This window comes from Echiichthys vipera (genome assembly GCF_963691815.1).
Source record: "Echiichthys vipera genome assembly, chromosome: 15".
In the NCBI taxonomy this organism is placed as follows: Eukaryota; Metazoa; Chordata; class Actinopteri; order Perciformes; family Trachinidae; genus Echiichthys; species Echiichthys vipera.
In genome coordinates this window covers 13,005,587-13,149,765 of record NC_139840.1, presented here as the reverse complement: position 1 = coordinate 13,149,765, position 144,179 = coordinate 13,005,587, and the positions used below count along the sequence as shown (strand labels likewise).

Genomic DNA, 144,179 nt, shown 5'->3' with positions numbered 1-144,179 from the left:
TATCAAAAAGTACAAGCAGATTTCTTGTCTTCCAGTGATATGCGGCAGCACTGTTAATACTTCTTCCTGCACCATGATGAGTCAGGGTAAATCTATACACTGAATATAAATAAGACTGTGCCTGCAGAGCTCTGAAGTCTCTATCTGCAGCAGGCAGTTCCACACTGCAGGACCAGAAATCTGGGGGTCTGAACTGTCAGTGACCTGAGCGGCGAGCAGCTCCTGCTGAATCTGCTCCGTGCGAGTGTGTACAGAGAGGCTTGTAAACCTCACCAGGAGCCTGTTTTGCCCCATGCTGTCAGGACAGCTGGTTCTGAACTTCATGAGAACACCTACCATCACAAGCTTCACACCTCCTAATCATTCAATACCGAATGCTGCGCAGACATGCGTATCACCCTGCATGAGCAACCAAGCTCCAGTCAACAGGAACTGCAAGGCCCACAACCCCCTGCATCTCTATTTATTAATTTGAATCCAAAATTTTTGGAATACATTGTTTTCCACTTGCTCCATATTGCTTAAGTTACTTGTTTGGCATCATGTGCAGTGTAAATGATCCACCTTTTCCACTTATTCCTGCCACAAATACTTTCTTTAACTCAGAAGGAGAGTGCATTTTTCCATTGTGTTATTTTTACAAACAATCTAAAATAATTGCTCTTTCCCTGGAAGATCAAAGTTACACCATTTTCTTTTTAAAAAAGGAATTATGCTTCTCTGAAGATACATATAGGGGGAGTCGATTGGCTAATTCATCTCCAGTCGGCAGGCGGGATTGAAAAAGGACAAAAGTACTCTACTACGTGCAGCCTAGAGAACCATGATTCCAGTTTTATGTTGTTGGTTTTTTTATTGATTCTAAGCACAATATGATGCCAGGTTTCTATCTCTCCTTCCTATAGCCTCCTCTGTTTTCCTTTCTACATCAAAAACACAATTTTTTAAGTGGCACATTTCCTAATATTTTTCTAGTTATATATACCTGTACACTGCCACAGAAAGGCTTGAGTGCAACTCCAGAATACATTTTTAGAGTACTGTTAACCTTCAGGTTGCGACAGAGCCTCCAACATGGATGCTGTGTGATTAGATGTCTGCTTCTGGAGTTTAGAAACATATATTTATATGAGATTTTTGTGTGTGTGTGTATATATATATATATATATATATATATATATATATATATATATATATATATATATACACACACACACACACAACAACAACAACAACAACAACAACAACAACAACAACAACAACAACAACAACAACAACAATAATAGATAATAAGCCACAGTAAATAAATGAAAAATAATAGATAAAACAGCATTAGTATTCTCCTTCACATTCTTTTTCGAGAGTTTAATTATAGCTTGTCTGTAAAAGGTAACCACAGGTGTCACAGAATAACAATGGAGGGCATTTTCTTCAGTTCGTGACATTCCTGACACATTACTGCACTTGTCCCACCAACTCAATTCTATCCAATAAGTGTATTATACTGCATTAGAGTATTTGACAGCTCCACTGCTTTTAAAACTACGATTAGGATAATTACATAGGATCGCTTTTCAGCTGAAATGGAGGACAACTTTGATGGTAGCACTGGAATTTCAATCAGGCATCATATACAAGATCTCGCCTCTCTGTATAGGAAAGTCAGAAACTCACTTTCACATGAAATTGATCAAAAATAAGCCTCACTTTGCAGTCAGAGTAAACCAATGTCAAGCAGCTAAGAAACACAACATAAAAAGAATTAACAATACACAAATCTCAATGGAACTGCATCCATATCAAAGCCAACGATTATACGGGCGAAGCCTTGTCTGATTGCAATGGCGGCTTGTGAGAAGATGAAAGAATAGTTTACCATGCAATGCCTACCTCGATGCCTTTGAAACAGCACCACATGTGGGGTAGGTTGCTTTTAGCTTTAAGTGGTGTCAAAAAATGTGAGAGGCATCTGGGAGTCAAATGGACATTGTGGTATCGTTCAGGATGTTCAAGATGTGGCAACACATCTTGTGTTAACTCCCACTGAGCTGCAAAATGTCAACCATGACTTCCATTTTAACTAGGAGACAGTGAGGCAGGTACTTAGATGGATAGCTGGACAGACTAAAAGGACTTTATGATTTTGTGTGAAAGAACTTGACTTGGCCAGCACAGAGCCCCGACCTCATCCCCATTCAACACCTTTTGGGATGAATTTAAACACCGACTGCGAGCCAGGCATTACTGTCTGACATCAGTGCCTCGACCTCACTAATGCTCTTGAGGCAGAATAAAAGCAAATTCCTGCAGCCGGCATCCAAAGTCTTATGGAAAGCCTTCACAAAAGAAATGGAGGCTGATGTGGCAATAGATCAGTGCCCACGGTTGGAAGATGGATTGAATTTTTTTTTAAACAAATTTTGACCCTGACAACTGGCTTATCAGCATCATATATAACGGAAGACAAAGCAGTGCTTCAAAGTGTTACAACAACACCAGATGTGTCAAAAAAGAGAGATGTGATCGTCTAAGACTTTCTGAACAAAATGCGTGGTGAATTGTTCAGCAGAACCACGCACGTATTGAATTGAGAGGCTTGTGCTGAACGATCCAACATAATGCAACTTACTGTTGTGCCACAAATAGACAGACAAATATAATATCAGTAGTATATCAGTAGATAGTTGTCGTAAATTTGCCAGTGCTGGTGTAGAGAGGTTCTCACAGAATACAAAGAGAAAGTTGTTAGTGTTCATTGGCCCGGCAGCTCTGCAGAGGCCTGAGGATAAGCCTTAAGCTAGAGCACAGCAGATAGCTAGGGGTGAGGTGAAAGCTCAGACAATATGGTTAGGCTTTGAGGCAAGCATCCTGCTGCAATGGCAGACTACACCAGATAATGTGTCACACAGCAGTATGTTGGTGTCGCAAATAACAAGACTCTTATTCACACTGTCAGGGGAGGCTTCATGGAAAGAATGAGAAACTGCAGAGGAGAGAGTTTGAGAGTGACAGAGAATGCAGTGCGAGGAATGAAAATCTCTTGAGGAGGATCTTAAGAATAGGTTAGTAAAGGTGTGATGCTGCCGGCACAGAGAATAGATCTAGATTTCTTCCTGTCCTTCCCTCTGTAGGAATTGAAAAGGCCGGCCGGATAATATAATTGGTTCCAGGAGCGGTGAATGATGCAGGGAGGGACCTAAACGCACCCCAAGAAACCTGACAGTACATGTCGGAGAAAGAAAAGAGAAAAGGAAAACAAAATAAATGCAAGTTGACAGGCAAAATGGGGGACAGTTAGGCTTAGTGTTATTACCATGACAAAGAGAAAAGAGCACAGTGTCTACTCCCTGCATGGAGGGTGAAGAGGTTTAAGGACAGAGCAGCAGGAGATGAGGAAGTGGCAAACTGAGCTGTGCGTGTGCGCCTCTGTGGGCTTGTATCAGCCTGCGGGTGTGTGCGTGTGAATCTGTCGCTCTGCGTCTCCCTTTGTCATATGTATGTATGTAATCATACCTCTTGCCAGGCGTAGTACTTTGTCTGCTCTGATATTTATACTGCAACTAGAACATAAGTAGCAAGGCTCACTGAGGACTTTCTCCACTGCTAACGACAGAAATGATTAAGTATGTTTGTTATACACGCATACAGGGCCTAAAGTGTTACAGATTGAATCAGCTGCAATAGAGACAACTATCAAAGACTGATAACTCAGAAGGGGCCCTTCAGGCATGCAGGAGACTGATTATTCCTCTGCAGGGCAAGAAGTGACATCACCCTTTGCTGGAAGCTGTTAGGAAGAGGGCTACACGAGAGCATGCTTCATATACCACAACTCACGAGCACTAGCCTGGAGACTGGTTCATGTATCTTTACAGTTGAATGTGGCGCTTAACATCAGCCAGCCACATCAAAAAGCAGAGGACAGGCTTAATCTCCCCCCATGGTAATGCCCAGAGGTTTCTTCAGAGATGCAACTTTTCAGTGTGCGAGCAATCCTCGCTGCAAGATCTTTTACATTCTCTCTGCTCAATATCGAAGAGAACTTCATTTGTAGCAATATAACAAAAAATATTCTGTAACAAGTGAAGGGTTTCATTCAAAAATAGATCTCCACAGAGCAGAAAAACATTACTAACAAAACTGCAAGCAACCATTTCATTTTCAATGGGACTTTGAAGTTTCAGTAAACAATTTGGAAATTACCATATGTGAGCGGTTTTTGAAATTAAAGTAAAATAGCATTTCACATTTAGATAAAAGAATATATATGTGTGTGTGTGTGTGTGTGTGTGTGTGTGTGTGTGTGTGTGTGTGTGTGTGTGTGTGTGTGTGTGTGTGTGTGTGTGTGTAGGTGTGTGTGTGTGTGTGTGCGTGTGTGTGCGTGTGTGTGTGTGTGTGTGTGTGTGTGTGTGTGTGTGTGTGTGTGTGTGTGTGCAATTGCAAGTGTAAAAGTGGATGAGTAGAAGCTTAATTTTAAAATATGCCCTGAAAATGTAGTAAAAGCTCATGAGACAAGTCGAAAATACCCCATGGAATAACATTACAAGTGCAGAATCACCCTGCTTCTTTCTTCATCTTCAAAAGTGCATCTATGTGTCCTTAATATTTTGTAGATGTGTATGATTTATTGTCCATTTTCTTATAATGTTAAAAAAATATATGTCTAAGTAGCATTAGCTAGGTTAACTTCAGCTAGCTGGATAACTGAAATGGCTGTTGCCCATGTTTGTTAGCCACCAGTGTTTTCAGTGAAGCTAGCTAGCTACAGGACTCTGTATTGCTCCACTGATGGTAAACACTAGAACCCTGAACCAATCTTTGCTTTCGATGTACATGGACACACCCATCTTATTAACATACTGTATAGGCTTTAAGGAAATTGGTAATATGGTGAGGAAAAAGGGAAATGTCTGGGGAATATAGGGAACTATAGGGAGCTAAGGCGCCCAATAAAATAGGAAAATGAACCAAAATTACCAAAAGATAAATAAAAGTAATATACGTGTAATATGTAATATTATATAAGTTCTTATTTATTTTGGTGTTAAAGGAATTTTTTTTTTAATAAGCAATTGAATTTGGGTTAAAAGATAAAAGCTTTATATCTATTTTGACTCTCAATTTTAATTATTTAACAATAATAAAAATATTATCTATTGCTGTATTCAGTTATATTTTTGACTTGTAAGCTTTAGGGCTCCACAGAAAGCTCTTGGGTTTTCACTTAAATTAAATCCAAATTCACAAATACATGTATTAGGCTACATAATAGCAGCAGAGAGTGGCCGTTTACACAGAATGACTTCTCCCTGGGTTATCTGTGTTATGTTAAGTAAGCATTACGGCGCTAAGAGGGCTAGCTTGCCCCCCATCTGTTAAAGCCTTTCAGACCCTCATCAAAATATTAACGTTTTTAAAATCAAAACTGCATGGTTCTCCCCGGCTGCGACACAAACAGTCGGGTAATTCCTTTTGTCAGTTTCTAGGACCAATTATCTGATTAGGCATTATGTGTTCTTGTAGAATCAGACCCGCCAACATGTGTTATTTTCTCTTGCTGGCGCAGGTTTCTTATGCTGATATTTTTCAACTCGTCTGAATTTTCGTGCACTGGGAATTAACAGAAACAGCAGGTCCTTCTGCAACATATTGTCCCAGACAGACAGATTCTGTTTTTCTTTTTTAGCACCATACAATGTGACAAAATACACTCTCCGGCTCTAGAAATGCAGAGTGATGCGCAGAAATTAAGTAAAAAACAGAAGCAGCAGCCCAGCTCCCTCCCAGTCTTACTTTTTTAAGATTGACATGTTAAGAAGGATTTCATTGTACACAATACACTGAGCACCTAGGGGCTGTTTCTGCACTGATTATACAGTCAACACCAAGAGTTACCAGACATCTATTATAGGAATTATGTTACTATGAAAGAGACAAGTGGTGACAACATGCAGAGATATGGATTTTTACATAGGGTCTGCATCCGCAGCAGCTAAACAGAGAGACCTGACACTAATATATGCTGTATATATATTGGACAGTGTGTTATAGTGATCATGTTCCAGTGGTCAAAGTGTACTCCTCGATTTGCTAAATGATGCTCAGCGTTTTGCAGTTTATATGGCTCACAGTTGCATTTCTCAGTGGCCCAAATATTTATCCAAACACAGCATGATGGGAGGGACAAAGTAGAGGGTGTGTGAACTGACAAATGTGTTGTGTCATTATCAACATGACACGTAATACAGTGGTGGTACGGTGTGGAGTGAATTATACAGCAGCGTGACATTTAAGAACGGAAGCAGGGCAGAGACAATGGCGCAGTGTCCAGCGACGCCTAAAACGCGTCAAAAGATATTTCAATCAATTCAATTTTCAATATTATGTTATATTTTTGGAGATTTTGGCTATGTGTTATAAGTATAAGACTTATTTTTAAAGGTGTAAGATGTGTTAGAAAAAATATTTAGAAAATGTTATCACTTACAATACAGCCATAAGACAAATATATCCAAAATCTAGGCTAATTTCATAATATTTGTCCTATAAGTATTAATGGAATAGAATTCACACACCACCACATACAGCGTCCAAAATGAAAGCCTCTCTGGCAGTATAGCCTTAATGATGGTAGGATGAATTGAAGCCACTGCATTAGCTAGGTGTAATAAATGAAGTGTATATTTACCGATTTCTGTACAGTTAATTAAGAACAGTGCGGCAATGTTAAGCAATTGTCTTAGAAACTGCAGTAAATGATTAAAACCAATGTTTTTTTCAAATTAATTAAAAAGCATATTTTTTAATGTCCTTTTTTAATTTAAATATTTGAGTGTAGATACAGAGTATGTCACTGCTTTAATTAACAGATCAGCATGTCCACCTTCATTATTATCAAATTTAAGTACAACTGCTATTAATAACACAATTATATTTTTATGGTTTATGTAACGCAGCTAAAGTAGATGTTGAACTCTACGTTGTCAAAGGACTTGAAGTGTTTAACTGTTTTACCTGTGAGAGAACAAAAGGTTATTTTGTCTATTTCTGGAAGGTTTTATTTATAATTTAAGTGTTAACTAGAACACAAAGGAAGCAGCCGCAGAAGTAAAAGAAAAAAATTAACAATCTTTTTATTTTTATTTCTCATCAAGCAGAGGTTAACCTTCATCTGTTGCTAAAATGAGGTTACAGTGTAGCATCACTGATTATTAAGGAAGAGACAATTAGATTTATAACACAAAACCTTGAAAATGTGACAATGAGAAAAATAAATCTGACATTATTTTGGCTTGCCTGTCAGTTTGCGTTGGGTGTGATCTGTGCTCTGTGCCTAACTTTGAACACAAGTAGAGAAGCAGCTTGTAACCCTGAGCGACAGGGAGCAGTCTGACTGTAGCCTATATGAGAAAAAAAGGATCAAATCTCAGATCTCACTGGTGAAAGTGTTCCTTAATTTAGGTCTAGTGGCCAATCCTTCACCCTGTAATCAATATGAAATAGTCAAGCACATCCAACCCTCTGACCAACACCTGAGTGGTAATCGCTTCTCGGCACAGTCTCCAGAAAAAAGATTTCACTTCCTTTGCCAACTTTCATCGTCACTTAGAGCCCACATATCAGAGACAGTGACAGTATCAGTAGCAGCAGTGATTGTATTTCTGAAAGCACACATTAATGCTTAACACTGCACCTGCTACTTATTGATTGAGTAAAATGTTTACACTCCGGTAGCAGTGTTGAATGGAATGAGCTTGACTGTAAATTTCTGACCACACAGAGGAATTAATGATTCGTTTTCTGAGACAAAAACGCTTTCTCTTTATACTGGGCGTATTTGTATTATTGCCAATGAATGGGGTTTCCATGGAGTCCATGTTTTGATAATTTGTCATTGTGCAAAAGAAAAAGGAAATAAATGCATACATGTCAAAGCCTTTAGTTCACCTGACAAAAGAGTGGAGGTTTTCACGCACAGCCGTTTAATAAGACTCTTCACAAACACTGATGCTGCTGCTGCTGCTACGAAGAGACATCATACTCATCATTTAAATACAGTATTATCCCCTTTAAACTTAAGAATTTTCTTCCATTACTGCACATAACTATATAAAAATTATCCTAAATAATAAGATATATTAATATAGCATATTTAGTTATAGTTCTATGTTATAACGTTCTTATGTTCTAACGTTCTGCATAATGTTATAATGTTCTAAAATAAATATTTTTGTATTTTAGTAATTCATCTGTGACCATGTACTGTATGATATCTTCAGCAAGTCCCCACTACACTTTCACGCAGTTACACACATTCAAACCTGTACAACCAAGGTCAGCTACGCTATACTGCTGCTTAGATTTCTAAATATGTGTAGTATACCTTTATCAATTATAACACTGACAAGTCATTCATTTAAAAAGCTAAAAATAAATAAAAAAAAACACTCTTACATATTTCGCATGTAAGAATGTAATTGGTAAATTGTCAATGAGACAAGTAGCACAAAAATTGCAAATATGATTCATGTTTAATGGGGTTTTGATCCACATTTCAAAGAAAAACTAAACTATTAATTGAATACTTCAGGAATTGTGAATTAACACACATGGGAGTGCCAAACACAGAGCTTTTTTCAATTCCGACAACAGGAGGTAAGACAAAGGGAGAAGTTGAGATGCTTCTTGGCAAGAGATTCTCTATTTCTGCTGGTATTATAGACGAATTAGATACACTGCAGGCCTACTCTCCAGACCCCCCCCAATGGAGATGACCCGCACGGTGTAATTTAGGAAACATGCAGTGGACGGCATAAATGCTCCACCTTCTCTCGTAATCCCTCCTGATTAAGGTTTTCAGTACAGGCTGAGCAAAACGTCTGCACTGCAATGAGTTTTGTATTCACAGCCACTGTGGCTGTGTTGTTCATTGTTTAAGGAGGTTTTACATTAATCCTTGGAAGAAGACATTTAGGCGGTCCAGTTCAAGGATACTAGTCCTCCCAAGGGATACATTACCTCTGATATTAACTACCATTCACCTGCCTGTCATAGTACGACAAGGAACAGTTTTAGATTTAAAGGAAGAAAAAGTAGTGAATAAAAGAAACACATATCCCACGAAGCAGAACTCATTATTGTGTGGGTCTTTATTTCGCAGTAGATAAATCCAGCAGGGTGGGAGCTCAGGCTAATAACTATTTCAAGTCCCAATAAAGCCCAAACATCTGATATGACTTAGGAAGCTGATAGAGGCTTGGCGAGGGAGCTTTCACAAAATGTTGGAAACCTTTTGTCAGAGGCATCCTGCTCCAAAACACCCACAGATGTACATAATCACATTATTCTCTCTTGTTTTATTTCTTTATGTCTTATTAATGTCTGTGGATGGCACAGATGCTAAATCACTCTCTCTGCAGGCAGTGATTTACTGCATGTAGATATGACAAGGGGGTGATTTTCACTGTTAAGCCAACACCTTCATCAATTGAACCTTTTATTACCTAGATATGATGCACTACATTTGGGTCCTCTGTATGGACTTTTCAAGCAAATAAATGTGTTTCACTCCGTTTACTAATTACTTCAACTGCAAAATTCAGAAAAATTCACATTTTTTTCGCTTAAAAAGTACTCCAAACACTAGATTGTAAGTAAATCCTTTGCACATGGTGAACAACACAAGCCAGTGATTTTAAAACTGGACTAAGTCTCCTTTGATAACGCCATTTTTTCAGATAATTCCTTACACTTGCAGGCTATTCGCGAAGGTGATTAAATTCCCTTTAAAATATTTTTGTCTGCTTTAGGAGCCCATCTGCTACCAAAGTGTTTGACCATGTTTAATTGAAATTTAGAATAAATAACAACAAATAAGGTAGCAACACTGAAAGTATGTGCATTTTACCATAAAAGAATATGTCCTAAAGGTAAATAATAAAAGGTGTTGTTGATGACCTTCAGCCGTTTAAATATCACATCTGCCACACGGCCAACACGACCTCCACCAACCAATCAAAATGCTCCTCCTTTGTCTTGTGACTATCTGAATCCATTGTAAACAGCCCTCACATGAACCGCAGGTACTCGGCAACAGGGCACACTTGTCTAAGAGGGGGGTTTCACACACATTATTAGCTCTAATCCTCTTATTCCCCTTCTCCTTTTAAAAATGTGTCTTTCCTCTCGACCTCATCAGTAGAGGTAGTATTTCTATAATACATGCCGTCTGGCAGCTGCTGCAAGCTCTCACTTCATTTTGCGGGGGCTCCATGAACCTCAATGTTCAGAGAAACACAAATAACACATGTTGCCGAACAATATAGAATATCTTTTTCCATGTGCTGCTCGTCTGCACTATAGGCTGAATCACTAAAAAGGATCTGGAGAATGCTTTGAAGGCTTTAGTCATACCCAAATGTGCTGGCTTTCCTCTCATGCGCCTCGTCAAGGTTTCTCCCTCATGCGTCTGGATTGGAGATGCTGGGAGAGGATCTGCTACAAAGAGAATTGCAGATCAACTTCAGCTTGACAGTGGATGAATGCAGCCAAGCACAAAGAGACTAAACAGCGTTGCCTGAACCTCAACATAAGTTAGAAGCACATTTAATTTAGCATGCAACATGCTGAGGAGAAATTACGCGTGTACACAAGAACATTTGCAAATTTCTTTTTTCTTCACATTACCTAAAAAATAAAGCAATAATACTTTGCTGTTTCATACCTTAGGCACATCATTGTTACTCACAATGATCAGGAACAGTTATGAGGATATTATTGGGTACATTCATGAAAAGGAATCGCATCTACACAGTGAATTGGAGGCACATGGCTGTGGTTTGCAGTACAAAGCAGGCTTTGCAGAATTAAGCTACACTGAGGGTGCCGCTGTGATTGTCCTTGCCAGGCACGATGGTTCCAGTATCTCATAAACGGACAACGCTTCTGCGCTTTTCATGCATTGGACAACCTGCAAACCCTCGAGTCGGCAACAGCCTGGAGGGCAAAAAAAGCAGCTCATTAATGGCCGGGATTGAGGGAGGATATCGAGCAAGTGAAAGGGTCGACCACAGACAAGCAAAGATGAGCACAGTACGGTATTCAGATAGAGGAACTGCATAATGCTGGAGATAACCTTAAAATGTCTGTGTTATTTTTTTTTTCTTCCCCAAACACAGCTGTCAGTTTCTGTGACGAGGTTGATGTTCAGAAGGAAAATATATATATATTGCCACTTCTGCCCTGCTTTCGCTCTCATTAAATATATTGGAAACTGGAGCTTAAATGTTATTCTAAGTGTATACTATATCATTCCTAAAATAAAATAAAGAAAGTATAAAATAATTGGGTTCATACCACATTTTTAGATGTTTTCTTGAATAATTCCAGGCTAAATGTCAGTAACTGAAAAGTAAATACTGTAATAAGACATTATTCCATGACCACACGTATGGATGTGATTAGGCCATTAGCTCGGTGTGGTTGAAACACTCTCAATTCCTCCGATCAGGTGCACGCAGAGTTAACACTGAGCAGATGTTCCTGCTAGTTCAAACAACACATGTGTAAAGTCTTTGCGAATGAACCAGGAAATTATTAGAAATTCAGAAATGATGAATAATGAGTGTAATATCTCACACTTACACATGTTATGTGCGAATTAGTAGAAAATTAGATTAGGATAATTAAAGGGGAAATAATGTGATTCAGTGATATTGACGCCACAACGCAGTAAATAGGAAAGATTTATATATTAACAAAATGGTAACAAATTACATATTACTAAAGATTAAGCTATCCAGCAGTGAATTATAAAGAGTAGTTAAAATTAGCTCCTTTACCAGCCGCAACATTAAAGTGATGTACACATAAATTAATGAATAACTGAAATGCAATTATATAATATATATATAATTGAGATGGGCCATTCTGCATAATTTCACTTTTGGTAGTGTAAGTATAACTTGATGCTTACACTTCTTTACTTTTACTGAAGCAACATTTTTAATTCAGAGTAACAGAGTATTTTGTAAGTAGAAGACCTTCTGTCAAAACTGAAACAGTCACATATGATGTGATTGTTAAACACACACACACACACACACACACACACACACACACACACACACACACACACACACACACACACACACACACACACACACACACACACACACACACACACACACACACACACACACACACACACACACACACACACACACACACACACAGTTAATGCAACTGCCAATGTTTTTTTTAAAACCACTCAGTGTGTAACAGACAGATGTAAGCCGTTAATAGTGTACATTGAGGAAAACTCTAGAAATAGTGCCACATAAGCGAGGAGACACGGGCAGATAATATGAAAAGTGATACAACCATCACATGTCATCTCGCAGTGTACTAAATCTACAGGAAGTACAGACTACAGATTTACCACCTCTGATAACAAAAACTACTACATAGCTGAATTTCACAGCACAAACCCATCAGCCATTGTCACAGATGAGCCGCAGTGAAGGGAGCCAGGTCTGCTGCAAGCTGGATGAATTTAATGAAATAGCCGGTGTGTGAGAGAAATCTAGGCCAGAGCAGCAATTCTGTTTACCACATTTTGCCTCCATCAGGCACTCTGAGGGGTTTCTTGGAAAAAAAGTGTACAATATCAGCAAAATCCTGTTCTACCTTATTGAAACAGAAGTGGAAAATAAGCATTGTTCTTGTCTTGTCTGCATGTTGCCATCAATAAAATCAATTCCCTCGCTGTCATGCTTTAATCACTCACATAAACAGTTTTTAATCAAGCCTGCAAAACTTCAATGATTTGTTATCCCCGTCAGATGCTCGACGCCTCCTCTCGCCCCCATTTTCTGTTTCTGTTTCATCATTTCCTTCACGTCAACATGTCGTCTTCAGACTCTGTTTGACTCTTTGATTCTGCCTCTGTTGTCTTTTACTCTTATTCTGCCCTCTCTTGACTATGCTGCAAATCGGTGAACTTGCTTGAAAACCATTTTGGAACATGAGAGAAAAAAAACATGATTATGTGGATTCTAATCGTGTCTCCTTTTTTCTTCTCCTTAGCAAATGACAGAAAAATACGAAGTCGACGAAGATACCTAGTGCACTGAAGACATTACCAGGAAAAGGAAGGGCCTGTTTCATAGACATGGATTAAACTAATCCTGGTCTAATACACTGAAAAAGAGAACTTTGGCTGGCTGTCTGTGAAACCAATCCTTAAATCTCATTGAATTTAAATGTATGCTTTCTCAGCCTGATACTCAGCTGTATTACACAATATGGGTGACCTATCAGTACAACTGCTTTATTAATTGCACTGTGATGGGTCGTATTAGCTTCCATTTTGAATTACAGAAACACATTTCAAGTTTTTTAGAGGGGGGTTAGCTCAATGGGAACTGTGGCCAGTTCACCAGTTGACCTTCTGGGCGCCACCAAAGTGCCATTGAGCAAGACATCAAACCCCCAACTGCTCGGGCACCTTTCCTTGGGCAGCCCCCCTCATTCTGACATCTCTCCAATGCATGTGCATGTGTGTGTTTCCTATGTGTTTGTCATAAAATAACAAACAGAGTGAAAATATTTTTCCCCAAGGGGCATTAATAAAATATGCATTATTATTTTATTTTTTTTATGAGTTGAGAAAAAAACAACAGATTTTACGATAAACAATAACCTCTGATGGCTCTTGAATTTACTGCGCAAAGGGTTTGAACTTTCAACAAAATTCAATCAAAGAGAGATCTCCCTGTCTCATTTTTTCTCTCTCTGCCCCTTTCATTTGCTTAATATATTAATCTATTCCCTTTTATCTAATTCAGACGATACCAGACCTTGGCTGTATCACTGCAGTGGCGGCCTTTACAGTTGAAGTGTCGGCATACCGTGATTTCTGGCAGGAGATAAAGGATTAATCGCTAAATCATGATGTTCCTGCCTGATGCCTGATGTTCTGTTACTTTTAAGGCGTTCATCGGGAAAGAGTTACAACAAAACTGTCATCTCCCTCATATTTCCAGGCAACCCAAAATGGATGCTACAGTTGTGTTTAATTATTAATGGTTATATGATCTCAAATGCATTGTTGCTCCTTAAACATAGCTGACTGTGTATGTATGGGGCTAATGTTGAGTCTGGAAATGTGTAAAATATTTAGGTATGCAAGTCCTTTACAGTCGTAAGAGCTCTGCACAGGATGCTGCAGTCAATATCACAGTGCAAAAATTATCAATTATGATCGCTGTGCTGGACGTGAAAGATACTTGTATTGTAGCCATTAGACTGAGCCAAGCCAGTGATTCTGAGCTCATCTGCACTCAGGTGTTGCCATTATGTGCTGCATGTCTAGGATTATTTGATGTGAGAACATTGCCCCCTGCTGATTCCCTTTTCGTACACTATCACAGGACTCCACCAGCCAAGCTGACTGACAGAAGACATGTGGGACGGGGTCACTAAAATGCTACAGAGCAATCACTCTTAGCGTTTGACAGCCTTTTTTTGGTCTATTCTACTCTCATGTCAAAACTCTGGTGTCATTTGTCATGTGAGTTTCATCTGCAGCAGCAAATGTATCATGTTCTGGATATGCTGCTGACACATGGTTGGACTCCCCACATAAAAGTGGTTGGAGGAATCATGTAGAGAAAAGTTTGAGTGGTCTAAATAATTCACTCGTATCCTAAATAAATATTCATTACGTAATAAAAAACAGACTAATTGATTCGGTGCATCCTTATTCTCACTGTAGTATTGAAGCCTGTGAAACCTGTGAATCTTAAATATGCTCTACATTAAATATTCATGACTCGTGATAAGCAACAATCATACTCAAAGTGTGGGGGAAAACAACATTTCGAAACTGAGCTAATCTGCTCCATCAGGACAGTGTGCGGGATGAGGCAACTATCAAATTTGTTCTGATTTTTTTTTTAAGATTTTTTTTGGGCAGTTTTTCAAGCCATTATTAGATAGGACAGACATGGGGTGAGAGAGAGAGAGGGGGAGACCTGCAGCAGAGTCAAACCTGCGGCCGCTGCCTCGAGGACCTTCAGCCTCTTTACATGAGGCGGCTGCGCTAACCACTCCGCCCCGATTATTGATCAGATTTTGATAGTTGCCTGGCAACATACGCAAATGACCCTCAATACCCTCCTGTTTTGATTTAAATGTTGATTAATCCCGATGGTGCATGGAAGTATGACTTTTTTAGCCGATTTCCATTTTGAGACAGTGTTGCGTTTTGTTTCAGAGCTGAAAATATTTGTTTGATTGATTGATTGATTAGTTGATTGACTGACTGATTGATTATTAATCACCAGAAAACAAATCAGAAACAATTTTGATAATCGATGAATCATTTATATTATTTTTCAAACAAAAATGCTCAATGTTACCTATAGTTACCTGAATATCTTTGTTTTAGTGGCCTTTAACACATATTATTTCCCATAAGCTCTAGATCTTTGCGGGATGAACATTACAGCTCGACAAAAACAGGGGGGACCATGGGCGAATCAAGGGGTTTCTGTTAGCTCAGACAAGATCCCTACTAGAAAGTTAAAAATTTACTTTAGAAGAGTGTTGGTGAGTTGTATGGATATGGAGGAAACTAAGTTACGCAAACCAATGACGCAAGTACCTGTGCTTCAGCACCGGTTTCATAGGAGTTTTTACTGTGATCACAAAGTAAAGGATTTCAGTTTCTTATTGCAACTGCTATAGTCGATGGCAATTTGTCATAGAATATGTAATTTGCTGTAAATATGGAACGTAGATCCTCCATTGAGTTACAGGAGCTAGAAATAGAGGCGAGCCTGGTCTGTATCCAGGTAACAGAAAAAAACGGGCGGACACAGTTATAACTTTGGAATAAATTTGGGTTTGTGTAGGTTCCTCATAGCAAGAAGGTGATGAAGAGAATATGTTTTGCTTGTGCATTTCTGTAACTGATGTGTTTATCTCCTAAATAAAGTGTCAGGCGGCAGCTGTCGGAGATGAAGTTCATAAACTCAAGAGTGTGTCACAGTTCTAAATACCATGTGGGTCCCATTTCATCTGTCAGTCACCATCTATGTTATGATGAAATTCTCATGTCTACCGGTTTGAGTCATACAACATAATGGTTGAACGATTCTAATTAAACGGTAAAAACGGAATTGGTATTCTAACAGCAGCCCTGCTTCCAACTGGCGATAATCTGTATTCACACAGTCAGCCATGTCAGATGAAAGCCTACAATTAGCAGTCAATTCTATTCAGTATTTCCCTTTACGCCACCACTATTTACATTCTACTTCAGCACCTAAGGCAGCTCCCTGACTGTCCGACAGTTGCAGGGATATGAGAAACCCTGCTGTGAACAAAGTGTGAAAACAAGTGTTTTGTAGTTATCAGAGTTATCAGAGTTGTGGACTTCTAATGCCTGATGCTCCCTACCTCGTGGCTGTTGATGTGAGGAGCCATAAGTTGAAGTGTCATCCTTTTGGTCTTAACCCCAGATGAAAAACTGAGACTCCAGTGAAAAGATGAAACACCTGATGCTTTGATTTACAGGATTGTGCTGGCGAGGTTCTGCCCAGGCCCTCAGCGTGATGCTTGTCGCCTCACTAGGTGTTCTTAGTAGAGACGAGTCACGGATGAATATCGCTCTGCAACATGTCGCTGCTGGATTCATGGTAAATGCATTGAAAGCAATGCAGTAGCTGCCTGCCAGTTTAATGCACTTAAATAACAATGCACTAAATATTACAATATTATCTTTGTATTTGTCTGGGTAGCATCATGCTTTTATTGTGAACTGACAGCATTGTCTTGAGAAAGTCTTTTCTGAGGATAACAAAGCATCAGCAGTCGTCCTCATCTCTTGCAACTCAATAACCAAACTCATACTGAGAAGCTGAGGAGCATCTCAGTTCCTTTGTGAGTTTGTAAATTGCTCCAGTGTGGAGATTTTCATTCAGTGTTATTATTATTAGTATTGTGGTGTGGTGGTATGGGGGGGCCACGCACATAAAGGAACATATTTTCCGAGTCCGTTTTCATTGTAAAAGAGCTAAAGGCCAGTCTGCAGAGACCCTACTTCATGTCTTGCTGGGTCAGCCCAATAGCACTCCAGGTCAGCAGGATTTCTGCCGGACTCCTGCTGGAAGAGGCGAATTGAAACAAAAAATGTAATCCTGTTTCATAGAATGTGGTGCATTCATGAAAATATTATGTTAACACCAAAACATGCTGACACAAAGAACCCAAGGTTAACAGTCTATAAATATATATATATATATATATATATATATGTATATATTGATAATTGATTAATCGTTTGGGTTGTTTATCTATGAAAAATGCCAAACATTTGCTGTTTCTCCAAAGATTTAAGTGCTTTACTTGTTTCATCATTTAGTATGGTTTTTTTTCATGCTGAATGACTAATTTTCAACAAACTGCGTGTGCATGAGTGTCAGTCAACTTCTATATATATATATATATATGTGTGTGTATATGTTTGTATATATGTTTGTATATGTATGTATATGTATGTATGTATGTGTATATATATATATATATGTATATGGTTGTATATATGTATGTATATGTATGTATGTGTATATATATATATATATATATATATATATATATATATATATATATATATATATATATATATATCATTGTAAGATGACCACGTTTGGGTTTTTGACAAAACAAGCACTATGACGATGCCATTTAGGTTGCTAAGGATATTTTCCAATATTGTTATACAGTATATCACAATAGGCAAACATGCTAAATCCCATATGAAATCATCAAAACAATGTTACATAACAACACACTTATGTAAAAGTATTGTCTTTGCTCAGAATCGTTAATGTGAAAAACAGAAATGTGTAAAAAAAAATAAAAAAACATAAATTGATTATATATCATCACAATATTGTTCAGCAACCAGTCAATAAACTATAACGCATACATATACTGCAAATGGGGGTGGGAGTGAAAATATTATAATAAGGATGACCTAGTTTTGGATTATTACACTGGACCTTGAAATCAGACTACTGATTAACCTCCCACCCAATCCCCAAGAGAACCCTCAGAATAAAAGGTCAGTGCAAAATGATGTCTGTTTAAAAATCAGGTGAAGTGTGTAACCCCCCAAAAAGGGAACTGAAGTAAACGAAAATCACTTTGTAAGGGCGACATAATACAATAATATTCACATAGGGACTGACTATGTCATGGAGCTACCTAATGGACTTTTTTTTAACAAGCATTGTCAAGTTTCTTGTTCAACTTTGAAACTTGTGCAGGTACATTACAATGTTTGCTTACTCCCCGACTCTACCATGTAACTAAATAATAAAATAAAATGAAATAATCCAATAAAACATCCAAGACACACTATAACATTTAAAAACACAAACTATAAAATAAGTATATAAAAGGTGTGCTTATACTTGGTGTAAAAGTATAGCATGCAGTGTGACTGCGAGGTGCATGAGGCTGTTGTATTAAGCTAGTTAAATGTAACAGGCTTCTCATCGTTATATCCATCCCATTTTTTTGCTTTTGCTAATTCGACTTACTTTCCTCCATCGATGTAAACTGGTCGAGGGCACAGGCGGTGTTCTGCTCTGTCTCGCTACCAGACAGAACAGAGCACAGGAAGTTGTAGCTGCTCGTTGCACCAATCAGCTGCGAGGTTACTCGGACGCCCTGCGCCCAAACAACACAGGCAGCAGGACCGAAAACTGGAATTACAGTGCCGCATATTTTGATTTTACGAAAGACATGTTTTATAAATCTACCTAAATACTTTTTGTGGTGTTTCCAAAAATGAGCGACGTCGCGGCCTGTATTTTCAAACCTCACTGAGACGATGTGATAGCACAGTAACGATAGTAACGATAGCCAGCCCCTGTTAGCTCACGTTAACATTAGCCGAGTTCACTTAGCTAACGTATGTGACAACAACCCGGTAGCTAGCGAGATTACGTTAGCTTAGCTGCTACATAAACGACAACATCCACCAAACTGGACAAAACTTTGGATTTAGTCGGGTTTAAATCGGGCTCGGCGGGATCGCTGACCCCCCAGAAGAAGATGAAGAAGAGGAAGGAGCTCAATGCCTTGATCGGACTCGGGGACAGCAAGAGAAAGAAGACCAAAAAGGGATCCGGTCACCGACTTCTCCGAACCGAGCCGCCGGACTCTGAGTCCGATTCCAGCTCGGACGACGACGAGTTCAACAATCTGAGCAGCGGGGCCAACTTTGGGAAGTGAGTGATCAGTTTAATAATGGTTTTGTTGTGGTGTAACATGATTTATTTATGTTTTTTTTACATTGTATTTAAACTTTGTAATCATTACAAATAAGAGGAAACATTGACAATACATAATGTATAAAAAATGTACAGAAATATTTAAAACAAATATACACAAAACAAAATATGATGAGTGTGAATTTACACATTGCCACTGACGGCAATGATTCGCTGCAAAACACTGCCATCACATTTCCAAATAAATTAATTTAAAAGTAAACTATTGAATAAGATCAGGAACAGCTACTTCCCATCAACTATGTGCATACAGGTGTACTGTCATGTGTGTGTTTTGTGTTTAAATAAACGTGTAACAATAGTTTTTTCACTACTGGTTTAAATTTTCTACTTTATTAGGTTGCCAACACATTGCAACCAGGGTACAATCTGTTTCAATCTTGAATCAAAGAAGAGAGAGAGTCTCTGTACTCTCTGCCCTGGAGCACATCACTGTGCAATGATTAAAAGAGAAATATTAATACCAGATCAATTTACTTGCTAAAAAAATATGTGGCCCAGTTTGCAAACTAAGAGGATGGTCAAGCTTTTTCCCCCTGAAGATTGATATCAGCCAAATTAGAAATAATCAATACTACATTCAAGTATGATATGATGATACAGCCCATATTTCAAAGCACTGTTATTTACCAGTAATCCTCTAAATTCCCATGACACTTAATACAGTCTTCTGAAAATATCTCCTTCATTAAAAATGAAAGAGGCTCTGCAGTTGTAATGTTACCATGTTTCTTCTCTTTGCAGAAGAAGCTACACGCAGTGCTGCAATGTGTGCTACCCCTTGTTTCTGTTCATCATACTTGCTGCCTGCGTTATGGCCTGTGCTGGACTCATATGGATGCAGATTGCTCTGAAAGAAGATCTAGACTCACTGAAAGAAAAACTGCATAGTAGTAAGACTCACTGTCACACAAATAGTTACCTTAGCCCCCTCCACACAGCCGTTCGTTGCAGGGCTGTTGCACCTTTATTACGCCCCGCCATCTGTGTCAAAGCTTCAAAGACAAAATGAAGGGAAGGGACAGATCTGTTGCGACTATGAGCCGGCAGCGGATGTAGTCACAGAGCCACAACAGCACCGAACTGATGGTGTGTGAAAGGGATGACCGTCAGGGCGGAACTACACGCAGAAGAGATGTGAGAGTCGACCCACAGGCAGGTCAAAAAGTGACAAAGCCATATTCAGAGTAGCTTTACTTATTAATACCTTACAGAAACATTGCGTTCCGTAGTCCACATTCTCTTCCCCTCTATTTCTCTCCCTCTCAAACACACATGCATGCACGCGGGTGCCAAGGTGCTGCAGTCCGCCTTAGTCCTTCTCTACTACAGTGTATAAAGTTGGGGGTTTGTGGGTTGGGTCAGGTTCAAGTGGTTGATTAACTGCAGATTGGCTTACACACGCTAGACGCCGATGTCTGTTTTTCTTTCAGAATGCTTTGAGAAATCACACACTGGGGCCACATTACGGCGCCTTAGCTTGTTTGCGGCGTGCCTTCATCACGGTGCCATTGCAGAACCTCTGTGTGAAAGGGGCTCTTGTAAAATGTCATAAAAAGCTCACTGCCCTTTGAAGCCTATTATATCCCAGTTACAAATGAATTCCTTTGTCCTTAACACTGCTATTAACGTGGTATTTCTTTTTTGGTAACAGTGGAATCAAGCCAGAAGGTGTCATCAAGTGAAATACCAAAACTAAGTGAGGACCTGAAAAACAAGGAGAGAAAGCTTGACAACATTGAAAACGGGGACAAGGGGTTGAGCAAGCTCTGGTCTAACCTTACAGATATGAACAGAAAGGTCAGTTGTTTTTGTCACTCGCAGGTTTCTGAAGTCACCTTAACAATCACACTAACCAGGGCTCATGACAAAGTGATGAAGAATCTCTAGACTTGCAGCGTTGGTCAGTTACTGTACATTAACTCTCCACATACTGCTGTGCTAAGCATTGGTTTTCTTTGGGGGTTGCTGAATGGATTGGTAATTCTGTCTTGGAGGTGTAACTGAAGATTTCATGTAATTTTACTCCTGCAGATCAGTTTGCTGGAGTCTGCAGTAAACCATTTAAAGGCCAACTTGAAATCAGCCGCTGATTTAATCAGCCTACCCACTACAGTTGAAGAGCTTCAAAAGGTAAGTAAAATGGATGGATGAAATTTGATTGAGAATCTATCATTGACATTCAGTTTGTTGTACTGATTGTCATAACTGACCTCACAGAATCATTTCTTTTTACAGAGTGTTGCTACAATTGGCAGCACACTAACAAGTGTTCAGCATGATGTGAAGACTATGCAGGCTGCTCTTGAAAATCAGAAGAAAGATGATGAGTTGAAGAAGTCAATGGTAAATTCAAGCTTGTGGCATTTCTAATGGTTTCTTATTTTGACGATGAGCAGCAGAAAGTTGTTATGATAACATGTTCAGATTAAAAATTATATCAGACATAACATCTCTAAACATGGCTCTAAATCGCATATTCATGCTCACTTTGAGATTATTGTCTAAGCTTTCGCTCTTGTCTGGTCTTGCGTAATACTTAGAATTTTAGAATTTTTACACATCAAGTTTGAGTACATTCAGTCATTTCATTTCATTTTTTTTAAATCTCAGAATGAATCAACCCTTTATGTCACACATTCACAGATATGACGAAAGATGTTTGCAACAAGAGTCCGAATAGTCAAAGAGAATGGCCTTACCTTTCACAGTGTATTTTCAAACTACATTAAACTACTGAAATGTCAATGCAGGGTTTTGGGCAGATAATAAACAGCATGGAGAAATCTGAGGCTGCATTCGTTCTAAATAGTATATAGGGCTGCAAGGTCTAGAATTTCACATGAGTAAAGCTCATGGATTTTTCATGAGTCAAAGTTAGGTATTACTTATTTTCTTTGGCAGCTTGTCTTTTTTTATTTACATCGCTCCGCTCACTGCAAATATTGCTAGAGGCTGCTGTTCTCATGTATCATTTATACATGAAAGTATGGAGAGTGGTGTTTATAAAACAAGTCAACAATGCATTGTGAATTAGTTGAGTAAGTTGGCATGCCAGTGTGTAATGTACTGTTTCTCAGTCCGTAACTGTAGTGGTGCTTTTGCATATTTTTCTCACTCAGAATTGAGGCAAATCTACTTACATATTGCCAAGATGAATCTGTTGATGTAATAACGGTTGATCTGCTGCTCAACTGGGGCACAAATCCAAACCAGAAGCCACGGCGAGCTTTGCCACTGCCAGATTAATTTGTTTATTTGTTTACACACGCACCCGTGCATGAATGTTTTTGCAGCTCTTGTCAGGCTTACACTGACAGAGTTGTCAAGTTAAGAAGGACGTGTCATTTCTTGGATCCACCCGTTGAGTGTTCATTCATAATACATGAAACCAGTGCCAATCTATTTTGGTAGCTTAGATGCTTAAGTTTGCTGAGTGAAACTAGGTCAAATATCTGAGACAACTGCAGAATGTTTTCTCCATTTTCTTTTTTCATAAGCAAAAAAAAAAGGATCGGCAAAGAGGATCAGCAAATAATCATATGTGTTTACATTTTTTTTTTTTTTTAATATAGTCAATGACCTCAATAATTATGTGGTCAGTGATTATTTGCTAAGTGACTGAGATCTCCACAGTCGGTGACGTTTCTCGTAGAAATGTCCTTTAACAGTAGGCTGCAGGTGGCTTTACATGGATATATTTTTTTGTCATAGGACATAACAGACCTGAGAAAAGCAGTGAGTGATGCTAACAAGACAGAGGAGCTGCATCATACCCAGTCTGATGAGCAGATTCACATCCTCCTGTCCACGGTTGCAGATCTTCAGCAGAGAGTGTCATCATTAGAGAACGGGTCAAAGCAAAGCGTGGGTGATATAAAGCTTCATATTTTTAAAGTGCAAGTATCCCTGGCTAGACAGTAAGAGACAACTTAATGTATTTTGCTTTTTATCTTCCATCTGCTTTACAGTCAAAGGAAAGTGGCGCAGCAGCAATCACCGGTGAAAGTCCAGAAACCGAGACGGTGAAAGAAGCTGCTACAACTAAAGCAACACCAGGGGATGTGCAAGGTACAGTGTTGGATGAATTAGTTTATTACAGTGGTCATTTCTTTTCCCCATGTTACATTTTAATATGTTTTTCTCCTTTATTTTCACAGAGGTATCGACACCTCTGACGGAGCCTCAGACAAGCAGACGTCCACGATTTTTAACTCCAAAACGCTCCAAGAGAAACGCCGAGACAACATGCCCGACGAGGGTGTTCCTGCCTGGTGTCAGTTCTCCAAAAGGTGCACACGACCACAAGAGTTTTATAGCTAAGCTTTCATCAAAGGAATAGTTTTGACATTCTGGGATATACGCGCACATTTGTCAAGATCAAGCTCAAAATTACTCTCATGCCTTCCAGTAAATATCCACTAAAGGGTTCTTCACATGATAAGCGTTTTACGCTGGGCTCACCGCAAGGTTTGGGCACAGAGACCCACTAAACGGCTGAATCAGCGTTAGTATTAAAACAACTGTTCGTAAACGGCCTATTCACAAACCTGGTATGACTGCTTATAAGCCTCCAAGCATTATGTTTTCTTCCCAGATCGTGATACAACTTTATTGTAACATTAAATATTTTGGGAAACCCGGACACACAAACAATATGTTTTTCCTCCATCTTTCTAACCGGCTTGATGTCGCTCTCTGGTTGCTGGGAGAGACTGTCAAAAAAATTGTCTCGATGGCTTATTTGATGAGTGTAAATGCCGAAAAAGACCCTGAGCTGATTTTACACCAGAATTTCACTTCAACTTGCAGTTTGTACATAAATAAGATATGACATGTTCTTTAGTGCACTTTAGAACTGCTTTGGACAGAGCTAGACTAGCTGTTTCCCTCATCCCCAGCCTTTCTGGATATTTACAGACAGCAGAGTCGTTTCAATCTCTCGGCAAGAAGGCAAATGAGCATATTTCCCAAAATGTTGAAAAGCTACAAATTGTACTTTGAATATTTTCAGTTTTGCAAAGTGCCATTTCAAGAGTGCAGTGCTCTTATCTGTTTTTGCATGTTTCTGTGTAAAACTATTTCACAGACTTGGAAGACATCTTTCAGAAGGCAGGCATTGGACGACATTCACTCGGACTGACCTACCACGGCTTGAGGAAAGTATTTGGAACATCAACTCCCAGTGCTTGTACCATGGAGTGTTTTGACAATGACGGAGACCAGAGGTACTCCCTGATAGAGCTGCGAGCTGCTGTAGGTTTGTGAGCACATTATCACTGACAGCAGTGAACAGTATTGAATACCCAGCGGGGTCTGGGGGTTCGAGGTTTCGGACCCTTTTCTGTAATTGCTGCACTTTTGTGAACTGAATATTTATCATACTGATTGTGGAACAGTGGCGCTGGCATGCCCCATACTCACTCCCCCTCCCTGGTCTGTTTCAAACATCCTCATCCACAAAACACAAGCTTAAATTTTAAACTTAATTCATGCGAGTACCTGTATGCAGAATATCCAGCTATTATTTTAGCAAATTCGGTGGTTTACATGAAATAAACGGTGGAAAAAGTGTTTGTGAATTAATTTGTGAATAATTTATGAAGTGAGTTAATTTGAATCCTGTTTACCACTCTGTTCTCAGACTTTGTTTTCCTGTTTTTTTTTTTTTTGTTTTATTACCAGTCTGTCTCATCTGTGTAACTTTTGGTGTATTTATCTTCTCTAGAGGCTGTAATTGTCAGACTACTTCCCCACCCATCAACACAAACACCCAGTTAATCTCCCCTGATCCTTATTTTTTAGAACCTGAGTTTTTATTTTAGTAATGTTTACAAATTACCTACTACTAGAAATTGTGAGCCTTTTGTTTTAGTCTTTAGAGATTCCTAACTTAACTGAAACACAATTGAACTCAAGAGTGAGGATTTCCGTATGCTCTTTTCTAATCTTAGTTTTAGATCTTTTCTCTTATTTTCAGTTAGTTGCTACAATTTGATTGTTTAGTCCATCTGTACATTTGTTGTTTTTTTTGTGCTTATTTTAGCAGCTTTCAGTTCTACAAGTTTTGAAGGGCTATGAACACTTTGAATCATCCAAAAAGAGTTTTGAAGTGCTAACGCATGAGGCACATGTAGCAATAACAAAACGACAGGCATTGCTTGTACAGAGCTGCAGTAGACAGAAGGCACACATCACAATGTGTAACAGGTAGTAAAATAAGCACTGTCCATCACTCTTTACTTGATTCATTTTATTCCATTTTTATGGGCCTAATAATGGTGTATTTACATAACAAGTTTGTCATACTCAGACATTGTTGTATTCTGTAAAAAATGGTTTAAATGTATTCTCACAAATGATCTTGTGATGGGGTCAGGATTGGTAAAACTTTGCATTACGGTCTTAATCTCAGCACTGTACATTTTTTTTCAATAAATCTTTTGTGCTTTGCATGTTGCTTATAATGTAACATGAACAAATTATTTATAAACTTAACAGTTGACTACTTGTTTTTTCGCAGGACAATGTAACAGCTTTGGCCACCATGACATAGATTTTGGGTCCATGCTGCTGCTGTACATGGGGAGATTTTATGAATGTGTTTTTTTGTGTGTGAGCACCAATGAATAAACACAAAGTTAAAGGTTTGTTTTGTGGTCCATCGTGTTGCTTTAAGTCAAGAAATAAGAAACATTGTCCTAAACAATGGGTTACAAGAACGTTGCATGTTACTGCCACATTTAATCCAGTAAATATACAAAACAGGTGGAGAAGAGCTTTTAACAAACATATTTACAATTGTTGGGTTGACAAAAATACACACATGGCTTATTTCTCACAGTTATGCGCTCTAGGGAGACTTCAGGCTAGTGCCCCTTTAGCCCTCCAGTCCCGGGCCAAAAGCCCCAGCAGCTCATCTTCATCCTCCTCTTCCTCGTCGCTGGCATCTACCTCCATGTGTTCCTCTTTGCTGGGCAGAAGCTTGCTCTTCACAACATCCCGCTTGTCTCTCAGCACTTCAATCCTCTTGTAACACTCAATTTGTTCATCAATTTCGTCAATCTGTCGTTCAAGGCGGCCCTCCTCGTCGTCCTCCGCCACGATAGCCTCTGATTTTGTGTTCACCTGTCGTATCTCCTTTTGAAACTCGTCCCACTCCTTGTCCATATGATCTTTGGGTGCATCAACGTTGCGCACTTTAGCATCTCGCACTGGGTCGTCAAAGAAGCCCTCTGGTAGCGCCTCGGCTGTGTTTTCCTTCTTTTCGGTGATTTTCTCCTGCAGGTCTGCTTTGAGGATGGATCCTGAATGGGAGATGGCGGGTGTCGGTGGGATGGAGCTGTCAAAAAAGTCAGCAGGTAGTTCTGCAGCTTTTTGAGGAGGGACATTTGCGGTTCCCGCCTGTCCTGTCTCTTCTTCATTGTCGTCGTCCTCATCGTAAACTCCAGCCAGCAGACTCAGACCTGCAGATTTGTGAGTAGAGACAGCTCCCTTATCGCTGGGTTTCTCAAAGAAATTGTCGGGCAGCCCCGAGGACGCAGATTGGCCTGCAGCCGATGAGGGTTTGGCTTTCTTTCCGTTAACGTCCTCGTTTTCCGGGGCTTTCCTCTTCACAGGCTGAATCTGTGGTGCTACCGGTTGACTCTTCCCTTCCTTCAGCTCGGTAACTTTCTCTTTGTGCTGTTTCCCAAGAACATGCGCCGGCCACAGCAGCTCGGACTTCACCTGAACATTACACAGGCTACAACTGAGGTGGTCGAGACTGTTGTATTTAGCAAAAGGAGACTCGACGCGCTTCTTGTCCGTTGTTTTGTGCCTTTGTTTCTCTCTCATTAAACGCCGCAGTTCCTCCTGATTCACAACTTTCTTCCCCTTCTTTGAGGACGCCATTCTTGAAAACAACGCAGCTCGTTAGCTCCCTGGCTATTAGCTTGCGACGAAGTAAAACATGCGTCTCATGAAGATGACATAAACTGCGTGAACTCGCGTTCAAACTGTGAGTCGTAGAACAATCTCGCGAGATGAAACGAAAGGACGCCGTCTATACAAAATAAAGTCAAAAGTAGGAGGACTGGAAATAAGAAGGAACTCCAGAGAACAGTAGTCGTAATTATATCGTTGAACAGTACAATACACTTTATGAGGAATGAGTGTCTGATTTAAGCGACTGTAATTTAGGAGAGGAAACAGCTGGACCTGACATCAGTCAGAGAGAAGTGTGGAGCAAACAGGGATAGGTTAAGGAAGAAACTTGGGGAAAGGGCTGGGATGGAAATTAATATTAACGATTGATAAAGCAAAGAAGAAAACTGTAAAGCCTAACGTGGGCGCAGATGTGCTGAAGTCATTCAAAGCAAGGGCCTCTACACTTCCTGTTATCTTTAAATCCTATAGCCCTAAGAAAACATTGTTTAAATGTTCTCTTCTGAGACAGTGGTTATTGTTTTTCTAATTTTCTTTTACAATATAAAGGTTTTTGTTGAAGTGCCTTGGTCATTTAAAAAAATACACATGCTAGTACAGCAGTGGTATAGCCACAGTGGATATTTTATCAAATTCTGAGTAACAATATTTCAGAATAAATAACTATTTATAATCTGTTCTCTAATTTTGATCTCCAGTGCACATGTTTATTGATTTGTCTTTCTATTTCTAAGTTCAATTACATTTTATTTACAGTGCCAAGTCATAACAACAGTTATCTAAGGACGCTTTACAGAGTAGGTAAAGACCACAATCTATGACTTATTTATGATTTACATAGACCCAACAATTCCCCCGTTGAGTACACAGTGGCAACGCAAACCTTTCCTTTAACAGGCAGGAACGTTGGACAGACCCAGCTCTATGGAGGGCGGACATCTGTCTGCACTGGTTGGGAAGGAAGAAAAGGAGAGAGAAAGAGAGAAAAGACGGACAGATGGACAGAGAGAGACAAATACAGACAGAGAGACACTTCCAGAGATGCAAGCAACCACAAAAGTAACAGTAACTATTTTATATATATATATTAATGTGAGTATGACTTATTCGTTATGGAAATTAATATAGTAGAATAGTAGAAACAAGTACAGCTATGGTGATAAAATATGACAATGATAATAATTATGATGGTAAATAGGATCAATGATGAGTAGTGGTAATAACAGCTGTGATACAATGAGATGTATTACCGAGGATGTTTTATGGCTATACATTTATAATCTATAAAATGTATGATAGTATATAAGTTAATGAGAAGAGTACTTTGGCTCACGCTCCATCGTAGTGGGTGGCGGTAATGTGCCTTGAACGATAGTTAGCACCCGCCATTAAAACAAAGAAGAAGAAGAATCTCGCGAGATTTGCCACTATGGCTCTTAGCAGCTCAGACGGTTTGTTGGTTGTGCCGTCCAGTCGAGCATTGGTCCAGTCCGTCTGAATTTTGCCGCAAAGCTAACTGAACCGATAGCATTTTAAAGCGTAACGTTATATCCAAGGAGCGTTAAAGACAACTATGTAGTCGTTTGTTATTCGTTTTAATTCTTAGCCGTGTGTTAATTTAATTTGTGTGTGTTCTGTTACGTTTAGCATTGTTTTCCGTCTCAACGCCGCACCCACCGTATTCTGTTTTGTTTTATTGTGGGCTAGCTCGGAGCTAACGCTAATGCTGGCCGTAGAGCAGCAGGTGTAACGTTATCTGAATAACGGAGGGCAACCGGATATGTACTAGAAAGCATCGCTGCTGACTTCAATGGCCGAGGAGCTCATTTGAAATCATATTTGACTCAGTTCTGTGCCATATATTATCCACTGTGTAGCCCAGTAACGTTAACTAGTTCGCCTATTAACGTACTCTAGTCACCATGACAGGTGAGAAGATACGCGCCATGCGAAAGGACCACAACAACAAAAACCCGAACAAAAATGAGGAGATAATGGACACGTACGATGAGACTTCTAACGGGACTATCCCTAACGGCACCAGTAATCATTTCAGATCCAACAAGGCTTTTCAGAAATCCGTCAAAACCTCGGCACTGCAGCAGCAACAGCAGCTCAATGCAAACAACATTAATGGTAATCCATCATCAGTCGGCACCATCGTCAATGATAACAATAAGAACCCGATAATTCTGACAAGCGAGGACTTGGAGTTTCCCGTTCACGAGTGCGTGTTCAGGGGGGATGTGCGTCGGCTCTCCTCTCTCATCAGGACCAATAGCATCTCTCAAAAAGATGTACATGGTAAGTGTTCTGCTATTACATTACACCACAGATATATCTGATCATTTGGAATTATTGATGTTAAATAATATTTAATTGTACTGGTGGGATCATTTAATGTGCACTGCAATTTCCCAGCTTGGGATCAATAAAGTATTTATAGTCCATTCTATTCTTTCAGGGAACACACCTCTTCACCTGGCTGTGATGATGGGCCAGAAAGGTAAAAGTGGTAGAAAAATCAAATTTATTCACTGGTCTCAGTGTGAGCATGGGAAGTGACACTAAATCTGCTGTCATTTGTCATAATATGGTTTTATTTAATTTGACATCCTCATTAAGGCCATTTAAAAAAACATGTCATTTCTGCTGCCATTTTAGGGGTAGCCTCCAGACTCCAGCACTCATCATGTCTTGTCAGACCACATCGTATAATGAGAGCATAGTGTTGAGTATAGCGTAGTAGTTGTCTTGGCGAGATCCACATAGATCACCGATGACATTTAATTCAGCCAATTTATAAGGAAATGGATACTTTGTTTAACAGTTTAAATACTTAAGTAGATTATACGTATATAGCGCAAAATAACAAATTAGGGCTTTAAAATCTGCACAGTATACAACACACTCTGTCCTTAGACACTTCATTTATAAACTGCAAACTCCACAGAGAAAAAATGTAATTAATGAGCTTAATTTACTGAAAAATATGCATAATGAGTTCACAATGAGTGTGTCATTATACTGTATAAAGATCAGTAGTCAGTCAGTTTAAGATTAAGAAATCTCTATCCTTGGAGGGAAATTTGTCTTTGACTCCAATGCTGTCACATAAAGCTGCTATACATAAAAACAAAAATACAAATGCAGAAAGTGCATACATATAGACCACAGGCCACATATATCAAACAGAATACAGAAAACAGTGCAATTCTCACACACACACCCACACTGTCCCTCCCCGCCCGCTGTATAACGCCATGGGTCATGGTAGTACTGTTGCACAGTTTGTTTGGGCCTGGGGGCATTTAGGAGCCTTATTGAGGTGGGCACAAATTAGTTTCTAAAGCGGTTCAGCCTGCAAGTGGGGACTCTGTAGCGTCTCCCTGATGGTAGAAGCTGGTACTCTGTGTGCAGAACATGTGTCTGATCAGATAGTAATTTCTTAGCTTGTCTGAGCACAGACTGCTCATAGATGGACTGCAGGGGTAGCTTTTCAGACCTCCCCATCACCTTCATAGCAGAATGAATCAAGCGCCCATTTTAAACACTTTTTATATTTGGCATGGCTGCTAAAAAAACATGGAATAAAATAAAGCTGCAAAGATGAATCAATTAGTTGTTCACTATTCAATTAATTGCCAACTATTTTGATAATCAATTTGAGTATTTTTCAAAAGTCTCTGATAACAGCTTCTTAAATGTGAACATTTTTACTCCTTTACTCCTTCCAAGACTTTGAATTATGGACAATAGAGACATTTTATGATGTCACGTTGGGCTTTGGGAGATACTTATTGATGTTGTTCACCATTTACCTACTTTTTACAGACCAATCAACTAATCGAATAATAGAAAAATGAATCAACAATGAAAATAATTGTTAGTTGCAGAATAAAAAGTGTTGACAATAAACAGAATGGAAAACATGTCGATATAATCACATTTAGCTTTAATATAATTATAATATGTTTTTCTTTCAGAATGTGCCCTCCTACTGCTCGCCCATAATGCTCCTGTAAAGATAAAGAACGCACAGGGATGGAGCCCTCTAGCAGAAGCCATCAGCTATGGCGACAGGCAAATGAGTAAGTTATGTTAACAGCTGCTCTGAACAGCTGTCTGTTGTCAAAGGGGTTTTTCCGATTTGAATGAGTTTGCAGTAATCTCAGTGACATACCTACAATTATACACTCACTATCAATCAGTTAGGCTCAGTGATGCGTGTCTGACGGGTCAATAGATTTATGACGGCTTCATAGTATCAGGTTTAGTCTTTACTCTGCTTCCTGTATGAATGCTTATATTGTAGCAGTACTGGTCGATGTAAGTTTTGTGGTTGTGGTGGTGGAAGTATCATATTTGGTTGAAGTGTTCAGCTTTTTTAAAAACAAAATCTCAGTGTAAATTCAATCTCTAGTCTGTGCTTTGCAGAACTATTTCCTGGCAGTGTGTACAGATTTTTCAGATACTTCTGTACAGAGTTTCTGCAGTCATACGGGGGATCATTTGTATAGCCCACAGCTAAAGTCCAGTCAAATTGCAGAGAACATCTCAAGACGGCCTAAGAAAGAATGACACATTTTTAGATTCATTTTTAACTGATAAACTCTAAAAAGTACTACTTCTATATTATGGTTGATAATGTGTACATCATTGACAAATTGTAATTTACTTCATTCATCTTTTTACAAATTTTCCAAAAAGGCAAAGGGGGCTAGATATAGTTTTATAGTATAGTTGATATATGAGTGAGCGTTTCATGAGTCATTTCATTGTTTAAAGACAACTAGCCCGCAGGTCCAGCTAAAAAGCTAAAGGTTGGGATTTTATCGGAGCACTTGTCATCCAGATGGTCTGGAACGCAGCCTGAATGATGGCTTAGTGTTAGGAAGCTCTGTGTTTACAGCCTGGTCACTGCCCTGCTTAATGCTTTTAGATCAGACATCCAGTGGAAAAAAAAGTCAAATTACACGTGAAAGGCATCAGCTAATGCCTTTGGGATTTATTCACTGCTCTTTCCTTTTTTAGGTGTGGTGTTAATTTTGTATAAAGATAATAGAAAAGATAAAGGGCAGACTTAGTGTCTAGTAAAAGGGCTGTATACTTAATCATTAATCTCTGTTTTTTTGACAAAGCAGAGATGACAGATTTCTGTTATTGCTATTTGGCTGGATAGATAACTATGAATTCTCAGTATCATCTTCTTATACAGCCTGTGACGGAGGTTGTTAGGCCCGGCAGTTTGAGAAATGACCCTCAACCTTGTTAGTATGCGTCCTGACTCTCCGTGCCTGCTGTGGCAGGCTGGCTTGGGACCGCAGTTTCTCTTTGAGAAGGTCACACCACTCAAGGGTGAAGGGGATGCAGAGAGGGGGCTGGGTACATTCACACCATTAGCAAGTACGTGCAAAGAAATAGGCATGGAGTATTTAGATTTCGATCTTTGGGTTAAATAACATGCAGCACACAGCTGGCTATCGCTTACACAAATGTATTACAGTTTTTCATGAAACACTGCAGTCTCGTCATCAGTCACCACCTTTTAGCTTTTACATATGTGCACATTGCTTCAGCAGCTCGTTCACCGGGTGTCTGCGTGTGCAATGACGAGCTGCAGCGAGTGCCTCATCAGCGCTTCTCTCATCAGTCTTGTCCATTCTCAGCCCCCACCCCCACCCCCCCAGGATACAAATTAGATATGTTGCTATGTCTTGGTCCGTCCGGTATTATTTAGCGGTTGACGGTCAGCCTGTGAGAAAAGGAGCTCATCGTATCACTGCTACTAATGCTTGTTATAACACAAATATTTCTGGGGTAGTGATGCTTCCTCATGAGTTTGTGTAACAGTAGCATCCTATTAAAATCTCAGTCAGCCCTTTACTACAGTTATGACATCTGATACCAATATATCTGTGATTAGAGAGATCGGCCATTAATATTTCAGTCAGACTGTAGTTGGAAACGCAGGTTGTGTAGCTTGTTTTTTATCTATACCCAAAGCTATATAAAGACTGAATGTACGAGGCATTATCCAAGTGTACATTTTTGTAACTTTTTTCTTTCTCATGCTCGCTTCCCAGTCACAGCAATACTGCGTAAGTTAAAGCAGCAATCCAGGGAGAGTGTGGAGGACAAGAGGCCAAAATTACTGAAAGCTCTCAGGGAGGTGAGGATCACACTGAACTTTTACTGTTTTCAAAAATCTCCTTAGGCTTCGATTTGCATAAACAACTTTTGCCTGTCCTTGAGCATGCATATTAACTGGTGAAATGCATAATGTGAAATCTTCACTGTGCTGAACTTTTCTCCTGACCCATGCATGCATCAGCTGAAACCTTCATTTAGACTTGTGTGTGGTTTTTGTAGCTTGGTGACTTTTACCTGGAGCTGCATTGGGACTTTCAGAGCTGGGGTGAGTTTTATATTTCACACAAACACAAGTTGTTTATATACCCTATCCTTTAACATTATTACATCAATAATACTTGATAAGACCTGCTTTAACTTGAAATCACTTTGTTGAGGTCTTCTGAGTTGCTGAATTGGTTACTCTTACTTAAGGATTTTATTAAAGATAGATGTGTATTTTTCTTTGATTGTCAATACAAAACTTAGAGGAAAAATATTTGTTGTTTACACACTCTTCTGTATTTTAGTGCCTTTGCTGTCCCGGATGTTGCCATCTGATGCTTGTAAAATCTACAAGCAGGGACTTAATATCAGGTAAAACTGTCTTGTATGAGAAACTAATTCACTGTGCGTTTTAAAGCAGCAAATGGTCGATATCCAGGTCGAGGACTTCTTTTAGATCCAAAAAGTAGGACAAAAGCATCCTTACACACACTCTCTCCTCTCTCTTGATTTAGACTTGACACCACACTCATAGACTTCACTGATATGAAGTGTCAGCGCGGAGATCTTAGCTTCATTTTCAACGGCGAGGCTGCACCCTCCCAGTCCTTTGTGGTTCTGGACAATGAAGCAAAAGTGTACCAAAGAATACACCACGAGGTGAGCGAGTGGTGCAACCAGGACCCTGTTACACACATCTCATCAGTTGATTCATTTTTTTAGTAACGCCTCATTATCTTTGTCCGTCCCCCCCCCCCCCCCCCCCCCCCCCAAGGAGTCAGAGATGGAGACCGAAGAAGAGGTTGATATTCTGATGAGCAGTGACGTCTACTCTGCAACTCTTTCCACCAAGTCCATCACTTTCTCTCGCAGTCAGATTGGCTGGCTGTTCAGAGAGGATAAAACAGTAAGCTTTATGGGACAAACCATTACTTAAACAGATTACTTGAAACATCATAACACACAACAACATAGAAAGACAATTCGGAAAAGAAAGATATATATATATATAAACATATATAAATATTATATATTCTAATGAGCTTTATTCTATTGTAGAAGGAAAAAGAAAATGTTCCCATATACTCAAACATTCCCCTTGGTGCTGCCAGTGTCATTTATAACACATTTCCCAGTTCATTGCCTATGGAGGAGTTTCAGATTTTCTACTTGATGACATAACACATTTGAGTTTTAGCACTCTAGTTTTTGGATCTGCAAGTAGACAATGAGATGTGAGTAGTGTGAATTATTTTTGTTTATTTTTTTCCCTTCTCAGTTTGTTGAATTTGAATAATTTACTGAAGAGAGAAAAGTATCTAGTTTTCAAAAAAATACATACACAAAATGTACTCTTATCAGCTTTATCTAATGCAAATAAAACATCTATCATATTTCTCCATACTGCCTTTGCAGCACAGTCTTGAGTCTTTTGCACAATGAATCTGAAAGACTTGTGTGTACCTAATTGCTACATTCTGTTTTATAAACTTCTTTTTCTATGGGGATGAGAGAATGAGGGAATTTAAATGGTTTGTCTCCTGAGAAGCTAGTGGAGTCCTACCCTTAAGCTGCACTGTGGCACATTTTAAGAATTCAGCTGTACTGTTGGTTAATTAATTCACAGTGTAACTCATGATGAAACACCAACATCTGCTCGTTTTCTGTACAGGAGAGGGTCGGAAACTTCCTGGCTGACTTCTATTCAGTGAACGGTCTGATGCTAGAGTCACGGAAACGGAGGGAACACCTCAGTGAGGAGGACATCTTGAGGAACAAAGCCATCATGGAGAGCTTGAGTAAAGGTGGCAGCATCAGTGAACACAATTTCGAGGTGAGAGACTTCATCTACCCATGGTAAATATTAACGGTACCCGAAAAGACTGAACATGCTGCTGAATGATGCTCTCTTGTCCCCAGCCCGTGAGACGGCAGTCCCTCACAGCCCCTGCACCCAACACAATTTCTTGGGAAGAGTACATCACTGCAGAGCAAGGAAAGTGAGTGTCTCGTGTTTCCTTCGATTCGTCACAATTAGGAATTAGTTACAAGAAATTCAGTATAGACCCAGGTGTTCAAATCCACGTCAACCACCAAGAATAAAGAAGCAATATGTCTCTGTGTTTATCTGTGTCTCTTCCAACCTTCAGGCCACCTCATCTTGGGAGAGAGCTTGTGTGTAAAGAGAGCAAGAAGAACTTCAAAGCTACTGTAGCCATGAGCCAGGATTTCCCTCTAGGCATCGAGTCGTAAGTACATCCCTTCCTCCTCAGATCTATTTACAAAGCTCTCAGCTCAGATTGATCCTGGATGAGTACTCTTGGGCTTTTTCGAAAAAAAATAGTAATGCGGAGATGAAATAATTCAGATCAGATAATTGGGCCAGGTAGACACTGAGGGCGCACTCACACTGTCCTTCCGTACCGTGCCCAAACAGGTTTTACGGGTAAAGCCTAGTTTCTTTGACCAGTGTGAGTGCAACCGCTCCGCGCCTAGCTGCGGCCAGCTGGCCGACCACGGCCCGTTTGAGAAAGGTGGTCTTTTGTAGAGCGTGTTTGCACATGTACAAGCACGAGCGTGCACACGTATAAGAGCACGAGCACGAGGCCTACGGCGGCTCTGACGTCATTTTATGTGCGCCTGTTCGGACATAGAATTAAAAAAAAAAAAAAGATGGTTCATCATGTTGATGTGATGCGGAGGTGGAGTGTTTACTGCAGATTTGGTTAGATGAAAATATTCAAAAACAGTCAGACAAGACGCACAAAAACTCCGGGTCTATGGAAAGATTTGTAAACAAAGCGACGCATCGCGATGACGTCAGTCAATGTGTGTGACGTGTTATGACGTGATGACGTATGGACAGGCAAGAAGCATTTGCCGAGGCCCAGGCAGTGTGAGTACAAACGGGCCTGGCCAGCAGGGGGAGAGGGAGGGGGGGACAAGTACCCTAAAGCCCGGGGCACAGTACGGACGATGTGAGTGCGCCCTGATTGTTTGGGGGGAGCCACTGATGTGATGATTGCTGAATCAACAGCACCACCATGTGACAAAAAAACATCAGTGTTTTGGACCACTGAGTGCATTAAGAAGGACGTCATTGTTGCTGCTGCAAAAAATATGTTTTTTATCTTTTGCAGCCAAGAATGGTGTGAAGTTTTTCTTCAGAACTCGTGATCATGTCAGGGAGAAGAACAAATTACATCTGAGAAAAGAGGGTTTTTAAAGGATAAATGCACTGAGTAGATGAAGAGGCAGGATTCAAACAGGATATGGCTTTGTGTTTGCCTGTAATGGGTAACAGGCAGTGCTGTAATATAGAACTGGGACATAATGTAGTAAATTGCTTTTCCTCCTCTGCTGAATGAATCTTAATGGAGCTGGCAATAAAACCCCACCCTTTATAATGGCTAATGGTTTTTTAATGTGATTTATTTTCCGCTCTTCGCATTCTGCGATTTGTAATGTTAAAAATATGTTGTACTTACTTCTCTTATACTGTTAGTTTCATGTTTTTAACCACCCAAAAGAGACCAATGCTTGGATTGTAGAGACATTCATTTGTTTTGTAGAGAAATAATACTTTGTACTTTCATGTTGCCTGGTGGTTTTAAGTCTCAGTCCCACTAGTTTTTATTCCAATCATTTATTCATCTTTATTAACTTACCGGGATGGAAAGTGAATGTAATAAACTACTTGTGATATGACCAGTTTGTCTGGATGCAGAGAACTAGGATTCTGTCCAAGCTGACCTATCAGGATACAAATGATTCATTTCTTCCAGTAGTTTCCAACCTCCAACAGGTCACAAGATAAAGCTGAGGGTTGGCAAGATTATTAATGTGCTAACACACATTAAACTGAAATGTAAATATGTTAACATTATCATGGCAAGCATTTTAGCATGGCGTCATTTAGTACAGGCACACAGAGCTGCTGGCATGATTGTAGATTCTTAGTCTGGTTTACTGACTTCTCTTGTATCTATGCTCTTTTATTATAAAACACTGAAGTCTATTCAAATGAAACAAAATAACAAGGGGACATAAGACTTTAGTTGAACTGCTCATAAGCAGCTGCTGACAAGGGATCGGAAGTAGATATTTATTTATTATTCCTTTTTATGGTTTTCTTTTATCATGCACGTTTACAGTCCTGTTCAAGTGTGGAAAGAGACTGAAGTCTGAACCAAGATTCTTTTATTAACTTGACATCACAAATAGCAGTTTGACCATATATCCTTATTGTTCAGATTTCAGGAAACGTCGGCAAAGAAAAGACTGTGAAAGAAAACTGCTGACTCACTCTCCTGTGCCCCCAGGTTACTAAACGTGTTGGAGGTCATCGCCCCGTTCAAGCACTTCAACAAACTCCGGGAGTTCGTTCAGATGAAACTTCCTCCCGGGTTTCCGGTCAAACTCGGTATGTGTCGACCTGCTGCAGCGTTCCTGTGAGTGGGCGAGCTTGATGGGAGCAGTCAAATAATAACATGTTTTCTTCTGGTGTTTTCTGCCTCGCAGACATCCCTGTCTTCCCAACGATCACAGCAACCGTCACCTTTCAGGAATTCCGCTACGACGAATTTGAAGAGTCTACTTTTTTCATCCCAGCTGAATACAAAGAAGATCCCAGTCGCTTCCCCGACCTCTGACACGTCTGACGCAAACAGGAAATGACCAGCAAGCTAATGTGTTTGAGAAGTGGAAAACAAAAAAAGAGGAATGATGTGTTGTTTTATTCTCAGTTGTAAACAAAAAAAAAAAAAAAGGGAACTGGTCTTACTGATCAGTTATTGTTCGTTTTTGCTGATGGATCCAAAGCAAATCAATGCAAACAGATGTAACTGAGCGCCATCTAACATATAGATGCATATCAGCAGTTGTTTTCTGTGAAATGAGTAATAGCTTTCATTGTACTCTCTGTTCACCACCTGAGCAGTTATATGCGCTGCTGTGTTCTGCTGTTCTTTCCTGTGGAAGCTGTCAGAAGTTACAGACTGGACTCTTCATTATCACTGTTTTAATATCTACTCTTGTCTTATCTCATCTCCAAGGACTGACGACTAAATTCTCATTCTTGAAACAGCACTGACACCGTTACCTGTAAATAGTTCACGTCTCATCTGTAAGGCATAAGATCAACAATCACAAATATAACTATATCCTCAGACTGAGCTTAATATTAATTTATAAATGATGTACTATATACATATTTATATGTATAAACTCAAAGGAGTAACACTGTGTAGCAATACATTTCCAGTACGCAAGAATGTTTTTGACCAGCTGGGAGAAGGTTTAGCATAAAACCACATTCTTAACAGTTTGATCACCAAGCCTTTTCCCCCTGTGCAGGATGCAATCTCCTGTGTTTTCAGGTTAGCTCATGTTACCTCTCAACCATGTTTGTCGTGATAGTATGAAATCTGTGCTCGGTGTGAGTGGATAATTGTTCTAGGGCTGCAACTAACGATTGTTTTTCATCGATTAAGCTGGCAATAATCTTTTAGTCAACAAAATGTCAGGAAATAGTGAGACATGCCCTGATTCAGAGCCCAAGGTGACAAAAATCCAAGGCTATTCCATTAAGTGTATGTCAAAGATAAAGCATCGAATCAAAGAAGCTTGAATCCAGTAAATATTTGTTTTTTTGCGTAAACAAAATGACAATTAAGCGATGATCAAAAGTTGTTGCGGCTCTAAATTGTACTGTACCAAGGGTTGTTGTATGTGCGTTTGTGTGCGAGAGAACCATGATGGAATATCAGGTCAACTGTTCTTAGTTTACTACTGCACTGATATATTTAAGGCATGCTATGGCTGTGTTGGCCGACTGGATCACATGCTTAAGCTACATTGTCAGAGCGTTTGTTACATTACCTGCAGACTTATTGGTTTCAACACTTTGGAACACCTTTTAGTGCTTATAAAATCTCTTTGATGGTAGTCTGCGTATATTTCTCCTTGTTCTTTTTAATCCAACTAAAGCTGTCAAGTTGATATTGTTGGATATCCTGAAACTGTCTGGGTGAGAAATAATCTAATCCATTGAGTTGTCTCTGGCTTCAGCTAATATGTACTGCAACCATACCTACTTCACTTCCCTTTAAATAAAGCACCAGCATCATGTTTCAACTAACTTTGTGCAAGTATAATAAAAAGACAGCACTCCATGTGAGGCTGTCAAATAGTGCTTTATGGCAGTATTGTATTTTTATGACTCTTCCACTTTTACAAGGTATATTGTTTCTGGTTAAGGGAATGTCCTCTTTGATTAATCTGCCAATAACTTTCTTGATTAGTTTTTTAACATATAAAAACAATGAACAATGCCAATAGTCCAAACCCCCCAAATATTCAGTTAACTATTTCTTAAGAAAAGGAAAATGTGCATTTTTTACATTTGAGAAGCTGGAACTTTTCATTACTATAATGGATTCAGTTCAATCAGAAACCTAACAATTGTTTCAGCTCGTCTGGTTATTGTGTTCATAAACAATGTCTTAGTCTTGGTTCTCCAAATAAGACTTTATTATAAAAGAAATTCTTGATAAAACAATCAACACTCTTAAATAACAAGAAACAAATGAAGTAATGGTTTTAAAAAGGTTGGGAAGAGGCCTGAACACTAAACAAAAATGTAAGAGATACAATATATGAAAAAGTGACCTGAAAACCAGACAACACAAACTCAAAAAAAGCAAAGCAAGCCTACTTCCAGTTTAAACAGACTATGTTTGTAGAGGCAGAAAGCATATGGTTACTTTTTAAAGCAATGTGACGTCTTCAGGCATGCTTTGCAAAAATGACAATTCTGGATTGTACATTTGCAAACAGAGCCAACGAATCTTTGTGCAAAAAAATCGATGGGTTTGACGCTCACTTCACATTCTAGATTTACACCAATGGGGGGGCGGGGGTTGTAACTTGCACACAACCGAAACAGGGGTAATGATGGACAAAGAAGGACGGACCGATTATTCGCTGACGTCCATGTCCTCTTCATGGTGATCGTCAGCTCCGTTAACTCTCGCCTGCTTCACAGACCGCGCTGTGCCGTTGCCTTCTACAGACTGAGGAGACAAAGCAGAGTCGTCAGAATCCTTCCTTGCCGCCCTCTCCTTCTCACTGTCGTAGCCTTGTTCTTCTTCATCATAATCCCTGGTAATCTGTGAAAGCAAACCAATGGATGTGACATTTTAAAGCCCCAGTCTGGCTTACATCAGAACAGCACTGCACAGTGTGTAAGAATGAATGGCTGTTAAATATACTGTACGGACCTTGACATCCCCTTTCTCTCCGTCCGATTTCCTGTCCCGCTCCCGCTCTCGTTCTTTGTCTTTACTTTTCTTTTTCTTGCTGGGGGAGCGTACGCGTTCCTCGCGACTGTAATCTTTATCACTCTTGCGGTCCCTTTCCTTGTCCCTTTTCTTTTCCTTCTTGTGTCTGTAGAGGGGGGGGGTTCAGGTGTGTAATAGATGTACCCACATCACAAAAGGATGTTTAGTTGATTTTTGGTTTCCTCAGAAACTTACAATTGGCATGCAGCAATTTGGAATTATTCACAAATATGTCACTCTTACCTTCGAGGAGGAGATGGAGTCTTCCTTTTAGGAGGAGATCGGGTATTGCTTCGACTTCTCCTGCGTCTCCTGTGTAGCAGCACAGGACACAAAGCTGAGTACTTGAAAACTGAGAAGATATGTGTATATATAAGTTTGTTTGCCCTCTGTCTGAGCAAATGAGAGCCTTTGTTGTACTCACCTGTCCTCACTGCGTGACCTCCTGGCTGTGCTGTAGCTTTTAGGTGGCGTTTTGGATTTTCTTCTCCCTGAATCGTCTTTCTTCCTATCTCTAGATAAATTTCATCCAAGAAATTTGATTTAACATCTCAGACAGGGTCAGTTACATATCTAACTATTATGGAAAAACAGCAGGATTGAGGTAAAGCAACCGCCTACCTGGATCTGCTTGTAGATGGCTTGCTTTGGTCTCTGGAGTCAGTGTGTCTCCTGCGGGGGCTTTTGGAGCGCCTCTTGTTTCTGGAGTTTGACCGTCGCCGTGATCTGCTCCTGCTTCGCCTGCAACCAGACATCTGGATCGTTTAACTTTATTCTCAGATAACAAAAAGCTACTATATCTAAAGCTCTTCAGATAATTCACAGTAGTTATCACCTGTGTCTTGAACGTGATCTGGATCTCTTCTTTCTGGACCTGGATCTGGTACGAGAGCGCTTCTTTTTGCTCTCCTTATCTGCAGGACGGAAGTAAACAGAAAGCTCAGTATTTTCAAGGTACAACATAGAAATGACCTAAATAGGAAAAAATGAATTATGACTGTGTAATAACACATTGAAAACAAAACAGACTTTATAAAAGTCCTTTAAACATTTGTTGACTCACTTCCAGGTTCAATAGCAGCAGAAATGAGTGACTGGGCCTCTCGGACTCTCTTCATAGCCGCTTCGATTTCTTTATTTGAGGAGTCAGCCTTCAGGCTTGCACTGAGGTTTAAGCCTGCAGCCAAAGGATTCAGCCTGAACAAATGAATATTAATTAGCACCAACACATCTACTCCGTAATTGAAAACTGCATTTAGGAACAAGGAGTTTCTTTATACTGACTTACTTTGGATCTGCCATGAACTTTAACAGCTGATCAGCAGCCTGTGAACATTGAGAAGAAGGGTAAAGGTTTGTCTGATCACATAATACTGCATATTTAACTTCACAAGTTACTAGTCAATGTCATTCCACAAAACGCCTCACCTGGGCATTCATATTGTGTCCTGGGAATCCAAATGCAGCCATTGCATCCATGTTCGGAACACCGAACGGGTTTCCTCCCATCTGCAAAAAAAAAAAAATAAATAAAACATACAAGCTTACAAAGGAGCTTGTTTTGCCAGCCTATTGTTGACATCTTACATGTATGTGTATGTACTCATACTGGTGTTAATATCATTATTTTCACATTTTGACAGATGAGGCCATATATTCACTCTTTTAGTTCACCATCACACAAAATATATCACCGCCAAATAACAACTATTTTCAAAAGTAAGAACTGAAAAATGAAAACTCTTTCACTACACCCACCTAAAGAAATACTAATTTTCTCGTGTTTAAAAAGAAACTCAAATTCCCCAAAAAATGACCTTAAGGTCAGACTGTTTTGTCAACTGCAGTTTCCAATATCAAGAATAAACTTTAAAACTTTTAAGATAATATGGACGAGAAGTCCTTAAGGTAACATGAAGACCATGCGATATAATCAGAAGCTAAAAGAACTGCTACCAAATCGACTTTGTATCTGAACCAGAATCTCTTTATTGGGGTGAGATTGTTTAGTCAACCAAAATAACAGCAGTTTATCTATGGACATAATTTAATGTGGCATGACAGCCGTTATTCTGCATGCCAACAGCAGATAAAATATTATAATTATAAATAATCTGCAGCATGATTTTCTGGTAGAACTCATGGCACACCGCTGTGTTGTAATCCCTTTTTTTCAAATTGAAATTTTAATATTTTTTAAAGGTCATGCATACAATATTTGTATACATACATATACAACAAATATTCCCCATATTCACTTACATGTGGATTGGACATGGGATTGGGTGTTGGAAGAAGTCCTCCTCCTGGCAGAATTCCTGCAACAGCGTTTGCTGGCGCCAACAGTGACAAAGCTTTAGCCTCATCTGGAATAGATCCTACAGGAAAATAAAAGCACGCATTAGGAGAGAACGACATCTTCACCCACATCAACTACAGAGAAGATACTTAGGAAAAGACAAAGAAAAAAAAGTCTTCACACTGCAATTCCTCAAATGAGGTTCAACAAAATGGTTACCTTACAGATCAGAGTTCCCTTAATTCAACATAATCATTGCAGTGACTTAACTATTGCTGGAATATATCACACTACTCCAATGAACACTGCCAAGAATATATCACCTGAACGTGTTTTTTAAGTCATGAACCAAACGTTAGCAAGCACAGCTGCTTCTCCAGTTGGTTGAGCCCCCAATTTTCATTAAGACGCTTACTGAAACAAGCGACTCACGCTGGCGGCTTCGCTACTAAAAGCACACAGAGAAAAATCGAGATACAAACAACAGAGAGAATTTTAGGGATTTGGCAAGAACACTATACAAGCTATCAGTGTTTACTTACCAAAAACACAAATGTCAGAGCATAATGTGGCATGTACTAAATGACAATAGCAGAATTCAGGTTGGGTAGCGTGTCTGCTGTAAATCATTATTCTGGTATCCTTACCTGCCATTGCATCAATCAACCAAAACTCTGCCACCCAGGATGACTTGGTTTTATTCATTTTTGCTACCACAGACCAATTAAAATGAATTCTATCAGCTATATTTGCACTATGCCACTGATTGTATTTAAAAATGGTCAGATTTAACAAATACACACCTCATATTCATGTATAAGTAAATCCAACCCCAAAACAACTCTTTCACAAAAAAGACATGACCTAAATACGGACACACAAAAAATGAAAACATTCAAACAAACGAGCACACTGAAGAGAGAAATTGCTGCAGGAGACAAAACTGTTGGATGGTATTTTCAGCAGGGCCTGGTATACAGGACTGGCTGAGCCAGGAAAAAGAACTGTAAAACACAACAACAAAAGAAGACCACTGTTAAAGAGAATATATTTTACCAGCACAGTGTCATGTTGGGTGGGCATCTTAGACAACTTCTGATAAGATGTAGTATGGCTATTATATAAGATAACCAAGCATTGACTAGTGTTCCTTTGTTAAGTCGCAAATAGCTGCTCACATATGAGTAAGTATGTGCAGTGTCAGCTGCCTGTGTATTGTGATTATTAACACCCAGCATATTTGTAAAGGCTTTTACCAACCAAACCCAAATATGGGATAGCCCTTCAAAGCTTATTCTTTAAAAAGTTAAATTACACATTTTATTGGATAAGGCTGGCAATATTACATTTCTGGTTATTGTCATTAATACTGTCTGCTCTCAGCCACAATCCCATTTGTTATCACTGAAAATAGGAAAAAATAAACAGGTCACAAATATATAATTTCATTTTTTTTTAATAAAAGACAAAGTGTCTTCCTAAAACAAATGGGAACTGTAATTTTCAGCATTTCCTAAAACAGGAGTAAAGCGCATTTGTGGGGACTATATTCCATGGCAGATTAATAGACATTTGGTGTGCCAGCAAGTATCTAAAGCTGCAAAGTTTTATATTTTTACATTTTTTTAGAAGATTATTGCCAGCCTTATCTGTTAAGGAACAAGACTTGGCAGCATTCAAAAATATTGCAAAAATAATGCAAAATGAGGATTGTTTCAGGCTACGTCCCCAAAATCTGACCTTTATACTATGAACTAAACTAACGAAGAGATTAATTAGACAGAAGGAAATAGAAATTGAAGGCAGAGAAAGAATAGAGGACACAAAAAGAGCAGGGTGGGACTTGAATGCTTGCTGGCCTTTGTAACTGTCTACAATCCCCTGTTGGCAGGCAGAGGACCACTTTCAGCCATCCACGAGGGGCTGCTTTTGCCTTCTTCACTACAAAAATCACACACACACACATACATACGCGCACACACACACACAAATAACAGAGAGAAGTTTAACAGAGGATAGTCCAATATGGGGGAAAAAATAAAATGCATATGGTTAAACAATTTCACTTCACTGTGGCGCCCACAGCTTGGGAATGTTCAACTCCTAGTCTGTAAAGCAGATCCAGGTAAACTGTGCTTTAAATACAAAATATTTTTTTAAGCAGACACATACCGCTTGATATGTAATTGCCCAAAGGAAAAAAATCCAGTTTATCAAAAGAATTGCATTATGGTGTTAGAACAGGTATGGGATTTGCTACTAGAGTATACTAAAAATCTGAAAACCAAGGTCTGCTTTTAGCACTTCTTATAGACAATGGAAGGGAATGGCTTTACCAGTATTCACAGAAATGATCGTAAAAAGCTCATATAAATAGACGAAGGTGACAAATGGGATATGTGACAATCTTTTTACTCTTACATGCTCACTATTCATGTCATTCAATCAAGGACCAGTCATACACAGAAATAATAATGTGACAAACCTTCAGCAAACGGGACCACAATCAATGCTCTGTCCACAAACACGGTGTTAGTCAGATGTTGAGATACGCCAACAGACTCTGGCTCCTGGAACTTCACAAAGCACACCCGCGATGTCACTGGCATCTGAGAATCACTATTGAAGAAGTCACAAATGTTACATTAAGGAGTATAACATTACACATACTGCCTCTTGACAATGTACTGGAGTCCAATCCTAACCACATGAATCGTTATGCACTGATGTGTGGATATGGCATATTCACAAATTAATGTGAAATAAAAGCATTTACTACATCCCTCAAATCAGCATCCACCCACAACGCTGCTATAGTGAGCCTGCCTTGCCTGCTGGCGAGCCCCAGGGCCATTAGGGGGCCCTAAGGAGTCGCTTGCCTTTTGATGTTTATATATTTTTTTAAATAACTAAAATGTGCACTTTTGAAATAAAAAATGTATTTCACAATATATTTGTTGGTGTCAAATTATTTACAACATAATGATGATGAACTCTGGTTCGAGGGGCCCCTTGCGAATTTTTGCCTAGGGCCCCAGCAGACTCTAGCATCGCCTCTGAACTAAATAATACATTAAAATGTCGATATTTAATATGTATAAACCCAAACACAAAACGTATGCGTGTTACACAAAGGCTAATCAACCCGTCGAATTTATTACGTTGACCGTAATAGGTGTTAGTTTGTTATTATTGGGTACGTTAGCAGCTATTCCGGTTAGCATGTTAGGCCTAAACATCAGGTTTCTGTTCTACAATGCCGACCTGTTTAAAACACGTACAGCTAATAATAACTTAACTACCATTAAAGTAAATGGACAGATAGTGAACTCACTCTGGTGGAAATAACTTAAGTTCTTCGATGGTTCCTAAAAACCCGAACAGTGTTCTCATCTGCTCCGATGTTGTGCTCGGAGACACATTCGTCACCTGGACCACCTTCGTGGTGTAATTCATTTTCCCGAGTAAAAACCGTTTGAATAACAACACTACCGTTTACAGATGAATTTAAATTAAAGTCTCGGTTATCCTTTAGTTTTTTTAACAGCTTGTTTGTGGGTAATACGCGGTCTAGATGTGCTAGCTATCGACTAACGTTACGTCAGCAGGCTGTAGTGTTTCGCCGCCATATTGTAATTCCCGAACATTGCGCATGCGCATAGTCGAACGGCGATACTACGAAAACAACGTTGATACTTCCATGAAAACAAAAACGACACCATCAAAAAATACTCCTTTATTATTTGAGACGTCAGACCAGTGGTGGAAGAAGTACTCAGAGTTTGTACATTAGTAAAATAAGTAAAACCCCACTTTAGAAATGCTCTTTTGAAAGTCAAAGCCCTGCATTCAAAATGTTACTTAAGTAAAAGTACAAAAATATTAGTGTCAAAATGTACTTACATTACAAAAAGCACTCATTACGCAGAATGGCCCATTTCAGAATATTAGATCATAATTACTGATTCATGTAAATATCACTTTAATGTTGCAGCTGATAAAGGTGGGGCTGATTTTACTGCTGTGTAGCTTATCTACAACAACAATCTACAACATAATCTGTATATAATATTTTGTATCAATAATCTTAACCTGTAGGGTAACTAGTAACTAAAGTTGCCAAATAAATGTAGTGGAGTAAAAAGTACAATACCTCCTCTGAAATGTAGTGGAGTAGAAGTATAGAGTGGATTAAAATGGAATTACTCAAGTAAAGTACAAATACCTCAAAACTGTACTGAAGTACAGTAGGCTACTTTAGTAAATGTATTTAGTTACGTTCCACCACTGCCACATACAATATTTTTTTCTTATGTAGGATCATAGAAATTTTGGCTACAAATTAATAAAACAAAATATCTCATCAATTCCAGCTACTATCTCTAGAGACAATGTTACATTTGGTATGATACTGAAAAACAAAAATGATGAACTCTGTTGAAGTAATGTATACTGCAATCATCCCCCAATTTTACTTTTTTATTAAATGAATTTAAAATATACGTCCTTAAAGTCCTTAAAGTCCTTACAGTCCTTAAAATTGAACTTACTCTATAAGATCAAATGAATTACACTTGTATGTTGGATCCTCCTTTCTATTGATATTACAGTTTTTTTGCATGTTCTCCCCGTGTCTGCGTGGGTTTTCTCCGGGTACTCCGGTTTCCTCCCACAAGGAAGGTTAATTGATGACTCTGAAATCGCCCGTAGGTGTGAATGGTTGTCTGACTCATTTCGTCTCTATGTGTGCCCTGTGATAGACTGGCGTCCTGTCCAGGATGTACCCCGCCTCACATCCGATGTCAGTTTGGATAGGCTCCAGCCCCCCACGACCCCGACAGGGACAAGCGGTTGAAGATGAATGAATGAATGAATGAATGTATACTAGAAATGCTTCCTTCGTAATCCATTCCTAATCCTGTTAAACAAAATGTCTATCTTTGATTGCAAGGCTATTGTGCCATTTGACATATGCTTTGTACAATTTATTATTATTATTAATATATTATTAATATATTACAATTTTGATCAATCTCATATAATTGCAAAGCAGCGCACACAACAATGATACTGTGTTGGAAAAGTTTAACCTGCAACCAACCAACAGAGGTCTCCCTTTCCTTTTGTAGATTAGTCCAAACAAGATAGTGGCCACAGAGGCAAAATCACAGGGCACAATGAGTAGTCTACTGTTGAGATGTGGTTGAGAAGCCCCAGAAAAAAAGTGAAGAATGATTTTGAGTTAGGATTGTTGTTGACAAACTGTTTACAGCCAGAGTGACTGGAAGTCATGCATGTTTGTTCCACTGTTACAACTGGTGGGGAAAAGGGGCATTTTAATCTAATCCTCAATTTGGATGTCCTGGCTGTGTTTGGATGACTGAACTCTGTGTTGTCACACTTACTGGGTAGTTTTCAATAACTGACCCTTTCTTTCTTATTTAATAGATTATTATAAAAATGTTATAATTAAGGTCAGCCCAGATGCATTGGCTGGGGGTGCCACGTCACAACCTTGGCTGCTTTTGGTGAAACTCTCTCTACTAATTGTTTTGGGGGGTTTTAAAGGAGGAACAATGCAGCGTTTGTCCTCAGGCTATGTTGAGCATAATCCTTACACCTGGATTATAGTTGGATTGAGAAAAGCAAGTTAAGGCAAGATCAGACCAAAGAACCAATGTCTAAATGTCATCCAATTAGCATTGTGTGTTTCTGTTATATTGTAATGATAGCAGTGAATATTCCCTGTTATTGTTGTTTTACAATAGATTCTCGCCACCGTGCTATTTCAGAAAAAAGAACATTATTTAATCTTAAAATAAATTAAGTTAACTTTAAAATCCAAGTTAACTTCTGTTGATGTTTTTTGTAGCCCTACAAATGCATCAGTGCTCTGAAATACCCTGCGCTTAGTGTGACTCAACATAACTATAAAGCACAACAATAGATACAATTGAAAAAAAAATCACATGGCAAATTGCAACACATGTGCCAGTTCTGTGTAATAAAAATTCTCTGTCATAAATCCGGTTTCAGAGGGGTGGTCATTCAGTCACCCAGCAGAGGATATCAGTACAATGGGATTCTTGTTCATGGTGAGACTTGATTGGCTGGGAGAAAAGGTTACAGCGCAGATTTTGGGTCACTGTGAGGTGGACTAAACAAATAAATACCCCATGTCTACTGGGAGACCAGAGACGTCCAGTTCAGAAGTGACCAGACGTTTTCTCTAAGAGTTTGCTTTGTGTGGCTCCAAAACAAGAAAGAAACATGGTCAGCCGGTGAGTTTCTGACAACTGTATTTTCTTCATTTTTACCTCAGATTGGTGAAGTGATTGATAAGTGGGGCGGCATGATTGAAAACTAACTTACTCAGTGATGGGTTCTGCTTTTATTTAAAAAGTGCCTAAAAAGTGTTTATGGAGTTATTTAGCTCTCTATATACATTTCTTTAACTGGATTCTGTGACTGGTTTTACACAGTGACTTGAATGGTCACTGGTCAGTGTGTCTGCAGCTGGTTAAGCTCCTGAAGGATGTAAAAGTTGAACTGTTAAACTGCATGACCTGTCAGAATTACAGCTTTTAATGACTGTAACTAACAGATTCCATGCATTTAACTTGCTGGAAATGTCATTGTGTTTATTTTTTTGGCTGCAATGTCGGGTGGTTGATGTCTTCACTATTTGATGACAGATTTGAACACCCAGCTGGTGGCTACAAGAAGATTTTTGAGACCTGCGAGGAGCTGGCTGAGCCTCTTCCAGCAACAATCACAGGTTTGTTTGCAGCTTTCAAACGGAAATGGGCTGCAGACAGATAATTATTTTACAAGAATGATTTGTAGTATTTTTCTTCTGAAAGCACTGATAATAGGCTCTGAAAGCATTTTTTTTTTTTTTTACAAACCAATACATTCCCATAAATCTCTGATTTATATGTGTTATGTTGGTGTTTTACAGGTAGGATCCCTTCATTTCTGAAGGGAAGTCTTCTCCGTTTGGGACCTGGGCTTTTTGAGGTTGGAGATGAACCTTTCTACCACCTCTTTGATGGCCAGGCCCTCATGCACAAATTTGACTTCAAGAACGGCCAGGTCACCTACTTCCGAAAGTAAGTACCTAAAGGATTATACATGTTCTGTCTTTTTGCAAAACATTTGCATAATTTACTGCACTGCCATGTAGCAAAATCAACCTGCAGAAATGTTCGATTTCTTTTCAAAATGGATGTATAATATTTTGGGATGAAATTTGGTTTCTCCATGTAGGTTTGTCAAAACAGATGCCTACGTGAGAGCCATCACAGAGAAACGTGTGGTGATCACTGAGTTTGGCACCTTTGCATACCCTGATCCCTGCAAAAACATTTTCTCCAGGTGAGTTGCACATAGACACTCAACATTAACATGAAATAAAAATGCAAAATAATTTAAAGTCGGCAAACTCATCCAATCGATAAATGTTTCCACCCATGACATTACCTTTGCATGCAGGTTTTTCTCCTACTTCAAGGGTGTTGAGGTCACAGACAACTGCCTGGTGAACGTTTACCCTGTGGGTGAGGATTTTTATGCTGTAACAGAAACCAACTTCATCACTAAAGTAGACACTGATACCTTGGATACGCTGAAGAAGGTACATCAATACGAGTATATCATAGAATTTGAGGTGTAAAAAAAGTTAATCTTACGGCATTTAAACTTCAGAACTGAACATTTCTTCATGTTAAAGCATATTTGTTTGTGTGCAGGTTGATATGTGCAACTATATCAACATTAATGGAGTGACAGCCCACCCTCACATTGAGAGAGATGGTACAGTGTTTAACATTGGAAACTGCATGGGAAAGGGAGCAACGCTGGCCTACAACATTGTCAGGATTCCACCCACACAGAAAGGTCAGGATCAGCGCTGGCGTCGCCACACATAACAACAGCAGTGGCCTCGCCTTATATTCAGTTCCTCTGAGGGTTAAGCAAATCGCAGTGACCCCTCTCAACAAATGAAATATGTTTTATAAAAGATGTTTTCTCTCTGAGGGTCAGTGCCCTGGAGCTTGCTAAATCAAAAATAATTCAATTCATTCTTTTTTTTTCTTAGATAAGTCTGATCCCATTGAGAAATCCAAGGTGGTGGTGCAGTTCCCCAGTGCTGAGAGGTTCAAGCCCTCCTACGTGCACAGGTCTGTGTAGACCCCACGTGGTATTTTGTCAGAGTAGTCACAGAAAGTCTACTCTTTTTTTCATTCTCCCCTTAACAATTTCAGCTTCGGCATGTCAGACAACTACTTTGTCTTTGTGGAGACTCCGGTGAAAATCAACCTGCTGAAATTCCTGAGTGCTTGGAGCATCCGAGGCTCCAACTACATGGACTGTTTTGAGTCCAATGAGAGCCAAGGAGTAAGAACCTACAGTAGATCGATATCTTTGGTGATTCTAACCCTTGATATTGTCAATGGCTCTTCCCCTGAAATCTAGTGAAATCTATATTGATGTGTATTTTATAGACCCTGTTTCACATTGCCAAGAAAGACCCAGGAGAGTACATTGATCACAAGTTCAAAGGGGCACCCATTGGCATGTTTCATCACATCAACACCTATGAGGACCAAGGCTTCATCGTTGTTGACCTCTGTGGATGGAAAGGGTAAATGTTGGACTTTTATTCACAGTGTCCTGTATATGTTCTGTTGATTTATTCTATACAAATATATTGTTGTTCACTATCTGTTCATCTGTGCAGTTTTGAGTTCGTTTACAACTACCTCTGGTTGGCCAACCTGAGAGCCAACTGGGAAGAGGTGAAGAAGGCGGCCATGATGGCGCCACAGCCGGAGGTCCGCAGATATGTCATTCCGTTGGACGTGCACAAGGTGAGGCACAAAATTGCCACCAACAGATATAAAGTCTCATGTCAGAATCGGGTGATTCGATCATGATACCAGGGTTACGTTTCAATATATTACGATACTGTAACCAAGGCAATCATAAACAACAGGCCACTCTATGCATGTGTCTTTATGTTGGAGTGGAAGAGTCAAATGGCTGAAGTTATATTACAGCACTAGCAGTCTTTGTATCAAATCTTTGCATGTTAACCAATAATTAAAAACTTATACAGTGTTTTTTGGGAATCGTTACAGTATAACAAAACGTAGTAGCACAATACTCAAGTGTATCCATATATATTTACACCCTGTGATGTAGGAGGAGCAGGGGAAGAACCTTGTCAGCTTGCCATACACTACAGCCACAGCGGTGATGCACGCTGATGGTACCATCTGGCTGGAGCCGGAGGTGCTGTTCTCCGGGCCTCGCCAAGGTGCAAACACACCCAACAATTTTACCTTTCTCAGTCATGGAGGTGGACAAACCTCTAGTTAACATATACTGGAAATACCTTAATTACGTATGTAACCAATTTAATGCATTTTTTGTAGCCTTTGAGTTCCCTCAAATTAACTACGAGAGGTATGCTGGAAAGAATTACACATATGCCTACGGCCTGGGTCTCAACCATTTCATACCAGACAGGGTAAGTTAATATCTTCAATTGAGTTTGAGATTCCGAGTGTGCAAAACAAGCTTGTCATTCGCTGATTTTGTTGTGAGTAGATCTGCAAGTTAAATGTGAAGACCAAGGAGACCTGGGTATGGCAAGAACCAGACTCCTACCCCTCTGAGCCCCTGTTTGTTCAGACTCCTGATGGAGTAGATGAGGATGATGGTATGTCAGCAGCAGTATAAACACAATATATGAAATCCTACACCAACTGTGATGGTTATTAATCTGATGCTGTGCTCTTAGGTGTGCTGCTGACCATCGTGGTGGCTCCTGGCTCCCAGAGACCAGGATACCTTCTCATCCTTAACGCCAAGGATCTGTCTGAGATCGCCAGAGCAGAAGTGGAGTGCAGCATGCCTGTCACCTTTCATGGGATGTACAAACCCTAACGGTGCTCTTCTCAGACAGTCATCAGCCATGGAATATCGGCTGCCACCCAGTATTAAGTACAAGATAGATTCTAAGACTCTAAGACTAAACGGTTGTATTTTCTCATTTGCAGTTAATGTGGGTTGTTAAATAAAAAAAAATATTATACCAATTGAGGTGCATTTTTGAATCTAGTTGCTGGATGTACTAGAATCACTAAACCTGAATTGTCAGCATTGGTTTAATTAAGAGATTGGATTTGTTCACATGCTGTGTCACACGAACATTTCATGGTTGGAAAAATAAAGATGAAATCATAACGTGATTGTTTTAGACTCCTCTGTTATGTGGTACTAGCTATCAGTAGCACAGTGGCAAATAAAAAGTAAAAAGGTCCATGAACCTGCTGCTGACCTTGTGCTCCAATCTTCTCCCTCAAAAGATGTGTTTGGGGGTTAAAATAACCTCGTGTAAGTTGATGGTGCTTGGTGCTTTATATAAACAAGCACACAATTCTCATTGTATATTGTGGTTCAATTAAGACACATAATCCGTCAGCCTAAATTCTTTAGATATTTGTAGAGATTTAACATGTTGCCACACAAAATCTTCTTATGGTTGCTTTTCTGACCTTTCCATGTCTGTCCCTATTGTGACTGAGTCTCATGCAGATCTTGCAGCACAGCAAAGCTGATTAACTGTCACTGCTTAATCTGAAGAAAGAAAGAAAGCAAGCAAGCATGTTGCAATCCATTATTCATGCATAACAATGGATGTGTGGTCTTAATATACAATGTCATGAGCCCACATTTCAATGAATGCAAGATTCATGTACATAAAAAGGCATCTGTCTGGTTTAAACAGCTCTTATACAGACAGGTTCAGAGGATTTACCTTCTGTTTTTCTGTTTGTGCGTCACATTTAAACCACTCAATTTGACTCACATTTTTCACACAGCTGATGCACGCTGAGGAAACAAAGCATCAAACATTATTAATATGGCTTGGGAACCCTGATTATGTTGTCACATTTTACACTCCACTGCCAGATTTGAGGATTGCATTAATGAAAGGCTCAGAGGAATTTTGCAATCTGGAATACTGTAAGCTCTTATTTTGGTTTTATATATATATATATAGGCCCACAAATCCACCCCTTTGTGCATTTAGTTCTGACTGGTGCCCACAGATTGTTCAGATGAAGTGGAAGAACTGCCTGTTCTTAATAAGTAATGTTTATTTTTGTCGTTATTTATTTTTATTTTTTTTACATGACAGCTTCTCAGCCTTCCAAAAAGAAAAGAAACAAAACAAGATTACAGGAAAGATTAATTTTGAGGATAAACCTTAGATGAAAAACACAGCAAAGGAAAAGCTCAATGGAAAACTTGATACCTCAGTTGTAACTATCACACCATAAAAGAAGTTTCTCACACTATTAAATTCACACTGTGGGACAGAGGTTTGCATAGTCAGGGTTAAACCAGTGTAAACATTAAATACTTACTACCCTAAATACATACAATACAATACATGAAGTGGATTTTACACAAATGTAACAAAAAACACAAGTAACAGAAACAAAAGACAGCCACACTTTCACCAAACAATGCCACAAATAAAAAGGAAATGATTGTAACTACTGCTACAGTGAATGGAAATAGAGCGTGGAATAAACAAAATGTACGTATAATAAAGAAAATAACTTTGTACTCGTGGATCAAAAATGAAGTCAAGATCACCTCAAATGTAGCTTTTCTGTCTTAGAAGAACAGGTCGACATTTTGGAAAAAAGGATAAGCCGATTGATACCTCTTTCATGTCTATACATTAAGTATGAAGCAATTGCTTTAGCTTAGCATAAACACTGGAAGCAGGGGGAAACGGCTAGCCTGACTCAAATTTTTAAAAATTGGCCTACCAGCACCTCTAGAGTTAATTAACATGTTATATATAATTTGTTTAATCTGTACTTTTCTTTTGCATGCTTTACAATTTGCTGGCAAACAAAACTTGAATCCCCATTAAACCATGAATTCCCAAGCTTCAGAGGTGCTGGCAGGTGTATTTTTGCTAGCAGTTTCCCCCTTTTTACGGCACTTATGCTAGGCTAAACTAACTGCCTCCTGGCTCCAGCTCCTTACTTAACGCTCAGAATCAGACAGATATCTTCTCACTGTGTTAAAATGTCAAACTCCTTTAAACTGGAGCAAGCCTCTGTCCCTTACAGAGCAACACACACAAAAGACAAGCAGAACAAAAGGCTCACACTACTCAATCACATTTTATGAAATACATCTCCAGGCTTACTTTAATGTGATAAGTGACTACTGACACCCTTGAAAATACCTTTTCAGCTATACAACTTTTGCATTGCAGGAAATAAAGGAATTAAGTATTGATAGTGCAAGGTTATACGGTACATATATTAATATACTGTTTAGATACTGTCCTATACGTAAAGTGCAAATCTCTCGATCAGATGAAAAGTGTGTGCAAGCATTTCTAATTTTTGACTGACTGATCCACCTGCCCATGCACAAATGAGCCCTTTACATTGGCTGCCAGCTACTTTACACACCCCCTGGTGAAACATTCACATTACACATAATTTTCCCTTCTTTTCTTTACAGTATGGCCACTTGGGGTAACCAAATACGACGTAGCCTTGATCTCCTTTAGGTGTTTATTGTGTACTTATAAACTTTGGGTAATCTCTGTTAAGGGTGTGCCTAACTTTTGTCATAGTCCGGAAAAACTGGAGAGTGATTTTTTCTTTATCATAACACCGACAGTGTAAACTTCAGCTGTGTATTACCATAACTCCAAAGTGTAGGGCCATTTTAATGTGAGAGCATATTCAGGAGATCACTATGTTGAGGAAGTCTTAAACTTCAAATTGAATCCAACAAACAACACCTTGTAGCATTTTGGTCAATAATCAGTTAGCCTAATTATCCATTCTAATGACGAAAACTGGGAATGAAAGTGAACTGTGGTTGGGGAGAAACACCACTGAGACCGGCTCAAGTGGAAACACAGCCATCACACATACTGAACAGCTCTCACACACGCACGCACCCTACGTGCTCACCGTCAGCATGACAAACATACATAAACACAAACACAATCATGCAGGATCATCTGGAAGCGGTTTCTTACTGACTGGTGTAACTGATGTTTAAGACCAGCTTCTTATTTAGACCTGTGGGCATGGATGGCAAACATTAGGTGAGTAATTTTGAATTTTACAATGTGCAAGAACAACAGCCACCATGTTTTTTTGTTTTTAGAGCCTCTCACTCCATAAGTCGGCAGTTGTTGGGTTTGTGTGTATGTGTTTGGGGCTGGAGGGGCCGTGTGTATGCTTGGGGGAGGAGGGCTGAAAAATCAGTTGGTCTCATAGGTGGAGAGCAGGGCAGCATCCACGGGCTCCATGCAGGAGGGGCAGGTGAAGGATCTCATCAGCCAGTCGTCTATACAGTCCATGTGGTAGATGTGCATACACGGCAGGAACCTGATAGGGTCGCCATATACAAAGTCCAGCATACAGATCACGCATCTGAAAACAGATTAAATAAAGATTTTAAATGAATATTGGGATGTGAGTTACCAATCATCTAGTACTTAGATTAATGCAATATCTTCATGTACCTTAACTGCTGTTACTGTTCTTTAAATGATGCAATTTAAAATGTATGTAGAACTGAAATTATCTGTCATTTAAAAAATATTCTAAATTGGCAACAATTTTGATAGTTGATTAACTCAAGTAATCAAATTTAATCAAGTAAAACGCTAACCATTCTCTGGTTCCAGCTTCTCATGTGAGAGAATTTGCTGAATTTCTCTGTTTTATATGATTTTATATTGTTGGAAATGAGGTAATACATAATGTTACCACGACATTTTACAGACTGCTATTGGGGCTGCAACTTACAATCATTTTTATTATAAATTGATTTAATGATTTTTTGTAAACTGTCTGAAAATAATACAATGATATACCACCACTGTATCACAGGGCCTGAGGTGATGTCTTACACTATCTTGTTTTGTTCAACAAACAGTCCAAACCCAAAGGTATTTAATTTTAAATGATATGAAACATTGAAATACAGCAAATCCTAAGATTTAAAAGCTAAAACCAGCTAATGGTTGGTCATTCTTCTTAATAATTTACTATCAGTTTATGGTTATAATGTATATAGCCCCAAAACACAAATTTGCTTTAGAGGCCTTCATATATATAATATATGACTTCCTAAATTATGACCGCATTCTTAATTAATAGATTACAAAATTGTAATAGCTTAAATTTTCCTTCATTTAGCACTTTGATTAAAATAAATCAATTACAGCTTCACATGCATTATATGCCTGTTACAAAAAAATATGTTTTTATTTGAGATTAAATACTAGTCACATTTAAAAATAAAATAAAAATTAGTCAAGAGTATGTCAAATATGATGTCTGAATTAGTCAATATTGCTCAACTGTAATGGTCTAAAACCCCCAGCACAAAAAAAAAAACAACTCAATGCTCACTCTCTGATCTTCTTCTCTGAGCCGTCTTGCCCTGCATCATAAACACCCTTAGGGAGGTGCTGGATGAGGCCGATGCGCTGAGCTATGCGGATCTGCTCCTCCTCTGTCAGCTGGGTGGCCAGACGCGCCTGACTGGGCGTGGGATGGTACATGGGCATGTGAGCCTGCTCCTGGTAACACACAAAAGAAAACACAAACATGAAACAAAAAAAATGATCCTCTTGTATTATCCTTTGTCTGTGCAAAGCGGCCTGACTGGTGCGGCTCTGTGCAGGGACAAACGGAGAAATAAAGCAGCTGTCTGGTGTGGACAGTATTTACAGACCAGTTAATGATAACATGTGTTTACTCAGGTAATGTATCTTACTGGACACAGGTAGATTTCAAACAAAGGCCGCAGACATGAGACACGGAATACAAGCATCTTTTCATAGACATTACCTACTACATGTGAGCATTTAGGCTTTTAACTAACCTCATTCTTATAAAACACTTGTCCTATGCGTGCCAGACATTTTTATTTTCTTAAATGAACACCCTGGAAGTTGAATTATCTCACCTGGTACGGCGGAGGTGGCTCCAGGTCAGGGTCTGTCCCGTCCCCGAAGCTTGCCCTGTCTGACTGGGATTCATGAAGCAGAGAGATGTCGTCTGATGTCGGAGACTTGAGACAGTTGCCCATATCTTCCGTGTCTCCGGTCCAGTCCTGCTGCCCGACGTTTAAAATCAGATCTTTTGTCGCTAAAGTTGCTTTCGGTGGCTAATGTTAGTTTTGTCTCATATCCCAGAAACCATTCACGTAACAGTTCAACTAACGTTACACGCTGCTAAAGACACCATGTACATGATTATACAACTCCTGCATTAAAGTAAATATGCACACTAGTTCATGTTTACACGGAGCTCCACCTGACAAACAAAACAAAGAACTCCCGTGCTAACGACAGCTAGCAGCTAGCCTTGATAAGTATCGCTCATACCTCTGTACGAATCACAATTTCTACTAAATATCTACTTCAGCAGCAGCTGTGGCTGTCACTCTGAGTGGCCTGAGTGTTAAACTGTAACGACATTTCCGCATTTGAACTTCGTGAGTAACATTAAACAGTTTGCTTCCTTGCTAGCTCTTTCTTCAACCGGAGGACATGTTATCGGTCGGTTGGCAATGACGTAAAAGTGAGATCCTGCGTGATGATTGGATGGTTTCCCTCTACGTAGAGATACGTAATGTACGAGAGCAGAAGTCCCACCCCTTTCTATTATTTTTTGTATAATACCTTAGAACTATTACTGGAAAATGTAATGTTTGTTTTTGTCAGATACGATGCTATATATGACAAAGAATATTTTCTTAGCAATTTCACAATATTCTTAAACCTCACTTTAATGTGAAAAAGAAATGGTATTATATATGAAGACGATCGAAAAACAAAAAGCCACCAAAAATGTACAGTTGTGCTCCCTACTTAAGTTTTCAATTAATTTATGTTCAATTCTTCAATGACCCCTTTCATGATTTATTTTCCTTTTTTTGCTTTTCTACTTGTCTTTGTGTATTTGTTTTAATATTTCTGTATATTTGTATATCTACTTAAAAATACGTAATGTTTCATCGTTTTTTTCTCATTTGTAATGAATACCAAGTTGAAATAAAATGTTTTAGGAAACAAAATCCCTTCAAAATAAGAGAAAAAATAAAATGAAGTACGTGATGAAGTAGGCTATAATGATAATTTATTATCATTACAATGAACAAATAATAAAAAAGGTTATCGGTTTAACGTAAAAATGTCATTACATTGAGATTTGTTTTATTAGTATTAGTGTAATGGTATCTATTTGTAAAAATGAACCAGAACATCTCAGTCATTTTTCAACTTTATAAGCAAAATTCTAATCAGTTTGTTAAAGATGTACTAATCTAACTAATTTAACTTACTAATGTGAAAATCAGTTGTACTTTTTCTGAAAAATCAACTTATTGTTTTCAATTGAAATATTATTGCAAAATGTCGACAGATATTGATGCTATTTTCAGTGAAAAGAAAATCAGTCTAAGGGCTTTATTTTCCCCAAAGAGCGATCTTACTGTAAATGTTATGATCGATTGTTTGACTTAAATGTTTTATTCACAAATGTATTATTTTACAAAACAAATCACAAGTGTGATTATTTCCCCTTGAGACCTTAACTTAACTTTAATTTCACACTCACACAGGTGTTTTCACTAATTCTGGCTGATTAGAGGTTGAAGTCTTTGGAGCTACACTGGTCACCAAACTTCATGAATGATAAGTGGAAGGATAAAGATGCAACAGAAATAATGAATAGAACTAGCTGCTTCAGTTTCAGGGCCCTGTTGTTGTTTCATGCTGACTCACTGTCACACTGTCATAGTTCACTGGGGCACTTGGAGTAATTGTTAATGTTATTAGTCACACCTGTGCTTTTCCAACTATGAGTCTTTAAATTTCTTCTGTGAGAAACAACAAAAGTGTACTCTCCCACACAAGTGTAGAGGTCTAGTTAGGTGCAAGTGAAATAACCAGTGTGGGTGAACCAAAGACACACACACATACACACACACACACACACACACACACACACACACACACACACACACACACACACACACACACACACACACACACACACACACACACACACACACACACACACCGCACCAGTACAGTTGTACTATTTAGTGTATAATATGTACATAAAATGTGTCAGGTAGTCAGAAAGATAAATAAGAAGCGACTCTACAACAAAAAAGAGACTTGTTTTGACATGATAAAAAGGGTGTAATCAGTATTAACAACCAATAAGTAGAAATAGAAATAAATAATAACTGACATAAATGCACAAACTGCCAGTTCCCCACTTAAACTGGTTGAGATGTTTTTGCAATCAAATAAAAAGACATCCAGTAACAGTGGCAATGTGAGGACACCTTTATTTGTATATACAACTATTGTACACATAAAAACCCACAAAGTTTTTGCATTCCAGGAACTTATGATACAAATCTCAATGTTTTTGGTTAAGAGACTTTCACAGAATTGGCCTTCACCAGGCAAATAAAACAAAAACATAAACCTTAATATTTCCAAAGATTCCTTTACCTTTAAAGCTCATCAGCTGATACTGTTGTTATTTTTTTCTCTAAATGTTACAAACAGCATAATTTCTCTGTACATTATTAGTAAGTAATAGAGTAATGTTAATTTGTGAAGCAAATGTACCATGGGATTTCTACAGTGTTTCTACAGTCATCGTCTGCAATGGTTAATATGATATTCACAAAGAAGAAAACGATGAAAGATCATGTTGTTTTCATATCACTTCATAGTAAAAATTACACACCCAACAATTGTCAAAATTGAATGTTAAATATAATTGTTGGGAAATTCTCATTTAAAGGGTTTAGACTGGTAAAGAAAAAAAACGTTTGAGGTTTATTGGAGGCATGATTTAACAATAATGCAGGGTGAAATAACAAATAAAGCATATTTTATATGTTATTCTATAACTGTATTCATATCCCACAGCTGATTATGTTCAATACCAAAAAGTAAAATGACAAGGGAAATCAGGCAGATTTTCCCCCTGCACAGTCATTCACACTGTAAAAAAATCCAGCATTATTGAGTGTTACTTATTAGTATCCCACATTGTCTGGTAAAGTATCAGATCACCTCTTTGTCATGGCTTGTTGTATTGATCTGGTCTAAGAAATGAAAATGGTGTCATGATCACGATGTATTTACAAAACAGTTAATTTATAAGAAAATGTAGTTACATATTCACACACCCCACAGATAAATACTGTTCAGAGCAACACTGAATCATTTAGAAACATCTTCAGAAATGAAAATACCCATTGACACAAATGACATAATTGGATCCATTCATTTTTTTTCGGCATCCCGCAGCTAACTGAGATGTATCGTTACTCTCTATCATCAAGTACAAGTCAGGAAATAGACCTTTATTTATTGTCAGTGTTCTGTGTGAATTGGCAACTACAGTTTCAGGAAGTATTGTTTTTTTTCGTTCATTTTGGGTTCACATTTTAGCAAACATCCAGAGGGCTCATGGCCTCGAAGCACTGATGCAAAAAGAGTCACATTAACCTTCACTCTGTACACCGTCGTACAGACGCCTCTCTGGCATCCCCCCTCCTCCCCCCTGCTGTGCCTCCTGTCCCTAGCACCTGTCGTCCTCCTCTGTGTCGCTAAGAGGATCACAGCCCGCAACAGAGGTTGTCTGCGCCAGGCGCTTCCGAAAGTGTCCGTTGGGGACCTGCCAGCCAGTCCGCAAGCGCGGGCGGGCCGAGTTGACGGTATTTGAGCGTCCCAGGCTGCATGCCACAGCTGCCTCGAAGGTCAACGTCTCCATGGAGCCGGAAGGGTCTGGGCTGTGGTCACCCTCTTGGGAGGCCAGGAACGGCTCGGAGGGGTAGCGTCGAGGTGGTGACGGGTCTCGGTCTGCCTCGCTCAGCCTCTCGCACGCAACCTCTTCCTGGGTCTCCCATTTGGGCTTGCCCCGCCTCATGGTCTCTGGGCTTGCTTTCTCATCCTCGTTCTCACCGACGGAGGGGTGTAGCGGGGAGTAGGAGATGTGAGGGCGTGAGCAGGTCTGTGATGAGGGTCGTCGGCCAGTGGGGGTGCTGGACTCTGAGGTGGATGGCACCGGACTGTCCGAGCTGTTGCCCTGGAGACAAGAATAAAGACTTAATAGAACAAACAATGCATTTATGGCTTGTCTTTTCCACAACATCTAGTGGCTTAAACCTGTCAAAATTGTAAGAGGCATTCCAGCTATTGAGCCATGAATGGGAAATTTGCTCATTTCATTTGAATTTGACAGATTTTAAAGTGTGTTGTGTTGGTGACTTGGGACTAGCTGCTTTGCTGCTGTCCAAGTTCCTAAATCACTTCATTGGACAGAGCTTTTCTGACCCACCTGTTTATCTTGGGGGTGTGCTCTCTCGACACTAGAGGATCGTGAGGGCTGCAAACTTCTTTCCTCTGAGTTACAACGAGATGTGTCTGGAGAGAGGAGGTGACAGCGCTCCTTTGAGCGGCCACGTTCCCGGTCACTCTGCCTGTGCTCTGACCGAGAAACTAGAGGGAAAACATTCAGGGGAGAAGAGAGCATAAAATTACAGATAATGAGAGAAAGCCAAAATTATTTACAGCCGCGACAGAGATGCTGGTATTGTTTTTACCAACAGTGCCAGTGTCTTGGCCGCGGCTGGTAAAAAAACCCGCTTCATACTGTATGCACACAAGCTGATGTAATAGTAACAGGTGAGCAGGACTGACCAGCAGCCTTGTAGCTTTTGTGGCGAGGTCGATAAACTCTCTCAGGACTTTTCTCCTCCTGCCAAAGACCGTTTACCCGCTGATCTGCAATAGTGGAGACTGAACGTTTCATGGCGCCGCTTGCAACCTCCGTCTGCTTGTATGTGAAAAAAGCATACACAAACAAAACAGATGGACAAGGTACATACTGTAATTAAATTTGGATTATTTATTTCAGAATCAAGTGGACCATTGCAGAGAAGATTTCATGCTTTAACCAGTGGAAAAAACAGTGCATCTATTAGATTTAGTTTCCTCTATTCTGGAGATGAGAGAGCTCAATGTAAGAAGGCCTCAGCATTCAAAGATCACATCCCATTTAATTCTTTGAAACTTAATCCGACTACCACAGTAGAAAAAGACAAGCCAAAATTATACTGATTTAAACTTCTCAGCATCACATAAGGAACAAGGCACTTTGGCATTTTAGCCCATGCAGCCGGTGACATCCTCAAGATCCAGCACAGAGGCCATGTCATGGAAGATGTGTATACCTGCGACTCTACAGCCAGACGGGGCATGGAAGAGGCCCGCACACACAGACCTCTCCCTAGTGGAAGCTCCTGTGGGGCTTCAATCCCCCTACTGCACTGGCCCACCTAGGTGAGTACAGAAACAAGAGAGGAGGGCAAGAGAGACACCAATCAGGCTTGTCCCCGCCAGGACTGCCTCTATATACGGAGGTCCAGTTCAGTGGAGAGGAGGGCAGACAGAGCCATTCCATCACTGAGGGTCATCTATCAGAGACATCACCATCGCCATCCAATCAGAAGCCATTCCAGCCAAAAATGGACAGATTAACAACTAGCAACAGGAAAACTGACTTCAGGGAGGAATAGAAACAGGTGGGGAAACGGAGCGAGAATAGACAATAAACAAAACAGTTCACAGGGAAAGATGGATTCCATATTTCAGCTTGGAAGTACATTCAGTCATGCACGTTCAGGTCTTAATAGCTAGACGGCAGGCGACGTCTGTCTAGGGGACGAGCACATTCCTCTGCAAGAACAAACACTAATGCGTGGGTATTTCAGAGTCATTTCATATCATTCATCTAGCAAGCGATGTAGACCAGTAAAACCAGACACTTTAGACACAGTAAAACATCAACAAGTTTGACAATCTGCCTTTTGCTATTCCAACCTCCACAGCACTAAAGGAGAGGAGTACAGGGAGCAGTGATGCCGTGCTCTGCAAGGCACGGAGAAAAGTCACAGCAACGTCATCAGGTGAAACATGTTTATGCTGTTCTTGTGGGGTTAAACACATGAAGAAAAGTCGTGCATTGTAAATGTTGAGGGTGAAATTATGTGCTCTGAGACAGTGGTTCTGAACCTGGGGGTCGGGACCGCCCTTGGAGATCAAGCGATTACTCTGAAGTACGACACACGGCGTATGATTTGTGTCAAAACATACACATAATAATATACTCAAGGGAAAGGGAGCATTTTGTCTGTGATGTTGGTTAACTAAATGTGCCTATGTCAAGTCAAATCAGGGCCCATATTCACAAAACACCTTAAAGCTAAAAGTAAGCCTACCTCCTAACTAGCTGATTTAGGAGTAACTTAATATAATTGAGGGTGTCAGTTCTTATGTTAGGACTGCTAAATTTGGATCTAAGAGTATTTCAAAAAGCCTTTTAGCACTAAAAGCAACTTTTAAATCTGTGAAAAGTTAGAAGTAGTCAAGAGGACTCCTAATTTACTAAAAGCAAAATCACTAACAATCTAAGTGGCCGCTGCCAGCAATCAGCCACATAATGGCGTTAGAAATCTTTAATGATGGTGGGGAAGCCACATTTATTTCCGGGCATAAAATGTCCCATGCTTCTTCTTTTTTTTTTTTTTAAATGATCTGACTCTCAGTTTTCCTTCAATATTGTCCTGCCTTTCATGCACAAGCTGGGTTTGGTTTTTGTTTGTGTGAGCACCTCTCACTATTAGCCATGGTTATTGTATTCTGACAATTAAGAGGCTTCTTACGTGGATACTCGCTTATTGTTAACATGCTGCCAAACTTAATTAGCTGTTCATATACTTGACTAGTCAGTAGCCTATATTGCTCTTTGTTTTCTGTTAAATCAGTGACATTTTGCCTACATTTTATTTTGAAAATCTCTTTTTGGATATTGCGACAGACCTCCTACAGTATTTCTATCAACAATTTACTGAAATAGACTCAAAACAGTCCCAGACCCAAGACAGTTTCATGAAACCTGACATCACTGAGAAAAAACAGAGAGGTATCTTGTTGAAATTATAATGTGACTTCAGACTGTTGTTTTCTTGCTTAAGCCCGTTTCACACCCGCAGTGTGTTTTCTAATTACAGAATTTGGTCCTCAGTACTGAGCTAGTATTTGTGCCTGAAACAACAGGAGGAGTAACAACTGCATGTCTAGTTACCCCTTTACTATACCATGACAACTTCTTTCATGTGGTATAGTATAGGGATAAACGCAATGTGTGTTTTGTCCGTCGTGACAAACTGTGTCTGCGCAGATGTGTGTTGCACTTATGGGGTTGTGAAATCAATAACATGATAAGACGGAAGAAAAAACATATATCTATTCTTCAAAATGATGTTTACTTTTTAAATTTGACCTCTAAAACAACCTGAGAAGGAAAACACATGGGCAACTTCTGACAACTTGACAATGCTGTTTTTAAGGGGTCACAGGTTAAAAAGTTAAGAACCACTGCTCTAAGACGTGGTTATTGTAAAAATGGTTGTAGGCTCATGTTAGTCCTCTTTCTTACCAGATTCTGCTGTTGACTAGCATCAGTGTCAGAGCTTATGGGCTGCAAAAACAGTTCCTGAGGTGAGATGGGGCTCAAAGCCACAAAGCCTCCTCTGGTTCTGTATCGTGACAGAGAGAAACAGTAAACAAACAAATAAATAGAGACACAAGTGCAGATATAATAAATATGCATGCATGCACAGACTCACAGGGCAGAGCCAGCACTGTGGGCCATCATCGGCAGCGTCTGAGTGTTGGACAGAATGTCCTCGGGGAGAGCAGCGGCATCCAGACGCTTGAACATTAAGCTACTCTTCTGATATGAGAGAATCAAAAACACAACAAATCAAATAAAGCTCAAGCGGCTTCATTATGATTTGATTTTCATGTTGTTCAGGCCCACATTTAATAAGGTTAAAAGGGATTAAGTACTCTGCACATCAAAGACAAGGTAATTAAATGCTCAGGTTCATACTTACATGCATGTTGCATGTTTTGATGCTTTCTACCTATATATATAGTATATGACATCACAAATGTACAGAAGTCAAGACGGTGCGTTTAAAGGCACAGTGTCTGAATACGGGTTGTGTACATTTCTCTGAGAAGCGTTTTGATACTTTCACTGTATTTATATAGCCCCCCAACCTGCTTTATAATAAAACAATACACAGATATCTCACTTTTTACAATGTGGGACATTTAAGTATGTTCTGCATATCTCCATTCTGTCTTCATAGTTGTATTTGTTAACAATGAATGATTAAGAAATATGGCCAATTTTGAAGGAACTTGATTCTTGTTTTGCAAGACTGCAATTCTTCCTCAATTTTTCTTTTCCTCCATGGATTTTGGGCTGAACAATTGTAGAAGTGAGCATTGATGTCCATTCATCCATGCACAGCTTTTAGCAGCACATGCAGAATACATGCAGGTGGTTCCTCTAATAATAATTATAATAATAGTAATCGATCAAATTAATTGTACCTTATATGTGTGCCATAGTACTCACAGATGAAATTATAACAGAACCCATGTGATAGATGACATGGCTGTCAGTGAGGTTGGTTGTTTTTTGTTTTCCTTCTCCACCTTTTAAAAAATCTATTTATGCATCTATTTTCTTTGCATATATTATAGTGAAACCGGGGGTGAGGAAGTTGATAACAGCATGCAGAGTTGACCTGAGCTTCCAGTTGTTGCCTGAGCTTCTTGGCTTTGTTCTGTTTGAAGTAGTCCATTATCATCATGGAAGCGTAGATCTTCCCCACCGTCATGTCCGTATCTGTGAAGGCAGACACGCTAAATTAACTGTTACTGCTCGTCTCTAAGGTTTACATTGAGTATTTCCTTCATAGATAAAGCCAGACCTTTGTTGATAGGTACCAGTAGGTCCAAGCTTTTCTGGGGAAGATAAGGCCAAATTATACTGATCTCTTTTTGTAGTTCACTATCCAGAGCGATACGGTCCTCACCACCTGTGACAAACATCCACATTCAGCCACTTTGAGAAATGGAATATGTTAAATTAACGGCTTAAAAAAAGTTGTAAGATTAATCGAATAATCGACTAGTTCATTTATGCAACCTTTCAAGCACAGAAAGTAAAAATAAACTAACCAAACATGTGAAATGCAATCTTTTTCATGTGAAAACGTTAGTTTCACATATGATGTTGTGATTTACAAATGTGAAACCAAGTTTCGCCAACTGAACTAACAGTAATCACTCAATGTCAACTAATTATAATATGACTAACTATGAACTAACAAACTAACACCTTTGTCAGTTGTGAAGATTTTCTGCATTTGTTTGATAGCAACTAATAGATTTTTATTTTTGTATTGTTGGTCGGACAAAACAAGCGATGCGATGTCATCACATTTTCATGATTTTAGGTCCCTGTATAGACCAAACGACAAATCTGTTATAAAAATAAAACAATTAATGAAGATAATCGTAAGTTGAACCCTTAGATGCCATATCACAAGCATCACAAGCAATTAGTGACTCTGACCTCGAGCTATTTTGATGTCCAAAGCTGTGCGAATGAGCGACATCAGCGTGGAGGTGAAGTGGACGGACATGTCCTCGTCCACAGGCATGTTCATCAACACCAACCTCTGCCAGACAACGAGTGACGGAGAGAATTAGACAGAAGGAGATTCAATCATTCAATTATTTCTCAGTGTGAACTTCCAGCACAAAATGCCACCCAGAACGATTTAGTCTCTATACATTATCGTAAATTGTTGGACATCTGAAATTTCCAGTTTGACTCCACCACTAAAATACACATCTGCTTTAATGAAGTTTGCATAAACTGTGTTTTAAAATGATTTCTTAATTTTTTTCTGTGGACAATACCTGAACAACTTCTGTAAATGTTCAGGCAGTAATCTGCTTTGGCCTTAAACATAACTAACAAAGTACTGAATCCAACAAAACCCTTCAGTTGTATTACCCTTGACTTCATAAACAATCTGTTGGTATGTTTCCTTGAATCTACCTTTTTGACAATTCATATTTCTGTTTTATATATTTATCCTAGTTAAATAAGGGTTATAATTAAATAAATATATATAATGGATTTATATTATATAGCAGACAGGATTTTAAATGAGTTTTAATTTCATCCAGATCTTCTCTCTTTAAAAAAGTGATGTTTTCAGTACCTTGTAGGCAATCTTAGCAGGACATTTTTTGCCAAGGCCCAGGGGTGGTGACATGTGGGTTAACATCTCATACATGGCAGTGTAGTGAATACGACCACTTCAGAGTGATGAGTAAGGGGAGGCACAGAAGCAGAAGGTGGAGAGGTTAATGAAAAGTGCTGTAAAACTCAGATCTAACACAGATGAAGACAAAGCAAGTTCCCTTTTCACAGTCTTGTACTTTTGTAATCTTGTAGATTTTTAGAACATTTTTATTTCTGAACTCTAGATTCTCTTTTGCACTTGAATTTAATCGATTTGTGCTAAACATGACAGCTTATTGCACTGAAAAATGTGTTTCACACGCTTTGACAGCCCTCTGCTGGATGAAGATAGAACATGAATGTTGAACTAAAGAAAACTGAACATGTGAAAGTGCAGCAGTAATAAGATCAAATCTCACCATGCCAGACGGTCATACTCCCCCCAGATGCGAACAAACTCGTCCAGGTGATGGGGACCCAGAATTGAGGAGTCTCGCGTCAGGTACTCAAAGTTATCCATGATTACAGCCACGAACAGATTTAGCATCTAAAAAGGGACACAATGAAGAAAAGCAGTGTCCTTTACTGGGATCAATGACAAATGTGTAAACAGTGTTATTTCGGTGGAGCCCTGACCAGGAACGAGCTGAAGAAGATGAATGAGACGAAGTAGCAGTAAGCAAAGTCAGTTCCGCAGCCTCCCTCGTGGTCTGGAGACGTGGTGAGGGGGGAGATGGAGGTGTCTGGTTCACACTCCTGACCTGACAGGCACGAAAGCATAATCTCCTGCCAGGACTCCCCTGTCGCACTCCTGGTGGTTTAGACACAAACACCTAGTTGACATCAAATCAAGATCCATTTTCTAGAAAGGAAAGTGCATTGCGAGAATTGAAACTGAAGGCATCATTGTTTGATAAGCCCACCTGAAGAGCAGCATCAGCGCACTGAAAAAGGTCTTAAAATTGTTGTGTTGATTGATGTGACTCTCATCATTCAGCTTGATGTTTCCAAATACCTGGAGGAAACAGGTTTTGTTTATTTCACTGGATCCCGATTAGCTTCTGCCACAGTAGTTGTAATCCTCCTAAGGTCCATACATTCATAAAATGTCCAAATAAAATATTAATACATCCATAGCAGCAATCAGTTATATTAATAAATGGTTCAAATGACCTCTTTTGGTTGTTATTGGCCTATTACAGACATATTTTATATATATATATATATATATATATATATTATTATTATTATTTATTATTCATTTTAGCATTCATCTGAGCATACAGTATATTTTAGTTTAAATTCTCAGCAATTGATTGATACTAAAGTTATTATTTATTTATTATCTTTATTTAGCAAATTTTCTTTCTCTCTGTGTTAATTTTATTTTTTAAATAGAATTGGTTGATCGTAGTAGTAGTTATTTGTTTAGGAAAGCAACTTTCTGGGTACATTTGCAGAGTTATATCGGTGCACAATCAACATGGAAAATGTCTATTTTCAATCCAACTCAAAAATGCACAATTTCAGCTGCCACATCAGTAATCAGTGAGTTTTCCACCTCAAAAATTGGTCGGGCTCTCGTAAAAACCCATTAAAAAACTGAGAAGACATCAGATAGAAAAGCATACACTATAAATTCAGTCACACATTGTGCATTTGTTCCCAAAAACTATCTGTATTTATATTTTCTCTACAGGTATTTATGTTTTTCTATTATTGCCCTATATGTTTGTACCTCGTCTTGTATCTCGTTCTGTATCTGTTTTTGTATCTTGTTGTTTTTTGTGTGTGTTGCACCAGGACCAGGGAAACACTACTCCACTCCTCTATGTACTGTACTGTACAGTATAAAAATGGATGACAATTAAGCCCCACGTATCTATCTTATCATAAAAGTGTACAGAAGCCTTGTAGATAACTGTGTTTGACTTCAACTGGGAGCTGTGAGTGTTATGTTATTTGTGAAATACTGGTGAAAGGATACCTGCATTCCAATTATGGCGTATATGAAGAAAAGCATAGCAATGAGAAGACAGACATAAGGAAGAGCCTGTTGGAGCAAAGACAGTGAATTAAAACTTTGCGTTAAAAAAAATCAAATGTGGAATCAAGGTGAGAAGAAATCAGATTGTTAAAGTTCTGACCTTGAAAGACTGTACAAAGGTCCAAAGCAGAATACGTATGGTGTAACCCTGCCTCAGCAGCTTGATCAACCTGGCTGTCCGGAAAAGCTTCAAGAAGCTCATGTTGATGGTGTTCACCGACTGACGCACAAATGGTTGGAGAGAGGGTGACACAAGAGAGAGGGAGGGAGGGAGAGAGAGTGGCAGACAGAAGGGAGAGACAGGATGTAAAACACAGATGGCGAAATTCATCACAACATGACTTAAGTTGTGTCTGGAGGCAGGGATCGTAACACATGAGGGAAATTTGGAGAGAATGAATGCTGCATTTGACGCTGGCTACTCCAGTCTGTTTTTAGGGTCACAACATTGTGAAAATGAATGGTGTCTTGGCAGTGTCTTACCTGTAAATCCACAACTATCTCGCTGATGCTGCCAAGCACAGTGATGAAATCAAAAATATTCCAAGTATCTCGAAAGTAGTTCTGTGGCAAAGGAAAAATGATTTTCAGTAATTTGACTCAACATAGACAGTTTCTTTACCAGTGGAGCTAGATGTGATTTAAATTGCTTCTGCCTTTGATGTATCTCTTCTTGTGTTAATACTCACCACCAAACCGAACGCCAAGATCTTGAGTATACACTCCATGGAGAAGAGGACAGTGAAGGCCGTGTTGAGGTGTTTTAGGACCATGTCGTAGGCTGTCGGGGCCGAGTGGTACTGAAGTAAAAAAGGACTTTGAATTCACTGCCCGACCTGACATCTACCTCCACACACACTTTCATAAGTTCATAATAATGGATATGTATGTTTCAGCCCATTAATAGTGCATAGATCATAATACTGACAACCGTTTTCCTAGAAATAGCTGGCATTTGTAGATCCCACACAGACACTGGTTTCAATTCATTTCAGTTTGGTATAAAAATGTCCCTGCAGACACTTAAAACTTGCTTGAGATTGGTAATCCCAACATTTCATTGCCTGTATTCATATATATTTTTGAATCTACGTTTATCATTGTCATATGGTGCTGCAGCAATTTAAGGAGTAAAAAAACATGGTGTGGAAGTTTTGATATCTAAGATATGTGAGGTCAATCAAACCTCGACGACAGACATTTAACAAATGGTAATAATGTGAAAAGAAATGAGTGAATTCTGTGGTTTCTTTCATTGAAACGCTAAGTCTCTAGTCTCAAATGTGGTGGTTTCTTTGAATACAACATAACAGATTGTTTAAAATGAGTGCCTGCTCTAAGGTAGGAAAGCTGATTAAGATCAATTTCCATTGGTTACGATAAAATTGTATCGACCAAAGAGCTGACGTTTGGGAACAAAATGCTAATAAAAAGCACTGCAAGAAACTAGATCTGACAGTTTACCTGCCAGATTACTTAAACCGCTTTATTTGGAGGTAAAACCTAAAGTGAGTGTATCTGAAATGTTGCTCTTAATCCCTCACTGCACAGAAAAAAACAATGAGTGTACATAACCACAGTAAGTATGGCAGGTAAAAGCCAAGAGGTCAGCCTGTAAACTGTGATGGATGATCAGAGCTCTGAAAAATAAACAGCATTTGTAGTTTTCTTCTAATTACAGTACATTCCAGGGCTTGACATTAGCTTTTTAAACGTTTTTATGTTTTATGTTAAGCACTTTGAATTGCCTTGTTGCTGAAATGTGCTATATAAATGAACTTGCCTTACCTTTAAGCTCACCAGCCACTGTGGCTAGTGCTTTCCCAAAGTCACTAGCCACTCACTATTTTCCAATTTTTTTTGTTGGGAGTTTACCTTTCATTTGATTAAAATGACTATGCTGTGCTACAATTTACTTGTATAATTAGTGTAACATGGTTTTTTAAATGTAAATATGACCAATGTCAACAACCAAATCAAGACAACACAAAATGTTTAACACGACAGTCGTCAAATATATTTGTTTTACCTTCCAAGATGGAGCACACTGCCTTCTTCAACTTTAAACATGGTAAAGTGTAAGATAAATATATTGTTGGAGCTGCAAGTGGAATTGTCAAACTGAGGGAATGTCAGTCAGTACTTTCATTTCTAGGCTTTTTGGAACAAAAGACAGCCAGCATCGGACACACCACTATTGTTTCTTTTCTTTTTGTACCTGGAAGTACCTAGAACTGCCTTGCTGATGACATCATGCTGGTCGTGAAAGATGGCGTTCTTTGACTGGTCATGGACCAACGTATAGTCTGTCACGTCTCTGAGCCAACTCAAGGCATATCTGGCACAGTGACCATCTTAACAGACAAAAACATTGTGTAGTCTGAACCCACCATAGTGATAAGTAAAAGTGTTACACGCCACTGCCCAATTCTACCGGCATTTGGTGGGTGAGCGGGTGCTAATGTCAGGCCCTGATTACCACATACTGAAGACACAAGAACATACAGATGTCATGGATTACTCATCTCAAGCACTATAACATTCAACCATGATAAACACTTTTAAAGTACAGTTACCTTCATCATGAGGACCACAGTGTTGAGAGCGATCATGACGAGTACCGTGTACTCAAAAGAGGGCGATGCCACAAAGTGCCACAGTCTGTACTGGAAAGTTTGTCTGTTCTGGGGCATGTAGCGGGTCATTGGCTTGGCACTGTTGGCAAAGTCGATGCAAGCCCTCTGATGTACAGAAATTAAAGCAAAACAAACATGAATGGATACGCGTGAATGTAACTGTGCGTATGTGTCTAACACATGTTTCATCACGACACACACCTCGTTCTTCTCCAGGCTGCACTCCTGGATCATCTTGTCCCCCTGCTCCTGGAAGGTGATGATGATCAGAGCCACAAAGATGTTGACGAAGAAGAACGGGAAGACCACAAAATAGACCACGTAGAAAACGGACATCTCCATGCGGTTCCCTCGACTCGGCCCCATGCTCTCCTCAGTAACATCGGTCGAGTGCTGCAAGACCCTAGCAAGAAATAAAAATGGGAGAAAAGAGTGTTTTTACTTTTATTTTATTTTTGTTTAGGCAATTAAGGTTACTTCCATTTTGATCCTTTAAATTCCAAAATAAAAAAATCTCACTTACTGAGGCCACCCCTCTCCAGTTGAGACAGTAAAAAGTGTGAGGAGCGCCCAGCAGACGTTGTCGTAGTGAAACTCGTGTCTCCTCCACTCTCTTCTCTTTACCTCCTTTTTGTCTCTGCTGTAGTCAATGTAGTAGCCTCTGTAGGAAGCAGAGCAGCCCAAAGGTCGTTGTTTCACTTAATTCACTTTAAACCAGCTTTTCGAATGCAGAGAAAGATATTCAATCTTTTCGTTATGTGAAAATATTCCAATAATCTGAAATCGGCTTCCACCTTCTTCATAATGAATACTTTTACCGTGTTACTCTGGTATATTTTGATGGTAATATTTTTGTACTTTTACTCAAGTCACATTTTAAGCAAAGGATATTCTACTGTGTGGTATTGCTTCTTCTACTTAAGTAACAGTTTTGAGTACTTCTTCCACTAGATATATCCACTTACTGGCACTCTTTCTCTGAATTCATGGAGCTGTCAGTGCAGTAGAAGAACTTCCCCTTGAAGAGCTGCACGGCAATAACAGCAAAGATGAACATGAAGAGCTGGTACACGATGAGGATGTTGAAGACGTTCTTCAGAGATGTTACCACACAGTCGAAAACAGCCTGTAGAGAAGAAAGACAAGATGATTGACAAAGCAAGCACAATCTTTTAGAGATCTGTGAAAGAAGGAGCTGGAGAGTGTTTACAGGCATTAACATCATACCTTGAGTTTAGGAAGCCTCTTGATGGTTTTAAGAGGCCGCAGAACTCTTAAAACTCGCAGGGACTTTATTGTCTTGATGTCTCGGCCTTTGTTGTTTCTGTTGACAGTAAAATACAGCATTTAGGAACATAGCTGTACACTCAAGCTGGTGCACAAGGACACATGGCATAGACATATTCAAAACAGTAAAAAAGTAAAAACTTGTAAAAATGTCAACACAAGTGCATATCAAAAAACACAATGAAACTCAGAACGGAGTGTGTTTGTACAGAACCCTGCAGGTGTCAGGGGTAAGGGTTATGATAATTTGCACAATTGGTAACTTTTAATTAATATCTGTGAAAGCAAATTAGTAATAAATTCACTCACGTTTATCATTTTTGTCCTCAAATCATGAAATTATGCCTAAAAACGACTTTGTACATCAAATTAGGTCAATAGTTTTAAGTTATTATGGGCAAGAAGCACTGCTATCACTTACCTCAATGTCATCTATCAAGGTCACATTTAATTCATAGTATTTATTCTTCTGTATTTGTCCTTGTACATGTATTAAACCCAAGCTGAGCTGTGTGTGTGTAGTAAGTTTAGAGTTTGAACTGAGATATGTGGATACATTTTGGGCTTTGGCTGATGACACAATCATGTGTTATCAGCCATTGTTACATTTTACTGAAAACTTTAAGGGCTTTTTTGATTATTGCCCATAATTTGAGGGTACTTATCATTTAAAAGAGCGTGCCCAAATTATCGAAAATGTTACCCCCTGATACCAGCCGGGCTCTGCAGTGTGGTGAGATTTACAGTAGAAGACACAACAACTAATCAAAACACGCTTATACAAAAAGGAAAAAAACACACACATTAAAACAATACAATAAATATACAAGATGCTTATGGGAGACGTTTACATTTAGTGTGACTGAAATTTTTACCCCATCACATTCCTGGTAGCCCCAACAGTGACAAAATCCACAGGAACAACAGAGAAAAATTGAGGCATAAAGAGAGATACACTGTGAGCAAAGCTCGAAGGATCACAGCGATATTCACAACAGAGAAATTAACATACAATACAATCCTCTACGGTACAACGAAAGGCACAAAAGGTTTAGTAAGTTATTTGGCACACTCATGCTGAGAAGGACGACAAAAAGAAATATCATAGAGGTTTTTTAGCATCACACTCCACCCATGTGTATACTCCAAAATTAAATAACAAAGAAATCTTTATCTTTTCAGACCGTAGTGACACTTAAATCTGAGTTACACATTGCACAGGACCATGTATGCCTCCATATTTGAAACAGCAAAAGGTGTCTTTGAGGGAAGGATGTCTATAACAATACTGTATACTCTGGAAAAGTATTTGCCGCAATGAGTCAGTCATTAGTCATCGACAGGCAGCACTATATAGTGACTCACGTCAGAGCAAAGGCAATCAGAGCTCCCACCACCACAATGAAGTCCAGGATGTTCCACATGTCTCGGAAATAAGAGCCATCATGCAGAATGAGACCTTGGTCTATCATCTAGAAGACAAACAGCACAATCCGCACAGATGTGAAGCTTAATACGTACGGGGATAGAAACACCTTTGAGTACACCTAGAGAACGTCAAAATGTATTAAAAGTATGATTGGTATCGTCAAAGTGGAGAACATACAGTATGTTTCAGTTACCCACCTTGATGATCATTTCAAAGGTGAACACTCCAGTGAAGACGTAATCGAAATAACGGAGGACCTGAAACATTTACAAACATAAAAAAATACAAATAGAAAGTATTTATTAATCAAGGCTTTTCTGAGGGTGCACTCTATCTTTGTATCACTCAGACATACGCTAATTCTATAACATGGCTCTGTCCAAAATCCCACTACATACCCAAAATGTATACTATCGTTCGACATACTTTTGTATGAATAAACAGGAGTATGTAGATCCTCCTTGCCAGTTGGAAACATGTAACTATGGTAACCTGTGCCACCCTCAGCTCTACTGGCATCACCAGATAATGCTTAATTTACTGGAAAAGGTGAGCAACTAGCCCAATGGTTGCAGGTGACAAAATGACTGATTTTTAAAGCTTGAGTAGGTAACTTTCTGAAATAAAAATGTTTATTTTTTCATAATTGCTGAAGCTGTCAATATACCCTGAGGCTCAGTAAAAATCTTGCAGATGCCATTAAGAGAGGGCTCTGGAGCAGAAACTGGGGGTAGAGCTACATGACTTTTTTGTAGATCATCTCATTGTGCTGTCACGATATAGTGACAGTTTCAGCAACAACACATTTTCACCGAAAGTTATCGAGTGCGTTGTTGTCACTACCAAAATGCATTGTGGGGTATTTATTTATTTAGTGTCAAGCGTTTGTATACTGTACTATCTCACCGGGAAAAGTTTGCAATTCATATACCATTGGTTGCATACACAGTTTATACTAACAGCACATTTATAACAATTTATTTTGTATATATACAGTAATAAAGATATTTTGCAGCCGTGAGTAGCTTTTCCGTTTCATTTGTGCACTGTGGCAGAATAGATTTTCAGGACGTGTTAAGTTACTCTTTAAATTCTTCTGTTATCCTTCAAAAGCAATACAGATTTCAAGTCAGGGTCTGTGGTGAAATGACTGGCAGCCGAGTGCGTAGCTGGTGTGGAACATTTCAAAGGGGACTGTGTGTCTTTAGTGTGGCTCTTTACTCTGTCTCTCTCATACTAAAGTTTAGATTTTTCTAGTTTGTGTTTATTCGGATACTCTTGACATTTTCCGTAACACAGAGTTGTGAAAAACAAACTGCACAGTTATTTCCCAGGCAAAACTGTCGATTCTCACCTTGTATGAGTGTGAAACCAAATGTGTCTCGTATTGCTGACATTATTATGTCAAGCTTAAATCAAACAGTAAACCTGAAAGCAGGGCTGTAGTCAAAACAGCCTTAATCGAATCAAGTCCAAGACCAGGTCCAATCGAGTTCAAGTCAAGACCAAAGGCAGTCGAGCCCAAGTCAAGACCGAGTCCAGAGACAATCGAGTCCTGTTCAGTAACATAATAGGCAACAGTGTCTTTCCAATGCAGTGATTGAGGAGTTTAGGATGGATCTATAAACAAGATGATCCATCTACAACTGATCCTGAATCAGCAGCTAGGAACAACTTGACCAGTTCTCAGTAGTCGAGACAATTCTGTGTCCAAATCAATTCAATTCAATTCAAGAAATTTAAGTATATTCAAGAAATATTGTGTCCAACAAGGCACAAAACCAAGACAAGTGCAAGAGAAAACAAGTGGACTTAACTCTGAACGAGAGACCAAGTGTAGACTCAAGTATAACAACCCTATTCAGTAGTTTTTCAGAATGATTAAGTTCATATTTTTCATTCTTTTTTTTTCAGTCTTATGGAAATAGTTACTTCCTTGAGGATGTATATGCATACATGTGGCAGCGGTCAGTAAACATCATCAGATTGCTCTGGTGTGATGTCAAGTGAATGCTCTTTAATGACCGATCATGACCTTTGTATTGGTTAAATTTATGACTGCTGTATAAATCAGTTGACACCTCAGACATCCACTGCTTCTTTAAGGTGTTAGTAGCATGCTGCTTATGAAGTGCATTTCAGATTAAACAGCCCCCCCCTAACACACACACACACAAACTGACAATCAGACATTCACACCCACTTCATGCAGCGATTGTGGAGCTGTGGAGCTGTGTGGAGACTCTCAAGCTCTCTTTTTTGGTTCTTTACACAATTACTTCATATACACAAACTCGCAACACTATGAATGCATTTAAGGAGAAACAGTCCTAAATGTGTGTGTCGTTATCCACATTTGAACAATTTGAGTATGGCTGTTCGGAACAGACACTTCCAAGATGGTGATGGCTGCAGCCACTCACTTTGAGCCTAATTTTTGCTCTTCAGAAACCTATGGCTCACGTCACAGAGACTACATCCATATTTTATACAGTCATTGGTATTAGCACTTTTGCCTGAAAATGTGGTCGACATGTTTGTACAAACTTATTTGTTTTGAGCTTCCCTCAGCCTTTAGTCTAACACTTCTTTCTAACTCGGCTATAACGCACGGCTGTGTCAAATTGATTATCCTTCATCTAAATCTAGATCATGAATAAAACTATACACACTTTAGGGGGATGCAGTCACCTTGTTTCTGTCTGAATTGGTACACACAGGGTCCTCAGCAGCCAGCGCAATGCTGCTTGCCACAATCACGAGGAGGATGGTCATCTCAAAGTAGCGCATAGTGACCACATAGTGACAGATCCTTCTGATACTGCGGATCAATGAAAGGGGAAGATGTCAATTGTTGGTTGATGTAAGAGCGCACACAAAGAGACAAAGATTTTTCAAATTAAAAATAAGCAAATACTACTGCATTTCATCTGATCTTAGATCTTACGGGTTGGAGGCCTTGAAGATGAACATGCTATCTGGAGCTACAAGTTTGGGAGGAATCGGAGGTTCCTCCTCTTCCTCCTCATCATCCTCCTCAGTGTCATCATCTTTATCCGTCTGGTATGCCTCCAACTCTTTACTGTTCACTAAAACCCAGACAGAGATGTGAGAGGAGAGAACAAAACCCTTTAGTTATGCATGGACTGCTACGAGGAAGAAAGAACAATATGAGTCACTGACACGATTGGTCCAACAAAACATTACTGTGGCACTTTTATCAGATGTCAAACACCTACACAGGGTGATCCAGAGTGATACAGGCACTAAATACCACTTTACCATGCACTGTAAAGGATTGTGTTCAGTGAGAAAGGATCACAGCGCTACCTTTCATGGGCATGAGCTCCAGCAGCGGTTGGGCAGACATTTCGATGGCCACGCTTCCCGCAAGTTTGAACTTGTCACGTTTGATGGAGACTGGGCGGCTCTCAGATTCAATGGCTCTCACACTCAACTCTGTGGCTTCTAAGGCAGGCTCCACCGAAATGCTTTGGTCTGAGTGTCCGCCTTCATCCCCCTCTGACCAGGTACAGTCCAGCAGCTTCTCACACTGAGGAGGATCGGGAATGTCTCTGAAATAGGGAAGAAAAGATCTCTGAACTTAAATCATCGTCACATAGGTCTTTCCCGTAGAAAGGACTGTGCAAAAAACTCATGTAAAGAGAGCCCTGTTATAGTTGTATTATGCTTTTCTTGTCGTACAATTATCTGATAAACATCCATTTATTCTGCAATGTCAGATCCCTCAAGAGACTTTTTAGTTGTGCTAGCAGCAATGTCCAGCAGTCAACCACCGTTGACAACTGAAATGTCTCACAACTATTGAATGGATTGCCAAGAAATGTGGTGCCGACATTCATGCCCCCCTCACGATTATTAACTTTTCATCTTGACAAAATTTAAACTGGTCCAGCACTGAGTGTGCAGAGTGTTGAACCTTATAATTACTATTCTTCATCAAAGAACACATGAGAACAGCCTTACCTTCGGATGTCTTCTCCAACCTCTGCGTATGGGTTGATGATGCATGTTCCACAATCATCTTGGACTGACCCTCCTTCTGCCTCTGCTTTCTCTCTCTCATCATTGTCATCTTTCTCTTCCCTCTCATCCAGTATCTTCCTCTCCTGGCTGTGCGACCGTCTGACTTGTGGCACTTCATGTGGCGACTGGGTGCAGTCCAGACTCTTGGCTTCAGTGCGAGCATCACGGTGACGGTGCCGTCTGTGTCGCGCCCCTTCGTCCGGCCCCTGCCCGGTTCTGAACTTGCGGGCCATCCTGTGCCTGCCCCCGCCTGTGGCCCGGTGGTTAGCTCCTCCTGTTTTCTCCTCGCTCAGGTTCACCAGAGGCTCAGCTGTCGGAGGCTCAGGGATGGGGATGGTGATGGACATTGGGGGCTCTGGGAGGGGCATCCCCACAGACATTGGAGACTCAGGCAGGTGAGCCGGGCTGGCCTCTGGGGAGAGTTTGGAGGCATTGTGAGGAATGGTGGGAGTTTCAGCTGTGTCCTCCGTAGGGCTTGCAAACAGCTCCTCTCTGCTGGCCATCTGGCGACGTTTGCGTAGCTGGTTGGCTCTCTGCTCCCACACTGACATGTTAACCTTTCTCCTCCTCTCACGGCGTGTGACAAAGGCGTTTGAGCCATTTAGGGGCTGCTCATCGGCGGCCCCAGTCCTGTCCTCGGGCTCATCTGGGAAGTTTGGTCGGCCTCTGTGGATGGCTCGTTTCCTGTATAGGTAGGGTCTTCTCCTCCCGCTAAGGACCATAATAGATTTCATGTCAATATGGGGAAGCAGCGGGCCCCCATTGATGGAATTGTTGATAATAAACATCAAGACTTGTGCTACTTTAGCATACCAGTTATATAAAATAATAATTTAACAAATAAAATAAAAGTTGCATAAAGGGACATACCTTTTTTTTTTTTTTTACGAATACATAATCTTAGTTAATCAGTAACACAAACAATTCCCATGGAAAAATATGCAAAACATTTCAAGCTAAAAAATACAAATGCATCCAAAACATGAAAAAAATTAAGATACCTGAGAGGTAAGACGGATAAAAACAACAAAAACCACAAGAACAAAAAAGGAAAAGTGCAGGTTTGGAGTAAAAACAGAGTGTAGAAAATAATCTCAATAATTGAGGAAAAAGGGAGAAATTCTGTGTGACGGAGATGCATACAATTATACTTACTGGTATTCAGATTCTTTTGTTGTCCATGTAATCAATGAGTGATTATTTGAAAACAAGACATTAGTGTTTTACAACAAACACAGAACATTTGTTGTGACACCGAACAAAATGTGTAAAGGAAGCGCCAAGTGTGGGTGAAGATCATCCAGTTTACGCAGTTCCTTAAGATTAATAATGTCAAGAAAGCATTCCATTTTGTATCCGTCACCATTAAAGATTTTCTTAATTTAAGGTTCAAATTATTTCGAAAGCTGACAGAATGTCAAAATTCACAACATTTTGGTCAGTGTCGCATAACAGGCATAAAACAAGACAACGTGATGGAACCAGCAAAACACATTAATACACACTAGAATCAGCATCTTGATAGCTGCAACACATACAAGAAAGACTAACATTCAAATATGTAACAAACAAATGATACATTCAGTGTCATGTTACCTGCCATTGTACATGGGTGATAATTTGCCTTTTTTTCACTTTATGGAGTTAAATAGTATCTATATTTTTAGTCTTTTTTCTGTGGTAAGATATGTATTACACAAAATACAAGTTTATTATTGTCATTATTACATGATTTTAGGGAGTTTGAAAGACCCACCATGAATTTACCAAGGATTTTGCGTGTTTTAGCTTATGAACTGCCAATCGCGCAATCATTTACATTACTGCCTGAAGTAATATAAATGTTAGATTTCCTGCCTGCATGAAGTTACTGGTGTCTACCCATTTAGACATAGTATAAAAATCAGCTTGCAGAGACTTACGACTAAGGCGTAGATTTTGGGGGGACACAGGGGACACGTCCTCCTCAATATTTGAACATGTAGCAGTAGCAAAGGTGAATTCCTCGTGACTCATAGACACTACTATGCCCCCGATAGTTGATAGCAGTATGCAACCTCAAAAGCAATAGTTTTAATTTCCAACTTGGAATAAGTAATTATTAAAAGTGAACATGTAGTTGTTTGTTCATTTCTTTTGAAAACGTTATTTTTGGTGATGAAGTCGCGAGCAGAAGTTCCAACAGTCAAGACTTGACGATCTGATGCAGAACGGCAAAACTCTCAAGTTCAAGAACACATTATCCTTCTGACAGCTGCTAGAATTTGACTTCCGGGTAAGATTTTCCAACAATTTAGCGTTTTAAGTGTAGCATGGTGTTTATTACCACACAATGATATTCTAATGTTGACAAAAAAATCACTGAGATGAATGACTACAAGTAAGTTTCTGCAAGTCAATTTTCATATTGTACTGGAACAAAAACAGGTCCATCTGGTGAGTAGGGAAAACACATTCATCAACCTATAATAATAGTATATGGTTTGGAAAATCAAGTTAGTAATTTAATTACCCCAAGTTTGTAGTTAATGGTGTAAAACAAGCAAAATAATGAGTGGAGTCCCAATCAAGCCAGGCCAGTGCTTAAAGTGTCCCTGCAGCACATTCAAGTAGGCTACTCTTTAGAAATCATTGTTTCAGGAATCGCTCACTTCGGGTGAGTCACGCCCCTGATGTGACATGTACTGCAACAATGTTTTCCTCCCTACACAACTCCATTGTTTGATCATAGTAGTACTAACAAGAAATCTTGGTCAAAATTTGACACGCTCCAAAGTGTGCCTCCTCCCAGCAGAGTCACACACCAAGACTTTTCATTGTTCCTGAAAATCTACCAGAAGCTGCCTCCTGACTTAGTGGATCATTAGACCTGTGGGAGAGCCACCAGGTCATCGGAATGAGCAGGAGGTCAGTGCAGAATCTCATTACCAAAAGAGCCCATGAGTTTCAGTGATGCTGCAAAATCAGTTTGTAAGAGATCATGCTTTTATCAGGCACATTCAATACACATTCAACTTGTGTCATCAATGCCCAAACATGCCTTTCTACGTTTGCAATCGCCATGCAACTACAGGCACTGAGGACCAGATTGAGCATTCACCAGTTACACCTTCAACCGGTTCTCAGAGAGTCCAAAATTGATCACATTGTCAATGTTATGATCTTAATAGCTCCCCCCAAACGATTTTTTTTATACACATCTTCTCTCTAAAACAGGAAGTAGCATGATCCGTATTGTATCTTAAGCCAGTCTAAGCTTGATTCCACGTCTTGCATCTGCTGCAAAAAGACCAAACAAATTGAAAAATCTTGACAAATTTTCAGCCCAATGTGATTTTTCCATTTGCTCAAGAGGAGAGCTGATCTGAGAAACAGTCACACACTCACAACTAACAACTACATGAGGGTATCTCATCCCAAAACGCTGATTTCGTTAGCTGTTAAACAGTAACTTACTCGGATATTAGGCCATCTCTGCCTCTGGCGTATCTCTGGTTGAAGAGCTCCTCCTCAGCCTCTTCATCCTAATTAAAGACAAAATGAATGTGCCCATTTAAGATGTGATAAGACAAGACAAGACAGAACTTTAATATTCCTGAAGGAAATCCTTTTGTCAGACATGGCTCAGAAATTACAATATGAGAATAAATGCTCAGAAATGACAATACACTGTAAGAATAAAAACAATAGAGTAATACATAAAGTACCACGAAAAGTGTATAAGGAGTAAAGCTAACATCAGTGCCTAATAGAATAGTATTAAACTAAGATGATTTAGTAAAATAAGTCAAATATAAAAGTAATATCATTTACATTATTGTTGTCAGTGTCTGATGTTTCAGCTGTCAGTTGAACAGTTTCATGGCCATTGGCACAAAATGTCTCTTACTGTGGCACCAGAACAGCATACATTTATCAAATATTACAGTTGTATAGTTGTAAAGTTGTATAGCTGTATAAGCTGTATAAATGCATAACATTTTATTGGTTAAACTGCCAAAACAGAGGTAAAAACAGTTCAAACCTTTGTCAGTTCCTGTGCGTTGGCCAGATTATCCACAGCGATGGCCAAAAAGACGTTCAGCAGCGTATCTGTCATGAAGGCAGTTAAGAACACAACAAACTGTGGGAACCTATCATCATTTGTACTTACCTCTCCTCTTCACAAACTGATGAGACTGAACTAGATGTTGAGTTTGAATGACAAAATAATCTAAATTCAATTCCCTCGACATGAGAGTATCAATCTTTTCATCCAACTCTCCTTGAACACATCATTCCAGTTCTAATGCACCACATATCTGGAAGTAACTCCCAGAAAACTGCAGGTCCGCTGCAACTATAAGTTCTTTTAAATCGAGGCTGAAGACTTTTCTGTTTGTTGCTTCCTTTTACTAAATCAAATAATTATTCATTTCTTACACTGCTCTTTAACTTGTAGATGTTCTTGCTGAATGATGATGTGCTATAAAATTAAACTTGCCTTGCATTGCCTCCTGAAGACAGCCACTACGTGTAAAATGACAAACTCTTCCTTTAAAAGTTTCCTTACAAAGCATGTAGTCCTTATATAAAATATGAAGTGACTTTAAATACCTTACAGTCTATAAAGTATTTAAAATTTGCATTAAACAATGCATTTCTGCAACAGCAACAATAATCCAGTAATTTATGACAAGGGACACTGTTCTGGCATTTTGAATACTTTTTACAGTATATTTGGCTGATGATGAATATACTTTATATATATTATTACACTGCAGTATTACTGCTTTTACTCAAGCAAAAGGATCGGAGTGTTTATTCCACCACTGATACTGTACAGCCTTGTTTTGAAGCGTCAACAAGGATACAGTTTCCAAACAGGGTGAGCACGATGAAATAGATGGATGACCACATGCCGTACTGCACTCCACCCTGCGAGCGAATCCCATTATACATCACCTCGTTCCAGTCCTCACCAGTCAGAATCTGTTGGCCAATGCACAGAATATTTAGCATAGCTCATTACATTTCTTGGCCTAAAAATACATGAAACAGGAGGCATATTCTCTGTCTCCAAACCAGTTAAAGCTACGGTATTAAAAATGGCATAGAGATAAGTAATTACTGTGTGTGCCGATCAAAACACTCTTTCACAGTGCGGTTGGTTTTGTAGCAGATCTGATGTGGATTCGTTCACGTTTCACTTGTCTGATATTCATGTGCGCATATGTGTGCATGGATGTGTGGGATGATAGCGGAGGCAGGGGGTGGAGAGAGAGTGAGCAGAGTTGTTTAATCTGCGCCTGGGGTGAGAAATATCCCAGGGTGCAATGTGTCATGGAGAGCAGGCAGAATGAGGGGATCTGTGGGAGCCAAACCTGAAACACTGTCATGATGGCAGCTGGAAACGTGTCAAAGTTGGTGGGAGTGTAATCTTCAAAGATGAACCTAGAGGGAAGGCGGATAGAAAGCAGGGTCAGATATGACCAAGGAAGAATAGGAGGAGGAAGAAGAGGAGGAGGAGGATACAGAGCTATTTTCATCTGGACATGTCATTTCCTCTCCTCTTCATCATTGAAGAAACTGCAGTTTGTAGTGTGCGTAGTAACCATTTCAATACTGCGGCATGATCAGCCGATGCGTATGTGTAGCCAAATCAGCACAGCAAAAAAAGAACAGAAAACAAAGTCGTCCTTGATAACTCAAGGCTTTTACTCACCTTCCGCCAAAAAGCTGCATCCCCAACAGAGCAAACACCACGATGAAGAGAAAAAGAAGAAAAAGCAGGCTGATGATGGACTTCATGGAGCTCATGAGGGACACAACCAGGTTCCTGAGAGAGGCCCAGTATCTGACAGAAAGAAATCACAGACCTTTTGTCTTAGTCTGAACAGAGCTCTGTGGAAATAAAAACAAATATGCGCTCATTAGCTAAAACACTGTGGTTTTCATTGTTGCACTTACTTGGTGATCTTGAAAATTCTCAGAAGTCTCAGCGCCCTGAGCACGCTGATCCCAAATGACATGCCAGGCCTGAAGAAGCCCCAAACCACCTCAAAGATGCTGCCAACAATGACCTGCAAAACATGGCATCAACAAAAAAGAGACATGTTCTATAGGCTCCATCTGACTTAGGGGAGTAGATGTGGGTATTTTGCATGATTGTTTTTAATAGCCTCTTAAATCCATGCAGGACAGTTATTTATCCTAACCCTTTGTCTGTTTTATCTGGGGTCCTAGACCAACCAGTAATTTTACCTTACAGAATACAGAAGTTGCTGCCTAGATCAGTAAGTTTGTTTGTTAGTTCCTAACCCTTTAAAACGCCTTCACAAAAGTCACACAATCACACAAACAAACTAAATGATCGAAGCAGCGGTAGACCAGCAACACGGGTGTTCTGTGAGGCAAAATTACTGTTTTTTGTCAATGGAGTCTGTTGGATTTGACGAAAGAACTGATATTGATTTTTTTTTTGGCGGGCCTTTTTGGGTGGCTAAAATACATTTAGCTGCTGCCCCCATACACAGCAGTGCATTGCTTAGTTTCCATGCCTGTACTTCTGCCTGCTTCTCTGAGCAAAAGAGAGAGCAAAAAAACAAACAAGAAAAAACTCGAGATAGGAAACTGTAACATCTGAAACATTGAGGACTCGTGGTGTGACACTCACACATTTGTCAAGTCAAAATCTTCAGCCAGCTGCGGTAGGTAATACACTGACTATGGCTAAGAACCTCATATAAACCCTGCTGACCAAGCTGCTTGTTTGGAGGATGTAATACCTTAAACTCAAACTACTCAAGACTCAACCAGAAGCTTGAGTATTTAATTCTTTAAAAATAAATTTTGATGTGTTTTGATGTTTTTTTTATGTGATTAGTTAATTTGTGAAAATGTTTTACCCGTCGATGTTATATTCAGATCATTCACTATTATATTTGAATAACAAACAACATTTATCAATTAATGAGGATAACCGCAATTTCCTAATTTTTACACTGTAAAACCAACGTTTTCCTTTGTTATATAAAAGTTATTTTTTTCTTTTCAAGTGCAATATACAGTCGGAATAAGGGATATAAGACCTCACCCCACAGTCGAAGCAGTTGAAAGATGAATGGAAGTAGAGCCGGAAACCCAGACCATACATTTTCAAAAACATCTCAGCCAAAAACAGTCCTAGAAAAACAAACTCTGCATAGTCTAGAGATGAGAAAACAAGCAAAGCAATTAAGTCAAAGAAGAAGAAGGCAACTTTCTGCCAAAATAATGCATTAATCACACTGAAATTATTAATATTAGTAATAAATCCTAAACCCACAGAGGAAGATGGTCAACCAGTCGGGCTGGTTGTGGTGGACGATGGCCACACAGATGGTGTTGAGAGCCACAAGACTGAGCACCATCAGGTAAAAAGTGTCTGTCTTGACCATGCGGCGGATTGAGATGCGTAACATGCGCTCTTTACGCCGCAGGTAGGCAGCAGGTCCTCGGCGACCGCTGCGGAAGTTCATTCTCGATCGTGACATGCCTGAGAGAGAAAGAGGGAGAATCACGAGAGGGAAAAAGAGAAATTCAAGAGGGACAAGGTGATGCGTAGGTGAAATATCCAGTATGTAACTTAAGGTAAAATTCCGACGTCAAATAATCTCAGGGTCTGTTTCAGCGAATACACTTAAATTAACCATCGAGACAATTTTTTTCCGTGTAGCAACTATTAACGCAGATATCCCGGACAGTCGCTAATAGTCGCTAACAGCCGAATGTGGCTAATATTGATTAACTTTGGGCAGCACGGTAAACGCATAAAAGTGGCTTTTTAAACCACTAATTCTGCTCATGATTACACCCAGCCTCTGCAGTAGCATGATAAGAGTCCCTACAAATTAACCAAAGCACCAACAACGTAGTTAGTGAACACAGAGTTTATTAAAAGAGTGTTTTGAAAGACTTACCAACTGGCCCTGGCACCAGCTCCTCTCATAGTAAAGTCCTTTCCACTCGATAACCAAATGCAATCGAAAAGGAAGGAGCCCTTTGATGCTTCGCTTACTGCTACTGCAGAGGTTTGGTGTTATTTTGAGAAATATTAGTGGTTAGACAAAGTCGTTTTAATGCGTTCACCGTGCTGCTCCAAGTATAATCAGTGTTAGCCACATCCGGCTGTTAGCGACTGTTAGCGTGTCTCTACAGTTATCTTCTTTAATAGTTGTTACATGAAAAAATTGTCTTAATGACATTTGCTGAAACAGACCATAGGATGATTTTACGCTGGAACTTCACTTTAAGAGAAGAAGTCTGTTCTGAAGGCACTGGGTAACCGAACAGACAGAAAAGGTAAAGTTCTTCACTCACTGGCAGTAGACATGTCTGTATATTTCTCGTCCCCTGGTGCTCCTCTCCGTGCACCAGTCTTCTTACTTGCCCTCTTTAACACTGAAAATGATCCGCAAAAACTCAATAAGCTAATGAAAACATTTTAGACTTCAAACAGAAATGGTTGCAGTTGCAGTTTTTGTCATTCAGTTGTGGCTTAATTCAAATATTACAGGGCTGTTAAAGATCTACAATGTTTGCACAATATTTTGCACGGGAGGGAGTGGTGGCATGGCTGAAAAGTTGAATGATGTGAAGGAAAAAGAGTGTTCTCAGGTCTCTCACAGGATGAATCAGTGGAGGATTTTAATATGTATTTTGCTGCTGATGCCTGAATTAATGTAGAGTCAAATAAAAAAATTGCCTAAAGCTTGAGTGACGCTTGCACCCACTTCTCACTCATCATTATCAGAATTTATTAGTTTTGTTTATAATTTTGATTTCATAATACTGCCAATTATACTGTATGATGTCCATTGGGACCCTTATTTAATTCCTATCGGTTCACATGTTGTATGGAATGTGATTTTTGCAGGATTTCATCCATGCAACTGGCAAGAATGAAAGCTGAAGCTCTAAAGACGGAGACTTCGGGTCTCACCATTATTGTGGTTGTGCATGTGTTTTTATCTCTTTTGCTCTCCACTGCAAAGTAAAAAAAACATTAAAAGAATCTCCTCATCAACTGAAAGTGATTGCTTCTGTGATCTTAATGTAAAAGTGACTTACAACACATATATGGAACAAGATGCATGTCTGAAAAGGGGTTGGGATTCATCACTGAGACCTAACTGGTTCAATCAAGCATTATTGTTGCTATGGTTACCTGCAGCTTGCACAATAACTTACAGAGGTGGATAAACCGACCGGAACTACGTTTGACATGTTTTGATTTACAGTAAAAACAGACACCGGGTAATCCAATTAGAGTACATTTTGTGGCGATCGTAAAAATCACAGATCTGTGTAATTAGATGGGAATAGTCTCAAGTGTGTGACCTCACCATCTAACGGCGATCTCCCGGAACTTTTATTCTCCTCTGCCAGCATTACCTCCTCTGTAATACAAAGAAAAATGGAGGTCATACACAGACTTATCCTCAAATGTGGAAATATACATTGCAGGGTTGCATTTTTGTCTTCAAACATTTACAGGAACTGAGGACAAACTGATGTAAACGTTGTTTTGAGAGGCCAGTATGGCCATCTTTAGAGAAGGAGCTCTTGTCCTTGCTAACGTTCTCACAATATCTCTCTCTCTCCCTTTTTTCTCTCTCTCTTCCCACACTCACCCACATCCATCCTCTCACACGCACACGCACACACACAAACATGCATGTAAACACACACCAATGCGTGTGTCACACAAATTTAAGTCAGTGAGTCAGTATCACCTTTTTCTCACCCTTTACTTGCGTGGGAGACTAGCAATGTAGATTGCCATTACACCACTCTCTCTCTCTCTCTCTCTCTCTCTCTCTTGCGCTCTCTCTCTTTGAGCTTGTGTGTGTATGTGTGTGTGTGTGATTGTAGCAGAGATATCGCACTACAAAATCAGTTGCGAAAAACCCCAATTTAGCTCCTAAATCATTGTAATCATACTGTAGAGTATCTGTATGACTTGAATCTTAATTCATCTTTTGCATGTCATTATTTGCAATTTGCATGTCTCACAAATTGAATAATGAATTGAAGTTTGAGCTGAAGTTAGAGCAGGAGCTAAACATTTTAGTATGAAGCTATAGCCAGCAACTGACTAGCTTAGCTTAGCATCAAGACTGGAAACAGGAGGAAACCGCTAGACTGACTTTGTACCAACAAGCACCTCTAAAGCTGGCTACAGCCTCATATTTAGCAGACTGACAAGCAGATAGACGTTTCCCAAACTAAGGAACAATTCCTTTAAATGCGTTTTGCTGCTTCGTAAAGTCAAAATAGTTACAACTGAATCATACTTTCTATTGTGCTGAATAGAAAATTTTATTATGCATTTATATACAATATAAACTAGAATGTTGGGGAAAATAAACAAAAAATCTGAAAAAAGTTGCATAAGAGATTTCCAAGTACATTACTATGAAAAATATACTTTTAGATCATATCTGCCATCTAAACTTTTGGAATAAATGTCTTTGCTTTTATAGATCAGATTGTATTTTCTGGTGTGAACAAACTGTTAAATGATGACAGCAGAAAAACACCTGGACTGACGGCACTGCTCATGAGTTGAATTAAGAGCTTGTTCGTGTGATTAGAGCAACTCTCCCATAACCAGAAGCTCACAGATTGACTGTGTCCAGCTGTATGCCGTGTCAAAACATCCCTGAAGTCCTTGAAACCTGCTTGTTCACTCAATCACTATAAGCCCATTTATCATCGTTTACCTCCACGTAACTAAACAACAAGTGTGTGTCTGTGTATGTGAAGTCGTTCTGCTGCCCAGTACCTGCCCTGTCTATCCAGGCTCGGTAGCCATTCAGTTCTCTTTCCACCTGCTGCTGGCGGCGTAGCTTCATGAAGGCCCGTCTGTTCTCCACCCTCTCCCTCTCCTTGGCAAATTCTCTGAAGAGGGAAACATTAAAAACCTAATGCATAATACAGCGAGAAACACCAGTGTTATACACATAGGAAGAGTCACGCTCACCCCGACAGGACTCCTAAAACCAGGTTCAGCACGAAGAAAGAGCCAATAATGATGAGAGGAATGAAGTACATCCAGTTCCATGTGGTACCCAAGGCATCGTTGGTCTGAAACCCACAACCCTCATGTTATTACATGACGACTACGGGATGCTTTTTGGTTCATTTGTAACAGCAGAACTGAAGCTCACATTATAGAGAACGGCCGTCCACCCCTCCATGGTGATACACTGGAAGACTGTGAGCACAGCAAACAGGATGTTGTCGAACTGCGTGATGCCATCATTGGGTCCGATCCAGGTGTCGTTGCAGTCGTACATCTCTGGACACTTTCTCACTCCGCAGGCGAAAGCCAACTCTGACGAGTCGACAGTCTCATTGTCTACAAAAAAGAAGCATTTAATAACTGTTACGCTCTTTGACTGATTCCACTAGCTGTCATGACGTATGTGATAAACACTGACGACTCACATTCAAGTCATGTCCTATTTTCTTTTTATTTATATATCTTGCTTGTTTTAGTATGGATCAAAGAAAACTAGACAACTAAATAAGGACTTAATTGCACATTATATATTCTGTGTCAATGGCAAATATAATGTAAATATTTTGAAGCAATATTATCCTTTAAAGAATTTGATGCTACACTTACTTGTAATAGGGAGAATAGTGCCTCTGCGATGTCATTCCCATTTCGTGCCCCAAAAGCATGTTCATGCACAATGTAACTTTGGTGAGCGGGTACAATCTCCCAGAAAAGGTACATGATGCTTTAAAGCACTGAGTCACTGAATTTTGGTGAAACTGGATGAAATGTTTTTCTGGTTTTCCCTATGATGTCCTCTGCCTCGACTCTTAGTCATTTACGGAGTTTCCTGATGTACAGAAAGCCTTACTCATTGCTAAAGTAATGCTAACTGCTAACAGCTGTTGACTTAAACCGAGTCAGCCTGTTAGCTCAGTTACCTGTGCTGCCAGGACTGGGAACTCAGAGCACCAGGGGTGTGTTAGTGTTTAGACCACTACACAACAGATTTGGACCACTGGGAGGAGGACGTTTTCAGGCCCAGAGCAGGGGGGAATGTCAGCAGGGCCTCGGTGTTGTGTCAGAGCCGAGCGAGCGCCTTTCAGCCGTCTCAACAGACATCATGGCAGAGGCACAGAGGATGATAGTTATATTAGCTAGTTTGTGGTCTCCAGCTCAAAAATGTGTTTTGCTTATTTTTTGCCCATTGCACACGAGAAGACAGTTTTCACTTCAATCTGCTGAAATTTTGTCTGTGCTCACCTTTAATCTGAGTTGAACTTGTTTAGGGACGAGCAGGATTTTGTGACATTTCAACCAGTACGCAACTTGCAACATATGGTGTGCAAACTAGAAACTGTCTTGCATCTAGTAGTTAAGCTTTTGAACAATATTTAAAAAAAATTCAATAAGGGAGAAGGAGCAGATGTATGTATTTTACATGTCTTGGATGGAATCTTTAAAATTTTAATTTTAGGGGAACATAAAAGGATTACGTTATAGCTGTAGATATTTTTCCTGCTCTAAATACTGTTCATAATTATTCAGGTTTTATATCTGAATCCATGTGTGAGTTGTGCTGGGCGATGACAGTAAATGCTATGGTGTGGCACATGATTACAGAGTAGCTGTTGACTAATTAAGCAGTAGCTAAATTGGCCAACAACATCTCTAATAATACCTCTGAGCTGGCTGCTTTATTTATTTATTTATAATTTATTAAAGTCTGAGTTTGTGTGAGATGTTCACACCTTTTGGTGTACCTGCTGGTAAACCAATCAAAGTGAATCATTAATAATCCAAAAACAAAACATGACAATAATCCTGTAAAGGCATTGGTATTGTGATAAAAGCAGAAGCACCTCAGGACAGGGGGAGCCCACAAATGGCGAGGTAGTCAAGCCAAAATGTGTTCCTAAACAATCAAACTGTTTAGACACTTTCTGTTTTATGATGAATAATGCACACTTGGAATGATCATAATGCCTTCCAACCATTAAAGCTAGAGGGTTAAAAAACGGTTGTTATTTGAGTGTTTCTAATCTAACAAGAGAATGATAGCAAAACATGATTTTTAGTTTTTAGAGTCACATCATTTGTCCCCCTTCAAACTTTAAAAGTATTTTTTGATTTCATTGAATTCACATTTAACCATAAACAAACAACATGGACAAAGAAACCACAAGTATCCAACACTATGTAATGATATTTAGTGTTTTAGGAGGTGTTTAAGACACATGCCATTCGTAAATAGTTAAAGTTGTACTCCTTCTAATTACAGGCAAGGCTGTTTTTTCTTTCAGAGCCCTCCATCTTGTCATGTTCACGGTCGCTATGTGTGTTGATGTTTGTTTTTTTTGCTCTTTTGTATTTACACATTCACCTCTACTTCCAGTCCGTGCCCAATATGTTCCCCTCTTAAATCCATACACACACACATGTTACTATACCACATCTGCCCCTACTACAAGCCTGACTCAGAAGTTGGGAGTTCCTGATTTCCGAGTACAAGTGAACACAGCATAACCATAAGTGACGATCAGGGCCAGCAGAACAACCACTGTCAGCAGCATCACTAAAATAGTGGCCTATGTACATCTAGCGAGGGAACGTCACCACTGACACGACTATTGGAATACTCGGAAAAGAAGCAAGTACTAATCCAAAGTGCTTTCTCTTGTGTCTAACAACGCGGTATAAACAGGAAATCAATAAAAAACAAAACATGTATGTGGAAATAGATGTACCGAGGATTTCGTCAGATGGCAGGCAGGTCTGGTGAAGCTTCCCGCTGTAGAACTCCAGTCCGATGATGGCAAACATAAGGATGGCGAAGAACAAGAGGAGGCCGATCTGGAGCAGCGGGATCATGGCCTTCATGATAGACTTCAGCACAATCTGCAGGCCTTGAATTATTCACAAAGAAAAAGAAATCCTGCTAAAGGATAACACTGCAGTACTTTTCTTTACACTAATGTATATGACATGTATTTGTCATTGCCCCCTCCCCTTTAGCAATAAAATAAACAAATCACCTTATGACGATGATTAAGATACATCATTTAAATTGTATGTGTTTTTCCTAACGTGAGTTTGTAACATCACAGTGATGGCAGCTGTAAAAGGTAGTTCTGCTCTACCAAAACTTAGTTTAAGAGATTAATGGGGACATATTATGAAAAAAACAATCACTCTTTCAGTGCCTGTGCACACACATTTGAGCATCTGGGGTTCCTACTAACCGACAAATTATGAAATAAGACAACAGTCAGTTGTTGCGGGCTGCATAGATCAAAAAACATGGGATTCAATAAGCCATTCAGATTTCACTCCCCTTCCTTTGTCACATGCAGGCTCATCAGAATATATCGCCCCCCAACTGAGTATCTCCACCCACGGCTTGAGAACTACCTTTGCAAAGGAGCGCCATATTTTCTTGTCAATTAGAGCAGACGTTTCAGTTTATTCAATAAGGCAGTATGAGAAGAACTATGTGTTTTTTTTTAAACATTAAAGCATGTTAACATGTTATTGTAGAAACCCAGAACAGAATATGTCCCTTTTAGAGAGAACACATTCGGTAGCCTTGAGCTCTGCTGTAAGTTTTGTTTTTCTGCTTCACTGCCTCAGGATGAAATAATTCAGTCATAACACTATAACTGCAGTAATTAGCTGTCAAGAACGGCAACAACTGCAATACGCATGGTTTTCAACATGTTTCTACATGTCTAAGCTGAATGCACATGAGCAGTAGCTTCTGAATGTTGCAAATACTGGTTAAGGTGTTTCATAAAGAATGGAAAGCTCAAATCAATGCTAAATTTATAGGCATTGAGCTTAAACTGGCCTCAAAATTAACCTTGAACCTTGAAATGATGAACAAAAACACAGGTATCGTGGTAAAAACCTATACACTTGAGAGGCTTAGCATGTTTGTGCAACAACAAATGCTATTTTTCTAAATGTTTGGACTGCAGAGATTTCATATATATTACTGACAAACACATTCTCAAGTAACTACATTTGCGAACTGTACTAAAAATCACCCGCAAAGTATAATCAATTGTCACTTGCAGCATTATAACAACTTGTTCAACCTCACAGCACAGGATTAGAGGTCAGTAACTAACTCACTGGGGATCCCAGAGACGAGTTTGAGAGGTCTCAGCACGCGCACAGCCCTCAGGGTCCGAAGGTCGACTGGGATGTTCATGTGGGCTCCGGCAGTGGCCAGGATCCTGATGGACAACATACACAAACTTGATTCAGTACATTGCTATCTTTCTTTTGTTTTAGACGGATAAATTAAAAGCTACTACTGCTATTACATGTGATGGCCACAACAGTAAGAAGACATTTGGGTTAAAAAGGAGAAAATGCAACAGAGACATACTATATTAAAAACAACATATCCACCAGTAGCTATATTTGGTACCCAGCCCAATGCTTTTCTTTCTGTGGTGTTTGACGAAATTTAATGACAAATGGGTGTAAATCAAGAAAAAAGGGAAAATAATACTAATTTGATGTCATCCAGTCGACTGTGCAGCCAACCAGCGGTACAGTGTACCAGACTGTACGGTAAGAGACAAAGAATGCACAGCTGCATACACCTGGCAGGCATCTCTACTATCTCTCTATCTACCCACGCACACATTGATGTCCCCCCACCTACACAAACAATGGAAAACAGCAACAGCCAACAGGCAACTGCCTACCAAAGTAGGCCAGAAATCACATGCGAATGTTTCTTGTAGGGATGGCCAAAAAAAAAGAAGCTGGTTTAATATCACTTTCAATTAGGTAAAACAATGTTATAGCAAATTATACAAAAGTGCTGCAATAACCCTGCCAAAAAACAGAACATTTTTCAGCTATTTAAGTCGACATCAACAGAGCCAATTTGGTGACCCGTAACCATTAAGGACTTCACTGTTGAGAGGGTCAGGTAATATTTTGAGAGATTTATTTCCATTTTTTTTCAGATATCTATCTCTCTGTTACGCACACAGAGACACAAATATACCAACTCAAAATCTTTGGACAATGTTGGGAAGTGTGGGGGAGGGTATATGTTTATATATATATGCATGTGTGTGTGTGAGTGTGTGTGTGTGTGTGTGTGTGTGTGTGTGTGTGTGTGTGTGTGTTGTGTGTGTGTGTGTGTGTGTGTGTGTGTGTGTTTGTGTGAGTGTGTGTGTGTGTGTGCGCGCGTGCATTTGTGTGAGTGTGTGTGTGTGTGTGTGTGTGTGTGTGTGTGTGTGTGTGTGTGAGAGAGAGAGAGAGCAGGGGGTAGAAAGCACATGGCAGAAACTCAAGTGTAAGCCCACGCAGAATCTCTCCTGAAAGTAGTGGGAGGGAGAGAGGCCGAATGAGCAAGTGAATGAGTGAGGCCACGTCAACACTACTGTGGATAAATCTGAAAGCGCTGTTCAAAGTGGTGAAAGCTCGTCGTCCACACCAACTTGCACAGGACCTTTTCTTAAAGTTGACTGTCAATACTGAATGCGAGGACACATGCATGGGCGAATTATGAGACACTACAAAAGATCCCGCCATCTCCTACATAGAGCAAAACACAGACTTGATGCTTTTGTCTCTCTTTACGGTCATTTTGTGTCTCTTTGTAGTCGTTTTGTGTCTCTCTGTAGTCATTTTGTGTCTCTTGGTAGTCGTTTTGTGTCTCTCTGTAGTCATTTTGTGTCTCTTTTTAAACATTTTGTGCCTCTTTGTGGTCTCTTGTGTCTCCTTTTTATCATTTTGTGTCTCTTTGTAATTGTTTTGTGTCTCTTTGTAGCGGTTTTGTGTCTCTCTGTAGTCATTTTTTGTCACTTTGTAATCGCTTTGTGCCTCTTTGTGATCTTTTGTGTCTCATTTTTATCGTTTTGTGTCCTTTTTAATCGTTTTGTGCCTCTTTGTGACCTTTTGTGTCTCTTTTTTATCATTTTGTGTCTCTTTGTGGTCTTTTGTGTCTCTTTTTTTATCATTTTGTGTCTCTTTGTGGTCTCTTGTGTCTCTTTTTTATCGTTTTGTGTCTCTTTGTAATCGTTTTGTGTCTCTTTGTAGTTGTTTTGTGTCTCTCTGTAGTCATTTTTTGTCACTTTGTAATCGTTTTGTGCCTCTTTGTGGTCTTTTGTGTCTCATTTTTATCGTTTTGTGTCCCTTTTAATCGTTTTGTGCCTCTTTGTGGTCTTTTGTGTCTCTTTTTTATCGTTTTGTGTCTCTTTGTGGTCATTTTGTGTCTCTATGTGGTCATTGTGTATCTCTTTGTAATCGTTTTGTGCCTTTTTGTGGTCTTTGTGTCTCTTTTTTATTGTTTTGTGTCTCTTTGTAATCATTTTGTGCCTCTGTGTCGTCTTTGGTGTCTCTTTTTTTATCGTTTTGTGTCTCTTTGTAATTGTTGTGTGTCTCTGTGGTCATTTTGTATCTCTTTGTAATCGTTTTGTGTCTCTTTGTGGTCATTTTGTGTCTCTTTGTGGTCTTTTGTGTCTCTTGGTGGTCATTTTGTGTCTCTTTGTGTTCATTTCCAACAGGAACGAGTCCAGATAATATGACATCATCAGGGTTATGTTTAGCCAATAGGGCTCTAGGGATGCTAATGTCAGTTTGTTAGTCAGTTGGTCGCTCAGTCAGAATAAAGATGAAATTGGAGCAGACTATAACCTAAAAACTGTTCCAGCAGCTCCGTACCATGGTTGACCCTGCAATACGTGTACTTTGTGGATTGTGTGGATTTAAAAGAAAATAATGCATTTCATGTCAGTCTTTCAAATTAGGTGTCACTATTTAAATTATGAAGACAGCTAGTGCCAGCACAATATCAATTCAAATTAATATAAATTAATGAAAACGACAAAACTACACAAAAATAAACACAAATAAATATCTATTTGGCTTTCTGTTATTTTGTAGCACTAATGAGGATGCCGAACAATCACTTTTATGTTAGTGTGGCTGTTGGATAGTGAGTGAGTGAGTGAGTGAGTGAGTGAGTGTGGCAGACAAAGAAATGACACAGCGAGAGACACTGAGACAGCGGGAGCAGAGGAGTGGGAGTGTTTGGAAATAGCCTTCAAACCAAACACGCTAAACAAAGACAGGCAGCAGCACAGCTCCTTCAAGGCTGCACTTTGAGCACAACAATTCAGTGGAGGCTCTGTCAAAATTAAAGCAAATATTCTGTTAGTGGTATCTTATGTTATGAATCATCCCTACATATACACACGCACGCATGCGCACGCACACACACACACACACACACACACACACACACACATGCACACACACTTTAGTAGTTATTTTCCTGCAGATACCAAATTCACTGAAACAGTCTTGCGATCCAAAATTTTCCAAGCCTTTCAGCTTCCAATATCACACATATATTTTTACAATTTAGTTGAGATGCTGTATGTACCAATTAGCATCTTTGGTACCAAAAACATTGTTGGATACATTAGAAAATTAGTTTGAAATGGGTTTAAATGATTCAAATGGTTTCAGCGTATCTAAGAGCTCTAGCTGTTTAATGTACAAGAAGGTCAGCAATATATTTTGGGGCTCTGCCATTAACTGATTGATAAAAAATGTTCAGCTCTGCTTTTCTTTGTCCAGATCTAATGTACTGGTGGAATTATTTTAGGACTTGACAACATGAGGTCCATTATTCAGTTTCCTTTTTTTTTTTTTTAGATGATTTTTTTATTTATTCATTTCATTTTAATTAAAGCAGTTGCACTCAGAAAATAGAATTTGTAATGGAATTAATGCAGACAGGAAAACGTATCACTTTATCAGGGTTTTCGGTACAGTATCTGACTATGATGATCTGATTAGCTCTGTACATGCATGCCCCTGCCCATTACTTGTATCGGCAGGATATGGTGTACCACAACATGCTGAGATCAAATACTGCAAAGCGCTCACTCACCATTGCACTACAAGCCCGACTTCAGTGGCCTACAGTAGCTTTCATTGACCTTGTGCAGAAACTGGTACATATTTATTTATTATTTAAGTTCATCCTTGGTGTGCACCTCTCTTAGCTGTGTGGGTATATTGCACCTAAAACTAGAAATGACGCATTCAGATGCCCCCGCACGGAAATGGGCAAACAAGGCCTTTAAATGTTCTCTGGCCTTGCAGCATGGAACCACTTGCAAACAGATTTGCAGTGAGACAGACAAGTGAAGGGTTTGGAGGCTAATTCAATTGTAACTGTAATTTTTTATTTACTTGCTGAATCTGTGAGTTGATGATGTGTGTTTTGTTTAAGGTTTTTTATGTTTGTGTTGTTGGAAACACTGTTATGTCATCTCATTGGGACTTTCCTGGTTAAATAGAGGTTTAATATACAACAATAAAGAGTAAAGAGACAATAAAACACACACACACACACACACATCACTCTACCGATTCAACTGAGAGGCTAATCGTTTTCTCGTTGGCTCTTGGAGTGAAGCACTGTTGCACAGTATAATACCAAACTGGCTCTGGAGAGGCTGAATTCATTACATGCACAGAATGCAGCCTCTCCCACACACCTCCACCTACACTAAGAACACCACCAAAAACTACAGTAATCAGCAGCATCACATTGCTCACCATTTCAACAGAGCTCTGCATATGGTAATGTGCAACTGAATCAATGTCATCAACATAATGCGTCAACAAATGACTGGCTTTGAATTAAATCAGGAAAAAACATAAACTGTGCATCTTATGGCAACATTAGTACTCCTCTCTTTAATTGGGTTTACATACCAAAACGTACTTACTTTATTACCTATACAAAAAACACATTTACAAAAGCTATTTCTAAATCCATTACTACTTTTTTTTTCTCAAATTGAACAAGCTAAAAATCTCAATTATGTATATTTTTCTATATCCATCCCAATGTCAGACAAAACATGGAACAACAATACAGCAACTTTTATGATTACTTAGACTTGCACGTTATGTTCATTTTGCACTAAATAAAAATGAAAAAAAACTCATCAATATATGAAATGATTGTCTTTATATTGGGATAGAAGATTTTTGCCATATCGTCCAGCCTATTGTCTCAAATAACAAAATGTCCATGTCGGCTGTGTACGCTATACACTGTGAAGTAGGAGGGACAATATACATTGACAGCTCACAGAAGACGGTTGATGGGGTGGGGACAGCACAGTTTTGCCCCCCATAATTCCAGCAATATATACAAACTTGACAATACAGATGAAAACTGCTTTTGCAAAGACAGAGTCACTCCTGTGTGTCTCTGTCTTTGTGCCAGATGGCTAATGAATCACTCCCAACTCCCACCCAGTTGTATTATTCATCCTGTATAAAGAGCAACAATTTTAGCAGCAAGCGTGTGTCATACAAGGAAAAGCTATATCCTTTATACAACATGATGGGGACTTGACAGTGACACCTGCATCAATATCATTCAGGTCTGATGAGGGAGTTATCAGAACTAATCTAACAACACAAGGGCAACAGGTTCACTGGCAACAATCTGTACCTCCAGCCTTGTAAATGGAGCACACACAAACACATGCAAAAGTCATTTGGGAGACATTTTGTTGCTAATCAAAGCACCAGCGCCTGTTTCTGTTTGCCTCAGGATACAATTGACCATTTTAGAAAATCTGTGAATTAAATTGGTTTGTGGGTAACTTGTTCTAGCTGTTTGCTACACACTCTTTACTCAGATTACAGATTTTAATTGAGCCCAGTGTCCCAGCAGATTCGCTTCTAGCAATTCATTAATATGAAATGAAATGAATGCCACCAGCACTGGCCCAGTGGCCTCGATTTTATTCCCAACTGGCCTCTTTGACATGTGTGTTTTCTTTTAAGTCTGACTTACTTGTTCTGTACCACCAGTGTGTGTGTGTGTGTGTGTGTGTGTGTGTGTGTGTGTGTGTGTGTGTGTGTGTGTGTGTGTGTGTGTGTGTGTGTTTCAGAAAGAGAGAGGAGAAGAGAGAACCATATGTGCTATAAGAAAATGTGTCAGATAGGTGGCAGGAAACCAGGTCGTCAGTCACCAGCTGTGGCTAGAATTGGGCAAGATGATCTGTAGGCTGCAGAAATGACACTTTCTGCATTTTACACTGTGAGTGACATGATTTAAATGGTACGAGAGGAAACTTTAACAGTTAAGGTATTTTTTTTTGGAGTAACTCCACTGTTGGGCAATGGTGCAGGGCAAACCTGCAGTAAATGTTGTTGTTTTTTGGCCACTTGGGTGAAGAGGAAACAAGATGTGAATACAACATTGACGTATCATTATGGCTGTCCGCAACTAAGGAAATTCTTAGTCGACTAACACGAATTTGTCGACTAATCAATTAGTTGATTGTTATTTGACAGATTTGTACAACGGAGTTTCCCCACAAAGAATCACGAAAAAGCACCACTTTAAACATTGTGTTTACCAGAGAGGTTCTCATAAGTTTCTCGGAAATAAGTCATTCAGCATGAAAAAAGCATAAAAATGACTAATCGGGGCGGCCAGTGGCAGCAGTCGCCCTATGTAAAGAGGCTGAACGACCCCAGGGCAGCAGCTGCAGGTTCGACTCCAACCTGCAGCCCCTTTCTGCATGTCTCCCCCTCTCTTTCACCCCATTTACTGTCTTTCCTATCTGATAAAAGTTTTGAAAAACTGGCAAAATAATCTTAAAAATTACTACTCAACTAAAGAAATCTAAGTCAACTAAATAGCCCCACATATTATAAGCATTTCTGTTAATATGGTGAAATTGTCAAAAAATTGTTGCTCATTTATACATCCAGCGGATAGGAAGCATCATTTCATTTATTTGGATTTTTTTTCTGGCCACCTGATGAATGTAAGTCCAATGTTCAAGCTCTTTTAGCTCCAAATGGAAATATCTTGCGCTTTCACTGCTAAATGCTCCACTATTTTCACCAGCTCTCTCTCTCTGTCTGTTGTTTGGTGTCTAGTGAGTTTCTGGAGCTAATTTCACTGAAAACAGCTGCTTGTTGCTGCATAAAACAAGCTATGAGAGCAGTTACAAAGTATAAAGTTCCATAAAGTCGAAGGGCAATAATGATAATGACCACTTTTACATTGCTTTGACATTAGCATTTGATACATTATTTCAAAAATAATATTATAGCCTCTTTAAGGTACACTGCATTTAACTTTTGGACTGGATATCATAGTGTCTTAACCGCAGATAGACACACAGTAGAAGTGGAGAGATTCGTCGATTGGTCTTCTATCATAGTTTTGGACCGTTGGCTGGGCAAACAAAATCTGTAAACTAGAGTAAATCCTGTACTTTAATTTCACATATAGGGGAGGTAAAAAACGATGAATCAGTTAACTGAGAAAATAATCATCAAAAATGTATCAACAATGTCAATAATTGTTATGTAAGACACACATTTTCAAGTTCCCACTAGTGTGTTTTGGAGGACTGTAATTGGGTGCACACCGCAGCTCGATCTGAACTCCAAACTCCATCAAACTGTTACACAACTTGCACCGCTGGCCTTCAAGTGATATCCTACGCCAACTCTCTATTGTTAGCAACACTCACTTTTTTAATGCTTGATGGGCGGCTGCTAAAAGACAACAGTTCTGTGCAGCTGTGGTTATTCACAGCATAATCTTGCAGCAAATTTATTTAGCCATACTTTGTTGGAACAATGACTGAAACACACTGAGAAGAATATGGGAACCGAGAAGTGTATGATGCTTTAGGTGTGGTTTGTTGCTGTAAGGTTCTTCTAACAGATGTTAAATCCATTGTAACTGCTTTTACTACAGAAAAAAAGGAAACTACAAATTAAAAGCCTGATTGACAAATCATATTAAACTATTACACCTTTGCATTTTCATATCATTGGAGTACTTTTGTACAGCTTACTGCATTTTATGTTTTTATATCTTGTACGTATTTTAACCTATACGTTAACCTGTCTTATTTATTCTGTGAACCTCGTCAAAGACACATTTCCACTGCTTTGCAATGGATGATACATTTTTCTGATTCTGATTCTGATTCTGATTGAAAATGTAATATGTCATTTTAATGACATGTTTCTCCTGCCTTGCGTTTCTAGCACTGTATATCAAAACACAACTAGTCAAAGGCTTGTGAATAAGAAGAAGAATTACTTTATTGATCCCGCAACGGGGAAATTTAATTTTTTCACTCTTATTATTAAGCATGTTACACACACTGGCCCGAAATACACACATGCACAAAGGGGACCTATACATGCAATTAAGGACAGATGTTAGAGCGAGGGGGCTGCCAGTGACCGGCGCCCCGAGCAGTTGGGGGTCCGGTGCCTTGCTCAACAGCACTTCGGCAGTGCCCAGGAGATAAACTGGCACCTCTCCAGCCACCAGTCCACGCTCCATACATGTTCCACACCGGGACTTGAACCAGTGACCCTACGGTTCCCAGCCAAGTCACCTATGGACTGAGGTGCTGCTGCCCCCATAACTAGCTGTTTCTTTGTACAAAACAGACACTGCTTTGTTTCTTTACGCTAGCGAGCCATTTATTGAGTAACTGAGAGCAAAATGTTTTGTAGAAAACTTAAACAGATGCCTAATGAGATCATTTCAAAGCATCCCAATAAAGCAACCAGTGTTAACAACTGTTAGATTCCTAAACCAGACTAAGCGCTTTAACCTTGCAAATTCAGTAAAAATCTGTCAACAAAACAGCTGTTGATTGTTTGGACCGGCACTAACTGGTCTGTAAATGTGATGCTGATGTGCCTTTTATGTAAGAGGCAGAGAGAGAGAGAGAGAGAGAGAGACAGCGGGATAGAAAGACAGACAAAGAAATAAGAGAAACTGAGAAAGAGAAATATGTGGGTGTCAGGTTGACATGAGATGTCAACAAGCCAACAGCAATCTTCCCTGCATGCTCAATACTGTACACTTAGCTATAAACATTATACAAGTGGTAACAAGGCTTATCTCCTGCACAATTAATTCACTAAACATTGTCTTCATGGGAACAAATGAAGAATGTCTTCCTAGACAAATAACCAAGTCCAGTTGCTTTTGACTGAAATTGCTTTGGGGATAACAATGACCTGGACAAATGAGAACATTCACAGGCTTAAGTATTTCATTGTGTTTTGAATTTTTTTTTTCTTCTACCGTTTGTTTCGACTCTCCTTTCGTCTCTCTTTCGCACCATCCATCTATTCTTTTAATGCTTTCGCAAAACAGCACTGCATTCACATTTAATTCAGAGGGGGGCGAACTGAAGCAGGTTTTAGTCACAACTGCCAATCCACTTATCCACCCACCTATTGCTGACTGCAGTGGAAACACATATTTCCTTGCATTTATGTGTTGGGATTTTCTGCGTATGCATGCAGTGTTAATATATATATGGAGAGGAAAATCAACAACAACATAACAACAATAAAGAACTGCCATAGGGTCAACCCCTGCTGACCATCTGTCAGACATGAGGCTGCACCACATGGAGATTAGAAGCCTTTAAAATGCAACACAAGCACACGTGGTGACAGTAATGATAACCGTTGACACAAGCAGCGTCCCACACATGAATGCACCAACATGACTTGACAATCAGCGTCTTCAAATGAATCTTTTGGTTCACCAGCCACAGTCTGGTAAAGTAGAAATGAATTCTGTCAAAAATTAATTGCAGGATCATTTGCTAAGCATTAATTGAAAAACTTTGTTCTCCATTCTCTCATACAATTAAGTTCAACCAAATTCAGAACTAGAAGTAGGCGTACCTCCAAGCGCACATGTACTCAAACCCACACTACTTTGCTGAACTTCAAATGGATTCTAAAAGGTGGGCAATATTATATATTTTTCCTTTAAAGAAACCCCATAAAAAAGACCATAATTAACTATTTTATTGCTCTTACTAACAAGCCTGTGTTGACAAAGCCTGATATTGTGCCTTTGCCATTGTTGTCCAAAATCACATTAATGAGCCATGTTGCAATTATTACAAGGGGTGACATGTTCCTTTTTACGATAAACACGACCAAGGTAGATTATTTTGAGTCCATCCCACATACACCATCCTGCTGTTGGAAATACGTACTAGAGTACTGAATGTGTATTGATCTGCGGCTGAAAATAGTCCCTACCAATATGCTATTTACTCCTGCACTATTTACTCCTGCTTGACTGAAGCGTGTTAAAAACTACAGTGTAGAGCTTTTTTAAATGAAACTGTATATTTGTGACTTGTTTACATCCTTTTTCTCAGTATGTAGGGGTCATGAAAAGGCTGGGGAAGTTGTAAAGGTTTTGGTCTTTTCATCTGACTTATTAACAGTGAGAAATGTACAGAATAACGGCAGCATTATCCTTGAAGTTTGCAGAGCTTAGAATTAGTTATTATTAAATATTAGGTCAGAGATGATATTATATTTTAACTGTGTTTGGGTACATTTATCTTCATTATTTGTCCCATTATTCTCAAAAGACATACAAAAGTATGTTCCATTCTAGTACAGAGAATACCCTTTATCTTGTTAGCTAGTTAGCTGGCAGAGCTAACGAACTGTTGCTCCAAGCTTCGAGCGCAAAAAAATCACTTTAATGACATAAAGTTACTGTTAAATAAGATATTTAGAGATAATAAACAGCCAAAGAAATGGATTCTACTGTTGCATAGTGGAAACGGTCCCAGGGATGTCAGTATTGACCAATTGTGCTATTAACTATATTTCCATAACGCCATTGGTTTCATTCCTAGTCCAGACCATTTTAGCACTACTAACATCTGTTTACAGCCAGAAAAACTGTACAATATATCATAACATATAGCAACAACATATGTCAATATAACTGTATATGCAAACACAGCAGAAGGCTAGAGAAACACTCACTCACTACTTATCGATACAGAAAAGCCAAATTCCACTTCTGCTCTACAGTTAACTTCTGCTCCACTAGCTTGTGTTGCTTTGCCAGGGCTTCCCTGTGTACGACTAATGGTAAATGTTTTACCTCCCAAACTATAAAAACATGCACAATTTGGAACAGCCTCAACAATAACAGCAAAATAACACTTTAATCTAGTAAACCTTTTTCACAGCAGGCATTTTCACATGCCACAGGACAAAAATACAAGTGTAATTAATAATGTTAATGATGGCTGTATTTCACGTAGGTGAGCCAGCTCCAGGGTCCTGCTATTGTGCATATTCGCTCACTGGAATGAATGGCTTACATGGAACTGAGCCACCATTAATGCTATTAGTCACACCTGTGCTTTTCCCACCTCTGACTGCTTTAAAAAAGATCTATTAAGCATCCAGACAGAAGGAAAAAAAAAAAGGAGGAAAGCTTTGCAAGACGTTTATACTCTACTGCCAGTCCAAAGTCTAAGTGCAATTGCTTTGCTCTGATTTGACTGGCAGAGTGTATGGAGATGTTCAAAAAGTTGGTTAGCTACAGAGAACTGATATCCGTTCCTCCTCCAAAAACAGATTTCACCAGTATGCTTGGCAAGAAACAACTTGACAATGTTTTTACAACAAACATTTCTTATTTCCAGGTTGCCTTGACGACTAAATGATGTCACTCACCCACTGAGCACAACTATGAAGTCCATGACGTTCCAGCCGTTCCTCAAGTACGAGCCTTTATGGAAAACAAAACCGAGGGCCAACAGCTTGATCCCCGCCTCGAAGCAGAAGATCCCAATAAAGTACGGCTCCGTCTTCTCCTGTAAAAGTAACGTATAAGAAATAATGTGAAAGAAACAGGTCAGTCACACATAAACACAGTGTACTGTACAGAAAGTGTGTGCAGCAGTGGGGTAGAAAACAAATTGCCATGTCATGATAGCTCATACATTTCCACAGTGGTGGGACAAGTACTCATGTCCTTTACTTTTCACTCCTTTAGTCCTTAAGAAAATGTAGCAATACCACAACAAAAAATTAAAAAGTAAAAGTCCTACATTTACAATCTTACTTAAGTAAAATGATCAAAAGGATCATGAAACTTACATTACATACAGTATTATTAGATTGTTATTACTGACTTATGAATGTGTTCACATAAATTTACCGTAAACAGCATTTAAAAGCATATTTTAAAAACATCTAATCTGAATCTATAACTACCTTTATTAAATAAACTTAACATGTTTTATATATAGAAACATACAATAATAGTTAGTGACTGTGAAATTAATATATAGGAGTAAAAAGTAGTAAAATTATACCTAAGTAGAGTGCTGGAGTAAATGTACTCAGTTGTATATGTGGCTTTTATTGCCATGTTTCCAAAACTTAGTAACATAGTAACAGTGTTAGCTTTCTTAAAACAGGCATATCTTTGTCATCAATTTCTGTCCCAAACTATCCACCACCGTTTCAAAATGCTACATGCTTATATCAAAGTAGATACCCTTACATAAAAAAGGGAGGTTTCACTTTTGGAGGATTTTGGAACTTGATTACTGCATTTTATGGCACAAAAACTTGATGGATCACTTGAGGATGTGAAAACAGATTTTGTCCTCACCAGTCTCTTTGCCATGGGGGTCTTATCCTCTCCAGGGAGGTGCTGCTCCAAGGCTAGGACAACACAGTTAGCGGTGATGGTGGCAAGGATCATGTACTCAAATGGTGTAAAGGCCACAAAGTTAAGGAAAGTACTTAAGTATCATAACACTAGGAGACAACACACAAATGAGCACACAAAAACAAACAAATATTGATATTGTAGATCCGCAGTACAACTACATTCTAAATCCCACAAATACTTTAAAGTTTGCGTGGTTCAGTGGAAAGGAGAAAAAAACAGAGATGGAATAAATGACAGATGAATTATGTCATGGTTCATATACTCTGGTATTGGAGGCAATCTGTTAGAGATATTGCAGTATCCATGGCAACCTGCCTTTAAAAGTGCTTTTCATGAAGAGGAAAAAGAGGCAGGTTAGGGAGGGAAAGAGAGCACAAATGAAGGCACCTTGGCCTGACTGTTTTAACTACGCAAACTACAGCAAACAGTCCGCATAACCACTTTCACTACATACAGCTGACACCACAGTACACTGCAGTGTGCATTATACAGTTTATCAATTTTAGTGTAGAACATCTCTTTGCTACTAAATAAAAGCAGTCAACGTTTTAAGCTTGAACTGTTTGATTTTGAGTTGAATACTCATAATAAAACAGGAGCAACGACACGTTTAACTACAGTTTGAACTTTGAAAAAAGAGATGTTACACATGTTTTTATTATGACTGGATACATGATAGTCAGAAGATTAATCATGAAATAATCTGATAATATCCTGGAAAAGGTCCAAACATTTCCTGCTACTGTTTTCAGACTGTTGGTCGGACAAAACAAAGGATTATTTTAAGATGTCACCTTGGGCATTTTACGTAATTTCTAACATTTTATAGACTATTTGTAAAAAATAAATTAAAAAAATCCTTACCTGAGAACTCGTAGAAACATTGCAATAGTTTGTGGAAATAATTAAAGTTGAATTAGAAACAGTCTCACATGTTCTGAATAAAATGTGCAAATAAATAATAAACAAATGTAACGAAAGCTGCAATCTTCAATCAATCAGCTGAAATTATTAGGTGATTAATCAATTATTGACAGAAAAATAATTAAAGGTCCCTTATCAACACATTATTTTCTTATAGTGTGTGTCCTAACATTTTCACCTTCTGCCTGAAACACTCCGTTTTAGTGCCTGTCTCTTTAAGACCCCCTCCCGAAAAAGTCCAATCTGCTCTGATTGGTCAGCGTTCTAGGCGTCTGCACCATCACTGCAGTCGGGGGATGTATTTTCTTGATGAGACTCCAATTTGGTCTGAATATTACCTTAGGTTTTAAAGCATGCAGGTTCACATTATTTCTCGTTTCTATAGTTTCTCAGCAGTTACATCTAACTTTGTCAAAGCTGAAACATCTGTATGTGTGCGTACATGCATGGGCCCTATGGCTACAGTATGTGAATACTATATGTGCGAACCAGCATGCATTGCGTGTGACTATATGTGCCCCAACACTTGTATGTGCCTGTGACTTTCCGTGTCCTGGAGTTCCCATGAGGCAGCTGCTCCTTGTTATTAATTTTCCTGCCTTCACTGAAAGGGGGTCACTGACTCACAGAGGAGCGCGGTGATGGGGGCCTCTGGGACCCACAACGACTCACATTGACAGGTCCACAGTGTTGCCATTGAAGGCAGTTGAAAATAGATATAGGGGGAAACACTTAATAAATCTCAGCCGCTCTACTTGCCCTCACCTTTTACCAATATACTAAATAGAGACTATGCATGTTTTAGACCATTTACGATGAATCACATACAGTTTACCATAGTGTTGTCTTTTGATATTTTAATATATTTTTTTCTGATTTTCTGTGCAGTAGTTTGTTTTATTTCAGTACAAAAATCAATTTCCTCACTCTTGAAATGTAGAATAGGGCGTAGAATTCTTTGCCTTCCTTTGTCAGTGTATCGGGATTGTTTTTACGTTTTTCACTGGATTTATAGCACATCCTTTGGTTTCATTTGATGTAATTGAATCAAAGCACCTGATGATTATTTTCACTACTGATTATTCTGCCATTTAATTTTTGGGTTAATAAAATCATCACAATTGAGAAGCTTAGGGGATGTTTGGTATTACGTTTGAAATTTGACCTAAATTATAAACTAGTTCTCATAATTAATGCAAATTTTTTTTTTTGTTTGCAACTGATTGATTTTTCATCCGTATATGAAGAAAATGTACAAAGACTTTTGAAACTGCTGAGATGTGAATTCACCACAGTCAACATCAAGTTGATAGTTTTTTGTCAAAGTTACATTCTTAATGGAGTTTGATAGATAAGATAATGAATTAAAGCTTTAGGAGTACGCGTATGGGTCTCTTTGTTATATGCAAATGAATGGAAAAATATAAATAATCAGCAGTGATGTAAAGTAAACATGAAGGATGCAACTAATGAATAATATCAGAATCCATGAATAAGTTGATTACTTTTGAGATGTATCCATGGAAATATAACTTAAACTATATACTATAAAACTATAAACTATATATATATATAAAACATCAGAAAATAGCAAACGCTATTCGCTATAGTTTCCAAGACTCCAAGGTGAAATCTTCAAATACCTTGTTTTATCTGACCAACAGTCAAAAACAAAGAAAAGCACATTTTCTGTTACAGGAAAAACTGGTATGCTTCTTTGAACTTATGGTGCTGAGACTGTGGCCTACATTGGGCGACAGTAGTCCCAGCAACTTCTGAACTTGTGAGAAAGATCACACTGCAACACTTCCAATGTGTTTGTGCAGGAACATACAATCAAAGAAACACCACTGCAATGAATGCACATGAATCTGATTTTTTTACTAGCGACCTCAGAAGTTGGACGCTGTGAGCGAAAATCTGGGTCTCACTCAGTCAGTACTCTGACATGTGCTGCTTTTTCAGCCCACGATCCATCACAGTTGGCCAGCTCTCTCCCACATTCCTCTGCCTCTGTGATACCGACAGTCACATGAACATGCTGCCAGTGGCCAGCTAGTCCTGACCACTAGCCCCACTCCCACACACAACACAGAGTCGGTGGTTAGGTAACAGTGGGAGACTGGCATGCAGCACTGAAGGGGGTGTAAGACAGGAGGAGCAAGTGGGTAGATATGGCAGCTGAGAGATGTTGAACTGATTATGCTTTTAAAATATCTAAATATGTACACGATTTCTCAGGAAATCGCTTGGTTAAAGTAAACAAAAATAAATAGATTGAAGTGAACAAGACAAGTTGCACTAACACATTCTTATGTTTGGCCTGTAATTAGTGTTCACACATACATATTGCCTGTGTTCACATTACATGAATTTGCTGCAGTTGCTAGAAAAAAAAAAATAACATGCCCGATCATCTTTGTTAGATCTGCAGAACTTCAGCGGAGATAAACTGTTGGCCGAGGCTGCATCAGGAAACAGAGAAAACGCTGCCTGGTGGATTTGAACTGACACCTACTCATGGCCAGGTTCATATTCCAATGAGCACTAAGGCAGCAGAGATGTGCCTACATGCCACCCCCACAGTGAGCAGAGCTGCTTCTAATGATCAGCACATGCTAACTTTCTGTCTTCTGCCAACACCGGAGCACATGGAGCCCACAGATCAGGGGTGGGCAATTCCGGTCCTAGAGAGCCACTGTCCTGCATGTTTTAGGTTTCTCCCTACTCTTACGAGCAAACCAATAGAAACAGGTGTGTTAGAGCAGAGAGAAACCTAAAACATGCAGGACAGTGGCTCTCCAGGACCGGAATTGCCTACCCCTGCCACAGATTAATACAATCAGGGCACAGTGACTGAGAAGAAAGTTAAATTCCGCTATGCAGAGGAATTCATTAATCTACCTAATAATAATCAGCTGGTGAGCATTACACAGATAAGCAAACATTGAACAAAAGAGGAGACAAATGAGAAGAAGTCATGCATAAGACATGCAACACTGAGATTACACTTAAGAATCTGTAGTTGTGTCACTTTTTAGGCATAAACGTAACATTCAGGAGTAGTTGTACTGTATGTCTGTGCTGCATGCTTCCCATGCTGCATGTAGCTGTCCATGGTGCTGAACTGAGAACATGCATTTTCTCTATAACAAACTGTAAGTAAAGCATAGACCAATTGAACTTCTTTAACGGAAGGATATGGCCATTCAATGATTCTTCTTGCCGTTTTCCTAATGATGTTGTCCTCTGCGAATATGAAGAGCGACCTGTTGACGGTGAGGCAGTTCTGCCGGTGAGGGACGGGGTTGTACAGAGCCATGGTCCGGGCCCGCTGCGCCTTGGCTTGTTTCATGGAAGCCGTCAGCGCCGCCGCCGCCGCGTCCTGTCCTTCTTCTCCGCCTTGCTCCACGTCCCCATCTCCGGAGTCCACCGTGCCGGGAGCGGACTCGTCTCCAAACCGAGCCATTCTACAGAGAGATGAGGAGACCTCCGGCTTAGAGAGTTTCACTACAGGACTTCTATTTTAAAAGAAAAAATGTGAAGTGGAGCTAAACGAAGGGGGGGGGGAAAGGATCCACCTTCAATCTGGTGACACCTTTACGAGCGCCAAGATTCCCCCCAAAAGTTGCAGATTCCTAGCACTCCATATTCTCGAGAAAAAGAGGATTATGTCATTCAGTTGGCTTATATTTTATGCAGAAAAAAAACATCCATTTACTCAATGACGATTCAGGTGCAAAATCTCTGTTATCCCATCTGCTTATCAGCGCGTTACAATCAGCCCTGAACAACTTTTGATACGTGCGCGTATCTAAACTCTGCAGGCAGCGGAGGGAGGATTAAGAAGAAAAAAAAGATCCACCGTGTTTTAACCTTTCTATTTTCGATCAACGTCCGAGCTCGTTTCGATCTGACAAAGCAACAGCTGTGTGATCAAAAACTACTCTGCTCATTAGATGGAGAGATCCGAGGGAAGTCTTCGCAAACTTTACGCATCTTCTCCACTCGGTGAACTTGACGAAAGAAAGACCTCACCTGAAAAAGAAGCCTGTTTAACGCGTCTTAACCGGATTCTTTATAATATTAATATATTTTTAAAAAACCCGCACATTCAATTATTCTCGAATCAGTGGAAAATGTAGCGACAGAGTTGCTTGAATCGCTAGATCATCTTACATCGTCTTATTACCTGCTGGGAAAATGATCACGCAGCCAGCAGCACTATAGCAGCCCCCTCCCACAGTAATATTTCATGATGGCGATTTCGAAATTCATCTGAATGAAAGCTGGTGAAGAGGTGGGATATATATTTTTGTTACCATAGCAATTACAGTTTACAGAGGATGAACAAAAACAAAAAAAAAGCCTATATACAGTAGTCTGTGTGGGTATGTGGTTCAAAAAACAATTATGTAAAAATATTAGTGGGTGCAGAATACATTTAACACTGGAGAGACAATGCACAGACAGAGGCAACAAGTGTGTGGATATGGCAAGCAGTGAAATAACCTGACCTAAAGGTGATTTATAGAACACGAGCTTGACTCATTTCCCCATATGCAGACACCATTGTCATATTTTCATTAATGGAGACGGAGTTGCACTATTAAAACATTTAACAACTAGGCCATCGTGCTAATATTGGAGTAAAAGTCAGGATTAAAAATAGAGCATGAAATAGATCTTAGGGCTGCTCCCTTTTTGAGGGAGCAGGAAAGAAAGCAGGGTCTTTTTCACACTCAGTGCCACAAGTGAGACCTCATTAGGCAACTGGGCTTTTTCGCTCCATCTGCTGCTCTCCTCCCTTCCCCACTGTTTCCTGAAGATGACCACTTCAGCCCCCACAGCTATTATTCAATAGTGGCTGAAGCCGCTGTTCATCACATCAAACAAATGCAATTAAAAGCCCCGGCATCATCTGTGACACAAAGTATCGCTCTCTGCCGCTGACTGACGGACTCAACTGTGCAGCAGCACGATGCAGGTATGACAGTGTGCAGATGGGCAGTGAGGCAGAGCTCAGACAAGGGGGGGAGCAAGCCAAAAGAGAGTGACAAATGTATGCTTGGCAAACAAGTCGAGATCTGGGGGAGAAGAAAAAAAACAGATTTAACAGGATCTATGAATAAGTCTCTAAGTGAGCTCCAAAAACTGCGGCATGACTCTTGTTGCCTCCTCTTTCTAATCTGCATGAAGCGGGCGGGCGTGTCACTTGATGCAAAGCAGGAGAGCAATCTAAGGTTTCACTGACCTGTTCAGTTGTCATAGCATGATGACAATCAGCATGTGATACGTATGGTTTGCATACTAGTATCTGCAACATACAGTATATCACACTCACTAAACTCACTTAAAATGTGTTACATAAGCATTCATTACAAAAAAACATCATCTACTTCCATGCTGTCCAACAAAAATATCTGTCCATCTTTGCAAACTGTATCTCTCTCTCTCTCTTTCTCTCTCTCTCTCTCTTTCTCTCTGTTTCTTTCTCTCTCTTTGCTGTTGTTTCCATAGCAACATTGCTCTCTCGAATCCCTGCTCCGTTCTGTTCATTTCTGCCAACAAAAGCCATGTTGCACAATAGAGCAACCTCTTCCTACAGAAATCTGTTTCTCCCAACACACAAACATACACACACACCTCCCCTCCATCAGGGTCATTGGACAAACTACACTGACGGTCCATGGTGATGTCTGCTCTCAGAGTGTTTAGCTTTTGTTTCTGCCCATGCTCATAGCCAACTCATAGCCTTCTAAAAATAACCATGAAAACTGTTAGCGGATAAAAGAAGAGAAGCTCATATCAATTTGGATGTGTGAACTAGATTCTTATGTCCATTGTCCAGCAGAAAACATCTTTAGAAACGCCGCTCAGGGGAAGACAGATGAGTGAGGCTACAGGTGACATGCACTGTGTGTTGAAACGATAATGGGCGTTCATTTTGCCTGAACTCTGAAGAGCATTTATATAATTGCAGACAGGCTTTCATCCAGCATTGACTGGAGTGGTTTTAGCATTTTATTTTTTCTCTCTGTTTCCTAGCAACAGATATCATCTCTGAGTTATGTCAGTTTGATTTGTCCAATAACCGCTGCTTATATCATCGCAGATTGGTGTGACACTGTGCCACTTTATCTTGAAACACATTAACATTATGGTTGTTTCAGAGATATCTTACAGCCCTGCAGATGAACTCATTTTGAACGAATCTTGAAAAGTTTCTGTTGTGATAAAAAAAAAAGTCATATTGTGCAGAAATTCAGTATCACTTGTTTATTTTGATCTTCAGATTTTCTAAATATCAATACTCCTGTTGTGTAGTTGTAAAACTCAACAATGTCCAAACTCAGCTGCTGAGCTCTAAATACACCAAATGCTGCTTCCCTGCTGCTCTCCTTCTTTGATTCCCTAGCATCCCCTAATGGACAAATAACCACAATACATGTACAGCAGTGCTCTGAAATCAATGTTCAGCTATTAATTTGTCGTCCCTCGTGTAATATTTTGTACTTTATATGCTGTAACTGTTCATGCATTCAACACTGCTGTAAAAAAAGAATATGTACACGTCAGGGTTCATAGATGAAAAACTGACTTAAGTGTTGTGTTAGTGTTTCTGTATATGAGAGAAGAAGACTGAAAGCCAGAGGAAGAATGACAGTAGTAAAGTGGATGTGGAGTGGGTGGTGGTACGGTAGAGTAAAGGGAAATCAGGGGACGGAGGAAGGAGTAGGAGTAGGAGGAGAAGGAGGAGGAGGAGGAGGAGGAGGGGGCTTGTTGGTGGGTTGAGGGTAAAGCTGATGGAGTACCACTCCAGAAATGAGTGATGGGAAGCGGATAATCAGAGCAATGGCGCTCCAGAGTTCAAAGGTTTACAAGCAAGGACCCTCAGCTCTGCCATTGACAACGCTATACAGTATCTGATGACAGTAAACCCCGGCGAACAATGTTACACAGGCCTTTTTTTTTTTTTAAATCATCGAATCAACTGATAACAGTAATCTGCATATGTATTGCTACTATGGAGTGCCCTTTGAAATAAGCACTTTGTAGCTCAGCAACAAAACAAAAAATAATGTTGTAATGTTACTTCTTCAGTAATTGTTAGTCATTCGAACACTTGAACCATTAGTAGCATTGTTGAAAATGTTTTTAAGTGTTGGTCTCTGTTTTGTTAATATCTCGTGCACAAAGATGCACATGTACAGTCATGCCGATGGTTTCACATTATTCCATTGATCGACAATTGACGGAAGCAACGTCAAGAAATGTAGCAATGCACCATCAAGGCAAGGGAAAGAAGACTGCTAGCAATCAAACATGGATGTAAACAATGCAGGTTTAATTTTTTCGGCTTTGCAGCGTTTTATGAGGAAAGAAATGCATTCTGCGTGTTTTTTTGAGGCCCCAGGAACACACACACACACACACACACACACACACACAATGCAATTTGGTGGAAAACTGCAAAAACTCACTTACAACTCCACAGTTACTAGAGGGGTATTATCACCTTATAAAGTTAATATGGTATATGTGTTTAGTTAGTTCACATAGTTGCGTATTGACACTTTCAGTAGACACAGAGCAACCTTAGCTTTCATTTGAGGTCATTTTATGGCCAGAGAATGTCCATAGACTCTTACTCTCATTCTGATTTGCTCTCCATCAACTCGAGGGAAATATTTTATTCTTTAGTAGCTAAATGCTCTGCTCTGCTGCTTGGTGCAGGGCAAGAAGTGTACAGTAGGATTATGTAAAGCTTTTCACTTAAAAAAAACCCAACTTTATTATGTTCCTGTGGAGGAAGCTGCAATTTCTACAACCACATTACTACAACCACATTTCTATGGCCGCATTTCTATGGCCGCATTTCTACACGACCGCATTTCCACACGACCGCATTTCCACAACCACATTTCTACGACCCTTGTAACAGAACAAAACTGGTATACTGTGGAAGTGTCAACACTTAAGTTAGAAGCTAGCTAGCTATGGGTAAAGGGGTAAAGGTTAGGTTAAAATACGGGGTTTGGGTTAGTTAGGGTAACTACATTCCGACATGGTTGATGCCAGAATAGATGATCCAGAGGGACGGGCAAAGGCATGGCCTGCCTCTGATTGGTTGGTTGATAGGTTGGTTGGTTAGGTTTGGGTATGGGTAAGCCTATCAGAGCCAGAGTAGGGCAGGTCATGTCTTCACCCATCCCTCCAGCCCATCTTTTCTAGTATTTACGTAAAAAACTAGTATCTTAGAAGTGTGGTCCTGAAACTGCATCTCTCTCTATTGCAGGAACATGCCATTCATGAAACCAAAAAAAATGAGCTCATAGACGCTTAAACGCTCCACAGAGCTGAAGGAACCCGCAGAGTCGGGGAACAATTATCTGTGAGTTCAGTGGCGAGCCAGAGCGAACTTCACACATCAGTCATTTGACAAACTGTTAATTTAAAAATATTGATTTTGCAGCTTTAAGTCATATGCTGTTTGAAGGTTTAGGCAGTATCTTTTCATACTTTGATAACCTCCTGACATTTCACCGGGGTATACTTTACTTTGTATTTGTGTAAAAAGCAAAAACAAACTGTAAAAGCTGAGCAAAACTCGGAGGAGCAGTTTTTCACTAAAAAATGGAGTTTGCTACTTGTATAACACATTTTAGATTAAAAATAATAATAATTAAATCCCAGATGCTTAGACCCCACAGGAAGTCATCTTACACTGGCGGAAAAGCTACAGCACAACAATACAGCAACTCTGTATAATGTCGATAAATGACAAGTATGTGTATTTCTGACAGTTCTTTTTGTATCTTATATCTGCTTTCTCTACATTGTTGAAGCTACAGTGTGTCAAACGTCTGCGGGTCATTATCACAACAGACGGTTTGACGCATCATAGCAGGGAAAAGAACAGGTGCAATTAATAACAATAAACAAATTGGGACACTGAGATCGAATTTAGCCATCATTATAATGTTATTAATGGCACCCATATTTTTCCTATAATGATAAGTGTCGGCTATGTAAAATAATTGGTGATTGAACTAGTGAAATCAAAGATCCCATTTTTTTTTTTTTTATTGAATGACGGAATCTCTCATCAGCACAACATCTGTGCATTTTCTATCTTTATTGTATAGGCCTTGGACCCTTGTCTAGCATTTAAAATGAAGTTCTTTGGCTTCATTCTTATAATGATGGAGGTTCAACAGGTTGAAAAGTTATGCTGCATATGCTGCAAGTGTGCGTTTACATTGGCACTTTCATCCTCCTCCATAGAGATTTATCATCTTTACACAATTTAAGAGGAATCCTTTGCCTCTAAATCTCTTTTATACTTACTCCCACTCCTTCCTGCGGGCCTGCGGCGTGCTCTGGATTTTGTGAGCCTGGTGAGCCATGATGATATCCTTCTGCTCCACAAGTCCCCCGCGCCGCCTCTGCATGCAGTGGGGGCTCAGAGACCCTGAACCCTGATCGGAGAAGCCCTCTTCCTGATCACAAGGTACATCAAAGCTGGCGGCACGAGGGGGCAGCTCCAGGTAGTCAGGGAGGGCATGAGGAACCTGCAGGGAGCTGGAGCGGGTTCCTTGTCCCAGGCCATGACGGGGACTGGAGCTGGGCTTCCTCCAGGCCTCAGGCTCGGGGAGGGACAGGGAGGACTGGACATGCATATTTCCACTTTGGCCAGAGATGGATGGAGAGTGAAGGTTGGGTGTGAGGGAGCGGGAGAGGGACTGGTCTGAACTGGTGAGCATGTCTACAGGGGATGGTAGTTGGCGGTTTTACCATAATGCTACAAATAGGAGAAAAAGGGTGAAAAGGCAGAAAACAAACAGTAAAAGGTGGTGAAACACATTCATAAAACCTTTCACATCCTGCCTGTACCCTCTCCTCTCCCCTCTCTTCGTCTATTTTTAGCCACAAAGCTTGACTCTAGGGACTGCAACTTTGATCCAGGCTCAAATATCTTAACTGCTACTGGATGGATTGCCTTGAACTTTGCACAGATATGCATGGTCCCCAGAGGATGAATCCCAGTGCCACACAGTCTCAGATAGCTAGAATAGGGCTCATTCCACTGAATGTCTCACATTTTTATTTTATTAAATGACGACTTTGGAATATGGACAAGAAAGATGTTGTAGATAAACTGGCAATAACTGCATTTTCCCACTAAACAGTGCAGCATATATTGATAATAATTGCCACCATTTACCTGTACTTAGGTTGTCACCATAGCAGAATTGTATATCTTGCTACAATACTAGCATATAAAAGAAATACTCTATACCTACAATACCATGACAAAAAGGAAAAAAACTCTTTGGCACACTAAACAGGATATTGCTTCACCCATTTCTTTATAAAAACCTGCACACAGTGCTGGTTCAGACAATGGCTGAACACATATCAACAAAGTCAATTTTCTTTCCCATTGTTTCATCTGTGCAGCCTTGGGTTGGGTTTTTTTTTCATTCTGTAATTTTAATGCAATCAAATGTGGCATCAGTTTGGATTGTTTTTGGACTCTCTTGGCTTTAATCCGGTTTCATGTTTTGTTTCCAGAATACTGAACACAACATAACAGACTCATAAACCATTATCCTGTTGTTGCTGCCATTGTCCAGTTAAGCGTGCATGTGTAACTGGGACAGAGAAATATGAGGGAGATGAGGTGGCAAGGCTGAAAAACAGCAAGTTTGAGATGAACCAGTCAGAGACAGACGAAACAAGGCTGTTCCCAGTGAGCCGGAGCTGAAAGGAAGATGACTGAGTGTGGGAGAGCTGAAGCAAAAGGCACTGTGACTCACACATCAGCAGCAGGGCTCCTCAGACATGAACTGGTCCGGCTGAGTTGAGCTCTGCCCTCAGAAGGCAGCACAGTGCTCATCTAAAAGCCAGGCGAGGCTACAAGGTCAGCGCGCACATTTACACGGGTGGTGGCTTGATGGCAGCTTTATGCTGCTGATGGGCTGTCTGCCTCTGATTTTAGCACAGCTGTGCAAGCTCAAAATATATGAAATGCCTTTTATCATGGTCAGTTGTGCAGCCACAGCGTAGGGGAAATCAAATATCAAGACACTTGTATCAACAGCCACACCTTCAAAAAGCAGCAGGTGGAGCATATTGGATGATATAGGCAGAATCCATGACATCTAGGTAACTTAAACAGAAATGAAATGAATCATGAATGGCAGCATTGATGAGGTTGCTTTGTAGATGAAATCACGGTGTACCTAATTACTGCTGCAAGAGGCGTCCACCTTATCCCTATTGCATTAAAGTTAAAACACTTGCTCTTTTATTCTAAATTCACATTTCTCTGATCTTCTTTAATTAGTGCAACGACTGTAGAGCCAAGCTACTGGAACAACAGGCAGCCCCCACCTCTTCTCCTAATTTGTGCACGTCAGCTGCTGGACTGTAATCGTTTTCAAAGGAATACATTGACTATCCTGTTAACAGGTTTTTTGCTAATTAGGATGCTGTTTCTTTCATTCTTGTGGAGTTTGACGCAAGTAGAGAAAAGAAAAAACACGCAGCAGCAGCAGTCATAACAAGTGGCTAAGAATAGGTGGGTAAGATGCTAAAAATGTTCACTGGAGGGAGAGGATTCATGCAGCGGGCGCGACAAGGGGGAAAAAATGTCAATTAAGAAATGAAATGATTAATGAATTTGACAGCTTTACCTTGAGGTGACGCGCGCTCCTTCATCGTCGGAGAGCCCCTTTCAGGTGAATCCAAAAAAATCAGCCCCTCTCTCTGCCCTACTCAGTCCAAGTTTAGAGGTTTGAGGACGATTTCGCGAGGATTCCTTGAGTGATGATTACGGCTGTTTGGCTATAAATACCGCGGCGTGGCTTGCAGCCAGGGGAGCGTGGCTCACACGAACGTAAACAGGCATGTGGACAGGAGCGGGACATCATGGAGATAATCCCGTCTTCACTCGCCGCGGTGATGACTCACTTTATGTGGGGCAACGTGAATGTATGTGTCTTAAAAACTTCAATTAAAGAGTCAATCGAGGTGTGCAGACATTTTTTTCTAACGGCTGGAAGCTATTTATCTGTGTTTACCTGAGATCAGAGGAGTTAAGACATACATGCAACAGGTCTGTTCATGTGAAATGTGTGAGCGCAATTGCTTTTAGTCGGATATATTTACCACTAGATGGTGGACTTAAGCCACATACAGTAGCCTCCAGATGCAGTGAAGAACGGACATCAGTGGTACACTCACCTGCTTCCTAATATTTCTCTCTTTTCTTTTTCTTACACCTACACCTGTTTGTGTAACAGCAGGACCAGCACAAGTCCCTTTGGAGACAGCTTTTCTTTTTTCTTTTTTACAACCCTATAACCCGCAATAAGTAAACAACAGTGGGGAAAAAAAACATTCGGATGCTTTTTACATAATTACAATAATAGAAGTAGAAACAGTAGCAATGCTTCATTGGAGTAAAAAGGCCTCATTTTAAATTGTTAGGGTGTTTTCACATGAGGTTGATTACAAACAGGTGATTTGCCCTCGAACACAGGGAAAAACTGGTTTGGGATTGGGTTGCTTCCACACAACTCTAACAGGTTGTTTCCCCATACGTGAAGACCTTTATTAATACCTCATGGCCACGTGCACTATACACGTGCTGGATTGGCTATCAAAACAAACAACAGAAACACTCAGATTACAACACCAACAGAGGGAGAGTGACTTCAGTGTTTACTCCACTACATCTTTACATGGCAAATATTAGTTCGCTGCAAATAAATGTTGAGTACAGTTCCTTTAAATTGTTACATGGCTTGCTGGCTTGCTAGTTAGCTAGGATGAGTCATACAGTCTATGGTCAGGAGAACTAGTGAATCACAGTAGACTGAACCTTAATACATCCATGGGTGCATGGATGGGTTACTGAACCACAGGCCCAGGGGCTTATAAAGTCAGGGGCTCTGACTCATGAAGTGTTGCTGGTGAAAACAAACACAAAATGATCCCATAGAGATGCTAAATGACCACAAGTAAACACAAAATGAATAAAAAATGAACACAAACAGACAAAAAATGACTAGAGGTATGCAAAACGACCAGGCAGAGATGCTAAATGACTGAAAATAGACTCAAAACGACCACATAGACAAAAAAGATGACAAAGACACACAAAAATTAATAAAATAGATGCAAAACCACCACAAAAAGATGCAAAATGACTAAAAATAGGTGCAAAAAATCATCACAGAGAAGCACAACAATTACAAAGAGATACAACACAACTAAAAAGGGATGTAAAATGACCACAAAGAGAAACAAAAAATGACCACATAGAAAACTGCTAAAAATAAATGCACAATGACCACAAAGAGACCCAAATTACTAAAAAAAAAAGACTTAAAGTAGATACTTTGAATTTTGAAAGTGAGGGGCCTCTTACATGTCTGTGTGCAGGGACCCATTGTCTCATAATCAGTCTAAGTATCTGTGGAGAATTCTTGCAGGAAAAGATTAATCTCTGCCAACGTAAAGCCAATCATAATGTGTTACATCATCTGTAAACGCAGGACCCCGAGCAGAACTGGCACCTACAGCGGCAGAAACAAAATTAGCCAACAGTACAAACTCTTGACTTTCATCCTTTCTAAGGGAATCCCTCCATCTAACACCCAAAAGTGAATAACAATCAATAGCTTAGCTCACTGTTGGGAATAAGATGTCGGTACATTAAGTAGACATATGAAATGATTGAATATGAAAAGGGATATTAGCAGGGAGAGATCCAACCTAAAGGCGTGAGGGTCAGGCAAAAAAAACCCCTGAAAAAACAGATAATACTGAAACTCAAATGAATAAATATGAATTGTGACTGTTTTGTTTTTTGAAAAGAATTAAAAATTCCATTACAGATAGAACGCTTTATGTAAGTAATGATCTAAAGTCCTAAGCTTGATATGCATTGCAAAAAAAGAAAAAGGCTGAAGAAAAGTAAAGTATAAGTATAAATATGCTATTTTAAACCCTTTCCAGGCCTCAAAAAGTGTGTCCTGTGTCTGTGCCATACTATGAAACTAGAACCAAGGACAGAGAATACTTTTTCTGTGATTAACACAGAGCCATGATAGTCCTTGTACTTAATTAAAAGGTCAGCTTTGTTCATTTTAACCAATCCTGTTATTCCCTAAGCTGAGGATGAGGTGTTAGCTGTGGGACTGAGAGTGGCGTAGAAACCATCTGCTTCCAACAACACTGAAGGGTAAATGAAGACTTCAAATTAAAACTGTATTTCTCTTCATTTTTGTCCTGGGACAACTTTTACAAATCTTTGTCTTAATCAGGTTATATTATTATCCAATTGCCCAGAGTCCCCTTAACCATCTATTCAAATATCTCTATAAACTGCAGTATCTCCGTAGTTGTTGTCAGACGTGTCTCTGAGGGGTTTTGTGACACAAAGAACGCTGAGTATTTCCCAATGTCCCAATGCCATATTGTGTGAATTAGATATGGATTTATGTAATCTAGCAGAATCATCTCTGTGAGGAAATAATTGCCATCTTATCCTCCAGGCACGCGGCCAAGTGGATGCATGACGCGGAGAGACCAAGCAGAGAAACTGCCACCATTGAAAGAAGAAGAAGAAGAAAAAAAAAGACATTAGAAATAAACCATCGGGTGTGTGTGTGTGTGTGTGTGTGTGTGTGTGTGTGTGTGTGTGTGTGTGTGTGTGTGCAGAGACTAACATTCTGTTTGGTGCATCAGACAGTTGGTACTAAATGGTTGGCAAATCAAATTTGCTCTGGCATGAGAGGCCGCCCTGAGGCTAAACATCAGGTTCGCTTTGTACGCTTTCTGGTACAGATTTTACAGACTCCTGCTTGGTGTAATACCATGTTTTGTTTTTTTTATCTAAAACTCAGATTTATTAATAATCTTACCTTTTCTAGGTTCGGTGTTGGATAGTTAGTTCGTTATTAGGGGCTGCAGAGGTGAACACCAAGTTAACCCCAAAGCAATTTCAGTCAAAAGCAACTGAGGCTTCATCAGTTCCAGTGACATCATCGGCCTTGTGAGAGGTTAAATGCCTGGATCTCCACACCAGATAGCCGGACCACTCCCAGCCTGGTCAGATGCATACATGAACTGATGAAGCCTCTTGGATGAGAGGTGAAACGTCTTCCTAGACAAATAACCAAGTCCAGTTGCTTTTGACTGAAATTGCTTTGGGGATAACGATGACCTGGACAAATGAGAACATTCACAGGCTTAACACCAAGTTAAATGAATCTTTCTTTAACTCATACTTCCATTAACTCATCTGCAGTGGAGTCTTATCCAAAGCTAGCTCTAGTTTCTAAGTACTAAAGAAAATATTCCTGTTTAAATATTTGAAATGGCCTTATGAGTTATGAAGACTTGGCATTTATTTTGTGTCTAAGCTTCATTCTGCCGAAGTGGGAAGTTGTGTTTTAACACAAATCTCTAAATTCATCTGTGTTTAGTGGTTCTCAAACTTTTGGTTCATGACTCCTTAAAATTAAAGTATTTCCTATTTGACTGGTGAACAGTTCAACCAAAGCAGGATTTTGTGCCTTTGGGTTATTTCATTTGATTACATTTTGAGGCAGAAAACTATTCCAAGAAAAATACAATAAAAATAGGATAGAAATATGTTTCCTCTTGTCAAAGATCCATCTCAAAATCGAATTATGGAGGATTCTTAAAGTCAACGTTACGATAAGGGACAACTTTGTCTCAAGAAAACCTGCTTATTTTGAGACTTTCATCAGATTGCTCAAATCTAGTAAGAATGAAGTCCTACTTTCAGTCTAAAATGTCAAAGAACTGAATTATGTGTTTAATCATCAAGAGTCAATTTATTTTCATATTCTAAAATGCAAAGGACATAACAGGATTTGAGAATAAATCCAAGGTTGAGTGCACAAAAATGTTTCACTGCAAGCGATTATGTACAAGAATGAAATCAACAAATCTTTACAGAATTCAACAGGTACTGCATTGATTTTTAGAGTCAACATTTTGAACCCAATAACGTAGACTAGACTGGACTCCAGAGATTCTGTTGATCTTTTTCTTTTTTTAAAACACAGCACATTCATTAATATACATTTTTGTGAACTTTCTTTGCTGAATTAAAAGTTCACTATTAGTGCATTAAGGACCATTGTAATCTTCTTTGTTTTTCATACATTAAAGATTAAAATCCCCTTAAATGCCACATGGCCTCATAAACAGGCCTGTTAGTGTTAACAAATCAATGTCCTCTTCATCTGTTTACCCAAACATGCTACCCATGAAGACATTGGTTAGCAATTACAATTTGATTGTACCGTCATTGTATCATTAATGTGAACCTTAGTGCGTCATAAATATTAAGAATCAATGATTAACCTTCAATTGTTTTGCTTGCAGCATGAAGAATAGTTGCCACAAACATTTGGCAAGATTTTTTTCTGTCAAGTTATACAGAAACACGACTTCAGTCTGAGTGGAAATGATTCAGATAATTAGTTATAAATTAGGGCTGGGCGACATGGACACATCCTCATAAAGATCATTGTGTATACCTGCATGCAGGTCTAGTTACAATGTATTTTTGTTCATACCATGTTAGTTCAATAACGACTGCAGTTTTTTCTGGAAATGTCTCCATTTTAGACACGTTAATATGTTCATTTTTAGAGAAAGACAACGGAATAGTTGCATAATGATCCGGCAGCGGGATTAGTGCACAATCCAGCGAGATAGAGATTAGTTATAACATGAGTGATGGAGAATATTTATACACTTTGATCCTCATGGTTAATGTAACTCACCCAGCCCTAACTTTACCTCGACATGAAAATCTGGGACTGGTCACCTTTTCTCCCAGTGTCAGTCCATGAAACAACACCGCATTTTGATGGAATTATGCCTCTACTGAATACAAGATACAATGGATTTGAAAGCTATAGTTCAGTTCAACACTATGCGTGCTATAGAAGAGAAGCCAAAAACACTCACTATCAGTTTAAATCAAATCAAATATGAAACTGACCATTTCTCAGAACACAGATGATTAAATACATGAGTCACACAATTCTTCTTCTTTTTTTTTCAAACCTTTAGTAAGGAATAACGAAAGTGCTCTGGTCAAACCTGTAAAAAAATAATTTATACACACCCCTGTCATCTGACCGGAGGGTTTGTCACAAAATTTGTTGACTGTTTTGCTTATTGATGGTCCTCCCCCCATTCACTCTGCCGCACCTCACCCTTACCGCCCTTCGGTTGCATTAGTTGTCATTTGTTAAAGGGAAGGCAGGCGGGCAGTATGACGTTGGAACAGGCTGGGCCCGCTAAGGGCTCTGCCACCTCTCCCTCCAACTCTGTCCATGTTCCTTTCTCTGGGCTGTAGCAGATGGTAGAAGACTTGTAGGCCCCCTGAGGAAAAAAGAAAATCAAGTCATTCTCTTTGTTTCTTTTAGATTTCTAACTGTGGAATAGAAAAAAACCTCGGCAGGGACTTTACTTTAAATATCAAGTCTGGTGATTTTGAGTGTGAGTGAGTGTTTATGGAGCCAAAGACAGCAACAGACCTCCACTGTTGTCCAAAAACGAATAAAAACACACACACTGTAGTTTAGAAACACTTGTTTGTGTGCCAAATGTGTATTAATCTGCAGCTGAAATATAGGATTTCTTCCTGTTTGAGTAACATTTTCTAAAAACAACAGAAAATTTATTAGCATTTAAAGAAAAAAAGTTTATATTCCTGACCCGTGCCACAAACAGGGTCGGAAATAATGGAGTCAAACAGTGTTGGTTTGAGTCTTTTCATGGGTTTTGTTGACAAGAAAAATACGGACTTTTGCCAGCGTGATACTTTAACCTTATATAATCTGATTTGGTGTGTAGCAATATACCATGCTCCAGCTATAGCCCCCCACGAGGAAGATGCTGTCATCCAACACAGCACAGCCAGGGCCGCTGCGGCCCTCCAGGATGGGTGTCTGCAGGATGTTCCACTGGTCAGCTTTTGGGTCGTAACACTCCACCAACATCACATCTAGATGGGAGAAACCTATGTGAGAGAAGAAGAAATATATCTTAAAGAGTACTTCAGTGTATCGCATAGAGTTAAAATTGTAGGTCCAGGTCAGAGTAATCAGTTGCTTGTTTGATTTTAAAGGCCCTGAAAACACACATTTTTGCAATCAGCCTCATGATCTGAATGCTGAGTTCCTACATGAACAGCCAAAGTTGAGAGTTCCGGTTATTTCTTATTTTCTTTGCACTACTGTTTTTTTTTATTGGGCATGAAAAGGGTGCCAATAAGGGTTTAACAATATTTAAATCTAAATCTAAAGGCAGCTGTGGGGTTTATGTTACCATGTAACTATGAGTAAAATCTGATCCAACCCCACCCACATAGCCCTGAGGAAGCAGATTAGATGATATTTTAAGTGTGAAACTCTTAATAAACCTAAGAACGTTTTTTCCACTTTGATTTGACTTTTAGCTCGTTGCTCAGTCGATACACTAATAACTACATGATAACCACTATATATGCAGGTAAATAGAGAAGATATAATATAAGTTGAAACATTGACATCTGGATCAGTCTGAAGAATCTTTGTTTGTCTTTCTTAATTTCTCTCAGGGCCTCTGACGCCCGTTTGCTTAAATCTACATGCGTCTGTATTTCCCAAGTGCCTGGACATCGAAGGCCTTTTATTAATATAGAAATAAATAGCTTGCACACTGCAGGGCATTTGTCTGAAGAGCAGTTAAGCTCCAAATGTCACCTAGGTGTAATAAATAAGCGGATATTGGAGCCCTGCACGCTGCAAGCTATTTATCTATTTATTTCATGATTTGCTCACTTTTGGCTCAGCACTTTCCTTCTTTGGCTTGGATGTGTGTGCATACTCCTGCGTTTAATAATATACCCACCTAGTTAAGACAGTAAAAAACACACATCAACTCCACAAAAATAAACCACAGACAAAGACTTGCACAGGTAAGCTCAGGTACACACACGCGCGGTAACTAACCAGGTAGTCACTATAAATAGATTCTGCATATTAATGAAGACAGGATTTTGCTATCTGAGGTGCTCTGTTTCTGTTTGTAGTCTGAGTAGTATTGACCAATCACGGCTGAGCATGCTTTGGTTGCATGCAGGTAAGCAGCCTGTGAAGAGAGCGAAAGAGATGGAACGCATTGGCCGAAATGTAATCTCGGAACCCATCGGCTATCGTCTGGTGACGATTTAGCTTTTTATATTTTCATTTATCTGCATGAAATGCAGATATCTGCTTATAGAGATTAGCCGCAGAAATTTTATGTGAGAATACATTTAACTGTCTTTACATTTAACCTATCATTAGGTATTTAAAAACTGTATTTAAAAAGAAACGGCAAGAAAAAAGTCCAGCTTTTCATTATTTCATATTCAACTGCCAGCATTCAGTTTTGCTTGTCAAAATGCAAATGCACAACACAATACTGAAATACAGTGTTGTGTCTTAGTTTGTGTATTTTCTCTTTCGTTTTTACCTTGAATTTGTGAAAGTAGAAAGAGGTCGCTCAGTGTAATAAACATCATAGTCGCCTGCTCATAAAAGCAGCATCTCCTTTCACATGGTTTTTTGAAAATAAATAAAAGAGTATAGATTTGGAACTCTTTTCTGTTAATTTCCTGTAACGCTTGAGTGCTTACCTTTCAAATGGTTTCCACCGATGGCATATAGGCGGTCATTCATCCCAGCCAGGGCATGAATGGCTCGCTTTGTGTTCATATCCTGTTTCCTCGCCCACACATCCATTATAGGGTCATAACAGTAGAGCCAGGACACATACTCTCCATTGTGTACTCCTCCTGCAACACGTAAACACAAAAGGTAGGCTTTTAGTTCCGTGTTGAAGTTCATACTGTAGGAAGACACACTGGCTATTCATGTAGGTCTCAGTAGGGCAAACTGACACATTTATCAATAATAGTCCTTATTTAAAGATGAATTGATTTACTGCTGAAGACCACCAGGGTTGAAATAAAGTGTAAAATTATCTTTAAAATGTAAATCACCCAACATATAATTTTTCTTTCTTGATCTTTTTATCGCTGGCTGGACCGTTTTTACTAATAGATGGCAGTGTGAGTTTGTGGCACCTTCTTTAAACCGACTCCATTCAAACACTCCAGGATGGTACCTTTGTTCCCTTCTATTACTTTTATTGTAATAAATGGCACGGTGCATAATACAGTACAATAGATGGGGCATTCACTGACAATTCAGTGGTCATCAGCTTTTAGAAGAGGAGGATTTTGGTTTATGACTTTCTGTGTTGGTGTGATGAGTATTTGACTGATTTAAATGTCACTGAAACAAAAGATATCAATATGGATTCCGGAAAGTATACGTCTTGAATAGAATTAGTTTTGAAGTTATATTGAGCTGGTTTTAAAACATTCAGAACTTTCAACTTGTAAGAAAGTTTTCTGGTGACAAATCAAAAGCACTTTAATGTTGTACAGGGTCATGGTGACGGCTAATTTAACTACTTAATATACAGTACTCTTTGGTTATTGTATCTACAGCAAGGCATTAAAGTGTATAAACTGATCACATGTTTCATATATAAATCTTAATCTAGATAGTAACTCTAAACTTTAGCTGTCAAACAAATGTAACGGTGTAAAAAGTGCAATATTTCCATCTAAACTGTAGTGGAATACTGGCTTAAATACTCTTAAATAGTAAAAAGTAAAACTACCTCAGGTTTTTACTTGAGTAAATGTACTTACAATCAAAGTTATATCCTACTAGTGATTTACTCTGTACTGTGTATGTCTTTATAGTTGTCTGTGGTCACTGTTGTTTTAATATGACTGTGCAACATTTCCCAGCTGTGAAAATAAAAAAATACTTATTTGATATTGTTAGTATATGTGCCAAATACTTATCATACAATAATGTTTTAGAGGATGTATTTATCTTTTACAAATGCTGAGCAATACACATCAGGTACCTTTAAAAAGATATTTGTATATATGTTATGTAGCAGAAAGATAGTAAAGTATCTGCAGAGAGTTAAATGTTTTTTTCATGACAAAAGAAGACGGGATATAAGTGTGGCAAGTTGTCTCCTGACCTGATATGTATATCTTGCCGTTGTGCACTGCTCCTGCATGGGCGGCCAGAGGCTGCGGCAGAGGCGACAAGTAGTTCCACTCGTTAGTCTCCAGGTTGTAGGACTCCACGCTGGAGAGGTAGCCACTCTCGTTCCTACCACCAATCACGTACAGGTGCTTATCCAGGCGGCAGGCAAAGAAACTGGCTCTCCTGAGGAAGGAAGTGTCAACCAGACAACATAATTAAACCAGGAATGACAGCATTTATTGTAGGATTTTTCCTGTTTGTGTATAAGGTGGAAATCCCATTACACACAAACATATGCCAACTGTGCTAGTTACATGCTAACCAGGTGCGAGCACTTCTTTTTATGCAACAATATGGGTGTACTTACTTTTGCAGGAGAGATTTACTTTAATATTATAATTGCATAAATTCTGAAGACAATAGATGTAGAGTAATAGAGAGCGATATACAATATTTGTATGCAAACGGTCATACACAACATGTAATAATATAAATACTAATAGAAATATGTTTGTTTTCTTTATATATGATTTATTAAAAGTCAATAATGTTTGCGCAGTTCTTCTAAGGCCCCTGGAAATCCAACAGTCTCTTAGTGCATCATCAGGTTTAAGACCATGAATGAACAATTCTGAATTAAACCACAAACAGACTTACCTCTCCTGCATAGGAGGCAACTGTATCCAACTGTTGAATCTGGGATCATAGCGGCTGACAAAGTGAGTGCTGTGCTTTCCTACAAAACAAATAGAAATCAACATCAATGACACAGAATACTCAAACGACTTAGTTGAGTGAGTCTTTGTGGTATGATGCCGTTTAAGCAGACTGTGGCAGTGCTCAGCTCTAACTGAGTAACTCTTTGCCAAATTCTTTGTAACACAGCACCAATGACGTGAAAACAATGCAAGCCTTTATTCAATATAAACTTATTATCTGAAGATCATCACCCACACTTAATGATTTTCAGTGTTATTAGCCGCTGCCTAAGTGCTGACTTAAGTCTTGTTTTCCAGTCATAGAGCGATCTGGTTTTGGAGGATAATCTGTTCAAAACATCTTAAATCATCTCTAATGATGTGTATTGGTAGTGTGTTGATTTTCACTCTATCTAATAAAGGAGCTAAATAAACACTACTGATTTCACTGTGTGCAGCCCTGTAAAGACACTTGGTGCAATAAGAACAAAAGGACAATATTAGAGATTTTGATCATTTACAGTGTTTGTTTCTTACTATGGTAGTGTGTTTCACAAAAGGCACATTTAACACTTTTACACTACAAATATTTCACTGTTAACAGTTATTTTCCAATGCCAATTATTGATAAGTGTTGAGTGGAGTGTTGTTTGTCCACTCAGAGCTTAACTGGCTCTAGGATGAGTGTTTTAAACTATCAGAAAGTGTCACATTAACTCTGAAGGGTTTGAACTTGCATAAATAAACACTCTAACTGAAGTAAACACTGACATATCTGCTGTGTGAAATCACTGGAAAGCAAGATGTTCAGTTTGTGTTGTGACTGTACCGTTGGGGTTCCACTGGTCCTCTCCACCCAGCAACAGCAGGAAGTTCTCCACCTCCACTACGCAGTGATGGGCGCTGTTGTAAGGCATTACTAGACAAGACAAAGAATCAAAAGGCATCAAACGTGTGAAAGATGGTCAAATTTTCAATCAAAACTTTTATGTGATTTCTCATAAATATATTGTAAATGGCATAAATACTGCACAAGGCTGATTTAGACCCCAATTAACATGACCTGAGGCCTGTCCATAAAGTGAGCTTACCAAATAAAGCAGGCTTATTTGGTTAGTCTAACTCATTTTCAGGTAATTCTGTTCCATAAAGCAAGTTCAGCATAGTTTAAGCTCAGTTGCCATAGCAATGTAGGCTGGTAAACAAGCCAGGTCTGGTGCAGGCTAACTAACTAATCACCTTAAATTAAAATAAATTATATATATATATTCAAAGATAAATGATAGATACAGGCTAGACATGCATATGTGTTAAACCTATGGTAGGCTCTATGATATAAAACATATAAACTACCTCAATATAAAGATAATAGCTACAAAAAAGAGCTAAAAATACTAAAAAGTAATAAGATTGCAAAAATGTAATATGCCTGTGGCTCTGTCCTCCTGAAAAAATGTGTTTAGTGGGTGGCAGGATATGCAGCTGAACATCACCTGTCCCAACACAACCCACACCCCCGCTTTCCCCTGCACATGTAGCTCCCCGGGCTCACTAGCTGGCAAAACTCTGCCAGTCATCAGGAGTGGAGTGAATGTCAGGAACCATCCATCGAAAAAAGCAACAACTGTGCACTGATGTGGATTAAATGAATTGAGAAGTAGCCATTGTAAGAGTTACAATGCTGCTTGTTAGTGATATTCGATTTCCTCCACTACAGCAACCCATTAGAATGTTTCTCAAATGCTGTAACCTTCAGTATGCAATGTATCAATTATTTAATATAATAATAATATTAAAGGCTCTTAAGTGCTGCTCTGTGGCCATGAACATCACTGCTCTCTTTACTGAGCTTTATGTAACTGATTTAGCACTGACTGATTTGTTAGGCTCATTCAAGATAGGTTTTGAACTTTAAGCCCCACTTTTCTAAGCTTCCTTTATGGAACGGGCCCTTGGTGTCATCAAATAATAAACAATGCTTCCAAGACGAAGAGCAGCTTAAACCAGGCTATTCAGAGCGCACTATGTTACAACCTAATCCTAACCCTGGTGATGAAATAAAGACTAATCATTTTACCCGATTCTACCCGACACTTGATTTAAATGAAATAGGTGCCCCATTTACACAGTTTTAATTACACAGCTTTAGCCTATTTTACCATTACAGTTGTCTCTCACAGACACAGTAAGTGGTGGAAATAGCATGCTGATAAAAAAAACAAAAACAATTCTGGGGCAACAACAACAACAACAGTACATTCACTCATCCATAAATAGATAAAGCAACTGTTTATCGTCTGTGGCTAACCAATCAATTACATTTTCAGTCTCATAGTGCAACACAAAACTGTGAATAACATAAGCTGCTGTAACTCTGTTAGCATTTAAAGTACTAAAAAAAACTACATGTGCCATCAAATATAATCTTAAAATACTTTTATAAATCATTTTTGTTCTTAAATGAATTAAAATACTACCAAAAAAACCTCAACATATTGAAAACATGTAGGTCTTTGTCTCAACTTCACCTGTTAAACTATATTGACACATTATTGAACAAAGCTTAAAAGACTGCCGATCCCTGATATCCAGTACAGTAGGTCCTCTGGGCTGGACAATAAATGTCAGTCCCAATGAAATAAAGTTGTTATTAATAGAACATCTGCTGTCCTGCTATATGTTTAGTGGTGAGTGTCCTTTTGTTTGACAGGGAGTGCTCATGGTACATGTTAAGGTCAAGATAGATGAGTACATAGCATTGTGTACTCATAATAACAGGCCAACGTGCTTGTTACACAGGCAGACTTCTATTTCACAATCCTCAGTGGGAGTCGACGTTATAGGATTTATTTCAACTCCTCATTGCTTTTGTTTTGTAACTCTCCGTTCATCCATCTACAGGAAGTGATTTCTTGTGGGGAATAGAGTCAGTTGACCCTAAACTGGAACAAATTAAAGTATGAAGCAGAGCAAACAGTCTGTTGTGTGTTACGATAATATCTATCTATCTATCTATCTATCTATCTATCTATCTATCTATCTATCGATCGATTTGATAAGGTCAATTCGTTTCTATTTTGGAGACTTAACTTACCTGCCAGGAGGACTTAATTTCACAGCGCAATAGTTTTCTTTTTCTCTTCATGCGGAATTAAAATATCCCACAACAGCTATTCATTCATCTTATAAACATGATCTTTGATGTCATCATACTCATACAAGTTACCAACAACGACTACCTGCTCACAGCTGTCCTTGTGGAAGATTTCCCTTGTGTATGTTTTTGTGCTCCCCTCCTCTCCTCTATCTTCTCTTGCTGAAGTGACCCCATTGAGATGTAGAGAAATGGTCTTAGGTGACAGTCATAATGAACATGATCGTGTTCACTCAATAAATCTCAGGCCTGGTGCTTTTTGAGCACAAATCAGTGAAATGTTAAAGCCCACCTGTCTGTCTCCATCAGTCATTTCCACTGTCACCTCCCCAGCGCCTGATGGATCACAGTTGCTGCAAAATTAGACAGCCTTGAATCTCATTTCTTTCCAATTGGCCTCTCCCTGCAATCTCACTCTGGCTGGCTGACATGTGCCGGTCCTCTATGGGAGAGGAGTCTCAGATAAGAACTAATACTACATACACTAAACACAGCTTTATCTCGAGACGAGGGGATTAGGTTGCCTGCCTCCAGTGCACCTCAAAGACGAGTGCCATATGACTGCCAAATTCCCTTACATGCTATTTACATTATCATTCAGTCAGCAGTATATAGGACATGGATGGGCGGCTTTTTATTTGATGTCTAGCGACTTGTACTCATACTAAAAAATCCTCTTGTACCCATGTGAAAAGAAGATTATTGCTTTACAGTATGCCATAGGCTGCAGTATGAAGAGTGCTGTGGGAGGATTATGACATTTTCCAGCCTCTACAGGTGCCTCACGTGCAGGTGAAGAGCAATACAATAATTGAGACCACTGTAATAGTATTGTGCAGTGAAATCAATAAAAACAATTATTTTTCTTCCTACAGTGTAAGACTTTACTGAGAATTATTACCTGAGAAAGAGTATGAAATTAATCTACCTATCCCTCCACTCTTCCTCTTACCCCAGAGGTGAACAGCCAGAGGAGGGCAGGATGAGCACGTCCTCTACGAGATGGACGCCATCACTCCAGTCTACAGTGAGCTCTAGGGCTCACTAGAGGGAGTCAGAAACCTCTGCATAGAGGCACAGTCCGGGTTGGTTGAATGACTCCACAGCTAATGCACCACTGCTACTCGAGCTCCGACGTGCCTTTCACACCATTACAATTGCATCCCACTGAGCTGAATTCCTTTGTTTTTGGCCCTGCTGCGTAGATGAGGTCCATTTCAAAGTGGGAAATTTTAATATCAGGTTGGTTTAAAAGAAGAGGAATTAGAGCATCGTTGTGGCAGAGCCTGCGTCTGCCTTTGTCTTGTGTTTTTCCACGCTGCTGTGGGTACACTAGATGGCAAACTTTACACTGGAATCACAGAGCAGTAGATGTATCTGACACAAATGAGAGGGATCAAATTTCCCCCCAAATTGTGTTGATGAATGTCTTAATCAAAGGCTGTCCCTCTCAGGTTTCGCCTCATTGAAAAGTTATGATTGAATGTTAATAATCTTCTATTCCACATCCATTGTGTGCAGGCTACATCAGATGATCACTGATGTGTTAAGGGGATGATTTTGCAGTTTTGTCCTTCCACTTGGCCACGGCCCATTTGAGTGTTAACTTTTTAGTTTTGAGTGATGGAAATCCCTACTGACCTTTTGCTTGTTGCAGTCTATACCCAGGAGTGCGAGTTAAATGAGAAAATGACAATATAAACATCAGTGAGCTGCAGGCTGTTGTATAAGCCTGGCTCCTTTAGAAAAATGCAACCTGACAAAATATAACATAAGCTAGTTATAACAAATTACTGCCAAGAAGTGTCATGATTCGAGCAGAGGACGAAACTTTTTTTTTCTGAATCCAAAACGCAACAAGAGACATGAACCAGATTCATTAAAACCTTGTGCCATAAAGTGAGAGTATAAACTGCACAGTACCAAGCTGACAGAAAACTGACCCATGGCTAATATGTACGAATGAAGAGACACCGCTGAGGTATGGCTCCAACCAAAACATAAGGACAAAAGCTCAATATGTCTGGCAAAGATGATGCAAAAGACAATATGGCTTCCCATTAGCTCTTGTTTGACCTTTGCAATATGACAACAATATAGTAGTGGGCCATAAAAGGTCAGGGAAGACAGAGAGCAACAAGAGCATAGTACATTTTACAGAGGTGAGTGCTTCAGGAAGTCTTATGTTCTACATCCCCCCCCCCCCCGATAGAATAGATTTTTGTTGGAAAATAATGCTTTCAATTTGCTTTCAATATGATATCCTGAACGCAATATCATGTACCCGACAGGTTATTGGATACATCTTTATATCGCTTCTTTTTTGCTATTTAGTCAATCCGAATCATATATTTGCTTTTGGATCTTTGTATCAACATTACAGCTGTTGTGTTCCACTAACCACATCCATTACATTGGTACGTAACACGCATCACATAAAGCTAATGTCAATAGTGACATCAAGTCTACAGGCTAAATTTTAGTATGTATGGGGTAATTCAATCTCATGAATTGATCACTGTGAGAGAATAATCAAGCTACATTCAAAAGCTATTGAGGAAAGATGTCGTCATTATTGTTCTCTTTCTGCCACAATAGATCATTAGATTCAAGTAAATCTCATCATGCATCCTGCCAGCATATTTCAGCGAAAACAAGGGAGACCGGCCATGAAGCTCTACAGTACTGTGAAGTCACGCTCTGATTAAAAACTTATTTTAAAAGTGATAGTGATACATTATTACCTAAAGGATTTAGGGAACTCCTTCCCCTCATTTTCCATGGAAATTAACCTGTGTTAAAGTCATCCATAGGAACAACTTTTTCTCATCATAAAAGCCACAAACACAAGATGCCTCAAGTAAAAAAAAAAAAAAAAGGGGTGGGTGGGGGCAAAAGCAGCAGAGCCTTTTCTACTCACTTGTGAGGATCTTCCATGTCTTTTTCTCGTCGTCATAGTACTGGACCAAATTGCTGGGGAGACGATCAGGTCCAGGAGGCAAACCACCCACCAGTAACAGCATTCTCTTATTGGAACGGATTCTGTATTGTCAAAAGAGTGGGTGTGTGGACAAGTGTTAGGTAACAGAGAACAAAACAGGTATTAAGCCTTGAAATAAAACATTCAAAAGGCCAAAATAAGCTTAACCTGAACCTGAACCCTTTTAATTTCTTAATTTGCATAATTACATTCATAGTATAAGCAGCAGTGGCCCAGCGTATTTCGACTCTTTAAATGCTTAATGTATGAATTAAATCACCAATTGAATTAAAAAACAAATACATTCATTATATGAATAACTGATCCTTATCTGGGTACAACTGCTGAACAAGAAGCCACAAATCAGGGAATATATGACCATGTGTAATATAATTAACAAAAACCTTTTGATGTGTTATTGAATGGTTATTGTCCTCTAAAGATATCTTTTCAATTAGCTGTGAAGCGAAGACGATTCTGCAGGGTGCCATGCTGGAGGCTAAAAGCACAATTGAGTACATAAACCTGCCGATACAATGTCTCGATTTCATTGGCTGCAATGATTCATGTGATATCTCTTAGCCAGTTGTGAGATATTCCCTGCTGTTTGTAAATGATATATAACCCAAAAGCTGCACACTTTACTGTACATTAATGACCGTTATCTGGCTTCTAATGGATTTGGACACAAAGCTACCAATTAATCACAATATACAGTAAAAAGATTAAGAGCATGTGGCCTTTATATTCAGTCACATTCACCTATTTTCATATTTGACTTTTTTATGCTTGGAAAAATAACCGTCGTCTCGCTACATTCTCTCTGCTACTGGCCCACTCGGAAGTGTTTTGGGGTTATTCATATGCAAATGAGCCCCTGGACATAGATAATGGTGATTAATTGAGAGGAGAGAAACAGTGGCATGTGAAACTAATTATGAGGATTCCTGATTCTTTGCTCATTCAGGTCCATATGTGGGAATAGATATGTTATTGGAATACTGTAGGAATAGTTGCATGCAAAATTATTTCATTTTGAGATTCTTTGTGCAAATTTAATTTTCAAGTTTAGAGACTCTCAATGCCACAGCTACAATTATCTGCTTTTTATAGGGTGTATGCAGAGAATTCAAAATTGTAACACTGATGCCATTACTACTCAAAAGATTCTCAGCCTTGGCTGTACAGTCAGCTCTGTAAACAAAACCTGACAACAGCACCATGAATCAATCAACTCACTGACAACACCTGCCTGCTTATCAGCTCCATAAAGTGCTGATCAGGAAAACGTGGAACCAAGACATGCAGCGTAGCCTATTTTTGTGTGAGTGAGACATGTTTATCTTATCTGAATATAGGGAGCACTGTCAATTGTCAAATATAAAACATAACCAGATATACTAAATTCCCTCTGACTGTATTTCATTTTGTTTATTGTATCCTCTATAGCTGCAGTATTCTTTTACCCATACCAGAATTGTTACATAATTATCGTGTAATCCTGGTAACAATTAAATTACAGCATTTCAAATTGTATTCATGAGAATTGCTACACATCAAATGCATAACCTTTATCTAGTTTGCTGCATCTTGTCTACACTGATTAGAGAGCAATTACACAGATGTGTGAGGAAATAAAGAGTTTTTTTTCTTCACGAAAACACAAGGTAACCTTGTAATTATGGATACATTGTAGCACAAAGTAGATCAGGACCCTTGACAGCTGTCAATCTTTTACAGGAAAAGACCCACAATCCTCATTAACTGGGCCTCAGACCTCACATCTCTGACTGACCACCTACATGGTCTAGACTACACAGGTGGTGCGACCGGTGCCTGAGCAAGTGGGCAATACTTGAGTCTGCAATTTGTCCAAATTTAACAAGTGGGAGGCATTTAATCGACTTCCGTCCACTACAAACAGCTCATTGCGGTGTGTGTGTTTGTGTGTGTGTGTGTGTGTGTGTGTTCCTCTTTGCATCTGTATGTTTATCTGTCTCATCCTCACCTGCTGGCTGTGGTCTGCCTGCAGTGCTGCCTGAAGGGCATCAGGTGGTAGTTCATGGCATCCATAAGTAGTTTCTGGCACACAGGGTCAGTCCTCATGAAGTCAACAGACTGCACCCTCTCCACCAGCTCTGGAGCAGGTATCAGGGCAAAGCGCAACCTCTTCATAAGGTCCGGCGCATAGTGCATGCGAGTCTCCCGGTCATGCTCCAGCCAAAGGACTGACATCTGGAACAGAGCCAGCTCTGACTCCACTGGGGGTGGCAGAGCATCTAGCATGGCACACATCTCCTCAAAGTTCAGCAGCAGCACATCCTCCACCAGGTACTTGTTGGCCAGCTTCTTGGTCTCATCCAGTCCATGAAGTGCGGCAATCTTGCAAATCTGCTTGTAGTTCTGCACAGAGATCTGATCGTTGAGGAACTGCACACTGAGCTTGGTAATCTGGGGGATGTTGAGGATCTTGCTGACTGACAGCACCTCTTCCACTGTGTCCAGGGAAAGAGTCACGTTGGCAGTGTACAGATACTCCAGCACTAATCGTAGTCCAATGGAGGAGCAGCCCTGAAGTACCAGGTTATTGATGGGCCTGGCGCTGGGGGTCACCAGCTTGTCATCAGGAGAGGATGAGGGTGTCCCACTGCTGCCCTGGTCCCCTTTGCTCCCCTCATTGTTGATTACATTGTGGGAAGAGAAGAGGGATCTGAAATATTGGGAGCAGGATGCCAGCACAGCTTTGTGGCAGTGGAACTGCTGTCCCTGGGCAGTGAGAGTCACGTCACAGAAAAGCTGTTTCCTCCATAAGAGATTGAGCCCGTGCAGCAGGGTGTCACTGTGTGTTGGGTCAAAGGTGGATGTTCTATCACCCGATCTGGACATGACTTCCTGACTGTGAACGCCACCTAGGCAACAAATAAACCATGCAAGCCATTTACCTCAGGTCATGTAATCTGCACAACGCACAGCAGCCTATAAATGCTTATCAGTCAACTATTACAATTGAAAACGATTTCTCGAGTAAGTTAGTGAACAGATCTCCGGTCCATCCAGCGGGGAAGAACCATCGCACCAAGCCAGGCGGCGAGACTCTACATCCAATACGGCTTCGGTCGCTTTCAACTTTGAGCTCTGGTCGTAAAGCAACAAACAAAAACGCAGTAGTTCCCACAGCGTGCCACTCTTATTCATTCTAAACTCGAGATGATTTAAATGGAGGTTGAGGTTTTTGAAGGGCGCTGTCAAAACAAAACGGAGGATACGGAGATGCTGCAGGGCTTTCCCCCCTCGGTAACGCGGCTGAAGTTGTCGGATAAGGAAAAAGAGACACAGTGGACGGAGAACATGCAGCATTCAGCTAACGCTTATCCCTTCTCCTATCTATTTGCTGCACACCCCCCCACAATGAGGATATTACACATCGCACAGATTTACGGAGTCATACAAAAGCAATTAGTTTGTCTCCGAGACCGTCAACAGCAGTACGGATGCGTTTTTACGCGTTTAGTCCACCTGAGTTTCGCGGACGTGAGTATCGAAAAATATCCACTAGAATGCAGCTTTCGGTAAAGTTAAACGTAATATGCATATCAACTGTTTCCTAGGCACTACAAAAAAGCGATTTCTATGGGCGTAATGTGTGTAAACTTGACACAAGCGTGCTGTAACGGTGTCGCCAGATTCACTAAAAGCGCCTGTCACAACTAAATGATGTGAGCAGCTCGCCTGAGAAGGAGCCAAACTTACCTGACTTCAGCTCTTGGCAAAAAAAAAAAGAAAGTAAGCTTCAGGTTTCCCCAATATTCTCACTTGAATGTTTCCTTTGTTCTCCTTTTAAGAAAATGTCCTTTTCCTTTAAAGTCTATGGTCGGTGGTGTCTCAAAATAACCATTGATTCCAACTCATAAAGTCACTATTTCAGGTTATTTGTTGACGTTGATCATTTGTTCTTCTGAATTAACAAGAAGTGTGTGAGTGTGTGAGAGGGAGCTGTGCTTTCTGCAAGAGAAGAAGAAGAAGAAATATACGTGTGACAAATTATGCTACCAAGAAACAACACATCATTATCCTTGGGCCTGGGGCTCAGTGAGTCGTAACGAGAGTAATAGGAAATCCACGGTTGGGGAGAGAAACGGTCGTGCATGGCCGGTGGAGAGAGACCATGCAGGGGTATGGATGCTGGAGAGACTCGCAAAATTATGGCTCAAGGCTATTGTAAAAACTGTCGAGCGTAAATGACTGCGATTTCAAACATCTATGGAAGAAAGAAAAGAGAAAGGGGGAGAAAAACCGAGTCTTTCCCTCGCTGTTATAGAGAGAACCGTCAAGTTTTAGTGCGCATTGCTAATTAGTCAATTTCTCTCTGCCTTCACAGCCCGACGACTTTGCTGCTGAGCTGAAACTGCTAATTTCTGGGACCAGCCTTTTTTTGGCTGTGAACTGGATGGATGAATGGCTTGTCTCGCACAAATGACAAAAAGCCCCTGCCTTAATCTCCATCGCCAAAATAACCCCTCATCTCATTCTGCTCCTGCTAGTCCTTCAAAAGAAGGTGCTCTACACAAACTCAAGTTTTGCATCTGCATCATACTACATGTACTGTAATGCCCCCACATGTTAAATTAAAACATATAAAATACCCCTTTTTTCCTTATTTCTAGGTGACAAAAGCATCAGGCCACATGCACACACACATATACACAAACACACATGGAACACAACACGTGCCCAAAGTGATGCAAAGTTATAAAAACAAGTCAAACATAACAGTGTTTTCATGTACTGTAATCTTGCCTGATCAGTTCACTGTGTCACAAACCTGAGGTCTAGCTGCAGGCCTGAAAACACAAAGGGGGTTGAAACCTAATACATCATCCATCAGTGCACAGTAGTGTCCTATGTGGAAGTCCTGGTTGGATATTCAGACACTTTCACCTATGAGACCGACCTTTCCCCATCAAAATAAGATGATCGATGAATCGCACGATTAAAATGAGTCTCCTTGTTGACTTATGTGAATGTCCACTTAACCTTATGGTGTAATTCATAGCACTAAGAAACAGACAACAAGGTAAAAGCCCAAAGGTACATTCAGTCCTGTAGTATCTTATTATTGTCATAATACTTAAGGGTACTTTCATTTACTTCAACCACTTTGTACAAACTCCCTTCAGTTCTGTGCAGCTCCTGACAGAGGCTTTAGGTCTGGATGTCTTACTCTGATGTTTTAAAACTTGGGGGACAAAAACCAACCAATCTTATCAGACTGTAGTCTTTTGATGACCCTGTACATGAATAATCAGCTTACCCTGATCATTAATAGGTTGACAAAAGGTGGTTGCAGGTTCAAAATAAACAAAATAACATTCTCGCATATACGATCGATGAAAAACTGTTAGAAATGACTTATTAGGAAAGAATAAACTGTCAATTAAATAAAGAGCTCAATTAGAGTAAAGAAACTTACATACAGGACTCCCGTGGGACCAGAAGTGACAGATACCTCACAAGTTATGAAATGACGGATAGGGATAAATGGGTTTGTTCATGTACTATGAAATAGAGCAACGCCATGATATTGTCAAGCGATAACAGGCCACATATAGGTAGTATTTATAATAGACGGAACCAGAATATTGTTTGATGTTTGAGTATTTGACAAGCACGCAGCCTGCATATCCCCCACTTGTAGTTATACTGAGCCAATTCATTCGACATGAACTCTGAGAGATGACTGATTAGATTGTGCACTGCATCTCAAATAATAATCAGCACTGAAGGAAAAATATAATACCGTCGTATTAATTAGTGGTTGTTTACGACTATTATTGTGTTGCTTCATTTTCAAATCACTTGTCACTGCAGAGCATTACAGTACTGTAGCTCACTGTATTTCACTCCGGAGTGGCATGCTGTTATCTTTTACTAGCACTACAGTTAGCACTACATTATCCAAGTCTCGAGCGAGCTATTCTAACGCAATAAAATGACCATTTCCAACTCTTTCAGCTCTTTGTAGCAACTCAGTCTCCTGAGGCCACTGGTCTTCAGATTGCAGGGCGTTTATGGTTGCAAGTTGTTGCAGTGTGCAGAGGGAGGGGTGGGAAGGGGAGGGGAGGGAGGAGGGGGGGTCATCAGATAAGAGAAGAATTTCTAGACTAATTAAACCCTTTGAGACAAAGAATCACACCACAGTGATTTACAACTCTCTGTACCAGTTAACCCGACTCGTATTTATCTGTCATATTACTCAGATAGCATATCTACCTCCATGGGTAAAAAGTCTTTACATCTTTTTGTCCTCAACCTTATGGATGCACAAGAGGAGAAGATATTAGAGTAAATAACAACAGTTACATGAGATTTACATGCTGTAGTTCATTGAAAGAGACAACTGCTAAAAAAAGATACAGAAAGATTCCAGCTACTTAATATTTACTTCATATAGGGAAATAGTATAATACGCTTCCTATTTTACCTCAGCTACTACACAACTTCTTGTGTTATGCTCACATTATAACACAATTTTTATTGTTTATAACACAGAAAAATAAAACGAAACACAATTTTTGTGTCCTTGAATGACTGATCAAAGAGTGAACATTTAATCTAATCAGCGCAATGAAACAAAACAAAAGGAGAAGCTTCAAAGTTGTGAATAGCAAAGTCTACCAGGCATAATTCCTTTTGCTGGCTGCTGCAGAGGGGTATGCTAAGATAGAAAGTATTATTTTCCTAAATGGAAGGTGTCAGATGGTCACGGAAATGTGATCGGCTGTTCAAGATCACTGCTTCCCATCTGCAATTTGTGACGTGTGAAAGATTCAGCCCAAATGTGCTCACCAAGCGTAAATCCTCAGCACTTTCTCTTATCGTGGAAAAGCAAGATAACCAGCTGTTTACAGATCAGAGAACATATCATATTAATATCATGGAGAGGGTGATATCATCTTGTTTGTAAAACATTTTGTTAACTAAGTGTGGTCTGGTATGGCAACCTATAAAGTGAAAGTTGTAATTTATCTGTTAGTGAAAGGTTGTTTTTCTGATATATAAAAAAAACAATGTATTACAAAAACAGAAAATGCAGCAGGCGGCGTCTTTAGAAAGACTGTAGTGAGACTAAATTAATGCAGACTGCAGGTTACAGTAAATACTGAATTAAAAAGCTTTTAGCAGTTACATTTAAATTAAAGACCCCCAGCCTCCAGTTAACTATCTAAACACAAGCAGGGTTCCTTTGATTCCACATTCCTCTCTGTATCTTATGTGATCTGAGAGTTCACAGTTATGTGTGAAATGATATTATAGTGTTATATGTCTGCTTTGCCTATGAAAACAGTTACTGTACAGTATTTTAAGGGGTTTTGATTAGGTATCCCTGTTTCAGAGTCCCAGTACATTGTAACTTTAACTGTCTGTGGCAGTGGTTCTACTAGTTTGTCATCTCCTGACAGTAGCTTCGACACAAAAGGAACAAATGAGTTCACCTAAAGCATTAGTTTAATCTATAAAGGAGTGAGGTGAAAGTGAAAAGGCCAGTTAAAGTGCAACATTTCTCATGGCAGCTTTAGTTTATCGTGATGAATTTGGAAATCTTTAATAGATGCAGTCATGT

General features: G+C 39.5%; 8 protein-coding genes across 10 annotated transcripts; 3 read left to right on the top strand and 5 right to left on the bottom strand.

The window, feature by feature from the left end:
* Positions 1–18,747: 18,747 nt before the first annotated feature.
* Positions 18,748–24,637, top strand: efcab14 (EF-hand calcium binding domain 14). The gene is made up of 9 exons (XM_083928456.1): positions 18,748–19,304; positions 20,112–20,260; positions 21,022–21,167; positions 21,402–21,500; positions 21,606–21,713; positions 23,082–23,234; positions 23,339–23,438; positions 23,528–23,659; positions 24,457–24,637. The coding sequence occupies exons 1-9, from the start codon at positions 19,129–19,131 to the stop codon at positions 24,633–24,635; spliced, it is 1,242 nt and encodes a 413-aa protein (XP_083784582.1). The 5' UTR covers positions 18,748–19,128; the 3' UTR covers positions 24,636–24,637.
* Positions 24,638–26,164: 1,527 nt separating this feature from the next.
* Positions 26,165–27,304, bottom strand: znf830 (zinc finger protein 830). Its single transcript, XM_083928457.1, has one exon. It carries the CDS (start codon positions 27,258–27,260, stop codon positions 26,232–26,234), a length of 1,029 nt encoding a protein of 342 aa, XP_083784583.1. The 5' UTR covers positions 27,261–27,304; the 3' UTR covers positions 26,165–26,231.
* Positions 27,305–28,763: 1,459 nt separating this feature from the next.
* Positions 28,764–39,764, top strand: LOC310957988 (ankyrin repeat domain-containing protein 13C-like). Its single transcript, XM_083928759.1, has 13 exons — positions 28,764–29,597; positions 29,758–29,799; positions 31,280–31,384; positions 33,380–33,465; positions 33,666–33,711; positions 33,956–34,022; positions 34,166–34,310; positions 34,426–34,557; positions 35,323–35,484; positions 35,571–35,650; positions 35,801–35,899; positions 37,973–38,073; positions 38,172–39,764. Exons 1-13 carry the CDS (start codon positions 29,216–29,218, stop codon positions 38,300–38,302), a joined length of 1,578 nt encoding a protein of 525 aa, XP_083784885.1. The 5' UTR covers positions 28,764–29,215; the 3' UTR covers positions 38,303–39,764.
* A 395-nt stretch (positions 39,765–40,159) lies between these two features.
* Positions 40,160–46,908, bottom strand: LOC310957756 (serine/arginine-rich splicing factor 11-like). 3 transcript variants are annotated; one of them, XM_083928470.1, is made up of 12 exons: positions 46,624–46,908; positions 45,775–45,908; positions 43,253–43,368; positions 42,419–42,499; positions 42,279–42,316; positions 42,054–42,187; positions 41,826–41,904; positions 41,612–41,731; positions 41,415–41,504; positions 41,234–41,302; positions 40,931–41,096; positions 40,160–40,819 (listed from the first exon to the last, which is right to left on the bottom strand). In XM_083928470.1, exons 1-12 carry the CDS (start codon positions 46,743–46,745, stop codon positions 40,628–40,630), a joined length of 1,341 nt encoding a protein of 446 aa, XP_083784596.1. In that variant the 5' UTR covers positions 46,746–46,908; the 3' UTR covers positions 40,160–40,627. The 3 variants fall into 3 exon arrangements, with proteins under 3 accessions (XP_083784596.1, XP_083784597.1, XP_083784598.1); XM_083928471.1 differs by having other exon boundaries at positions 40,160–40,723; XM_083928472.1 differs by lacking the exons at positions 45,775–45,908; positions 46,624–46,908 and adding an exon at positions 43,613–45,058.
* A 3,053-nt stretch (positions 46,909–49,961) lies between these two features.
* On the top strand, positions 49,962–53,243 carry rpe65a (retinoid isomerohydrolase RPE65 a; the record flags this gene model as incomplete). The annotated part of the gene is made up of 13 exons (XM_083927769.1): positions 49,962–50,071; positions 50,255–50,401; positions 50,559–50,666; positions 50,784–50,925; positions 51,041–51,188; positions 51,391–51,472; positions 51,557–51,689; positions 51,797–51,936; positions 52,033–52,162; positions 52,497–52,611; positions 52,730–52,824; positions 52,905–53,016; positions 53,098–53,243. The coding sequence occupies 13 exons, from the start codon at positions 49,962–49,964 to the stop codon at positions 53,241–53,243; spliced, it is 1,608 nt and encodes a 535-aa protein (XP_083783895.1).
* Positions 53,244–54,453: 1,210 nt separating this feature from the next.
* Positions 54,454–58,917, bottom strand: LOC310957463 (RING finger protein 11-like). Its single transcript, XM_083928036.1, has 3 exons — positions 58,332–58,917; positions 57,773–57,942; positions 54,454–56,785 (listed from the first exon to the last, which is right to left on the bottom strand). Exons 1-3 carry the CDS (start codon positions 58,452–58,454, stop codon positions 56,614–56,616), a joined length of 465 nt encoding a protein of 154 aa, XP_083784162.1. The 5' UTR covers positions 58,455–58,917; the 3' UTR covers positions 54,454–56,613.
* A 3,064-nt stretch (positions 58,918–61,981) lies between these two features.
* On the bottom strand, positions 61,982–118,326 carry cacna1eb (calcium channel, voltage-dependent, R type, alpha 1E subunit b; the record flags this gene model as incomplete). Its single annotated transcript, XM_083927929.1, has 48 exons — positions 61,982–62,488; positions 62,741–62,901; positions 63,103–63,238; positions 63,636–63,740; positions 65,903–66,002; positions 66,093–66,199; positions 67,068–67,168; positions 67,254–67,361; positions 67,901–68,006; positions 68,559–68,655; positions 69,001–69,128; positions 69,218–69,392; positions 69,505–69,596; positions 70,569–70,634; positions 70,729–70,848; positions 71,112–71,192; positions 71,318–71,428; positions 73,205–73,369; positions 73,466–73,667; positions 73,788–73,925; positions 74,230–74,390; positions 74,492–74,588; positions 75,427–75,438; positions 75,917–76,023; positions 76,178–76,237; positions 78,672–78,801; positions 78,928–79,069; positions 79,311–79,555; positions 79,968–80,738; positions 83,484–83,551; positions 84,052–84,119; positions 84,881–84,998; positions 85,391–85,460; positions 85,732–85,863; positions 85,977–86,089; positions 87,103–87,215; positions 87,334–87,543; positions 88,368–88,448; positions 89,393–89,446; positions 90,835–90,950; positions 91,033–91,136; positions 91,220–91,410; positions 93,801–93,959; positions 95,188–95,291; positions 106,627–106,766; positions 107,573–107,668; positions 111,753–112,029; positions 117,911–118,326. 48 exons carry the CDS (start codon positions 118,324–118,326, stop codon positions 61,982–61,984), a joined length of 7,161 nt encoding a protein of 2,386 aa, XP_083784055.1.
* A 7,537-nt stretch (positions 118,327–125,863) lies between these two features.
* On the bottom strand, positions 125,864–139,444 carry klhl14 (kelch-like family member 14; the record flags this gene model as incomplete). The annotated part of the gene is made up of 8 exons (XM_083928330.1): positions 125,864–126,004; positions 126,487–126,644; positions 128,286–128,444; positions 129,719–129,909; positions 130,384–130,462; positions 131,254–131,343; positions 136,499–136,620; positions 138,567–139,444. 8 exons carry the CDS (start codon positions 139,442–139,444, stop codon positions 125,864–125,866), a joined length of 1,818 nt encoding a protein of 605 aa, XP_083784456.1.
* Between the last annotated feature and the right edge of the window lie 4,735 nt (positions 139,445–144,179).

Coding starts and splice junctions, on each gene's coding strand:
- LOC310957463 (XM_083928036.1), bottom strand. CDS start 58,454: ATGGGCAACTGTCTCAAGTCTCCGACATCAGACGACATCTCTCTGCTT. Junction 57,943..58,331: donor AGCCACCTCCGCCGTACCAG/GTGAGATAATTC, acceptor GTGTGTTACCAG/GAGCAGGCTCACATGCCCAT. Junction 56,786..57,772: donor TCAGAGAAGAAGATCAGAGA/GTGAGCATTGAG, acceptor ATCTGTTTTCAG/ATGCGTGATCTGTATGCTGG.
- LOC310957988 (XM_083928759.1), top strand. CDS start 29,216: ATGACAGGTGAGAAGATACGCGCCATGCGAAAGGACCACAACAACAAA. Junction 29,598..29,757: donor CTCTCAAAAAGATGTACATG/GTAAGTGTTCTG, acceptor CTATTCTTTCAG/GGAACACACCTCTTCACCTG. Junction 35,651..35,800: donor ATCACTGCAGAGCAAGGAAA/GTGAGTGTCTCG, acceptor TCCAACCTTCAG/GCCACCTCATCTTGGGAGAG.
- LOC310957756 (XM_083928470.1), bottom strand. CDS start 46,745: ATGAATTACACCACGAAGGTGGTCCAGGTGACGAATGTGTCTCCGAGC. Junction 41,732..41,825: donor AGATCACGTTCAAGACACAG/GTGATAACTACT, acceptor GTCTGGTTGCAG/GCGAAGCAGGAGCAGATCAC. Junction 40,820..40,930: donor GAGAGAAAGGGGATGTCAAG/GTCCGTACAGTA, acceptor TTGCTTTCACAG/ATTACCAGGGATTATGATGA.
- znf830 (XM_083928457.1), bottom strand. CDS start 27,260: ATGGCGTCCTCAAAGAAGGGGAAGAAAGTTGTGAATCAGGAGGAACTG.
- efcab14 (XM_083928456.1), top strand. CDS start 19,129: ATGAAGAAGAGGAAGGAGCTCAATGCCTTGATCGGACTCGGGGACAGC. Junction 20,261..21,021: donor GAAAGAAAAACTGCATAGTA/GTAAGACTCACT, acceptor TTTTGGTAACAG/TGGAATCAAGCCAGAAGGTG. Junction 23,660..24,456: donor TGGTGTCAGTTCTCCAAAAG/GTGCACACGACC, acceptor ACTATTTCACAG/ACTTGGAAGACATCTTTCAG.